Below are 144,179 nucleotides of genomic sequence, written 5' to 3'. Positions count from 1 at the left end.
TAAATATTGAATTCTGGATTCCAAGCAAAGTCTTTTTTTTTTTTCCAAGCAAAGTCTTATTCCAAAATCTATATTATTTCCATTACACCTTACTGAACGGCAAGACGTGTGTGTCAGCTGTCACCACAATAAACTTGCATAATGAACCACCTCCAAACTAAGCATATACCCTCGCTTGTTCCTGGGCAGGTCAGCTGGAGGTCTGCTGATCTCTGCGGAATTCAACGGGGCTTGATTCCGAGGTGCCGGTTACATGTGGGTATGCTCCACGGACCTACCAACGTCCTGGGACCAGCGGGCAACCTACATCATGTCATTTTCTTGGAAGAGTCAGAAGGGCAGGCATGCAAAGCCCAGCTGCTTATGGGCAATTCAAGCTGCTGCTTCTCCTCCATCTGCATCCCATTGCCTGATGCGTGTTACCCAGGCACGAGGGGTAAGAAAGTCCACTTGTCCTCTAGTGGGAGGAACTGGGAAGTCACATGGCAACAGCAGTTGATACAAAAAGGAGAAAGGGAATGGGAGCAATAATGCAATTTGCTCATCCTGGGCCAGTGAAACAAGAAAGAGAAACAATGCTTCAGGGCAGGTGCAAAATTGGGGAAGGGAACATTACTTCTGTGAGACAGGATCAGGTAACCACAGGTACTGGGAGGCTGGAGCAGGAACAGGGAGCAGGGTCAGCAGCCACACCACCAGACCTCAGAGGATGTGGTGACTATTTCTTCCTCTCTGCCAGCATCTAGCCCGCCCACACCTCAGTTAAAGAAGCCTAATTTCTGTTGAATGAATTTTCCTACAACTCGCTCATCACAAGCAGGGCCACAGTAAGGTGTTGGGGCTATCTCAGGAAGGGCTTAAGTCTCATGTGGAGTAGAGTCGGAGCTTTGCAGGACTCACTGCAGAGGGGAACCCAGGAGGGCCTTGCTTCCTAGATCCCAAAGAAGTCTACCCTCTGCTCTCGGCTAGGCCTGCTTCTTCTGTTCTACAAGCCTCCCCACAGTTTTCCAACACACTTCCCTTTCCTAAGTCATCAGAGTTTGTTGTTGCTGCTTACAGCTTGAGAACAAAATAACAGTGCCCACATGACTGCTGGGAATGCCTGGAAAACCACGATGTCTGAATCGAGTTTTGGTGGCCGCATAGCCACATTAGCAACTGTCCCCGAGATGCTTTTAATCACAGCTCCTCCATACTCAGGACTCCTTCCCTCTCCCTGCCTCCACTCTGCTTCTCTCGAACGGGCCTTCCCTCTGTATCTCAGTGCTGGCCTTGCAGTGGCTTCTGCTCACTACTTTCCCTCAGCTGATTCTACTTTGTGGTCCATATCCTTTAAGGGTGATTCCAGTCCAACATCCTCCAAAGAGAGGAGTTGTCCATATGCCGAGATCACTATATGGCATTGAGCTCCCTTGCCGGCCGCAGGTCTTAAGCTACACTACGTCTTGAGCCGCCTGCCCATAGCCTCTCTTGGGGCAGACGCTGGTCTTGGGTCTGCATAGTGGTGGCCAAATTCATGTAGATAGAGAGAATCAAGATTTGTATGTAAGGTGACTTCGCTCGGAAAGGACTGTGGGTATGGCAGGCTCCCTCAATGCTGCACATGTGCCAGCCTTTGAGTGAGGAAGAAGTGAGGGTAGGATTTGGAGAAGGGAAGGGAATGGAAACCAGAAGGCTAACTTTACAAATGAGGAATCCCCAGGGGTATCAGCAGAGGGAGCCAGGCAAATGTTTTCAAGGCTGATGAGAACACCCTGGCAAATACCTTGACAGACATGCTGTCTTGCCCTGAGTTGCTCAAGCTGAAACAGGTCTAGGGAAGCCAGCCACGTGACCGCTTGGAACAACCACAGATGGATGCAGACTGTCAGGTCCTGGAGTGTACACACAAGGATGAGCTAATGAGGGACTTTTCAGAAACCTTGAGACCTTATAGAGCCCAAAAGGGGCCGGCGGCCCTCCCCCGATTTGTGGTGTGGAGCTCTGGGGAGTTCTGTGGCAGGAGCTTTTGTCCTCCTGGTGGCAATTCTCCAGCCAAGAGAGTGGCTCTGACCTTGGGGCTATGAGGAGGTTTGATTACAGCTGATGGTCAAACCCGGGGATGTTCAGTTAGACAAAACCCAGGGAAATCATCAATCACCCCGCCCTCATGATTCCTTCAAACCCAAAATAAAATACAATTGTAATAACTGGCATTAATTAAAACTTTGCACTTTAGAAAATGTTTTTTTTTTTAATTTTGTTCATTTGAAAGAAAGAGAACACCGAGGGGGGGAGGAGCAGAGAGAGAGGGAGAAGCAGCTTCCCCCCCGGAGTGGGGAGCTTGACACAGGGCTCGATCCTAGGACCCTGAGATCATGACCTAAGCTGAAGGCAGGTGTTTCACCAACTGAGCCACCTGGGGGCCCCTAGAAAATGCTTTTAAATATCTAACTGTACATCATCTTTGAGGCCTTGCTTACTATTGCAGATACTAAGCTAAGCGTGTTGAATATTTGACCTCATTTAATCTTTGCAATAAACCTTTGAAGTAAGGGATATTATCTCCTTTTTACAGATAAAAAAATTAAGGGCTGAGGAAGCTCATACAAAATGCCCAGAGTCACATATAGCCAAGACTCCAAATTAACCCAAAACCCAGCCCTTACCACCATGTTCTACTTCAGTTTTCCAGATAGTTATAAAACCAATGAAGATGACATTTATCAGTTTCATTTTAAAGAGGAGGAATTGCAGCAAGATTAAAAGATTGAGACACTTACTCCAGGTCACAGCACTTGGTAGATAACTGGCTAGGACTAGATCCTGGACCTGACATGGAGGGCGGTCCACCAGCTATAGTAGAAAGATAATGTGCTTGAAATTAGACAAACTTGACTCAAACACCTGTTGCAAAATGTATTTATTATACGACTTAGGCAGATTTCTCAACATCTCTAAGTTATACAATGGGATCTTTATACCTACACCAAAGAGGAATTGTGAGGATTCAATAAGATAATTTACGTGATGTCAAAGTTTTAGCTTTCTTCTTCCTCTCTAAAAGCTCTGCTGTTTCCACCAAGTTGGGAAAAAAATGACATATTCCCAGCTCAAGCCCACAAATATAGATATAAAGATGAGAAGTCTAATTTACTGACGGGTGGTATTCCAGAAAGATTCCTTTAGCAGGTATTATCTGGAAACCTGGATGAATTCCCCAACATAAGTAGTTCAGTAGTAGGTTGAATTGTGTCCCCCCAAAACACTACATTGAAATCCCTACTCCTGAAACCTATGAATGCGACCTTGTCTGGAAATAGACTTTCTGAAGATGTAATTACGATGAATCCATACTTTAAAAAAAAAAAAAAAAAAGAAGGCATATTGGATTAAGATGGATCCTAATCCAATGACGGGTATTCTTGTAAGGGAATGAGGGAAATTTGGACATAGAAGCACAGAAAAGAGGGCACCATGTGATATGAGGGCAGAAGCAGACACTAGGATAATGCATGGATAAGCCAAGGAATGTTGAGGGTTGCCAGCAACCACCAGAGGCTACAAGACAGGCATGGGACAGATTTTCTCTCAGCATCTCCAGAAGAAACGAACCCTGTGGACACCTCGATTTCAGACTCCTAGTCTCCAGAACTGCTAGGGAGTACATCTCTGTTGTCTTAAACCATCCTGTAGACGGTACATGGTTATAGGAGCCCTGGGCAACTAATACAGTGTGTGTGTGTGTGTGTGTGTGTGTGTGTGTGTGTGTGTGTTTTAATGGAGTGTCAGCTTTTGTTGCCTAAAATATAAAACCAGAACAAAGGTTTGTAGCTTCACGCAACAGCTATCTTACTCAGCTAATTATTATGTGAGTCAGCAATTGGGGTTGGGTTCCGTGGAGCCGTTCTTCTGGGCCTAGCCGGGCCCACTCATGCACCCACCGTCAGCTGCGGAGTCATTCAGGAAGTGACTGATCAATGAAAGCCACAGCTGGAATAGCCGGTCTCTGTACAACTTCAGTGGGCCCACTTAGCCACTTGTGATGGCAGCAGGACAGTGTCCCAGAGCCACACACAGAGCCTTCTGAGACCTAGATTTGGAACTGGAGCACCATGTTTGCATGTTTGGCCAAACAAGTCACAAGGTTAGTCAGGATTCAAATTGGGGGAAAAAAAAAAAACCTGGGGAAATAAACTCTACCTGTTGATGGGAAGATCTGTCAAGTCATGTGTCAAGGGGGCTTGGATACAAGGAAGGGAATAATGGCAGCCATTTTTACTAATAGTCCACCTCAAAAGGTACAAAAAGCCACGGTTCCCATTTAGGAGGGATCTCTAGTGGGTTTTGTCCAGGACCTCTACTCCCAACAACGTATGGAACATGGATTTTCCTTTGCACTTACGATAGCTCTGTTGGGTATCTGGCCCCCTACTCCTTCTCTTAGGTTTTTGAGCATCCTGGAATATTTAGGGAGAAAGCTGTCCTCATAGATGTGCCAGGTGGGGATGAAGCAAAATCTTGGGACTCACCCCTCTCCCCACTCCTTCATTCCTATTCAGTGCGAGGTATTGGGGCTATAGAAAGAAAGTTCTCATCGGATGCTGGCCATAAAATCAGCTTTCATAGTCTTGGGACACCAAAGGTGATGGATAATGCTCACTCAGACGAGGGCCTGGCAGCCTGCAGGTGGTTCAGTTTCTGAGTACTCCATAAAGGCCCTGCATCTCTAATTCCTGAATGTATGATATTAGGGTCCCACCTACCTTGTCAGTCTTTCTCCCAAACATTCCATTTCACCCCAAATTTCTACCAATACTGACTATGCAGCTAATGGAAATGAGTCAGTTGGACCAGGTAGGGACTGTGGCCCACTGAGGACCCTATTCTTTTGGAAAGAGACTGGCACTACCATCTCTGACTACTTGCTACCATGAGGGAGGGTAGGCCCTGGTTCTCAGACTATCCAATTTTTTTGAAGAAGCGAACAATCTGAATTTTTCTATGAAATTCAAGGATATTTAAGTATGGCCATTAAAATCCTAAGCTTGTGTTAACATAAAACTCTAAGATGTGTTCATTGGAACTTCTCTTCAGGATAGATTTGGCCTAAGGGGCACCAGATGGTAAAATTTGGGAAAGAAAGGAATATGTCTTTATTTCTATTTCCAGTCCCACTCCTGAGACAATGGGTACAGAACTGACTGTTTTCCTGATATGAGAACTGATGGGGGTGGGGGGGAATGGAAGACAGAGACAATGTTGGCAAAGTGTGGACCCATGAGGACTAAAGCATGTGATATTATTAGTGGGGCAGCCTAGCATGAGGTCAGCCTGCGGGGGGCGGGGTGGGGGGGCTTACGGCATTGCTTGCTCCATTTAAAACCTGGGATTTGGCAAGTAGATTGACCTCTTTTTAATCAAAATGCAGTCCAGGAACCAGCAGGATCAGCAGCATCTGGAAGCTGGTAAGAAATCTCAAGCCCTACCTAGGCCTAGTGAATCAGAACCTGCATTAAAAAAAAAACCCTTAATTCTTATGCACATTAAAGTTTGAGAGGTACTGAATTAACATATCTAAGTCTCAAGCTCTCCTTAACACAATGAGTGTGACAATGCGCCTCATAGAATACAGAAACGTGGAATGAGTTCAAGAGTGCAAAGCACTGTGCCAAGTGCTGGGTACCCCAGGCACCCAGTCATCTTAATCAAACAAGGCTTAAATTTCTACATCTACATAAAAAGAACTATAAGAGTGAGAGGCGCCCAGGTGGCACAGCCATTTAGGTATGCAACTCTTGGTTTTGACTCAAGGGGTGATCTCATGGGCTGTGAAATGGAGCCCCCAGTTGAGCTCAGTGCTCCATACTCAGCAGGATTTCTGCATGAAGATCCTCTCCCTCTACCCCTGTCCCCACTCCCTGCTCTCCCTCTTCCATCTCTCTCTCTCTTTTTCTCTCTCATAAATAAAATTTTTTTTCAAAAAAGGAATTATGGAAACAATAAAAAGAATCATATGGGAGACCCTAAACTTCCCCTATTGCCAGTTTTTTTTTGTGCAGAAACAGTTTCTGAATTCTGGTGAGAACACAAGGATTCGTCTTTTTCTTCTCTTCTGTGTAGCAGCTGCAGGTATCCCCCGCACCCCGCCTGCCCCCAGAAGGGACTTATCAGAAGGAGACCTGGTAGGACTGTAGTGAGGCATCAGCAATTAATGAGGAACGACATTTACCAAGTGCCTAGCACCCTGCCTGGCACGTAAGAGGTGCTCAATAAATTGCATCTTTTATATCCCATCATTAGCTTCCTATAAATGAGTTAATAATGAATCAAATCCATCCTTACTCTTGGGCTTTCTGAATCAAATAACTCAGATTCTGAACAAGTACTTTCCCTAAATCATCTATGATGCATACTGGGGAGCAGGGAAGGAGGGAGGGGGAGGTTGCTTGCTTGTCTACTTATTGTGAGATTTCATAATATTTGCATTTTTCTGCTTATATAAATAAAATGTACTCTCACACAGGAAGTATTTCAAAAGATAATTAAAACCATTTGAAGTCCTGCTACATAAGAATGTCAGCATGCTGTTTCCTTTCTTGCATACTCTCTCTGGGTGGTTACGCACACTATACTTACACTATTGGATTGGGTACACACAGAACACGAACACGCAACGTATGGATCCTGCTTTTTAGGTTTCACTTAACATTTTATTGGGATCATCTCCTTATCAATAAAAAGACTTCAAATACTTTTTAAAAAAATTTTTTTATTTATTTATTTGAGAGAGCGAGCGAGCAAGAGCTCAGTGGAGGGACAGAGGGGCTTGATCCCAGGACCCTGAGGTCATGACCTGATCGGAAGGCAGCCGTTTAACCAACTGAGCCACCCAAGCGCCCCAAACACTTTTCAATGAAGACCCTAATAGTTCCCAAGTAATGGCTCCACCATCATTTATTCCTTTACTATTGGTCATTGAGGTTATTACCAGGTTTTTGCTATTATAAGTAGTATTTCAATTACAGTCTTTAAAGATAAATCTTTGGCTATATTTCTGATTGTTTCTTTCTGTTTGTTTGGATATCAATCCCAGTGAATGGGACTTCTGGTTTACAGGGTATGAGGTTGTCAAAATCCTTGCTATGTACTGTAAAATTACTTCTGAAAGGGCTACACCAACTTGGATTCCTACTCACCATTGTGCAATATTTATTTCCATGGCCTGAATTGAGTATCACCAATTTTTCTCATCTTTATATTTTAAATGGGCAGAAAAGTATCTCACTTACATTTTCATGTCTTTAATCACTGCAGAAGTTAAATATTTTTCTAATCTTTATTGACCATTGTCATAATTTATAAATGATTTGTTTGTGTCTTTTATCTATTTTCTACTGTATTTTGATATGACCTATTGGTTTATAAAAACCCATTTCTTACTGATACAAATTGCAAGTATTTTCTAGAATGTCGTCCACTTTTTAATGTGGTTATGACAATGTAATATGCTGAATTTTAAATTGTCCTTATAGTCTAATTGTTGTCTTCTATGTTTTCTATTGTTTTGTGCTTAAAAATGTCTTCACATCCCACAAATCAGCTAAATAAGGGCCTATTTTGTCTTTTAATTGAGTCAAGTTTCCATTCCCAATTGGTTTTTAATGTTCCATAATCTCATCCTACTTTTTTTAAATTTCAAGTTTTTTATTTAAATTCTAGCTAGTTAACATACATGGTAAAATTGGTGTCAGGCGTAGAATTTAGTGATTCAGGACTTACATATAATAACACCCAGTGCTTCTCAGCGCAATGCCCTCCTTAATGCCCATCACTCATTACTCATCCCTGGTCCACCCCTCCAACAACCCTCAGTTCATTCTCTATTGGTTAAGAATCTCTTACGATTTGACTCCGTCTCCTTTTTTCTCCCTTACCCTACATTCATTTGTTTCATTTCTTAAATCCTACATATGAGTGAAATCATATGGTTATTTGTCTTTCTCTGACTTATTTCACTTAGCATACTACAGTCTAGCTCCATCCATGTCCTTGCATATGGCAAATTTCATTCTTGCTGATAGCTGAGTAACAGTCCATTGTGTGTGTGTATATATATATATATCCCACATCTTCTTTATCCATTCATCAGTCAATAGACATTTGGGCTCTTTCCAGAATTCGGCTATTGTTGATAATGCTGCTATAAGCATCAGGATGATTGTACCCTTTTGAATCTGTATTTTTATATTCTTTGGGTAAATACCTAGTGATACAATGGCTAGATCATAGGATAGGTCTATTTTTAAGTCTTTGAGGAACCTCCACACTGTTTTCCAGAGTGGCTGCACCAGTTCATATTCACACAAAGACTGTAAGAGTGTTCCCCTTTCTCTGCATCCTCGCCAACATGTTATTTCCTGACTTGTTAGTCTTAGCCATTCTGACTGGTGTGAGGTGGTATCTCATTGTAGTTTTGGTTTGTTTTTCCCTGATGCCAAGTGATGTAGAGCATCTTTTCATGTGTTCATTGGCCGTCTGCATGTCTCTTTTGGAAAAATATCTATTCAAGTCTTCTGCCCATTTCTTAACTGGGTTGTTTATTTTGGGGCCGTTGAGTTTGTTAAGTTCTTTATAGGTTTGGGATATTAATCCTTTATCAGACATGTCATTTGCAAATATCCTCTCCCATTCTGGAGGTTGTCTTTTAGCTTTGTTGATTGTTTGCTTCACTGTGCAGAAGCTTTTTATCATGATGAAATCCCAATAATTCATTTTTGTTTTTGTTTCTATTGCTTTTAGAGACGTGTCTTACATGATGTTGCTACAGCTGAGGTCAAAGAGGTTGCTGCCTGCGGTCTCATCCAGGATTTTGATGGATTCCTCTCTTATATTTAGGTCTTTTCATGCATTTTGAATTTATTTTTTGTGTGTGGTGTAAGAAAATGGTCCAGTTTCATTCTTCTGCAGTTTTCTCAACACCATTTGTTGAAGAGACTGTTTCTTTTTCCATTGGATATTCTTTCTTGCTTTGTAGAAGATTAGTTCACCATATTGTAGAAGATTAGTTGACCATAAAGTTGTGAGTACATTTCTGGGTTTTCTACTCTGTTCCATTGATCTATGTGTCTTTTTTTTGGGCCAGCATCATACTTCTCATACTACTTTTTTGGTAAATATTGTCTCAAGATGTATTCCATTCCATTGATTCATTTACTAATGAGTGAATTATTACCATACTGCCTTCATTATTGTAACTTTCTCAGAATCTTTAACTTCTGAAGGTCGTACCCAGACTTCTGATATAATCACTCAGTTAGAACTTCTAAAAATTCTGGTTATACATTTTTTTAAAAATGTCTCTAACCATTAACTCTGTGATATGAGAGCCTTTGTATCTTATCTTATTAAACAGACAAGTTTATTCATATCAAAAAAGCTGAAATGACTTGCCCATTTCTGATCTCACTAAAAGCAGGGCTAGAATTTGAACCCAGACTGCTACAACCATCTTAGAGCACTTTCCACCACCTCATACTATTTTTTGCTTTCATGAGGTATCAACAAAATGCAGTAGTGGATGGTTTCAGTTCAACCAGGTGAGCATTAAACAAGATGCAAGTGCCTGGGGGCACTAAATACTACAAATTTCTTCAGTAAAGTTTCTAATGTAGAGAGTGTTGAATAAAGGGTGGAGAAAGAGGGAGAGATTCATTCCAACTAGAGGTTGGAGGTTTCCAGCAAGGGATGACCTCTTTACCGAGGCTCGAAGGATGGGTCGAATTGAGATAGAAGAGAAGATGAACAGTACAGGATGGACAAAATCAGAGCATAAAACAACAGTATCTTCTGGGGCTCTTTTATTTGCTCCTTTACCCCGATATCACCAAGCCAATCTGTTAGCCCTCCTGCTGACTTTCAAAATAAATCCTGACTACACAAGTTCTTTATCACATTAGTGATCATCCCTGATGCCTGAGTATGTCCCTTGAAATGCCATTCATCCTCGTGATCCCGTCTGTCTGCTGAGCTCCCAGAACAGCCTCCTTGCATCCCCAACTTTACTCTTTACCTCATGATTTCCAACTAGCTTTCACTTTTGCATCCTAACCACTCCCCTTCCCCCACCCAAAAATCCACTTCTCTCAGAAATATCTTCTTCAGAATCAAGTGTCTGGGATAAAAGGAGTGTGTTTCATAATGATCCAAATGAAGCTTTTCAATCAAGTACAGCAGGTGACAATGTTTGCTCATAGAGCAATTTTCTGAAACGTCCAATCTGTCAGTCCTGAGTTCTTCCATCTCCAGTTTTCTAATTCACTGGATTGTGTGAGAGCAAAATGAGACAACATATATGAAACATAAATGACTCTCCATATGTCACTTGCCATTGTTCCATGATCATGTCCCTTCTGCCATGTACCACAATATTGCTATGGTCTGACATGATCTGTTCTCACCTTCTCCTTTGTGGTAATGGAACCACCGACATTTTTAACTGAGTGCATGACTACATTAAAATTAAAATTTTACTACATAAAATTTATGTAAAAAAGTCATAAAATACATGACTACATAAAATTAAAATACAACCAAACAAACAAAACTCAATATTTCCCAGACACTTTTGCAGATAGATGTGGCCAATTGACTACATTTTGTGTATAAGCAGAGTGAGTGTGGGTTCGGGGTGCATCTTCCTCCTTTCCCTGACTGGAATGTGGATGTGATGCTGTACCATCTTGGACCAGATGGAACCAGAGAACACTTTGGGAAAAGTGGAGTAAGACACAAGGGTCTGGGTTCCTCCCACCAGGGCTCTCCAGTGCCATCCCTGAGCTTGTTAGATATTGATGGTTGTGTGAAAACTCATTTTCCAAACTTACTTTAGCCACTGTTATTTTGGAACTCTGTTCTCTGTCCTAGTGAATGCAACATGGATGTGCCAGAGGTTTCAGAGTCTCTGTGATGTTTCAGCCCCTTACTCTAAAATGCTGGACTTCTGCTTAGTTCAGACAGTCAAGGCACAGTGCTCAGATGGGAAGTACCATTCCTGCCTGGGCCAGATAATTCCACAGTTTCCAACTGGTTCTAACAGATTTCTCTGTACTGTGGACAACAGTGTGGACAGACCTGGGCAAATATATTGCTTCCATGGTGGGTGAGAAGACTTCAATGAATCCACCACCTATGGGTAGTGGTTCTACATGAAAGACACAACTAAGATGTGGAACACAATCCTATAGACTGGTGTAAGTTGGTTGGGTTACTTTGGTGGCCCATTTAGCAGCATATATTAAAATTAAAATGGTAATGACCTCTAACCCAGCAATTTCACTGCTCCTTATCTGGCCTAGAGACAGACTCACTGCTGTATGACAAAGTGGTATGTGAAGCATTTTCATGAACAGCAAGCAATGCTGACAGATAATGTCTTCAGCACGTAGATGCATACTTTGAAACTTTGTGCAGCTATTTCTTTGATGAGATGATTCACTCATACTGATTTCACAGGTATTATTTATTAGGACTATGGTAAAGTAAGACTTTAAATAAAAGCCATGAGTCAATTTTACATGGATTTGGCAAATATCATGAAGTCATAATTTGAGTGAGTTATGTTGGTGATGATCTGACTCTCAGGACTCCACAGTGAGCTTTAGTGCTCTGTGCCAGCTCAGTGAGGAACTGTTGTTACATGTCTGTTGTCTCCCCACTAGCACAGACCTTGCTCTCCTTTGCCTGACTAGTGCTACACATAAAGCTTGTGCAGAGAAAGCTCTTATTGAGTTCTGCCTATGAACTGAGTGACAGTTGCTTTGATATTGTGAATTGTGAGAGGGCTTTGGCTTTCCTCAGTGACGAACAACCCCAGGGAAGGTTATGGTGGAGTTGACCTGCTTGCTGTAGGTCAGTGGATTTTGACCTTGGCTGCATGTAAGAAACACCTGTGGAGGTGTGTAAAGTCCCCATGCCAGGGCTGCATTCCAGATCAATTAAATGAGAATCTCTGGGTGTGGGACCGAAGACTCTATATTACTCTAGTCCCCAGGGTACTTTCAACATATAGTCAAAGTTGAGATATTGATGGTTGTGTGAACCATGAATGTGGGTGATAAAACTGCCACCAGCTAGCATAAGGGACTGAAAGTCAGTGGATCTCAAGGAAAATGACAGCACCCATAGATTCTCAGACTGCAGGTGCCTGGGTGGCTCAGTGGTTGAACGTCTGCCTTTGGCTCAGGGCGTGATCCTGAGTTCCGGGATCGAGTCCCGCATCGGGGTCCCTGCATGGAGCCTGCTTCTCCCTCTGCCTGTCTTTGCCTCTCTCTCTGTGTCTCTCATAAATATATAAATAAAACCTTTAAAAAAAAAAGATTCTCAAAGTGTTAAGGACTTTGCTACAGGATGTTCCCTCTGCCAGAATGTTTTCCCTTTGGAAAAACAGGTGGCTGACTCTCCCATCCCCTAAAGGTCGCTGCCAAGTCCCACTTTCTCACTGAGGCTGAGTCTTACCACAGAATCTGCAGTTTTCATACTGCAATCTGTCTCCAACCCACCCCCCATGGCCTTCCTATTCCCCCTTGTTCTGACCTACTCTTTCCTTTTCCAAAGTACTATTTACCCCCCAAACATATGCAATTTACTTATGAATTATATTTATTGTTTATGATTGTCTCATGGCTTTAGGATGTAAGCTTCTGAGGCACAGGGATCTTTGCTTTCTTCTCTAAATGAAAGAACGCCATGTACATGGTGGGCACTCGGTAAATATTTGCTAAATGAACACAATTTAGAGCCAGCAAAGTCCTGCTAGATTGCTTGCTCAACCCAAACTTCTCATTGAACCAAAGACAAAACTGCAGACCAGAGAAGAGAAGCGCCCCAGGGCCACAGAGGAAGCCAGTGGATGAACTGGGACTGGACGCCAGCCCTCTGACCCCTGACCCCATCCCCCTTCAGTTCAGGAAGCAGGTTGCCTCTTCAGAAATGTACACACAGTCCCAAATGGCGAACCTTGAAGGCCAGCCTTTGTTTCTGCCAGCATTTTCAAAAATCTCTTTGCTTTCAGAAGGCATCATTGCCATTAGGCCTTGATGAATATGATTCAAAATTTGGGAATGTCACTACTATATGCTGTCTATCCTATAATCACTCAGAACCTAGACACCATACAGAGATTGGCTTTTACCTGTTTTGTTCTTTTTCTCTCTTTCTTAGCAATTTTTGTTTGTTTCTTTTTGTTTTGTTTTGTTTTCCTTAATCTGGGCTAAAATAAAGAAGCCATGAGATCTGCACTCTGGATTTTGTAAATGAGCCTGCTGCTCATCACACTTCCTGGCAAGATAAGGCTTAAATGGCATTTGCAGAAATGCTGCGCTATCTCTTAAGCAATCCGGCTCCTGTGTGGGCCCCTTGGTAACAGCTTGGCAAATCCACAAAAGGAATGCGACTATATAGTTTGTGTGCAGACCGCAGAGTTATTATGGCTTCCAAATTGCCTAGCAGGTCATTAATCATAGGCCAAGATAGGCCATCGCTGCGGCAGTGGAGTGAAAGCGTCCAGCATAATGCCAGCGAAATCATGTTTAACATGCAGCTCTTGCCGGGGTAGATATGGAAGGGGGAGAGGCAAGGAAAAAAATCACTCCCCTTTTAGGAAAGAAAACTTCTACTTATCTTTGATTTGCATTCAGTCCTCCCTCAATAGTCCTTAAGCCTGTTATTTAATTCATTTTGGTGCCAGGGTTCATCACAAAGCAAAAACCCTAAGCGAGACCTATGCAGTCTGTGACCTCCAAACCCCCTGTCTTTTCTTGTCAGTTCTATGTCATTTGTGCAGTTGAACTCCACCAATTTGAAATGCTGACCTCTTCCATAGACAACCTTATTCTCCTCCAGTGAAAGAAAGGCCCAGGGCCGACAAACCACTCAAGCGGAGATGGCAAGAAAAGAGAAAAGTGGTTGACTCGTAAATCAATTTCCACAGCCCACCCAAAACCCACACACACATTGAATTTGTATAAATTAAAAAAAAATTGCTGAATGGATTTATAAAGAAGAGGGCTCCAAGAACAAAATAAAAAAAATTGGGGCCAGGAAGAATGAAAGTCGAATCCCTGCTCCCTGTGGGCCCAAACAGCACTGAGGGCCTCCCCACTTCTTCTACACCTGGACTCCCTGAAGTTGTTTCAAAAGAAAAGTCGAGAATAAAACACAGGAGAAAAGTTCCATGTCCCTGGCAAAGGGGACAAAAGGAAAAGGGGTAGGAAAACCACCAGAAGAACAGAATTTAAGTTGGAGAGCCCAGGACTGACAGGCACAAGACCTGGGATGTGTACATGGCCCACATGCAGTGAGCCACGCTTGGGCACACATGCCACAGGACCCCAGGGCTGGGCGCAGGTCCTGCCCACCGGTGAGCACAGACCTGGATCATCTCCTGTGGCCTGTAATTCCACACAGCCAGTGTCTTTTTCTTGCCATGTCCATCACTTCTCTTAGATCTTAGATATTTCCTGTCAGAACCAATCAGCAACTAGATGATGTTATTTAATTAAAATCTGCATGTATTGAGCACCTACTATGGTTTCTGCACTAGGCATGGAGGATATGAACTATAGCTCCTTACCCCAGTATCTAACAACCTACTGTGAACACAAAATATAAAAGAAAAAAATTAAGAGAGTATAAATACGAGTTTCTTTTTTAGCAGATAAATTCATTTTTCTTAGATTCTCTCCACACATTACCCCCCAGCCCCCACTCACCCATTTTCCTTGCTACCTGGGTTTTTTTTTAGGCTGAGAGGAAAATCTTCAAGTCAGTTTGTGTTTTGCTACAGAGTGTTTTATCTGTTGTCTAGGCCTTCTAACATCTGGGAACAAAGAAGGAAGGAAGGAAGGAAGGAAGGAAGGAAGGAAGGAAGGAAGGAAGGAAAAAAAGAAAGAAAGAAAGAAAGAAAGAAGAAAGAAAGAAAGAAAGAAAGAAAGAAAGAAAGAAAGAAAGAAAGAAAGTTCTCTTCTTGTGTCCTGAAAATTGAGGATTTCTCCCTAATTTGAAGCACACACTAATGACCCTTTTTGTTCAGTTACATTTAGGACTTGCAAGACTTGTTAGGCAGTTAATGAGGATTCACGAATTGTCAGAGCTGAGTGAGAAGCATCATGGAGTTTCCTGGCTCCTTTTCCTAAGAGCTATTGTTCTCAGAGCTGCAAATGCTCCTTGTGACTCCTGGAGGTCAATGTGAAAATTGTCATCATTTCTCTTCCTGATACAGCAGAGTCTACTTAATAAAAGTGATTTGGGCAAGTGTTTCTGAATTTCAAACACAATTCAAAGTCCTTTTGTCTTGGTCATTTCTTTCCAAAAAAAAAAAAAAGGACGAGCAAATACATTAGGGAACATTGTGATAAGGGGTACTAAATAACAACAGACTATGTAAAAGTTCCAGAGAAGAAATGATCTGTGTGAGGTGAGGTCAAGGTAGGCTTCCTGGAGGATGTTTGAGCCAGAGCGTAAAGGGTAAAGGAATACACCAGACCAATATAGAGGGCACGGGACAAAGGTTGTGGGAGGAGAAAAAGCAGGGGTGTGCAGGGATTATAAGGTGTTTGGTGTTGCCGGGTTATAGGGGTCAGCAGGGATGACTGGTGACCTGGATGGGACTGCAGGCAGAAGCTCAGTCATCAACCATTTCAGTGAGGCACTATCGCGGACAGCGGGAAGACCAGTGCAGATGTAAGTGGCCACACTGCAGAGCCATCACTCTGATGGCAGTGGTGGCGTCTGCATAGTATTTTTAAAGTAGTTGTCCATGTTGGATTGGATTGGATGTGACATAAACAAGGGGTCCACCTCAGAGGCAGAGACCCAGAGATGAGGAGGTCCTAAACAGAAGTAGAAGCAATGGGGCTGGGAAAACAGGGGCTGTGTTTGAGAAATAAGTATAGGGTGTCTAAAAATCCTGGAAACAGAGAAAAAAAATTTGTGTGAACAATGTATTTGTTACGTTTTCAGATAACATGCTCCGTGTGTTTCCTTCAACATCTGGATGCCTTTACAGGCAAAATATCTCTAAATTAAAGCCCTAATCTGAGGAAAGAGATCAATAAATAATTAGAATATTTTCCCTGTTTTTATAGGTTTTTCAGATACTACATAGAATCTTCTGGATTTAGTGAGGCTCACTGGCTGCCAGTTGGAAAGGAGGCACGAGAGAATCTTGGAACTGGCTTGGGTGTCGGGTCAAAGATACTTGGTAGGTTAGCAACATCAGAAATCCAGATTCGGAGAACAAATCTGGTGGTCTTTCTATCAACATATTTGAAACCTCCTAAACAGCTAGTGATTACTGAATGAAGACCCTTAGAGACCTTAGGAATGGGGGAAAATAGGAAGGACTGAACATGGCGTTTCAAGACCAATGTCAGTGTTGTGGGCTTAAATGCAGAATCCAGTAACAAAAGGAACTAGTCAGGAAAGTTTGAAATTCTTGCCATCTAGGAATCTGACTGAGAACATAACCCTTTGACAGAACGTGCCTGGCATACTCTCCATGGGCTCTAGTCTTGGAAATAACCCTTCCTGGCTGGGTGATGTTGGCACAGCTAATGTCTCTAGGCCTCCACTTGGTAGCTCAGAGGGTTGGAAGAGGAGGCCCTGAAATACTCAGAGCTTCCACAAACAAACTTGAGGTTGCTGTGTTGAAAGATCTGGTCTGATTTCCAACTTAGAAGTACAGACAAATATGGAAGACTGAAAGGACTGGGAGATTGGTGGTGGAACCCATGAAACGGTGTAAAATGACGATTTCTTTTTAAGATTTTGTTTGTTTGGTTTTTTTTTTTAAAGATTTTATTTGTTTATTTAAGAGAGAGAGAATGAACACAAGCAGGGGAAGGGGCAGAGGGAGAGGGAGACATAGAGTCCCCACTGAGCAGGGAGCTACATGTGGTCCTGGGATCATAACCTGAGCTGCAGGCAGATGCTTAGCCTACTAAGCCCTCCAGGTGCCCTGGTATGAAGTGAACACTTGAAGTGGGATCTACTGTAGAGGGACCCCGAGTCTCTGGAACCCGGTATTCTTCCTCCTTGCTAACAGAACCCCATTTGTGTTTGAAGCAGCCACACTCACAGCTTAAAAAGCTGTATGTGGCTACTTTTGCTCCATCCCATTAACCACTTGACATAGTTCTGGCCAAGGAGATACAACTGGGGCTTCCAGAGGAGTTTTCAGGAAAGTACGTTTTGGATGGCACAGCCCCCTCTCTCTTCATCCTCCCCTCTTAGAAACCAGAAATGATCTGAGGTGGAGCAGTCATCCTGGGACCACAAGGCGCCAGGTCACACGCTATGTACTGATAGAAACCCACTCAGCACCTGCAGCCTGAGGGCATCCAGAGCTATCATACAACCCTAATTCCTCTAGGCAGACTTCTTGCTCAGAGAGAAAAGAAGGGCACAAGAGAGACAGGGAGGGAGGTGGGGGCCAAGTCTCTCACATTTGGTTTTACCCTTACAGGCTGGGCATCCCACACATGCCAGCAAACATAGTTCTGATCAAAGTGATGCCTGGCCTTCCCCATCCAGTGATGAGTGAGCCCACTTCCCTGCAATATTCAGTATGCTCGAGACAACCAAACATAGCAAATGACTGCTTCTGGAAAAGAGCTTGCTAATAACGATAAAACTAACTGCAGTCCTCCAGGACAGAGACCATATTTTATTCCTCTTTATAGTCCTGGTGCCCCAAGTGGCCATGATGGACTTTAGGATCACAATCCCGATGAGTTAGATGATTGATGAAGAGAAAGAAACCATTTCTTTTCTGTCAAGGAGTTATTCCATCCATATGACAGCCAACATTCACTGGTGATGATTTGTCATTTGTTCTGTAGGATTGACGCTCATCCCACCCACTCCCACCCCAGGTCACATAAACCAGTTTATGGGAGTGTCACATGGAACATAGAAGAAGCTACTGATGGTCTCGCCAGTGTGTCTGACAGGCTCCAGAAAGAAATGGATCCCCAGGCTCTGGAGTAAATGAAGGGCTCTCATGCTTCTGTCCAAGGCCATCAACGACCATGACACTTGCCCTAAGAAATGGAACAAAGTGAGGAGAGAAGCCCCTGGGAGACTCAGTGAGCACTTAGGGTTGGGGTGACTATGCCAGGAAGGCAGACATAGAAGAAACTCCTTCTTTTGCTCCCTCTCATCTGCCACACTCCTCACCAGAAAGGGGTCTTGCTGGAAGCACACTGTAAGTATTGCTTCTATCTCCACCTGCATCCACTTCCAGCCAGGATTCAAAGGAGAGTTTCTAAAGCTGCCCCAGTTGTCACCACCATCATCGTCACCTTACAACAAGTATCTGCAAACTGTGACCTGACAGCTGGATCCGGTCTTTGTAAATAAAGTCTTATTACAATACAGTCACACTTTTATGTGTGTATTTTCTCTGCTTCTCTTACACTACTATCGCAGAAAATACCTGCTTGTTACCCTTTTTTCTTAAGATTTATTTACTTGAGAGAGAGCAGGGTGGGCAGAGGCAGAGGAAGAGGACCTCAATGAGACTCCCCACCGAGCCTGTAGCCAATCATAGGGTAGGATGTCAGGACCCTGAGGTTGTGACCTGGGCCGAAACCAAGTGTCGGGTGCTCAACAGACTGAGCCCCCAGGTGGCCTTCTACTTATCCCCCTTTAGAGACATGGTTTGATGATCCCAGCTCTACAAGCTGTTTCATTTTTCGTTGTGTTTTTGGTTTTTGGTTTGGATCACCCAGCATCTGAGTGCCCTTCCCTTGCATGCTCTTAAGCATTCTGGTAGAAAGGGGAGCCCGTCTCCTACGATAAAAGTGGGCCAGGACACATACTGCTTTCCTGGTCTCCCATGCATCTGGGTCTCAACCAATCAGAAGCCCCGACCCAGATGTGGACCAGACAGCAAACAGCACAAGGACACAGAGATGGCAGAGAATTCGTCTTTGTCACAATGGCAGCTGGGAGTATAGTGGCAGTCAGTCAGTTTCCCAGCTACAGCGCCGTGGGTGCTGGTGGGAACCCAGCATCTTGTCTTGGAGATGGTGGTGGCATAGGTGGTGGTGTCCCCAGGCTGGAGGCAAAAGTGGCTGCAGTTTCACCCAACTATCCTGGAGAATTACTTTCACCAGGGTCTTGGCTGCTGTCTGACCTCATTTTCTGACTCTCAGAATCAGCCTTTTCAGTTACTCTCCCAACAGCTAAAAGCCTTTCAGTAAGTTTTTTTTCAGGGTAAACCAGTCAGTTTACCTCTCTGTTGCTTACAATAAAACCACCAATAAAACCACTTTTTTTTTTTACTCTAGTAGAGCAACTAGCAGATTACAGATCACCCTCATGCTAACCTGCCTTGCTCTGAGGATAACCCTGTTAAATGTGTTCTTATGCCCACTTAACAGATGAAGATACTGAGGCTAAGTGAGGTCAAACCATCTCTTTTAGTCGACACTTCGAGTCTGTTTTGACACAGGCGTGGAATCTCTTTCTTCTATGCCAAGCAAGCAGAGCTCTTTTATAACACCAGGCATGTGCTCATTGGTTAGACTTCTAAATTAAACAAAGCTCATCGCTTCTTCAAAGCCCACAGAGGCCCGAGCACACTGTCACTGCTTACCAGCATCTTGTCATTTTTTGCCTCCTTTATTCCAGTCCAGGTGGCTTTATTTTTTCATTTGGAAATGTCGCCACCACGTCATTAGCAATGCACTGTTACCTGGCAGTAGGAAGAAGCATCCTAGGCCATATGGCTGAGTTCAATCTACATGGTCACGGTGTAATCCTGTTGAAATGGCTTCCTTTTGCAATCAAAACCGAATTTCACACTTTACCAAGATGGGGACAGCTCTTGTCTTCCCCAGAGCAATATAGATCTCCCCAGGCAGCCAAGGCCAATGGAAATGGCTTTCTTCTCTAGGCCAGCAGCAGGTGGGGAGCAGGGCTGGGAGGTCAGCGTGAATGGGGAGAGGCTGGAAATAAGAGGCAGGAATAGTTGGGGAGTCAGAAGCTGAAGTAACCCTCTGCCTTCCCCACCTACAGGATTACCACTGGGGAGATTCAGCCTCTGGAACTTTGGAAAAGTAGATCTGGGATATAAATCACCTTTATGCCATTGGCCATTTTATCTCATTCACAGTTGTCATTTCTAAAGTTGGCTGACTTCTTTCCCCAGATGGGCTGACATCACAATCACTGTCCACAAGCTGGCCTCATATCAGGACCACTCAGTTAATCAGACTTCCCAGCAGTATGTGTTTTAGGCAGATAGGTCCCTATGTATTCTAATGCAGCATCATTACAATGTAGTCCGGTGTATGAGAATCACTGCTGTAAGGAAATACGAAAAGTTGATTGAATGTCACCAGTGACGTAAGATAAGCAGAATGAATGAAGAAGGCATCACTTAAAAAAATACTGATTAGTAAAGTTGTTTGTTTGCTTGCTTGTTTAAAATATAATAGTACCTCGTGAGGCCATGAGGAAGTCGGTGCTCCTCATTCTTGCTGGTGAAATTGTAACTGATTCAGCCTTTCTGAAGACAATCAGGGAACGTGAAGCCAGAAGTCTTCAGAAAGCACATTTCCTGTAACACAACAGTCCTCCTTCTTAAGATAGATCTTTGGGACATGATCATGTGTAGCTGTTTGGTCATAAAATTTCTTACCACAGGATTTATTCGTATGTAGCAAAAAATAAAAATAATTAGTAAAAAATTAGCAAAAAATCTCTATGTAAAAATACACAGATTGTTTAAGATATCATGATACATTTAATCAACACTTGAAATCATTGGTTGTTGTAGAAGACTATGATGAATCAGAAACATGTAACCACATGATTTTTTATTGTCTTTCTTACCCCACAAACTGTAAGGGCTGGGCTCATGTTAGACTCTTGTTACGGCATCCTGAGGGTCTAGAATAGGGCTTGGGAAAATGTTTGTTGAATTAATAACTAAACTGATTCACCTTCATATTTTAAGTAGAAAAGTGAATTATATGATGCCATTTTGTAAAAAAAAAAAAAAAGGTAATTGTACATTGACTGTTTTTCTCTCGTCAGTAGAATTATAGGTGATGGCTATTGTTTTCACTTATCAGTGAAACAGTGGAAAGATTGTTATTATATCACAGATCTATAAAGCTACATAAATTTCCATAAATAGACATCACCATTTCCAATTCTATACAACACGCCCCCATATAATCCTGCCGATATTATTTGAACCAAGAACTCCAGCATTAGAGTTACAGGTTGTTTTATATTTTCGACACTATAAAAAACACTACTACAACTACCACATGCTCTGCTATAGGTCTTTTGAGCATATCTGATTTTTTTCCTTCCTTAGGAAAAGCACCAACAATCAGAATTAGCATGTCTATTTTCATCTGTAAAGGATCTCCAGTGACAAACGAGCTATCAGTTAAAAAGTTTACCCTCTTTAGATGCTGCAAAGTAAATGCCCTCTTCTGTGTGTCCCGGTGAAGCTGGGTAATATTCCTAGAGGTGGGGAGGTGTACGCGAAGCAGGCTTCTTGGCCTCTGCAATAGGGAAGGACTGTTTGGGGAAAGAACATGCCCAAGGCGGGCGCTTTGTTCTCTCCAAGGCTTGCTTCCATCCTCTTGGAAAGCGGAGAGACGCTATGGACTGCTTGAAGGCTGAAGCTGGATTGGTCCAGCCTGGGCCCCTTCCTGGGGCTGCAATGTTTGCTCATTCTGTTTTTTCACAGCAAGGTCATCATTGGTTTCTATAAACCACCACTGGCTGCACCGCTGTAGTCAGGTAAACTACAGGCCTCACTTTATCACATGCTTGTGGGAGGTGCTCCTAAGCTGGGTCTGTGCTTCAAATATGACTGCATTCTGAACACCTGCAGGCAATGTCCCATTTTCATTAAATATGCTCCAAGAAGACCTCATGCTTACACTCCTCCATTATTTCAGCGGGCGCTCCATGAGATAATGATTATTTATCAAGGACAGGCTCTGTCTCCTGGAAGACTCAAAGAAGGTTGTTCAGAGAACGAGAAAAAAAAAAAAATGTGGGAAGACAAAAGATATGAAGAGCATGCTGTTCTCTGCAAACCAAACCGTCCCACAAGGAATCAGTGGAAAAACAACAATGGAGAAGTTGACCAACTGTTGCAGAATTATTAAGCATTCTTACAATTATAAACTGAAGCTTTGTTTCTTTTTGTTTCTTTCCTTTTTCTTTCCTCCTTTCTTTCCTTCTTTTTCTTCCCCTCTTCCTCCTTCTTCCCTTTCTCTCTCTATTTCTTTTTTTAAATTGATGTTTAGGAACTTGGAAGAGCTGATTGGGGGGTGGAATTACAGCAATGGGGTGACAGCAACCCCAGAGGTTTGGGAGCCAAAGCAAATTTAAGTCATCGCCCAGTGATGACAGATGCCATGGGAGTGATGGCCACCCCTTGAATCTCTATGAGTGATTTTCTGAAAATCTTCCTTCTATGGCTTGGAGAAGAGGCCAAAGTTCTGAATCAACCTCAACTGCTGAGAGGACAAGGCTCCTAGGAGGAAAGCAAAAGGGCATATTCTAACTCTAGTGCTCACTTTCTCCCTAGCAAAGCCATCACTTTGTGGAGATTCCTTTCTTGCCTGCCTCACCAGGGAGCAGTAAACCATAGCAAAACCCTCTGCCCTGACTGGAGGGTGACGGCTTCCTTCTTCTAGGCCCTGAAACTCATCTGCCTCCCTGGGACCCACCAGCACAGATTCTGCTTTAGCTCATCCATTCTTGGGCTGCGGACACCATAGAACAACAGAATACAAAACTGGCTGAAGATTTAGCTACAGTCATCACTGCATCCATAGATCATTTTTGTTTCATGGATGTAAATGCACCTGTGACATATATATTTTTCTGGGACAAAAAAAAATAAAAGAATCAATACTATTTAATTTTCAAGTGTATGTTCTTTTCTTTTTCTTTCTTTCTTTCTTTCTTTCTCTTTCTTTCTTTTTCTTTCTTTCTTTCTTTCTTTCTTTCTTTCTTTCTTTCTTTCTTTTCTTTCTTTCTTCTTTCTTCTTTCCCTTCCTTCCTCCCTTCCTTCCTTCCTTCCTTCCTTTCTTCTTTCTTTCTTTCTTTCTTTCTTTCTTTCTTTCTTTCTTTCTTTCTTTCTTCTTTCTTTCTTTTCTCTTTCTTTCTTTCTTTCTTTCTTTCTTTCTTTCTTTCTTTCTTTCTTTCTTTCTTGAGGTGGGGAGGAACAGAGGGAGAAAGAGAGAACCCTAAGCAGGTTCCATGCCCGGGGCAGTGCCTGACATGGGGCTCAACATGAAGCTCCCTCCCAGGACCCTGAGATCATGACCTGAGCCAAAACTAAGAGTCAGTCACGTAACGGACCGCACCACCCCATTGCCCCTCCAGTGAATTTTCTTGAGCAACCTACTATGCGCTAGATATCATGCTAGACACTTTTCCTTTTACACATATTCTATCTTTCTAATTCCCCTCATGGAGAAACATTAGTAGCTCCCTGTATGCAGTAAGGAAACAAAGATTTAATGCCCTAGTTAATCGATGGCCTACAGAAATTCCCAACCAGATTTCTTGACGTCCCAAATCAAATATCTTTCGAAACAAAATTATGATCAAAGAAAATCAAAAGGTCCATTCCAAGGAACCCCTCCTTTCTTCCTTCTTTCCTTCCTTCCACAAGGTTTTAGTGTCAAGCATGTGCCAGATGCTGTTCTAGATGCAGGAAATATTCTTGGTGATGGGAGAAAGACGGCAAAGAACATCTCGGATATGGGTCATGTTTTCAAAAGCAGACAAACCAAGTTGGTCTCTGGATCATGGAAAAACTAGGAGGTAGATTACTGTTGCAAGAAGACAAATATTGAAGTCAGGCAAAACAAATTCTAATCCTGACTCTGCCACCACCTAGCTCTTAGGAGCATGGAGAAGTCATATAACTTTTTTTGAGCCCTTCATTTTCTTTCTCCATCTACATGGTGAAAATAATAACACACCACCTTATAGGCTTGCTCTGACTATGAACAAATAAGATGCCTGGCACTTGGGAAATGCTGGATCAGCGGAGAGGAGAGGAGGCTGCAGCTATGTGTGTACATTTTAAACTGTGGCCATTGCAGGAAAGGGCCCTCCTACACTTGCCCTGGTCTGGGCGGGCTGTCCATATGCCCAACCGCCTGATCCCTCATGCTCTCTCCCAGGCATCTTGGGGTGACTCTTAGAAAGAAGCAGCTGGGGGATCTTTGCACACCCTGACACCGCAGAAACCATGGTTAGGCGGGCTCCTTCAGCCCGGGCTTTCAAATCTCTGCTCCTTCGCCTGGCGGGTGCTTCACGGGGTGGAGGGCCAATTCGCCATGGCGGTTTGTATCTGCAGTAGGCCTGACAGGCTTGGAGAGGAAGGCGTTAATGTTTTCTGACAGGCGACCCCTAATTGTGGGAGCTTTTCTTCTCTGGCTTTCTGTGAAATTCTGACTTAGGCGAGCAGCATAACAAAGTGGTAGGGCATTGAGCGGGTCTTGCACTACACTGAGCTGGGGTGGGGGTGGGGGTGGGGGGGCTGAGGGGGGGTGGCCGGCATTATTCATGAAGACTTTCAGCTGTTTTTGTCTTTTAACTAACCTTTGAGTTTGATCAGAGGGCTGGCCGGCCTCCCTTTTGCCAAAGGCCCTGCTGGCACCTGGACAATGGAGACCGACTGTTTTTCCTAGTAAAGAGGGATAGCTGGGGGAGGCCGGGCCCAGTTTACTAGAGGTGGGAGGCGAGGGCTGAGGGTGAGGGGGTAGCCAGCTTCACTTCTGTCTTGGTCTTGGGAGAGGGGTGATTACTGATGGACAGATTTCCAGCTTCCCAGCACCAGCAGCCACTCTGATGGCCCACTCTAGGCTCAACAACTTCATCCGGGGAAAATGCACCCACTGGGCTGGTTTTCTCATTGGGTTTTCAAATGCCACACTCCCTTTCCCCCCAAATATTTTTCTTTCGCTCTTCTCCACACCCCATTCTCTCCTCCCACGGGGCTTCTGGACTTGAGTCGGGCTCCAGTCTGGAAGTGTCTGGGTGCTGCCGCTAACTGTAAATAACGAGAAGGGCAAAGAGCGAGTGCGGAAGGCGGGGGGAAGAGGAAGACATAAAGGGAGAAAGGGAAGTGAGAGAGAAGGAGAAAGTGACTCCATGACCCGGGGGAGACCCAGAGAAAGGCCGGCAGAGCGCTCCGGGCACCGCGGCCCTGGCGGGGCGGGCGGGCGGGGCGGCGGTGGGGCCCGTCGGCGGCCGGGCAGGGGTAGCGCGCGGCCCGCCGCAGGGCAGCGGGCGCGGGGAGGGGGGAGGGGGGCGGGGGGCGGGGGGCGGGGGGAGGTGCTCTCCAAGGGCTCTCGCTTTTGGCAGGTGCCGAGCTTTTGTCCCCGGCATCCACTTCCTGCCCTGACTACCCGGACCAGGGCCCAAGTCCTTTCCAGCGCACTTTGCAGAAAGTGACTCCCTTCAAGGAGTGTGGGTTGGCGCCTTTTCCCCCCATCTCTTTCCCAAAATAGCCCGGGTCGCTAGCGCATCAAAGGCGGCTTTGTGAGCGGCCGCCCGCAGGCTGCCTGGAGGGGGGCGCACGTCGGGCGTTCCGGGAGCGCGTCCCACTCCCCTCTCCGACCTCCCTCCATTCTCCCATTCATTCTTCCCTCTTCTCCTTCTTTGTCTCTTTCTCCCTCTGCTTTCCCCCCTCGGCTGTTTTCTCCCTTTCCCCCCCTCTCTCCTGCCCTCTCTACCCCGGACTTTATTTTGGAGTGTTTCTTCCTCCTCTCTTCCGCATCCCCTCTCCCCCTCTCTCCCTCCCATCCCCATCCCTCCCTCTCTCTCTCCCATCCCCATCCCTCTTGCCCCGGTTCTTCTCTGCCCCCCTCCATCACTCTCCTCCCCTCCCTCCCACCTCCGGCCGGGCCGGGTACACCCGGTTCACACCTCCGGGCTCCGGCTGCGCCCGAGCCCCTCTCCCCTCCGGCGCCCCGCCCCCGCCCCCCGCCCCCCACCCCCCACCCCTGCAGTCAGGTAGCGGGGCGAGGCCGGCGCGCGCAGCTGACAGCGGACGCATGCCTGCAGCCAATCAACGCCCGGATGCGCTGCAGCTTGAATAAATCATTAAACCTGACACGCGCTCGGGGCCCGCGCTCTGCGCTGCAACTCGCTTCCTGCCATTAACCTACACACCCTCTTTTGTAACAACCTAATCTTGCATACAAAGGACGAAGGAATATAACTTCGACCTGCCTTGGAGCCCAGCCCTTCGCCTGCGCCGCCTGGAGACAACGTTAGTGTCCGCGAATCCGCTTCCCTATCCTTGACTCTGATACCCTGGAGTTTCTGGGGGAATCCGAAAATGAACCATTTCCTGGCCCAGGAGTGGAAGGAGGGAGAAAAAAGTTCAGAGACTTCTCAACAATAGGAAAAGGGGGAAATAGGGTTGAGGATATTCAATGTATCAGCGACACATCCGTAGTGTTTTAAAAGATATTGCAGTAAAACAAGCTGCTCGGAGAGCTCACGCTGGAAGATATAAAATAAAACGAGTCCTAGAAATGTTGACTCAATTTAGTAACTTGTTCCTAAGTTTCTACGTGAGTACGTAAATGGTTGAGTGAATGAATGAGGGCTTCCCCGCTGAGGCATAGTCTTTGTTGGTCTTGGTACCAAGCCGCCAGCACCACTTTCTACCTGGTTCAGAAAGATCATGAGAAGCTGTTATCTCTTGCACTGAAATTTTTTGCATTGCCAGCTCTAAAGCCTTTTCGTTTTCTGATTCTTAAGGAAAGGTATCATCCTCATTTTCCGGAAGAGGACACTATAATGGACTTTTTTTTTTTTTTTTTCGAACGCTGGGGTAAGCCATTCCTAGCTCAAAAAGATGACGTGATTTTACAAAGTTAGGTTTAGAACAGAGCTACCTTTGCCTCTGCCCTAATTAATTTCTTACAAATAAAATAGTCCTATGAGCCCCTGGAAATCTTATGCCAAACTACTACATCCTTGAGATCCTGTGGGAGAACAGTCCATGTACCAGCCAAGGTCAACAGGACCGGATGGCACACTTGAAAGGGTCAATGAAGAGTTTACTGGGGAGAGGAGAGAGGGATGGGAATAGGGGAAGCAAAATGGTGCAGCACCCTAAGACTACTAACAAGGGGGAGCCATTACCACCTCTGTGCCTGAGGAGCAAGAGGAGGAAGCCGTTACTACATCTTAGCAACATCTGTTGTTGTGGGAGTGAGGCCTCCTGACAAGAGTTGTGAGCAGAGTCACTGCCAAAGCAACTGAGCCCAAGCAGTGAGGAGCAGGGCTATCAAGGACCCAACCTATGGCCCTACTACCTCTCCTTCTCCTTTTGGTGCCAGCCACTGCTCCAACCCAATAGAAAGCCACAGGGCAAAGGAGCCCTAGTGGTGAGGTCCATAACAACCAGCCTCCTAAAACACAAAGCAGAGCAGAGAAGGTAGACCTGGAGGAGGAAAGAAGCACAGTTATCAATCCAACAGGGCAGATCGTCCATTTGGTCAGTAAATACCTGTCTCCCCAGGGGCAGTGAGATGCCTGTGCACAAGACAGGAGCGGTCCCTGTCCTCCTGGAGTTTATTTATAATCTAGCAGCAGGCAAGTGACAGCAATCATATAAACAAAAATACAGTGTTTTCACACAGTAGTTACTGCCAGGAAGGAGAAACAGCCTAATGGATAGAGGAGTGAGTGCCTGTGGCCAGTGGAGAGCTGCTTTACATAGAGCATTCAGGGAAACTCCTTGGAGGAGGTGGCATTTGAAGTGAGGTCACCTGACCTTCCCAGTGAAGACTGCCTTAACTCCACATGTACCACCAGACTTCTTCCTATGTGGTTTACAGGTAAGCCTCAAATCCAGGCTGCGATTTAGATGCATGAGCAGACTGATCCTGTGAAAATGAGAGACGAGGCTGGAAGTCAAGAAGAACAACAACAGGCACTCACATTTACATAGAGCTGTACCATCTCCCCTACCCAGCGAGTGTTAACTGCTTTACATTTTTTCCTCATGGGGCTGGGGCAACCATCAACCCCCTGGGACAAGCAGGAACACTGAAGCTGGGATGGAACGGAATGGCTGTGACCTCTGTGTTCTAGCACCCCAGCCCCGCAAGGAGAGCCAGGTGGGGATGCACATCCCACCCCCTTCTTCTGACTACATCTCAGTCCTACTCTTTGATGCTCTACGCAGAGAGCAGACCTGTTTCTTCTCTCTTCCTTGGTGGGCCTGCCTGACGGGAACTTGAGATTGAGTTTTCTCCAGACACACACTCCTACTTCCAATTTAGAAATTTTAAAAGGCTTTGTCAAAGGGGTGCAACGTGCGTCCCAGCAGCTCCAGCTCAGACTGGTAAGGCTCGCATCCAACAGCGCGGCAGGCAGCGGCAGGTCGGCTTTCTCTCTCTCTCCCGCACTGCCCGCTCCTGGTCCTGGACTCCAGGCATGTCTCCAGCCTTCACTCGGTGGTCTCCGGGCCATTGTTTGAATAGGTAAGATTTCTCAGTCAATAAAGTCAAGGCACTTTTCCTCAACAGTCCCCCCTCCAAAAAAAAAAAAAAAAAAAGTGAGGCGGGGGCCAGGACGGGGGAGAGGCCACGATTGCTGGCCGCTGGGGTCTACATTTTGTATTTCGCTGACAGCCCAGGGCCACTGCAAAGCCCGCCGCGCAGCCAATGGGCAGCGGTGATTTATGGAGCTGACTAATGCCGGCTGAATGCGGCCTGTCAGAGCGCAGTGAATGGCTTCCCTTCCCCGCACAAGCCCAGGCTTTGTGTTGCTAAGCGATTAGAGCAGATGTAATGAGATTTTGCCCAATCCCTGCTTTGCCCTTTCCTAGCTTCGGCAAAATTGTGTGTTTTTGTGAATTTTTAGAGTTTGCCTTCGCATTGTGGCAAACAACGGCTAACTTTGCCTCGAGTTTAACGAGACTGGGTATTTCCCATTCAGAAGTGACTAAAAGAACACCTGTCTTCACGAGGAGAAGGGAGGGAAAATCCCCTTTGTGGGGGCTGAAACATTATCCTAATGTTATATTCATAGCCATAAATGACTTGCTACACTTTCTTTGCATACCTTATCTGGAAACTTGCAAAGGAGCTAAATTAAAAGAAATGGGGGGTACCCCAGCTCTGGTTCTCCAAATGAGAAGATAAAAATAAAAGCAGGCATCACAAAAGCATTACTTCCCTCAAGTAAGCTCTAAATTGGCCCACTGCTGGCAGAAAGTCTGATTATTTATGGCGATGAGGAATTTACTGATTTTTTTTCCCCTTAATTACGCTCATCTCTTTGAAAGGGACTGAAGCTTCAATGTGCATTCTATAGAGGGTCATTTAGCAAAATGACATCAGACACTGTGGCGTGCTCCGTGCATCGCGGCTTTAAAAAATGATTATTCTGTGCCACTAAATGGTATAGATGTACCAACACAGACTAGATTTTTAACTCTGGAAGACGTGCTGGCTCTCCGTTCTTTGTTGGGTTTTGTAAGATGCATTTTGCGCTAGGCTTTCCGCTTGGCTGGAGACACGCAAACTGAATCTGCAAGTAATGCAGGCGGCGAGTGAGGAGCCTGCGAGAGAAGGGGTAGGATTCTGATCACGTCCTTGCTAACTGACAAGAAGCAAGCCAGCCAAAAACCCACCAATTTCTTTTTGAATCTTGGTAATTGGGTACTTTTACACGCAGCTCACGCTATTCGGATAGAGTCACAAGCTTAGATAGGCCAGTGTCTCAAAGCGACCACACATTTCTAAGCTTTTATTCATTTAAATCTAACTCCTCCTGCAGGGAATTCATATCATATGCGTCCATTACTTAAAATCAATATGGAAAGTGTGTGGAGTGGGGCAAAGGAATAGAAAATATGTGCCTAGAAGTGAAGGAAGAGCACGCCCGCCCCTGGGAGTAAGTACTGTGAAGGCTACCTCCCCCAGCCCGGGGTCTGGTACCACCAGCCTTCCACCCACCCCTCATGCCCATTATCTCATGAGGCCTTTCCACTTTCACGATGAGAAACTCCGAATGGGGGAATGGGGATAAGGGTTAGAAAGTAAGGTGAGGACCCTCTCTTCCCAGTTTATTTTTTTTGGGGGGGGGGCGTGGATTTTAAATACATATAATCATCTCATCAAAACATGTAGCAGCCATTCTTCATCACCTGTTCTTTAGGTGTATGTGTATGTTTGCAGCATAAAAGAGGAAGAAAGTGACCGTTGCTTACAGACATCTTTTTCCTCTACATTTATCATAGTGTCACCTCTGGTTGTAGCACTTATGTTTGTCATTTCTGCCAACTTAGCATGTCTCACACCACCCTCTTTTCCCCTACCCACTCCTTCCCTTTGACATTTGGAAAATAACTTGGACAGGGACTGTGGAGTCAAGGAAAACTTGGAGGCAGCTGATAATTTTCATTTATAAAAAAGAAAAAAGTTTTATTACGAAACTAGTTTGTATAAAACAGGGTTATACACGTTTCTTGTAAGTTTGTAATAAAACAGTAAGAAAAAAAAGGCAGTGATAGAAATTTCCCAAAAGGCAACCTATCAAAACCAACTGGCTGCCACACTTGACGTTTGGACAGTAGCTGCATAAACTTTGTTCTTCTTGAACAGTATTTAATAACATCATTAATACATTAACAAAGTTTCTATAAAGTAAGACACATTGGTGCTGAAGTACATCTGGTGGCCTTTTGATCTCACCTATGAGGAGAGTTCTTTACAAAACCACATAGGAGAAATGGCAGTTGTAACGTGAACTACACATCTAAAATATGCAGAGGTAATAGCATTACATGTTAAAGTATCAAGATATACACATTTTAAACCATTTGTACAAAACTCTATAAATTTTTTTCTCTTTCTCTCTTATGTACAAAAATATCTTAATATATCCCCAAACTGGTTAGGATAGATACAAATAGATTTTTCTTATAATAAAAAAATTCACAAAAGATTGGAAGCATTCTATGATGAAAATGGTAGAAAAGATGATGTGAGGAAATGGGGATGTAGGGAGCCCCCCCCACCCCCGCCCCCGCCCCCGCCGAGGATCGGAGTTTCAAAGGACTGAGTAGAGCATAATTTCACTGCAGACAGATGTCCACAGCTTATAGGGATAGGATGGGGGATGCTTCGAAGAGAGACACCAACCCATTTCTATAGGGCTAAGAACTGCGCTTTCACAGAGGGCAGGGAGGTGAAGGCATCCTAGCGAGTGCTTTCGGTGGTTCAGCCTGTTACTGGTGGGTGGGAGTTTCTATAGGGCTCTGCTGCTCCCTTCTGCCGGGAGCCCAGTGCCTTTGCACACAAGCTGCATTCTGCGCGTTGACTCAGGTCCTAGTCACCCTTCAGAGCTCCGGCGACAATTGGAGTGCAAAGATACAGTTCTGAGCGCATCCCTGTTTTGCCAGAGCCTTGCTTCTCAGGCAGGCAATGCTTAGATGGTCTTGGGGTCGGTTGCCTGATGTTATTTTATTTTTTTTTCCTTCTTTTCTTCTTTTTCTTTTTTTCTCCCTTCTGACATCACTGACAAGAAAGCATGAAAGATGCAGGTTGTGCGGTCCCCCTGTAACTTAAGAAGAAGGGGAGAGGTTAGTGTGAACTTGGTGGTGGTGGTGGGGGGGGAGTGGAGGTCTGGGAGAGGATCTGTCAGGTAGAGCACCTCTTCTGACAGGTCGGAGCATCTCCCCACCTCACCCCACCCTGAGGTCTTGGAGAACTGGGCAAAGCCCGCTCAGAGGCCAACACTGAAACTAACCCACCAGAATCTGAAGTCGACAAAGTCCAACAAATTCTTTAACGGGGCCCCGCGAATCTCCGTGGAGACACCCCCTCCTACAGACGCTACGACGGAGGGGAAAAGGTGTAGGAAAGGAGCTGGTCCCGTTCGCTCCCAAATGCCACCTACCTGCTTCCAGAGTCCGTTGGCACCGGGGCCTGGCCAGGCCGAGCCCCTCAGAACCAGTTGGTGAAGTCGAGCAGCTCCTGCTCCTCGGGGCTCAGGGGGTCGTAGGAGCCCTCGTCGGACGAGTAGGAGGAGACCGGCGAGCCGGCCATGGAGTTCAAGTCGTTGGAGTAGCTGGGGGAGATGGTGGGCGACAGGACGCCCGCCTGGAAGGCGGCGCTCACCGCGTCGTGCTCGTCCAGCAGCTGCTGCAGCGCGCGGATGTACTCGACGGCCGAGCGCAGCGTCTCCACCTTGCTCATCTTCTTGTTGGCCGCGCCGTTGGGGACGTGCTCCCGCAGCGTGGCGAAGCCCAGGTTGACCAGCTTGACGCGGTTGCGCTCGCGCTCGTTGCGGCGCGCCACGGCGGCCGGCTGCTGCTGCGGCAGGCTGTAGCCGAAGCCGCTGAAGTTGAGGCGGCGTTTGCAGCGCATCAGTTCGGGCGAGGACGAGCGCTGCCGCTTCACTTGCTTGGACGCTGACTTGTGACCGCCCCCTGAGGGCTGGCCGTCCGCCGCCGGGCTCAGCTGCGGCGCCTGCTGCGGCTGCGGCTGCGGCTGCGGCTGCGGCTGCGGCTGGGGCTGCGCGCTCTGCACCGCCGCCGCCGCCGCCGTGGCGAAGAAGCAGGCTGCGGGCGGCAGGAAGGGCTGCGGCTGCGGCTGCGGCTGCGGCTGCGGGCCGGCGCCGCCGCTCTCCATCTTGGCGGAGCTCTCCATGCGCAGCGGCCGCGGAGGAGTCGCGGAAGGGGCGAAGCGAGGGCGCGCGGTGCGGGCGCGCGGGGGGCGCAGGCAGGACTCGGGCGCGCGGACACAGAGGGGAAGCAGGGGAGAGCCCAACGGTGAGGCCGGAGGGAAGTTAAAAAAAAAAAAAAGCACAAAATCCCCGGAGACTTCTCAGGGTGGGAGCAGAAGAAGGTGCGAACGCTTTTCCTCCTCCTCCACTCCTCCTCCTCCCTCCCCTCCTCCCCTCGCGGGTTGGCTTCAGGAGCCTCGCGTGGCGCTCGCGTGTGAGGCTGCCGCTAGCGCCTTCTTGTTTAAAAAAAAAAAAAAAAAAAGAAGCAGCAGAAGAAGCAGCAGCAGCAGCAGCAGCAAAAGTCAGCGGCGAGCACGCTCTGCTGAGTCTCCCGCTCCTCGCCCCCTAGGGCTGCGCTCTCTTGCGCCGGCTTTCGGCCTCTCCAGCCGTGGCTCGGGCTGTTTCTATTATTTTGTGAACTCCCTTCCTGTCTCTTTTCCTTCTTTAACTCGCCCTCCCTGGCCGCTTCCCCGTCCGTGCGCCGTCCACGTTCCCTGGCCAGAAGTGAGAGAGTGCTGGGCGGCTGGAGCGCGGCCGCCTTTTCAATGGGACACCCAGCCCCAAGCGCAGCCCTGGCCCCGCCTCGCCCCCCGCTCCCCGCTCCCCGCTGCTGCAGCGGGCGGCTGCGGCCCCCGCTCCCTCCTCCTCGCACCTCCTCCTCCCACCCACTCCCTAAACTCTCCCTCCTCCTCTCCCCTCCCCCCGCCCAGTCCTTGCGCCCGCTCCTTGCAAACTCTCCATTCAGCCGGGTTTGTTGTTGCAGTGCGTGCGCCTGGCGCGTGCCGGACTCCAGGCTGAATAAACAGGCGGCGCGCTCAGGGCGGGCTGCGGCCGGGGGTGGCTCTAGAAAGGGGGGGCCAGCGTCGCTGGAGTGGCCAGTGGCCCTGGGAGTTGGGGGTGTCTGGGGTAAAGGGTTTGGGGTGAAGGGCCTCGGGATTCTCCTGCGAACGTGGAGCAAAGCCCAGCGAAGTGTTTGAGCCAAAAAAGTGCCCACCGGGCGGTGTGCGGGGTGGGGACAGTGGGGCTCTATTTTTCCTGCTTTCTTCTCCTATTTACTGTCATCCTCTCGGGGGTCTTCACTGTTTGAGGGTGCTGAAGCAGATTTGCGATGGGAGTAGTAAGATGGGGAGAGGAGAACTCCATGGGAGTTACTAGACTAATAATTAAATTATTACTGGACTTGTAAATAAAAGTACTGTGGAGGCTGGGTCTCGCTAACTCTGTGGCCCTTGATAAGCGGCATCCTCTTCCGAGCCTCAGTTTCCTCATCTGCAGCAATAGGAGTTTGAATGAGATGGTCTCTAACGTCCCATCCAGGTGTGGAAACTAGGATTTGCTCCCCGCGCAGAGCAAATGTAGGGAGGTGATGTCACTGAGGGGTGATTGTGATCAGCGCTTTAGGTAGCTGGAGGGCAGTGATACCCCCCAGGATGACCTCAGTTGCCTCTAGCATCGCCCCCCCCCCCAAGGATTATTTCCGGACCAGCTGGGGGATGCTTAAGAGGGGAGCCCTCTGGGCTATTCCTAGGGTGAATCCTTGAAAAGAGACGGGGGTGGTGGAGGTTGAGGGGCCGGAGGAGCTTTTCTGGTTGGTCGGCGCCGCCGCAGGCACCTCGGCGGCCTTGGCGCAGCTTCCATCCCGCCCCAGGCGTGTGCCCGGCGGGCCGGTGGCAGGCGACTGGGAGCGGAGCCCGGCGGGGCCGCGTGCTGGCGCCGCGAGGGAGGGGGAGGCGCTTGCAGCGGTCGCTTGGCCGCTTGGACAGCGCCCACCCAGGCGCCCTTCCCGGGCCTCGGCCCTGGCGCTTTCAGGCCGCAGCCAGGTCCAGCTTTGAGACGCCTTGGGACGCGGCTCTGCGGAGAGTGAGGACCAAGCCACCGGGCCCATCTCTGCGCATCTCTGGGGGAGGCGGGGGAGGGAGGCTGGGGCGCGTCTACGTGGAAGGATAAAGAGGCTAATCATTCGGTTGACTTGTTCAGTAGAGATAGTTTTGATCAGAGGCCTGCAAGCAGGGATGATTGTGGGGAATTATCCGAATAATTGCTTCCCGTTGGACTTCCCTTTGTGGAGAAGGGTCTTTCTAAAGGATCTCTGGGGGTGATCCAAGGAGCCACCTTTAGTTTGTGTGACTGGCTGCGGGTGTTGCCAGAACAATAGCGCTGGTGCTGGGCTGCAAGGACCGATGGCTCCTCTCTTCTCCGGCTCACTTTTCTCTTTGAAAAAGGGCAGGTTTGGGAAGCAGCAGAGGAACCCTGCGTGCAGAGAGCAGTTCTGTAAACTTCCTACCGCACAGTCCCCTCCCCGTCCTCCCTCCCTCCCCCGGAACCTCAGGACTGCAGGGCTCCAGGCTCTGGGGGCTCGGTGGGATTTACACCTCTGCCCTCTCCCCCCACCCCAACCCACGCCAGAAAAGGTGTTGGGAGGACTCCAAGAGCACTTGTCTTCCCTTCTGGTGAGGACAGGAGGTTGTGGGGACTCGAACAGAGCCACACCACCCCCTTCCTCCCCAGGAAGCCTCAGACCCTCTGGCCAAGCCTTGGTTAGGAAGGCCCTTCTCCCCACCTATGTGCCCCAGCTGAGGGGGGTGGTGCAGGCCTCTAGGAGGCATCTAGGAAAAACCTCCTGGACCCGACCCACTCCTCATGAGCAAAATGTGGGGAGTAGCTAACACTGAGGCATCTGAATGCTTTTTCTCTCGCAGGCTGATTCGAGCTCTTTTCCTTCCAGTTCAGTCTCTGTCATCCCACATTTGATGAAGGTCCACAGCCTTGGCTCTGGCTTGATTTTGCGTTGCAACTTGGAACAAGCCCCTCTTCCTCTACCGCCCTCAGTTTCTCCATCTGTGCATGCGGCATACACACCCCGGCTCATTTTGAGATGTATCTAGGACTGGGGAGAATCTGCCAATAGCCAGTAGGCTCAGTTTCCATTTCAGTGCGGACTTCTCAAAGGCATAGAGATCCTAATTATCAGGGACTTCAAGGCCAGAGCCTACTCCCAACCCCCCCCCCCCCACACCATCAAATGGGTACCCAACTGGAAGCTCCAACTCGTGAAGCCGTGCATTGTAGTGGCCCTATGCCCAGGAGAAAAGACAACGGGCCTGGGATCCTTCTGCCCGCCCCCGGAACATTTGTCCCTATTCTCCCCACTCCAGCCCAGAGCCAAATCTCATCATCACCCTCCCCACTCCTGTATCCTCAGCCTGCTTCCATACCGGTTTTGCAAAACCTCCTGGAACTCAGGTGTTCCCTTCTGCCTTCTGGATTAACGCGAAGAATGTTCCTCCTCGCCCTACCTCTCCCTAACCCAGCAGTGTCCTCTCCATCTTCTCCAACCCGAAGGCAGAGTGGCTCAGCATAGTTTTGTTAGGGGCCTGGCCTCTGCTCTGGGGACTGTGCACTGCCAAAGGAAGCTTTCCACTGAAATTGCCTTTCTGGTGGTGTCACCAGTTTCGAACAAAAGACTGGGGCTTAAGAGCCCCTGAGAATCCTGCTCTGACCCAGAGACCTAGATTATGACCCACTCCTGCATGCACACACATACTCTTGAGAGAACCACCATGTACTCTTGTGATGGGGTGGTGGCAGGACACTGACCTCCTTTGGTGGGTATTTTCCAGAATGTAGACATCCCAGAAAAATGGGAAGGTTTCTCTTTTTCCTCCCAAACAATAGAAGCCCTTACCTTCTGTAGCATCTCAGGCCACTCTTCTACGTTAGGGAATCCTGGAAGTGGACCAAACCTTAGATGAAACCTTGCCTGCCTTCAGCACTGGTATCTACATGGGGAGACACTTTCCTAGTATTACAGGGGGACCTGCTGCCTGACGCCCCAAGTCTGCCACTTTAATTTCCACTCACAGTTGAAGGCCAGGATAGTGCTACCTTTGCTCACACACCATCCTCAAGCTCCAGAATTGTGCACCTTCTCTCTGTGGAAAGGAGAGATGCTGCATCTTTTTAAAAAGGCTCCATCTGTGTTTTTTCTTTATCTGCCACTTTAATTTCCACTCACAGTTGAAGGCCAGGATAGTGCTACCTTTGCTCACACACCATCCTCAAGCTCCAGAATCGTGCACCTTCTCTCTGTGGAAAGGAGAGATGCTGCATCTTTTTAAAAAGCCTCCATCTGTGCTTTTTCTTTATGGGAGAGGGGAGTGAACATTAAAAGTGAAACTAGATTTTTTTCCATTGAAAAGATCACTTAATAAAATTGTATTTTGTAACTGCATCCCAAACAAAGAGCAAATAAAGTATAAAGAACAGAGGCCTTTGATTCTTTATGTGGAGATAAGATTTTAAGTGCAGCCCTCAATTTGGGTGAGCACTAAGCCCCAGAAGCCACAGACGCTTCAAGAAAAGTGAGTATATGGGGTGCCATAGCAGATACTCGCTTTCCAGTAGCTTATAACACAGGGCCTCCGTCCTGGGGTGGAAGTTGCTCTAAGCTTGTACTTGACACCCAGGAAAGAGGAAAAGTTTCTTACTGCTTAATCTATTTTCTCCAAGCTCACCCTTCCCAAGGTAACCTCAGAAACCTGCTGCCCAGGCTGAGTTGGGCCTCATGGGCCTGGAATGGCCTGGAAAAGGGGGGGGGGGTTAGTGGGAGGCAGGCCAAATACCATAAACCACGGATTTGGCTTGGCTTCTTGGTCACAGCATCCAGGCCTGCACCTGCATTAAGGAATCCAGGCTTCAAACAAATCTATTTGCTTATTCAATATGCCTTTAAAAGGAAAAAAAAAGCTGGAAAAACAACAACAAAAAGCACAAACTATTATTTTATTGTGGCTTTTTTGGTTAGGGAGGGGAGATTCGGGTCGGGTGAGGGAGTAATTTGCAGCCACTCTCACAAGTCCTTTTGAAGTTCTCCAAATAAGGAGAAGTAACGCTGCTAAATCTTTATTTTTTCTAAAGCCCCATTTATATTATGATTAAATACCTTCCTGGGATAAGCATAAAGAAAGTCGTTAATCTATATAGCTCTCCAAAGAATCAATACATTCTAAACTTTTGTAGGATTTGTTACACTCTATTTTGTTACAGTAGGCCAGCTCCTCTCTCGGTCTAGGCACATGGCTCTCTTTCCCTCCCCACTCCCCACCTCCTCCAAGAATGAAAATAAAGTAAAGGTCTTTCAGGGTAAACAAAACCAGCTGATTCTTCACAGAGACCCCATGAATAGCTGGGAAAGAAAAAAAAACTTACAATAAATGGTGCATTTTTTTCTCTGCTGGGTATAGTATTCAAGGATCAGGACAGTATTCAAACAGAGGTCCATTTTTTGCTCAGCAAGAGAGTTTAGAAAAGAAGCGTGGGGTCCATTGAGAGCTTTCCCCCCTTCACAATCACAGGGTTCTATGAAACCTATATTCCATGCCTTGTCGGAGTGTTTCTGGGGACCAATTATTGCTTTGTTGCACGGCTTCTTTGCTGAATCTTTGAGCAGCAAGAAAAAGCGCTCTCGAGTCTACCCTTATTTTGACCATTTCAGTCATTACTCAGTGTAATAATTAATATGACAACTGGACGCTTGAGTTTGTATAGAAACACCTCAGCTATAGGAGCGAGCGTGCAGTGGGTGGTAACGAGCCGCACATCAGCCAGAGAAGCCACACACACAAAAAAAGGAATGAATGGCCAGAGAGAAAGAGAAGGAATAAAGATAAAATAGTTGGCACAACGCAGAGGAACATAAAACAGACTCGAACTAACGGAGAGCGGGAGGGGCGTGAGGGACAATTAGAAGGGGAGGAGGGGAAAACACCCTACAGAGGTTAACTTATTTTGAAACTGTTTTCTGAATAGAAGCCTGGACGGGAGTGGCTGGCTTTCAGCGGCGCGTGTCTCAACGCTCTTGGGGGGAGGGGGGCAACGGAGGGATCCCCCAAGCTTTAGGTTCCCTCCAGGGCAGGCACCCAGCAGACCACCAGCCCACCTTCTAGCTCCTCATTTGGCCAACATAATTGCCCTTTTGCAAAAATCCTGTTCCCTGCGTTCAACTTCGGTCTTTGGAATTGGCAATAGAGAGAAGATCAGGCGCCAAGTGTAGACGAAGGAGATGAGTGGGATGGATTCTGGGGAGAGGGCCTTTCTGCTACACCCCTACTCAAGGCCGCCTCAGGAACAGCATCCTGCGGGGCTCCCAGCAGGGAGAGTTGGGCCCTGGGAGCTCCGGGCCAAGATGCGACCGCGTCCCAGCCCCGCGCACTGCCCGCCTCTGCGGGTCCCCGCAAGTGCGCCCCGGGGTTGCGACCTGCTACGTGAAGGCATAATAAATAATTAGAGGGTTTAAGCGCGTTAGCCACAGCTCATGCTAATGAGCCAGATAAGGGCTCAAGGCTAACTCGAAGTGACAGTTTGCATATAGGAGGGAAGAAAAAAAGCCCTGCTATTTTCCCCCAACTTGATTGCTCCTTCTCAAATTCAGACTCCCTCAACCACCTTCCCCCTTTCTCTCCTCCTACTTTCCCACCTCCCATTGCACACACAACACACACTCCACCCTTTTATGACCCTTCTGTGGGGTTTCACCCAGCCTGGTGTCACAAAATCCCTGGGTGCCCCCATTTGACGGGCGGAGCAAGTTCCCTCCCAGCGCGGCCTGGCCGCTCTCAGCCCCGAGAGGAAAAGGTTCATGAGCCTTTCCTGACACAGTGGGGAATGCACCCAGGCTCCCATGCTCCTGGAAAGACTTTAAAGCTCAGGGTTAGGGGCCTCGGAGAGCTCTGGGGGGCCCCCAAGCGCCCTTGGGTGCTCTCTGCACTCAACAAGGTGTGGGGAACTCCTGCCCAGAGCGAAGGATGCAGGCGCCTGGGGTTCTGGAGTTCCTGAAGCGCTCCTACCACCTCCCTAAAGCAGAGGCAGTTTGCCGAAGTGGCTGAGGTCAGTCGTGTGTCCCCATTGTGTGGCCACGTGTCCTGTGTCCATCATCATCTCCCTAAGTCCGAGCTCAGCCCGACTCCTTGCGGTGCTGCCCGGGAGTGCTGTGGCCTATAAATCAGGCAGGCGGCTGTGAGCCGCCTCCACCTCAGTGAAGACCTGGACCACTGCCCCAACCACTGCCTGGAGGGCCCAGGGGAGAGTCTGCTTATGAGAGGTTAGGAAGGAGGCCACCACTGGGCCCGCTGTCTACCTGGGAAACTGCCAGCGCCCAGGTGGGTTGATTAACTCTTTCTTCCCCACCACTCTTCCCTAGGCCTGGTATGTAGAGGGTCTTTTGGGGGAAGAGGAGGTGGAGGGTGAGGAAGAGGGTGATTTCTGATACATTGATATTTCTTGACGTGGGACCTTAAAGAAACAGCAACAAAACCAAAATTAAATGAGTTGATATTTGTAATGTGGTGAAAACAGTGTCTGGCACACAGACACCGTCTGTGCATTTGTTAGATAAGTGCAAGCATACTGAATAGAAACAGGAGGTATGTGCTAGTCATGCAAGACGTTAGAAAATGCCACTTTGATCCAAAAATGATCAAGGATGGTACGCTCATTGATCCATCAAACAACGACAGAACATAGAGATAAATAAGACAATCATTGCCTTCAATAAGCTTGTAGTTTAACGGGCAGAAAAGGAGGTGTTTAAGAAAAGGTCTGTTAAAACCACAGTAGGACAACAATGGAGAGCCCTCTGTCGAAAACCCCTTTAGCCTGGACTCTCAACCTCGCTCATCCAACAGGTTACCCTCAAGTAAACACACAATCTAGTTAAGAAGGGTGGATTTGTTGTATAAACACATTTTAAAGTCATCCAGCATCTCCTCCCCAACCAAATAGTCATCCGAGGCTTCTTCCAAGTCATAAGCAGACCCCAGTGAACTAAACACACGAACACCTATAGTGTTAGGTGCAGCGAAAAAGCAAGTGACTTGAAGTCAAGACACAGATTCCAGGTTCTGGAACCTTCTAGCTCTGTGTCCTCTGGCAAATTACTCATCCTCTTCCTACACTGTTCTTCATCTACAAAATGAGGGACTGTAAGATACCTCCCCTCCAGCTCTGACTGTATAGACAATACAGGCATCACCATGGGACCCTCTAGTGGCAATGGTGCCCCTCTTTGAGCAGACAAACATCCTTTCCAGTTTTTTTTATGGGAAGAACCTTTAGGGAGCAAGTGACCTCATCCACAAACTCATGATGTAGACCAGCACCTGCTGGTACCAAGATTATGGCTCCAGGGGAAAGAGAAAGAAGTGGGCCATTGGCTCACCAGGATTCAGGTGTAAAGGGAAGAAACACCTCACTCTCACCAACAGCTTTGCTGGGGAAACAGGATTGTCCTTTACAGGCCTGAGCAGGTTTTGGTCAGGGATTCGGAGACCAGGAAAGCTAACAGTCTTCCTTCGTGGGTTGTGGGAGTCGCTCGCCACCTGCCGGGTATTTCTAAAACTGCAGGGAGGACTGCGTGAAAATCTTGCAATTAGATTCCTTCCTTAGGGGTGTAAAGTTCTAAAAATTTGACCCTGTATGGTGATTCAGTTCAACCATACAGGTCCCCACAATATCCACATTAGGGATAAATGAGGTGCCTGTTAATTCTCATATTACTTCGTTCCAGTCAAGTGACAATCTGGGGTCAATCCGCCTTTTTGATAAGCTATGAACTTTTTGTATTCTGAAGATGGAGTACTAGTACTCTAGAGGTTTTCAAGGTGATAAGATACAGCATCCATTGTTCAGAGCTGTAAATAACGTACCCCTTCTGATAAAGAAGTTACACTAGCCCCACAGATACACTTTCTTGGCAAAAAGGCATGCACTAGCGACTTCTGCAGGGGGTGGAGAGGATTGGTAAATTATTACAGAGATAGTCTTTGATATTGGCCATATCTGTGTTGCTTCCTTGACTTCTGAGATTCCAGCAACCTTAACCTCCACTCCCCTTTGGCCACTCCTTTTCGGGCCATGTCTTGGGCTTTGTCTACAACCAGAACAGCTCCACCTGGGAAATCTTCGCTTTCCATTCTCCACTCTGATTCCTTCTCATTCTCATTTCTGGACATCTCTCCAATCTCCTTTCCCAAGTTCTTTTTCTTCCTAATCTGATCTCTCCTCAAGTCAGCCTGGAAAGCTGTGACTGGTTAATTCCTAGCCCTATAACATAAAAGGCTTATCTTCCATCCTAAAAAATAGTCAACCCATTCCTTGATCTTATGACCACCTTCACCTCTCAGTCAAATTTCTTAGAACAATACTCTACACCACAGTTCCATTTATTTAACTCCAACTGACCTTCTAAGGTTTGTCCCCGCCCCCACCCCCCAGAGTTCCTCACTTGGAAGGTTAGTTTTACAGTCAACTTGACTGGACCATGGGTTACTCAGTTATTTGGTTAAACATTATACTGGGTGTGTATCTGAGGGCAAAATTAACATCTGAGTTGGTAGACTGAGTAGATTGCCCTCCCCACTGTGGGTGGGCATCTTCCAATCCACTGGAAGCCAGAAAACACCAAAAAGCATGAGTAAGGGAGACTTCTGTCTCTTTTTCTTTCTCTTTCTCTCCCTAAGCCTTTGGACTCAGACTAGAACTATACCATTTTTTTTTCTCCTGGGTGTCCAGCTTCCTGACTGCAGCTTTTGGGGGACTTTTCAGCCTTCATAACCATGTGACCAATTCCTTATACTCTCTCTCTCTTTCATTATCTATTATCTATCTGTACAAATATAAATAGATACATGGGATGCCTGGGTGGCTCAGTGGTTGAGCATCTACCTTTGGCTCAGGGCATGATCCCGGGATCTTGGGATCGAGTCCTGCATTGGGCTGCATGCAGGGAGCCTGCTTCTCCCTCTGCCTGTGTCTCTGCCTCTCTCTATATATATCTCTAGTGAATAAATAAATAAAATCTTTAAAAAAATAGATACAGATATCTCCTATTGGTTCTGTTTCTCTGAAGAATACACACTAACACATTCAACAATACTCCATTTTGCTAAATGTAATAGCTACTGAAAGTCCTGCACGTGACCCTGTTGATTGCTGACCTCTTTTTGATGTTCTCTCTTCCTTTGGCCACCATGATTCTTATCCCTTGGTAATTTTTTTCTCAGTACTAGTTTTTAGTTTTCCATTCCCAGAATAAAGTCTCCCAATGGCACATGTTGTGTGTAAGTTTTAGCTTTCATGTCTTTTGCTGATGACTCTCAAATTCTTATTTTTACCCTGGACCTCTCTCTGGGTCTCAAACTGAGTGACTAGCATCGCCACTGGGGTGCTCCACTGGTATATCCAGTGTCACATGTGTAAAACCGGACTCATTGTTCTGACTCCCTCCAATCTTTACCTCCTTTTTGTTCTGTAATTCAGGGCTTGGCACCATTCACCCATGAACTGAAAAAAAATTGTGGGAGTTGTCCTACACTGTCACTGTTCTCTCACACTGTCTCCACAGTTGCTGAGTCTTAACTGTACATAACTTATTTCATTGTCTGTTCATATAATTTATATAGTTATATCTACCAATTTATATAAAATCACATATTTATATAATTAAATATATATTAATATAAATAAATATCATTTCCCTCCTGTCTATTTTCTCCTCCCTTTTTGTGCTAGTGTGCCTCTTGATGGATTTACACAATGAGAAATCCAAGACTTTGTATTTTATCAGTCACTCATTGAATTGTGTGCATTTTGAGATATAATTCTTTTATGATTTTAAAAATGATTTTTTATGGTTGCATCTATTATATGAATGAACTGTAATTTAATTATTCCCCTACTGCTGAAGTTTTAATTTCTCCCCAAACCTTTTTGCCCTGAACAGTTTTGTGTATGTTTTTCTACATTTATGATTAAACTGATATGAATTGAGTACTTAGTATGGATCAGGCATGATGCTTAGTCTTAGAATTTAGAAAGACTAAGATTTGGTCTCTGATCTAAGAGCTCTTAATCTAAACAAAAGGGACAGAAGAGTGACAATAAGACAAGAGAGTTTATGAGTTTAATTATAAAGGAAGTTTCAAGATGCTCTCTGAGTTGATTTGGGGCAGTGAGTCAGAGGCAGCTTTTTGGAAGTGGTACTTGGATTAACCAATTGAGTATTAATACTTAGTCCTGAGTCTCACCACTGAGGCAGCCTCCCTTGGCTTTGACTTTGGATTTTTCTTTCTTTTCCTTCTTTTTCTAAGATCTTATTTATTTATTCATGAGAGACACAGAGAGAGGCAGATACACAGGCAGAGGGAGAAGCAGGCTCCCTTCAGGGACCCCGATGTGGGACTCGATCCCAGGACCCTGGGATGATGACCCAAGCCAAAGGTAGATGCTCAACCCCTGAGTCACCCAGGTGCCTGACTTTGGATTTTTCTTCAGACTGAATCTCACCCTGATCTGCTTAGATTTGGTGTTGTTGCCCCATTGACCAATAGCTGAGCCCATTCTGCCTTAAAACATTTTCAGTCAATCTGTGACATTGTTGTCCTGCCCTCTGAGGAATCTGGTTTCAACCCAGTCCTGCTTGTATTTTGCAGCCATAGTTATAGTTCAATGGGATGTGGTAAATGTGTAGCAAAGGACTGACTCTACTCCTGATTTGTGGTGTATGCTGATTTCCATGGTGCAAATATTCCCACTATGGCAGATTTCAGGCTACCAATGTGAACGTGTTGCTGAGGAGAGAGGTGCAGTAGCATATTATTATGCAGTATTTATACCACACACATGTAACAGGCATAAAGAACCTGGAGAGCATGAACAATGACTCAGTAAAATGATTATGAAATGATGAATATTCATTATCTTGTTTTTAATATACTTATTTAATTTTAAGTTTCCATGATTTAGTTTTTAATCATGGATGTGTTTAGTAACAGGCTCACGAAACCTCTGGAAAATCAGCTGTCACAAGTTCTGTGTGAGCTGGCTTAATACACTATTGGTCGTAAACAGAAGAACTGGGCCTGCCCACCTCTTTTTTTTTTTTTTGTATAATTTTTGTTGGAGTTCGATTTGCCAACATATAGCATAACACCCAGTGCTCACCTCGTCAAGTGCCCCCCTCAGTGCCCGTCACCCAGTCACCCCATCCCCCTGCCCACCTCCCCTTCCACTACCCCTTGTTTGTTTCCCAGAGTTAGGAGTCTCTCATGTTCTGTCACCCTCTCTTATTTTTCCCACTCATTTTCTCTCCTTTCCCATATAATCCCTTTCACTATTTTTTATATTCCCTGTATGAGTGAAACCATATAATGTTTGTTCGTCCTTCTCTGGTTGACTTACTTCACTCAGCATAATACCCTCCAGTTCCTCTCAATAGATGCAGAGAAAGCATTTGACAAAGTACAGCATCCATTCCTGATCAAAACTCTTCAGAGTGTAGGGATAGAAGGAACATTCCTCAGCATCTTAGGAGCCATCTGTGAAAAGCCCACAGCAAATATCATTCTCAATGGGGAAGCACTGGGAGCCTTTCCCCTAAGATCAGGAACACAACAGGGATGTCCACTCTCACCACTGCTATTCAACATAGTATTAGAAGTCCTAGCCTCAGCAATCAAACAACAAAAAAGAAATAAAAGGCATTCAAATTGGCAAAGAAGAAGTCAAACTCTCCCTCTTCACAGATGACATGATACTCTATGTAGAAAACCCAAAAGCCTCCACCCCAAGATTGCTAGAACTCATACAGCAATTTGACAATGTGGCAGGATACAAAATCAATGCCCAGAAATCAGTGGCATTTCTGTATACTAACAGTGAGACTGAAGAAAAAGAAATTAAGGAGTCAATCCCATTTACAATTGCACCCAAAAGCATAAGATACCTAGGAATCCACCTAACCAAAGAGGTAAAGGATCCATACCCTGAAAGCTACAGAACACTTCTGAAAGAAATTGAGGAAGACACAAAGAGATGGAAAAATACTCCAAGCTCATGGATTGGAAGAATTAATATTGTGAAAATGTCAATGGTACCCAGGGAAATTTGTACATTTAACGCAATCCCTATCAAAATACTATGGACTTTCTTCAGAGAATTGGGACAAATCATCTTAAGATTTGTGTGGAATCAGAAAAGACCCCAAATAGCCAGGGGAATATTGAAAAAAGAAAACCAAAGCCGGGGGCATCACAATGCCAGATTTCAGGTTGCACAGATTTCAGGCTGTGATCATCAAGACAGTGTGGTACTGGCACAAAAACAGACACATAGATAATTGAACAGAATAGAGAACCAAAAATGGACCCTCAACTCTATGGTCACCTAATATTCAACAAAGGAGGGAATACTATCCACTCGATAAAAGGACAGTCTCTTCAATAGATGGTGCTGGGAAAATTGGGCATCCACATGCAGAAGAATGAAACTAGACCACTCTCACCATACACAAAGATAAACTCAAAATGGATGAAAGATCTAAATGTGAGACACGAATCCATCAAAATCCTAGAGGAGAACACAGGCAACACCCTTCTTGAACTTGGCCACAGCAACTTCTTGCAAGATACATCTACGAAGGCAAGGGAAACAAAACCAAAAATGAACTATTGGGACTTAATCAAGATAAAAAGCTTCTGCACAGCCAAAGAAACAGTCAACAAATCTGCCCACCTCTTCAAACTCAGCACACACCTCTCTCTTTCTACTTCAATCACAATGGGCGTTTTCCCCTAAAAGAAGTCCTATGTGTTCATTATTTCAGAGATTTTGTACAGAGGTTCCTTCCACTGGGAGCCTCTTCCCTCAGGTCTTTGTATTTAGAATGAAGCCTTCCAATAATTCAAACAATGCCATGTTGAATAGGTCTTCTTGTGCATCCAATTTAAATCAGCCTCTCCAAAACCAATCACTTCTATAATACCTCTTTTTAAAACTTTATTTCTTCTTAGTCATTATCAGTACTGAGTATATCTTGCCTTTGTTTTTTTTTTGTCCGCTTGTGTACTGGGAACTGTTGTTCCCTAATAGAATGTGAAATCAATGAGAGCATTGACTGTCCTGCGCATTATTATGTGGAACAGTGCCTGACACATAGTACATTCTCAACAAATATTTGTTGAATGAATGAACGTATGAATGAGGTCACTCAGTGACCTCACTCTGATTTTGCCAAGAAGGAATGTTAATGTAACGGCTTCAAAAGTCTCCAGAATACACACACACACACACACACACACACACACACTTCATTTCATTTAATAACCCTTTTATCAAATGCACTTGATTTGCCAACTGATTTTATTATAATCCAAAGAAATGTCTAAGTCTCCCCAGACTTCCAGGAATAGCCTGCTTTGAATTTTATTTTGGTTAAAACCACAACTTCACACATTAATTGCATTTAGTTTATGTGGGCATGTGGATGGTGATCTTCAGGTTTCTGGGTTGTCTGTGTGGAAGAGGTTATACTAAGAAGTACACCATAGAAATGAGGACCTGAAGAAGCTTGCTGAGAATTGATTTTGCTGGGTGAGAACTTCCTAGTTGTTACAATGAGACATTGCATTATTCTCTAAATCCGGATGAGAAAACAGGAGCTCTTGGACAGAGAAGTTCATCATAAATATCATTTCTGTGTCTCTGTTATTGTCAGAATTGGATTTGGCTGTGAGTGACAAAAATTTCAAAATAACAAGAGTTTAAACAAAATAGAAGTAAATTTGTCCGTATATCAAAGTCTAGTCAGAAGTCCAAGGCTGCTGGGGTAAAGCTCCATGGTGTCACGAACCAGGCTCCTTTTATCTCTATCCTTCCCTCTTTTTATTCTGAAAACCGCAGCCCCCATTCCTACATTTACCTCATAATCCAACATGGCTGCTCCAATTCCAGTCAACATTTCTACATTCCAAACTGCAAGAAGGAAAAAAATAAAAGAAAAAGGGCATGCCTCCTGTAGGGACACTTCTGAGATGTTGCAGACTTCTACTTTTTCTGTTTCTTTGGCCAAATATTAGACCTGCAGTTACATCTAACTTGAAAGAAGGAAGGAGACTGTAGTGTTTTATTCTGTGAAGTCTTGGGTTTATCTGGCTAACGTTTGGAGCTTCTATTTCCATGACAGAAAAGGAAAGAAAATGCTGGCCATTATTGCCACATCTCTTTTTTTTTTTTTTCCATCAAGTAGATCAAGTATTTCCTAAACATCAGTGTAATTCTTAGGATGAATTGCCATACTTCCATGAAATTGGCCAGCAAGGAAATAATAAGCCCAGTCGATATAGACTGTTTTCTGCTCAAAGTGGGCAACATGCTTGTCATGTTTATATTGGTTCCCCTTGTCCTCCAAGTCTATAGGTATCAGAGTGATCCAGGTGAATGCTGAGTATACACTGGATCTATGTCACAGCTGAGGAATGTTGAGGTTAGGAAACCCGTATCTTCTATGGGGGCAATGGCAACTGTCCCATCCTCCTTGCCAAAGAGAGGCATCATCTTTACTATGGGATGCAAGCATATTTTCTCCAGGGAGAGGGGAAGACTTTACTACCATGGAATATCTTTAGGGAAGAGATCTCAATCTCTCATACTGGTCAAGAACCAAGTCTGCCCTTGGACCCAGAGGGAGACACCATTTTCCCTCTTCCAAAGCTGTTGCTGTGCAAATGTCCTTGAAAAGGCAGTCCAAGACATAGTCCAAGAAATGTCAGGGAAATACCTCTCAACTTTCCCCTTCTCCAAATTCTGCATACATGCATAGACCTAATTAAGTATTTAGGGAATATTTCAAATTTAAAAACATCCATTGGTCTAGTTACTACTCTGATTATGTTAAATGTGGTTGTTTTGTGGTCATTATTTTGGATTCTGAGACTTTCTATGCAGGACTTGCTAAGAGATGGTAAAGCCCATTTTGCAATCCTTGACTCAACACTCACTTTAAAGATTTTTAAGGGCCTACTAGGACACTGACCCAAGTGACCAGAGAGAAAGAGTTTTATTAAAGAGAAGTTTATTAGTGTGCTGTGACATTTCTCTTTTCTTTCCAGACATCCCTTTTCTTCACCTTATGCCAAATCTAGGAGGGTAAAAAGAACCTCTCAGAGAACTCAGCCTATGTCCTCTGAAATTTGAGGGATGTAGGGACTATGCCCAACTCATGTATAAAGCTAGGAAGCTATCTAGCTTCTTTGAATATTAAGCATGGACAGATGGTCACAGTGAGGATAAGCTGGACTCCACCATTGGCAGGACAAGGTATGTTTTTCTTGAACTAGCTTGCTCCATGAGATGACCCCCAAAGAAACAGAAATTTATTGTGATATAGCCTTCTTTTAGTCAGGAGCTATTACCTGAACTATGTTTAAAAGCTCCCAATGGGTAATCTTCTGGGCACTTACAAAACTCCCTATGAGAAAGATAATCAGAATTTGGATATTTTTTTTGGTCCCAGATGACAACAGTACTAGATTGTGACTGTAGATGCTTCCATGAAGAACATATATCTTCCATGGTGCAGTGTATCTGAGTTGTGGGTGGGAGGTAAGAATGAAGCTTAGGCCAGTGTCCTGCCTGGAGATTTCAAAAATAAAGGGTAGGGATCTAATCCAAGGTACAGATGGCTCACAGAAAAGTAAATAGAAATAACCTTGCTCAAAACAAAAGATTTGTAGTGAAAACTATAATGAGTTTTTTGTTCTCCAGATTATCAAAGATTTACAAATCTAAACTGCAGGAGGAGCTCATGGCTGGTCTAAAGGCCACATGTCTTGGTATCTAACAATTATTCTGGTCCCATAACAATAAATTTGTAAATGTTCTTAGCCAAGCAGTTTACATTAGTGTGAAGAGTTTGAATGTGATACGTGGGAAGCTGGTTCTGAGTTTGCTAAGTTTATGCTGTAGCCTCTTCATCAGCCTGTGCCATGTACAGCTGAGATCAATGAGTTGGATCAATGAAGTTATGCTTAGTCCAGGCAAGATCCTGTCCAGAACTACTTTAATCTCACGGCCGTTAGTTGGGTATAAGGGGGCTGCTGAGCTTCCAGAGGTAAGATATATCTCTCATTCACTCAGATACTATCACCCACAAGTGTCTACTCTTTGGTGAGGTTTATGGGCTGGAAACTTATACCCCTTTTTGTCCCAAGATAATATTGATGATCTTTTTGCTGTGCATATTGACTCAGCAGACTTGTTTGATTTACTCAAGTGATGTCTGGTCTTTTTGTGTATCTGAACATACTTCCTGACATTTCTTAATACTGAGGTAAGCAACCTCATATGGGTTGGAAAAGTTATAAAGAAATAGACAGTATCACATTTTTCTTGTGTAAATAGGTAGAACACATATGGATTGGGGGACCATACATAGCAGTTAGCCTGTGATAGTCTTGGTTGATACCTGTTGTCTCCTTATCTATACCACAAGTACCTCTTTTAGTCTCAAAAAATTCCAGTTTGGATAGTGAATCATATGGCCACTCTCTGGAGGATGATTTGTCAACAGCTATTAAAATGATAAATGCCCATATTTTTTGACCCAGAAATGCTGCTTACAGCATATTTTCATATAGACATGTTCTGATATGTGTGCAATGGTGCATGTGTAAAATTATGCATCATGGCATTATCTGTAATAGCAAAAGACTAGAGACAACAACAGTGTTAACAGAGTACTGATTAAATTATGATAATCCATACAAAGAAACATGATCTATTAAAAAAAGATTCAGGAAGATTTTTCATGTCATAAACAGGGTGATCTCAATATACATAAGTTAAACACGTATTTTAAAAAAAAATTTTTTTAAAGAATTTTAAAATTTATTTACTCATGAGAGACACACAGAGAGAGGCAGAGACAGAAGCAGGCTCCCTTTGGGGAGCTTGATGCAGGACTTGATCCTAGGACCCCGGGATCATGACCTGAGCTGAATGCAGATACTCAACTGCTGAGCTCCCCAGGTGCCCCATAAGTTAAACATTTAAAATGGCAAAATGCATAACCATGTACACAATATTGCCATCTGAAAGGGCGAGGAATATACACACACAAATACAAGCACATATTTGCTTAAAAATCTCTGGAAGGAACTGATAATATTGTCTTTTGGGAAGAGACTCGGATGCTTATAGGATAGGGAAGTGTGGGAGATTTTTCATTATGTTTTAACTTTTTGGTTTTTGATTCGTATGAGTACTTAAGTCTTCAAAGATAAGTAAATGATAAAAAATATATCTAAATGAAAAAAAATGAATAGCCACTTAGAAATAACCCAGTTTCTTAGGCAGTTTGGATTGCTATACCAAATATACTACATACAGGGAGGTTTAAGCAACAAACACTTATTTCTCACAGTTGTGGAGGCTGCCAAATCCAAGGTGTTGGCAGATCCACCACTGGGTGAAGGCCCCCTCTCTGGTTTGCAGGTGGCCATCTTCTCATCATGGTAGAGAACCCCACTCCTAAGGGCTCCACTCTCATGACTTAATTACCTCCTGAAGGCCCCAAACACCATCACACTGGGGATTAAACATTCAACATAGGAATTTGGTAGGGCAGGGAGACACAAACATTTCAGTCCCTAACAGCCAGAGAGGAATAAAAATAGAAAGGATAACTTTCAAATCAGCAAGAGAAAACCTTTCCTTCAATGGAAGGTTAAAAAGGAGAAAATAAATAGAAAGTATGGGAAGTGGAAAATATGAAATAAAATGGCAGAAATATGAACTGGCATAAAAGTTTTTATAATAAAAGTCATGGGCCAAACTTACTAATAAAAAGAAATTATTAGATTAGATTAAAATACAAGTTATATATGTATATATATATATAATCACACATATTTGTAATCTATGTATAAATACATGCTCTGCAACTTTGATTTATTAATTTCTGAAATAGGAATTTAAAATATCATATATACATACACACATCTATATCTTCAAGAAATAAAGAATACCCATTCTTTGCCAGCATACCTGAAAAATTAGACAAATGGACCATGTACACCTGGTTGCAAAGCTTTTTTTAATTTTTTAAAATTTTTACTTATTTATGATAGTCACACACAGAGAGAGAGAGAGGCAGAGACATAGGCAGAGGGAGAAGCAGGCTCCATGCACCGGGAGCCCGACGTGGGATTTGATCCCGGGTCTTCAGGATCGTGCCCTGGGCCAAAGGCAGTTGCCAAACCGCTGCGCCACCCAGGGATCCCCTGGTTACAAAGCTTTGATAAATTCCAAGGAATCAAAATCATGAAGACTGGGTTCTTTAACCGTAATATAATGTAGTTAGAAATTTATAAAAAAGAAAGAAAACCAAAAATATCCCGAGTAACTTGAATTTAAATAATATACTTCTAATAACTTTTGGGTTATTGAGAAGATTATATTCCAAACTTAGAGCCAAAGTCAAGACTGTATTAAATTAATGACACACAGCTAAAACACTACTTAGAAAAATCTCATTTTAAATGCATTTCTGAGGAAACAAAGAATGTTGAAAACAAGCTAAGTGTTCAAGAAGTTGGGCAAAAGCAACAAAGCAAGCTCAAACAAGGAAATAATAAAGAAGTGGGGAGAAAATGCAATAAAAAACAGCACAAACATTAGAGAAGATCAGTCTTATGAATGCTGATTCTTGGTGGGCAACATGTGGCAAGATGATGGAAGATGCAAATAAATATGGAACTAAAAAGAGAAAATTAATACAGATACGATAGACCTTTTAAAAATAAGAAAATAAAAAAATAAATAAAAATAAGAAAAGAATGCTATGAACCGGAATGTCACTTTTGTTGAGACCTTGACAGACTGACTTAATTCTTGAATGAGAAGAAATAGAAAGCATAAATAGGCCAATAAGAGTTAAATTAAATGAACTAAAATATAATCTTCTACTTTTCCTGACCCCTCAAATTTTAGATCCAATGTATTTATAAGAGATCTTACCAAATTTTCAAGGAATAATTTCCATCTTCTATAGATGTTCCAAAAATCACAAAAATAGGGAAAATTTTTTACAACTCCTTGAGTAAGGCTACTGTAGTCTTGATTTCAAAGTAAGATAATGACAGTACAAGTAATAAAGTGGAAGTCTCATTTCTGTAATAAACATAAATGGTAAAATCTTACATAAAATATAAGTTGACCATATCTAATAATGTAGTAAAAAATAATAAATCAGAAAAAGGAAAATTTATCCTAGTATGTAAGACCTTACACCCAGAAACTCTACCAATGTAATTTACCATGTTAATAGACTAGAAGGGATCCATCATGTAATTTTGCAGAAAAGGCCAACTTGCTAAGTTCAACACTTTGTGATAAAAACAAACAAACCTCAGTATACCAGGGACAGAGAGGATTTCATAAATTTAATGATGGTTCGGACACCAAAACCCTATATAATGCATAATACTAATGGAGAAATTTTGGCTGCATTTATCATAAACTGGAATCCAGCATGTACATCTGGTATTACTACTATTATTTGACACAATGTCCACAGATTAACCAGAAAATTCAGAGCCAAATCAATAAAAATTTCAGCTATAATATGGAAGAACAAGTGTGCATTAATACATAAGTAAACTTTGGGGAAAATAAGAGCAAGAAGGGAGACTTGCCTACTCAATATTAAGGTACACTACCAAACCATTCTGTAATATTAATAAATGCAGTATGATAATGACACAGGAGGAGACATAATGGAATAAGCCAATGGAATAAAATTAAAATCTCAGAGATAGATTCAAGTATAAATGGTGATTTGAAAAATTGTACACATGGTACCAAAAGTCAAACGAGTGACTTTAATATGCATCTCTGATAAGAGGTCATTTCATCTCGGTTCAGAAAATTCTGATGTAAAAACTCAGTGAGGAAAAGTCTTTGTCCATGTTGTCGAAAAACTGATTCATGACATGAAGAGAGGAGAGAGAGAGAAAAGCAAAACAAAACAAAACCCTGGGTCATAACTGTATCCCATTCACAAAGATGCAGATAGATTAAAGATCCAAATGTGAAAGAGAAAACTAACAATGATGAAAGAAGAGAATATCTTTGTGACTTAGAGATGAGGAAGCACTTCTTAAATAGATCCCCCCCAAATTTCAAAAAATATATTTTTATTACATCAGAATTATTTTTTTTCTCAAAGAAGAATGCCAGTTGACAGTTAACTGGTAGTGATATATTAGGACAGACAGACTAGTGACTGAGAGAGGCATGCTAATATCTAGACTCTACAAATTATTCCTGCAAGTCAACATGGATAAATAGGAATCCCTTCAGAAAAAATAGGCAAAGTATATAATGAACTATTCACAGCATTGGAAATCCAAGGGGCATTAGTGTTTGGAGAGAGGCTCAAACCCAGTTGTCATAAAAGAAACACAAAATATGAACAGCAAGGGCACACTTCTTCACTTTGATCAGATTGGCAAAGAATCAGATGTTTGGAAAATGCCAGATATTGGGGATGTCCACCACCAAGAGGCATTTGGCCTTTGGTAGGGTTGTAGACTAGTATGAGCCATTCAAGGGACCATCTGACACTCATGCAGTGAAGAATGCATGTTCTCTCTGACTGAGGATCCCACCCTTCTATTCAAGACAAATTCTCACACAGGTCCCTAAGGGGACACGCATGAAGATGTTTATCACAGAATTGTTTGGGGTGGGGAGAGTTAGGGACAGCCTAGGGAAACGGAAAAGTCAAGTGTGGTGGACACTGACGACAGAGGACTCTACACCAATTAGGAAAGCAAAGACCTAGATGCACATTCACAGCATCCTAAGAACAGGGCAAAAGAAAGAGAAACTACCAGATCTAAAGTACATCTACGTTCTATAGCAAAGCTATGCTACAGCATCACTTATATCTATGTGATATAAGTGATATATAGATATAAGCATCACTTATATCTATGTCTATGGAGAGTACACTTATGCACCGATATTCCCCTGCATTTAAAAAATCCAAGCCTGAGTATTAGAAATTTTAAGGGATGTCACCTCTGGGAGAAGGGAGTGGAGGTAGGGAACGAAGATAAAAGAGAACGAATAAATAAAACAAGAAGGGACCTTGTAGTTTTTGATTATGTGCCATGAAACAGTAGATTATGATTAACTCAACCCTCCACATAGGAGGTTAAAATGAAAAGGGATTGATAACCTGCAGCGGTTGGGAAATCTTCAACTTCCAAACCAGCGAAGGTCAGCTCTAAGTGTACCAGCTACACAGCTTGCGACACAGTGTCCCTCTGCGTGGCCATCCACAGCATCTGAGTGGCCTGCAAGGCTGAACTCTGGGATGCTCCTTCGAATTAAACAAGAAGAGTTTAAACACCCTCTACAAACTGCATATCACAAGCAATGGGGTTTTTTATCTTAGTGCATACAGAAATTTTCCCTTTTTGCTGGCTTATTTATTTATTTATTTATTTATTTATTTATTTTTAAAGAAGGTGATCACTGGTTTTCTGAAGTAGCTGAAAATTAATTGTGCTCTACTCCCACTCCAGGCCTGGGGCATTTTTAGGTAAAATTGGATAAAGACTTCCGATTTGGAGAAAAGAGATGTACTATTATTTTGCTGTTGTAGAAATAACTGTTGTTTGTATCTCAAAAAGGAAGAAAGGAGTCTTCAAGAGCAAGCATCTTGGAATTGGGTGGAAGGTGGTTTGACTTTGGACTGCTTATTTAAACTTCCCGGGGCTCGGTTTCCTTATATGTAAAGTGGGGATGCATCGGGCTTAAGGTTGTTGAGCAGAAGAAATGACACGATGTGTGTGGAGAGCTTGGCTCACTCACGGTGTGAACGTAAATAAGTAGCTGTCATTGTTCGCTTTCATCCGCGGCCTGCCCCTGGAGTACAGGTGTCGTCACACTCCTCGTTCTCGGCAGTACGACAGAGAGGGATGAATGCTGCTTGTAAGGCAGCTCCAGGGCTGAGAAAAACTCATTTCAGGTCTACCACATGAAAAAAAAACACTGGAGTCCATGAAAGAATACAGAGTCTCCTGTGGATGGAGGTCAGGGTTTGCCCTCCCATGTCCAACAACACCAATCTTCCAATTTACCAGATATTAATATTAGGAAATATTAATCAGATGCTCAAGGGCTCCCTTTGGACAGAAATCACACTTCATGATGTCTATATTCTTAGCGGCCAGTTGGAAGCCTGACACCTCATAGAGACTCAAGGAATCCTACACAACAACCCTTAAAATCCCCATTTTAAAGACTAAGAAACTGAGGCACGAATTTGAGCAAAGCTACATGGCTCATCAGGGGTGGAACCAATAGTCTGTTTGTTTTGAATCTCAAATATGACAATTTTTTCCCCTTTGGCAAATGCTTGATGGCTCTCACAGAATGTGGGAGGGGCAAGGGGTGGATTTCTAGCAACCTCTATTATTGGTTTGTTTTCTGGCCATCAAGGCTTTGATGTTCCTGGTTTTTTTCCACATCTTTTGTGAACCTCTGACTTTGTGGTATCCTTTTTCTTTTCCTGCTGGCGATGAATGCCTCATCTCAGCCTCCTCATCTGAATACACCGGGGTGCATGACGTCTTCCCACCTACTTGGAGTCCGCTCTCCAATGTCCACCAGCTCAGTCCCAGCCCCTACTCCTGTTGTATTTTCTTCTGAAGGCTGAGCTCTGACTAGGTTCATTTACTAATTCATTTTCTGTCGCACACACATAACAGTAGCCTGGCTGGGGAGGCAGGGCCCTCGGTTTCACTAGCTGCTTTTTCTTATGTGCCTGGAATGCCACCTGGCCCCACAGGAGAGGTGCTTGGTGACCCACTATCCCACACTTTTAAACAGGCTCTTCTATTTATTGAGCGTGAGGCTATTCGGCAAGAACCGTATTCAATGCTTAATGCATTTCCTCATTCTTATGCTTACTCATATTCTCACAAGATCCTGGCAGGGTGGCAATGCCACTGTCTTTTCGGGGTGCCCAGCAGGTGTGTGAACAGCTCAAGGACAGGCGAGTGCATCTTGAACCAGGTTGTGCTCTTACCTTTGCTCTTTAGCTGCTGTTCTCAGCGTTTACAATGCTCCCTTCCCTCCTGATTAGCTCTCTGAAGTCAAAGCTCGGAAAGATAGTTGGCTTAATGGTTAATAGCGGGGACCCTGCCCCGCACCAGTCATCGAAATCTAAATTAGGATCCTGGCTCTGCTCCTTTGGGGACAGTGGTTGGGGAAGAAAGGATGATTTCTTGCAACGCCTGTCACCTGTCTGAGCAGAGGCAAGGTCATTTGCACTGCAGAGAACCCACTCCCTGAGGCCTGCAGTCCTGGGTTGGCCAGCCCCGCCTAACCCCGGAGGCTGCGGGGAGCCTCAGCTCCTTGCAGAGCTGGCAGCCAGGTTGGGGCTCCCCTCCCGCGCCCGCAGCACCCTCCCCTCCCCCCGGGGCGGCCCGAGCGCAGCCCTGCGCCCCTGCGTCAGGACAACGCCCACCGGGGGGCGTTGCCGTGGACATCCTTGGAATCTGTCCTCTCCTCCAGCACCAGGTTTAAAACCTCAGCAGCACGTGTCGCCTGCAGAACTGCCCGCCACCAAGGCCCCAGCGGTAGGGACCAGGTGCACAGGGGCCGGCATGTCCGCGGAGGTCCTGGAACACCGGGGCTCCGGCAGTAAGCTCTCCGACGGGCAGGTGCGTTGGGCGGCCTGGTTGAGCCAGGAGGGAAGGGAGTTTGGGCCTCGGTGGAAAAGGGCCCGAGCAATGCAATGTGGGTGTTTCCTCCTCCCTTAGAAGCTCACGGAGGAATCTGAATTTATTTGAAGGTGATTAAAATATCCAGGAAGGCAACAGATAGTGCAGGCCCTCAACGCCTGTTGCCGAGGGAAGGACACTTGTCCTGTGCGGCTTTAAGGGAAACAGTGCTGTGATCTCCTAGAGCCTTGGATCAGAGCCGTGCGTCTCTGGGCAGGTCACTGTCCCTCTCTGTTGCCTGCTTTCTCTGTCCTGCCCTGCAGTGGCTGCATCTTAATGATCTGGAGTGGGAGATGGGATTTTTCTAGATCCACTTTCCTGTAATACTCACGAAGTGCTCTCAGCCAGCTTTCAAAATGGCAAAATTGGAAGAAATTGTATCCTTCTTCAACTTCTGGAGAAAATGAGGCCTGAGGAAGTCTCAGACTTACTCAGACCTGGGGAAAGAGAAAATTAAACAGAGTGGAAGATGAAGAAGCCTTAGCCCTGAACTGGGAATGTGAGAGAATCCTAGATGTGACTGGGGATCATGCTCGGGGTGTGTTCTGTTCTCCGAGATTCATTGCCTTTTCTCTTGTGGTGAACAATTGCAGAATACACTCTGTGACTGAGTATTGCACTCCTAGGCTCTAGGGTTCAGACTGAAAGCCCAGCTCTGGGAGATAACACCGGTTTATAGACATGTGTCATCTGTAGGATTAGTGGGAGCGATCTAGAGAACAGATAGGCAGGCAGTGGGGGGAAGGATGGTTGATGTTTTAGTACAACTAGAGAGACCACAGAACTTTGGACTGTTTTTTTTTGTTTTGTTTTGTTTTTTTTTTTTTTGTTTGTTTGTTTGTTTTTTTTTTGAGTCCTGTGAGAAAGACTTCCTTTGAAAAAGATGTGCGGTGCTTGGTAGAGAGACCTTCATGTTGAGGAGGGACAGGGCATCAGACAAACCCCAGAACAAATGCTGGCTCTGTCATTGTTTAGTTCCAGTGCCATTGGCAGGGGGCCCCCACAACCATGGGGGGATGGGGGGAAGTGATCTGGTTAGGGAGCCATGGGAGGTTAGAAGACTGAGAACCATAGATTGTCACTCTTGATGACTGGGGGATAGGAAGGAGTGTTTAGAGCAGGCCTGGCATTGAAAGCAGGATAGTTAACTTTGCAAAGCTTCAGGTTTTTTCATTTTGAAATTGGAATAAAAAACCCATGTCCTAGCATTGCTATAAGAATTAAATGAAATAGTATCTGTAAAGCTCTTAGCACAGTTCCTGGAGCATGGTGTCTAGTCAGAACTGGTTTGTTTGCTCAACAAAATGTGTCTGGAGCATTGGCAAGAGAGATAAGCACTGAGTCAAACACCGTGGTTGGTATAGCTACACCAGGGTGGGATCCTGGGTATGGAGTCAGGAGCCGTGAGCTTGTGTCTTTGGGCTACTAAAGCTGTGGAGTGGGGAAGTCACCCAGCTAGGAGGAAGGGGCTCAGTCTGATATCTGTAAAACTGAGGTGGTGGTGGTTGGGGGGGGCAGTTTGGACTAGGTTGAGGGGGGACAGGTAGGATTCCTCCGGCTCTGAGAGTCTGCAAAAAAGACATAGTTTATGCCTTCTCGAAGCTCCCGACATAGATGAACAGAACATGCTGGACATAATTCGGACACGAGCCTGGAAAGCATGTGATATGTCAAGTGCTCTACACATAACAACCCTACAAGAGCTATTTGGTCCATACGTTCACCCAGCAGGCTCACTGTGCATCTACTATGTGCCAGGCACAGCAGAGTTTCCGCACCAGTGAAACGTGTATTCTAGTGGAGGAGAAAAATTAGACAAAAACTAATCAGATGGACACATCATTTCATGTAGAGAAAAATGCTGTGAAGAAAAATAGAACAGGGCAGTGGGGTACAAGGTGAGGGGAATCATAGCTCTGAACAGCGAAGCCAGTGATCAAATGCAGATCTCACCTCCATACCTGGGGCACTCCTGGAGCACACAGCTTCCTCCCGCAGAGACGCACTGGAATCTAGAGTATGATGTGTCCACGGCAAGATGTCTGCATCTTGTTTCCTGTCATCTTATACCGTGGGTGTGTACGCATTAATCACACACCCGATTGCAAGCTTCCTACCATAGCTCCAGAAAGCACTAAGATTGAAAGTGCCCCTGGAATACCTAGCTAAATTTTTCGTGTGATTTTGAAAAATGCTCTTTTCCAAAGATTACAGAGTGTATTTGTTAGACACAACCATGGAGACTGTATTTTTCCTGTTAAGTGTATTGCCTTGTGATCAAAATTCTTTCCTTGCTGGGTGCTAGTAAAGTTAACTTTCTCTGCCCTATTTCTCCTATTTGGTTTCTGAGATACTTTTCTCTACTTTTACCCATCCTGGGTGTACATATATTTCTAAGTCTGCTCTCATGCCTTTTGAAAACAAGATATAGATGATGAGCCTATGTTCTGGAAGAGATTTGCCCAAGGCCGCATGCTGGATCAACATGGCAACACTAGGATCTGAATCCACCCAAGGCCATACCATATCACAAACATCCCTGAGCTTTCTTTCATTTAAAGTCCCTCAAGTTTTGAAAAGGGGAGCTGTTGTCTCAGTTGGGTGTGTCACTAGGAGGCAGAAGGATGTGGAATTGTTGGATCCATGTTCAAGTCCAAGTTCTGTCCCTCATTAGCTGGGTGTCCTTGGACAATCCACTGAAACTTGCAGAGCTTATTTCCTCATTTGCAAAATAATAGCACCCACCTCCTGGTGCTATTGTAAGGACTAGAGAGCTAATTACCTGTAAACTCTTGTAACAGTGCTAGTTGCTGCCAGCGATGATGTTCATTAGCTATAAAAAGCACCAAGTATGGCTCCTGGCACACAGTGGGTGTTCATTCAATGGCAAGTCCTATTATTAATATTAATAACAAGAAAGAGTAGTATCTTATCATATGGTAAATGTGAATTTGAAGATACATTTGGGAAAAGTCATAATTAAAAATAATCTGTGCATTTACCAGTGGTTTCAAAGTCTTCCATGGTTAAGAATCATCTGGGGTCTTCTGAAAATGCAGATTCTAAGATCCTACCCCAGACACTCAAATTTGATAGCTTAGGGTGGCGGGGCCCAGGCATCTGCACTTGAACAGGGCATCATCCCCAGGTAATTTTGAAGTGGAGAAACAAGGAATATTCATTGAAGAACTCTGATCTAGGAAGCTTATGGGGAGAAAGTGAAGGGGACAGATGTGGGTAAGAGTAGGCTGTCAGGAGTAGTGTTGAATACCTGGTCTGCAAGAAACATGAGCCTTAATATGAATATATTGCCCGTAGCAGAAGGAATTATCTAGAATGATATTTAGGAGTCTGGGTAACTGACCTGCTACCTTCCACCTGTGGGACTTCAGAGGAGTCACCCCTTCCTTTCTCTGGCATTGTTTCCCCATCGGCCAAATACGGGGGTGGAACTAGATGAACTCTAAAGATAGGGCCAGCTCTGCGAGTCAAGTGTCATGTGGGCATCAGAAGCTGAACGGAATGCTTAGAACCAGGAGGGAGTATTCATGTCAGCTTGGGAATACCGAGGTCTCCTGTAAGGAGGGAGACCCAAGAGGACTTTTGAAGGGGGCTAAGATATTTGAAAAGGGAGGCAGAGGGTGGTGCAGGGCATTTGCTTTAAGGAGAAGCTGAAAAGACAAGGAGAAAGCTGGTTTGCTGGTGAGGTGAGTCCTGTGGGCGGAACTCGGGAGATGAGGTACCGAGATACTCCTGAATATCAGAAAGAGGTATTTTATCCTGCCGGCCACGGGGAGCCTTTAAAGAATTCTGAGCAGAAAGAGGACACAAGAGAAATTCTGTTAGGCTGGATGGATACAGATCACTAAGAGCTGGATTAGTGTGGGAGCAGTGGGAACAAAAGAAGGGCCTGACCTGATCCCGAGGGTCATTTCTGGGAAAAGTCAGTTAGGACTTGGACATACACAGGAGCAGGAAGGTGGTGGTGATGGGAGGGTTGGGGAGGGGTGCATTCAAGTCTGAATTGCCCTAGTCATAGGTGGTGGCTGTTAAGGTGTACCTGGAATGTGTTACTTTTCTTGGAGGCCAACAGAAGAGAATGTTGCCAATGGAACCAGAAATGGAAATCTTTTGTCATTTCAAGGAAACCACGAAGGACTAGGGGCTCAGTGTGCTCTGGAGGAAGAAGAGTGGTGTCAGAGACTCCTGTGCGTATCTCTGGCAGGGTTTAAAAAGGCGGAGGCAGGGCAGTGTCCTGCAAGAAGCTGTGAGTCACAGACGGATGTAGGCTGAGGTCCCATGGTGTGGGGTCCTGCCCTGGCTCTGTCGTTGACTGCATACCTAAGGGCAATTACTTACCTTCTCTGATGCTTCTTTTTGTTGTCAATAAGAGCGGACACTTGGTAGATAATAAAACCTACCTCCTGAATTGTACCAACATTCAATGAGATGATCCGAATCAAGTGCTTGTTCTAATGCCTGCAACATTATAGACTCTTCATACATGGTAGATTAACTATACTGGAATTTAAAAAAAAGACAAAAGATCTGTATTCAAGAGAAATAACATCATGGTCCATTTAGGGGTATGTAACAGTTCAGTTTTCCCATTCACTGAAGCACTCTGCTGATGATTTTGGTTTTTGCCCCACACCATTGGTTTTGGTGGAGTTCTTGGAAAATATTAATTTTTTGAATGAAAAGAATTTCATTTTGAGGGTCTCAATATTTCAGCAGGCCTTATGATGATGCTAAGTCACTGGGAGAGCTACTGGGAGAGTCATTGGGCAGGCTCTCAACAAGGCTTCTCACTGAGCTGATGTAACACCCATTCCACTAATTTCATTAACTTTCTTACAAGAGAGTAATTGTTCTGCATGGTTTTGTTTTGTTTTTCTTCCTGCTTTTAGGTACATGCTATTTATTTGTGGGTACACAGGGAACTTTAGATATTATTATAAAACTTGACTGTATAGTTTTTAAAGATTGCTGCAAACCCTGCAATGCCAACCCTAATTGCACCTTAGTTTGCTGTCATATGAAGGTGGAAAGTACTAGATCCTTGTCATATTTTATTTAGTGTAAGACATCCATCTTCTGGCAGGTCATTTGTGTTACTTTTATGTATTTTTTGACTCTTTCAATAACTGGATATCTTAGATCCTAGCTTATAGGACATACAGCTTTCCTGAGCAAGATGCTTCCCTGAGATCCTTGCCAAAGGCCAAACAATCATTCTTGTGTATTTATAATATTTCCATCATTTTTATATGTAAACTGTTCTATTGTTTTTTTTTTCATCATGTGAATACTGCTTACAGGGCTTATTATTAGCATGATTTTTCTAGATGAGGAAACTTAGAAGGCCAAGCTATTTGCCCAAAGTGTTTCAGCTGGTAATTGAAAGACAGAGGACTTCAACCCAGATCTTTGGTCTCAAACACCTATTTTTAGTACTTTGTACACTGTATTTTTCAGTGTTTTCCTGAACAATTTTTGAATTGTATTATACCATCTCTGAGGATCTCCGTGTTGTGTGTCTATTAAGCCAAATATTGAGGCCCTGAAGGATGAGGCATTATTCATTTTTGGATCTTAGAGCTATAATGGTGTCTGGCCCTTGGTAGGTGCTCATTAAAAAGCTATTGAATCTATAGGATGACCGGTAACATCACTGAATAAAGGTTTCTGAAATTGAATTCTGATCTAGGAGCATCATTGAAAATATCACTTCCCTTGACTTACTTATCTTCTCCCAGAAGTTGGGTCCTTCTGTGTAGAATATATGTAGCTTATTGCATTCCAGGCCTTAACTAGAAGAGAAAGTTTATGCCAGACTCTTCCTTGAAGATTTCACAGGAAAACATTGTAATCAAGACCACTTCATCTTGTAGGAAACAAGCTACATTGAAGACAACTCCAACCAAAATGGTGCCATATCACTGATCTTCTCACTCAAAGAAGAAATTGGTGCCCTGGCCAAAGTCTTGCGGTTATTTGAGGTAAACATTCATTTCTGCCTTGGACAATGCATAGCAGACTTCTGGGTTATTTTCTAATTGAATGTCAGGAGAAGAACATGGGATCTGGAACTGAGAGGCTTGATTTTCAGCTCAGGCACTTAACATTAACCAACTGTGTGACCTTAGTGGAGTCTTCCATTCTGTCGGAACTGCTGTGTCTCTATTCACAGAATCAGAATCTGTGAATCATTCAGAATCATGAGTTGTACACATAGGAAGCTGGCCATGGTTTCAGACATCTTTTATCAAGCTTTTCCTGAATTAATTACTATCTTTTTGGTATTCCCAAAGCACTTTACTTTTAAAGTGCTTCAGGCAGAGAACCTTGGCTTAGTCCTCTTTATATCCTCTACAGACCAGTTTTATGCATATTTAATGTTCACTTAAGAATGAAATTAATTAGAAGCAAAGCAAATTAGGCTTTATTTTTTAATTTTTTTGTCCTGGATTTTAAGAAGGAATATTTTTGAACCAATTATTTTTTACCCTAAATTCTTTAATTAATTATATCACATGGGGTACCTAGGTAGCACAGTCAGTTAAGTGTCTGACTCTTGGTTTCAGCTGTGGTGATGATCTCAGGGTCATGACATGGAGCCCCATGTTGGGCTCAATGTAGAGTCTGCTTGGATTTCTCTCTCCCTCTAACCCTTCCCCACCACTTCTCTCTCTCTCTCTCTCTCAAATAAGTAAATCTTTTAAAAAATTATATATGGTGACTGAATACATAAATCAATGGAGAAGAGACACATCTCTCATGCAGAAGAATTCCAAATAATTTAAGTAGATACTCTATACTCAAAGAAGAACAGCATCACTCTCCACTCTTTAAGTGTGGGGGGCACAGTGTGACTTTCTTCTAAACAGGACAGGATGGAAAGGGGATGGAGAACCCAATACACAGTAGCTCAGCCAGGTGATGAAGGTCAGTATCAACAGTGATAAGTCATGTAGGTAGGAAGAACCCTTGATAGGACTTGATAACAGCACTTTACCTCTGTGGTCTTCCTCCTCTGAAACCATAATCCCAATCCAGCTAGAAGAAAAACATCAGACAAGTCTCAGTTAAGGGGCACTGTACAAAATACCTGACCCACACTCAACAAAACTATTTAGATCATCAAAACCAAAGAGTGTCTGAGGAACTGTCACAGTCAAGAGGAGGAGCCTAATGGGATATAACCTCTAAATGCTGTGTGGGTCTGGAGTGGGAGCCTGGTACAGGAAAAGGACATTAGATATAAAGGAAAAAAATTAAAATACAGTATAGTCTTCAGTTCATGAACATGCATCAGTATTAGTGCATTGGTTCTACCACACATTCCACAATAACATACGGTGCTAATAGTAAGAGAAGCTGGGTGCAGAGTATACGAAAATTTTCTATATGTCATCTTAGTTTTTCTATAAATCTAAAATCTATCTAAAAAATAAAGCCTATTTTTAAAAACATTGAACATGTCTATCCATAGGAGGTGGGGGGGGGGAGGGGGATGTCTGCCTGAATGAGAGCAAGCAACACAGAGAAGAAAGAGCACTTTCTGAATGACAAACTGTTCATAAGGCAAAATGAATCTGTAAAATGCTCCTATGCAACATTCTAGCCTTTGTATTATACAGTTAATCAGCATTTTCCCTCAAGAGGTCAGGCTTTAATCAGTTAATAAATTAAATAATAGTAAATTAACAGGATGTTTTCAACCTAATAAATAAACCACAAGCAACTAAATTACCAGTACTAGATAAAATGCACCCGGAGGGTGTGTGTGTTGTGTGTCTGTGAGTGTGTGTACTCTGGATGAACTTTTTAAAGCATTATCTAAAACTCAACTGCCATGGTCAATAAGAGGTATTATTATATACATCTACAGAGGAGGAAGTAGAAGTCACCATACTGGGATTGGTGGAGGGGCTTTTTGTCAATGTGTATTGTGGTTTTTTTTTTTTTTTTCAAATATATTTCAGAACTTGCTCTAGACATTAGATGGATCGGCTTCCCTTCTGCCCTTCTAAACAGACTGGCAAAATGCAGAGTTAAATTATCCTCCTTCCTATCCTCATTGAGGAAGATAGAAAATTGAATTCTAGGGCAGCCCCAGTGGTGCAGCGGTTTAGCGCCGCCTGCAGCCCAGGTTGGGATCCTGGAGACCCTGAATCTAGTTCCACGTCAGGCTCTCTGCATGGTGCCTGCTTCTCCTTCTAAGGCCTGTGTCTCTGCCTCTGCCTCTCTCTCTCTCTCTCTCTCTCTGTCTCTATGAATAAATGAATAAAATCTTAAAAAAAAAGAAAGAAAATAGAATTCTAGTGTCTGTGGAACCACAGTATGAGATGTACCAGTCATAGCGGATGCTTGATTCTGTCCCCATTTAACCTGGTGGAGGAGATATAATTATGTTTTATGCGTGAAGGAAGTGGGGTTCTGAAAGGTTGAGGTATTTGTTTAAGGTCACACAACTAACGTATCGCGACGACGGGATCCTGGATGGGCAAACCAGGAGCTCTCTCTGGTGCCCCATGCTTCTGCCCAAATACAACTGTCCCTGCATATCTGAATACTTCTGGAGTTTTCTTTTTTTTTTTTTTAATGCAAATATCATGGCTCCATCCTCCTAGTCTTTGAGAGAAAGGGACCGGTCACTAGGTATTCCTTCTTTCTTTCAGATTGAAACAGGTATCAAAGTGCAAGAAAAATAACTACCTACGTCCCTCTCATCCCTATCAGCCACTATTAACATTTTGACAGGTTCACTTTCATTTTTTTTTCTTGTATGATTATGGTCTCAAACATTACACATCAACGTACTGTTTCTTTATAAAGAACTACAGCATTAAGGATGTGTGGCAGTCCTTTCTGATCAGTCCTGTCATGCTGCAGACTTCCTGGCCAACACAGCATTATTCTGAGTTTAGTATACTTTTTTTCTATATTTCAGTCCTTAAAAAAAAATGATATCTACATTGACAAGTGCTGTGCTGTTCACACTTGTCCTGCAGCCTCCGGGGGTCAGCTCAGTAGAGCCCAGAACATGGACTCTGCAGAGACAGCTGTGGCTTTGGGAAAATTGCATAATTTCTCTGTGCTTCATTTCCTCATAATAATACTAGCATTTGTTTCAAAGGGTAGTTGATAGGACTGAATGGCTTACTGTAGGCAAAACCCTCTGAGTAGTTGCACAATTAAATATTCAGAAAGAATTGCTCTGTATTCTTTTCTGAATGCAGTGATTTTGAGGTACATACATGTTGATACATCCAGATCCACTTAATAATTTCTGAAGAGTAGTTCATACACGTACCATATATTATTTATCTGTCCCCCTATTTTGGGCATCTGTGATATTTCCGATTTTCTGAAGTCACAGACAATTCTGCAGTACTTTGTTGTTGTTTTTGGTATGCAATGTGCAAATTTTGTGGGGGGGGCATTCAATGAGTTAATCTTTATTAAACTATAAATATGAAGATCAATTATGCCTATTCTAAACAATAATGATAGAGAGCTTCTTAGATAAAAAAAGAAAGAACTACAGAAAGAAACAGACAATAAAAATCCAGCACTTTGCTGTGTACACATTATAGAGCAAAATATATGCACAAATTTTGAAAATAAAATGCTTAGCTAAATCAACTCACATGCAAATACAAATTGAAAAAAGCAAGGGCTTTGCTGAGTGAAATAAGTCAATCGGAGAAGGACAAACATTATATGGTCTCATTCATTTGGGAAATATAAATAATAGTGAAAGGGAATAGAAAGGAAGGCAGAAGAAATGGGTAGGAAATATCAGAAAGGGAGACAGAACATGAAGACTCCTAACTCTGGGAAACGAACTAGGGGTGGTGGAAGGGGAGGAAGGTGGGGGGTGGGAGTGAATGGGTGACAGGCACTGAGGGGGGCACTTGACGGGATGAGCACTGGGTGTTATTCTGTATGTTGACAAATTGAACACCAATAAAAAATAAATTTATTCTTAAAAAATAAATTTATAAATAAATAAATAAATAAATAAATAAATAAAATAAATAAATAAATAAATAAATAAATAAATAAATAAATAAAAAGAAAAAAGCAAGGGCCTTCAAGGATAGCATTTGGAAAAGAAAAATTTAAGCTAGAATTTTAATTGCTGGTCCTAAGGCTTGGACATTTTTAGTCTTATTTATTTATTTTTTTGAGAGAGGGGGTAGAGAGAGAGAGAGAGAGAGAAATGACGATGATGAAGGGGAGGGACAGGCAGAGGGAGCCCAACTTGGTTTCGGGTTCATGACCTGAGCCAAAGGCTGATGCTTAACAGACTGAGCCACCAGGTGCCCCTCAATATATTGTTTTAAAAGAAACTACTAAGTTGTCCTCTAAACTACTAAATTACCCTGTAACATTTATGCTACCTTTAGTTTGCTGCAGGAACACTCATTTCTCTATACTTTTAAGGTTATTTGCTTATCATTGCTTTTTAATCTTAGACAGTAGAAGGAGTAGGATGTACCAATTTATCATTTTAATTTTTGTTTCTCAGATTACAAGTGAGATGATAAGGTGTCTTTTCATATTACAGGACCTTAGATTTTATTCCTTTGTAAATTGTGACTTGTACATTCAGATTTTAAATTTTTTCTGTGGCAATTTTACCTTTTCCTTACAGATTTCTTGAAATTTTATGTAATCTGAATACCATTCTGTAGAATGACAAATATTTCCTCCCAGACTCTTTATTTTACTTGAATTTATGGTATCATTATCATACTGAACTTTTAAATTCTAATGTAATTAATATTTTCGGTCACTTCTTCTATCTCTTCCACATGTGATCTATGAGCCCTGTCAGAAATCTTAGAAAAAGTATAAAGATCAGAAGGATGCTAGAAGACTAGAGAGAATCCAAAGCCTTGATTTTTTATTTTTCTTTTCAAAACAAGGTAAAAAAACCTAGAATGAATTACTTAATATAGTTTGTCAACATTCAAAAGGAAATAGCAAGGACCAAGAGTCAGGCAGGGCAGGGCCATTAGAGGAAACAAGAGTAGCTCAGTAGAGCAGAGAGACTGTGAGGGCCCCAGCGTGTTTGTTGTGTATTTACATCTCTTGTGATATGAGGGTGACTGAGGTGGAAGAGCAAGTGTTAGATGGAAATACAGACAACACCCCTATATCACGTAGTTGACACTAAACCTCTGGACCATATAAAATAAAGCCAAAGATAATAAAAGGTAAAACTAATGAAAGACTCTAACCTACACTTTATGCAGTGTTTCCTAAATAATATTCCTTCGAATTCTATATGTGAATAGGTATTTTATTAGAATGAATAAAATAAGTCTGAAAAGTCTGGAATAGTCTGGATAAGTCTGGAAAATTGAATAAGTCTGAAAAATTCTCCGTCTAGATTTTGGAAAGCCATCGCACACATAAACATATTAAAGGCCCTGGGAAGCCCTACAGAGAGGGTATTTATCCAAGGTTATGGTGCCCGGTATTTCCCAAATGTATTTGGCCAGGCAGTCTTGTTCAGGGAAGGCCTACTGATATTTTGCAGGCATTAGTGTTCCACTAGATTCATGCTGTTTTAGAGTTATGAGCTCCAGACCATCAGTTATAACCTAGGTTTTGGGGGCCCAAGGAGTAGAACAGCATTGGGTTAAGAGTATACTGTCTAGAACCAAACCGAGTTCAATACCTTGTTGCACTGCCTATGAGCTGGATGAGCTTGGAGCAGTTACATGACCTCTTGGTGGCTTAGTTTCCATATTTTTAAAAATAAAGGTAATAAGAATCTTTCACAGGGCTTCTGTGAAAATCAGATGAATTAATGCTTGTGGAGTGTTTGTTAGAGTACCTGACACATGGTAAGAGCGCAATAAATGTTTATTCTCATTTCTGCATATCAGTTTTAGAGAGCCATTGAACTTCAGGGAGTCTTAAGTTCTCAGCAATGTGAAAAGGTGTTAAAGGATTAGGATTATTTTCTTGAAGAGGGATGATGGGGCAAGGACATATTTGAAGGGCTATTCTGGGAGAGAAATACTAGTTATTCTGTTGCTTCAGAGGTAAAAGGGCAAGGTGTAGAAATCACAAGAGGCATATTTGGAATCACTTAAAGGTAACATTTCTACTGTGGAAGGGTGCCAGAAGGCATTACACAGAAGTATCCCCACTGTGAAAACAGCCAGTGAAAGGCAGGGCAGAATCTAAGCAAAAATCATGGTGTAAAGAGACTTACTTGTTCTTAATAGAGACAAAGGCCATAAATCTATCCAGCTCCCCTAAGATTGGCGATGGAGGGAGAACATTCCATATGGAGAATCCCCTGTACCCTAGGAGTCCCTCACTGCAATCATATCCATGTTTTTTTTTTTTTTTTAAAGATTTTATTTATTTATTCATGAGAAACACACAGAGAGAAAGAGAGGCAGAAACACAGGCAGAGGGAGAAGCAGGCTCCATGCAGGGAGCCCAACATGGGACTTGATCCTGGGTCTCATGATCAGGATCAGGCCCTGGGCTGAAGGCTGCACTAAACTGCTGAGTCACCCGGGCTGCCCAATCACATCCATGTTTGATGACAGGACCATTCTTGGATGGCTTGCAGCATAGCAGACATGCAGCAGGGACATTTAACTACACCTTAGTACATGCTCAGAGTAATAAACCAAGGACTAAGAGTTGTGTGAACCTAGATGACCTGGACCCCTGTCCCAACTCCATATGGTGACAGCTTCATTAGCCCCTCGCCGTCAAGAGTGCCTATGGGCATCCTAACTCCTCAAGCAAAACCTGAGATCTGCAGAGTGAGGGCAGATTTCCATGGTCAGGCTTCATTCCCTCCCTGGGAGCCCATCTTTTCCTCGGATGATTAACACCAAAATCGCTGTCCCATGAAGGGAAGCTGTTACCTGCCAGTGGGCCTGTGGACTTGTTGACCTCGGCTAGTAACAATACCAGAATGTAACACAATCACTTGGGTATTTATAACAGAGATACAGAAGTACTGTGTTGGCTTCATGGGGAGAGACTGAAGCAGATGTTTTCATGAACTGGGGTCAAATAGTTAGGAAGACACCAAGATGCCACCTGTGAACTTGAAAACATCTCACTGTCCTCAGTTGTTCTGATTTTCGATTCTTCATGCATTTATTTAAACATTATCTGTAGCTCTCTGTATTTTTAGACTCTACTAGCTCGTGTCCTGCCCCTTTGTGGAAAAATAGTCTCTTGCGAGTCTTTGCTGCAAGTGGCTTCGTAATAGGCTGTAAAATCAGATGTCAGGCCCTTGGGGAGGTTGCAAAGAAGAGGTCTCCCTCCCTCTGCTAGCATTCCACTAATCACCTTACTGTAAGTTCTCTAAGGAAGGGAACGAGCAAAAACATGGATGGAGAGTACTGAGTTCATGGGTATTCTCAATTAGCACCATTTACTTGATGGGGACACAGAGGTCTGACTAAGCAAGCTGCCCAAAGTTAGACACTTAACCAAAACTGCTTCAGAGGTCACCCCCCGTCTTCACGATGGATGGGGCTTTTGGAAACAAATGGAAAAGGCCCAGTCGGTATTGGCCACATTCACATCCTATGCTCCGCCTGTACCCAGAGGACCTGTGCCTTTTCCGTATCAGATATTCAGTGAGCTCATCCTCTCATATTTATGCATTCAATTAATGTTTTTTTTTTTTTATTTTTAGCATCCACTGCTAACAGATCCTGTAAAGGTGCTAGGAAGATTGGGGCGAGTCATGGTTGTTCTCTGCCCCTACAGAAAGGAGAGAAGCTCAGGGGCCCACAAGGCAGAGTCAGCCAGGAAAGGTTTCTTGCAGATGGAATGTTTGAGCTGACACCTGAAGGGGGTGGCCAGGAGAGAGAGGAGGGGGGAACTGAATTCCAGAACAAAGAACTACATACCTTAAAGGGAGAGAATAAGCAAGCGGTCAGGCCGTAGAATCCTCACATCCTTTGTATCTGCCCACCTCAGAGTTCCTGGGGACAGAGGTTGGGTTGCAGGGTTACATGTAGGCAGTTTGGACTTTAAGGTCCCGCCTGTAACCTCTGGGCCTGGAGAGCAGGACAGGATCTAGAATGAATCCCGAGGGTTGCCTTGACCCCACTGGCCATAGATCCAGAGCAGTCGTGAGCTGTAAAATGTCTACAGGAACATTGCTTCTTCAATCAAAATAAGAAGAGCTTTGAGTTCCATTAGGGGTGGGGAAAAAGAAGTTCTTACCACCCAGATGACTTCTTAAAATTTTCTTTAAAGGCCCTAATATGGATCATGATACAAAGAACAGCCATGTAACTCACTCCCTGCTTAAGAAATGACCAAAGTCCCTGGGCTTCCTCCCCAGATATAGGGATTAATCTGAATCTGATATTATTCCCACCCATCCTCTTAGACTGTGCTATATATGGCTGCCCATTAGTGATGTAGGGCACAGTGCTGCAAGCTTTGACTCTTCGTAAAGTTGGAATTGTATGACGACTGTCATTCTGCAGTTTTCTCTCCTGATGATGGCATGACAAACGTTGCCATGATGATCTGCTCAGTGTTCTCATTGGTTCTCCCTGCTGTGTGTTCATGTGTGACTCTACTGCATCCTGTCCCACTGGTGGGCATTTAAGTTGCTCTCATTGTCCCCCCGCACAGGTGGTGCAGCACTAACCCTCCTGCACGGGCAAGGGTTGACTACAAGGACTTCAGATTGAACATTGGTGCAGGTTTTAGCCGCTCAATCACTTAGAGCTGGACGTGTCTGAGAAAGAGCAACACAGGATATACTTTCTGAACTTTTATTATGAAATTCGATCCCACATGGTGACAATTTAAAGAGTGCCATGACCCCAATCACATGAATTGTGATTGCTCTTCGGGAGCCCTGGACTGAAACTGGGCCTTTTCTATCTTGTGACCCTTGGGGTGAGCAAAAGTATGAAGAGGAACACAAGGACACAACTGTTCTTTTCTCTAAAGAGGCCCCAGTTCTCTCCAGAGAGGAGTCTCCCCTGAGTTGGATGCAACCCCAGCTAAATGAGGAGAAGGTGAAGGGATAATCTAACAGAGACGGAGAAGACAGAGGCCAGAAAAGGCCCAGAGATCACAAGGGAGATTTTTCCAGTGGGATCAAGAGTGTGTCTCTGGGGACGGTCTCCAGAGGGCATGAATCTGGCTGATGATGCAGCTTGAACCCACTTGAGGAGTCTTTTCCAGGGGAGGGTGGGCAAAAATATGGTGGTCACGCCACAATTTCATCGTGTGGCCCACACTTTTCTGACGGTGTTTGATTTCCTGTTCATCCCAGTGGATTTACTTCCAGATTATTGCTCTACCAGGGTGGTTCTGGGCCCTCTCACAGGACAAGATGGGCAAAACATATAAGAGGACCTGCCTGTGTCCCCCTCTCTACTCCTGTAACTATAATTTCTTACCCCAAATACTATAGGGGCCTGCAGACTGCTTCTGCCCTTGGCCCATGAGGCTACTCTTAAACAGACCACCTCTTTCAAAGTGCGAGCCAAGAAAGGTATCTTCTCTGCCTCATTACCTTCCATAGCTTCTTATTACCACTCTGAGCGAAACGTGAAGTCGGGGGAAGGGCCCATAGGTCCCTGTCAGTGACGGCTCACCTCATGTCCTGTTGCCCATCCTCTTGCTCATTCTGCTCCAGACACTCTAGGTCTGCTTGGCCTTCCTCAGTCATATTGTGTGCTGTCTTACCGCAGGACCCTTGCACTTGTGGTTCCCTCATACTTTTCTCTCTTGTTGACTTCAGATCTGTACTTACAAATCATCGGTTTATTTTTTGACCTGTTCCTGTTTAAAATAGCACCTTTATGGCAGCCCCCCCCCCCCCAGAATATTCAATCCCTCCTTCCTGTGTTATTTTTCTCCATTCAATCTGAAGATTGTCTATTCTAAAAATAAGTAGAAATATATATATTTCTATTTCTACTTATTTTTCATAGTTACTGTTAATCTTCTGCTTCAAGAATGTAAGCTCAGGAAGAGCAGGGATTTTTCCCACCCTGTTCAGACATATCCCAGCACCATGAACAGTGGCACATGGAAGGTGCTTGGTTGAATGAGTTGTTGAACGCTCCTGTCGTTTTATGTGAGACCAATGATTTGGGACATTCTTAGTGAATGTCTTTGATTTTCCCCCAGAAACCTCTGGAATAGGCCAGAGCTTAACTTCGTTCAAGTTTATTCTAAGGCAACAGCCTGTAGTGGTGCAAGAGGCTCTCCTTTCCCAGCCTAGTCTTGTCTGAAAGTATCTTCTGCTTTTCTTTCTCCTTTTTGAAACATGCTTTAAAGAAAGAATCTGAGAAAAATTTAGGGTAAAGCAAATAAAAAGGGAGAAACATCTCATAAAACATAAGGCATCTTGCCTCCCTGGAGAATGTATATCTACATCAAGTTGAAAGAGGCAAAGCATAATAGTAAGTCTTTACTGTATATCCATCAATGAAGCCAAAATTGTGTTAAGTGCTTTTCTCCTTTTTTTTTCCCCCTGAGCTACGAGGTAATATTACTGTCTTTATTTTAAACATAAACCAAAGTTCAGGAGGACCAAGTGCTGTGTCCAAGGGTGGAAAGCAGCAGAGCCAGAGCTTGAACTCAGGTTAGTTTCCAAAGCCCACTCTCCCCACTGTACCCTTCTCCTTTTCTCCAGCAGTGAAACAGAAGAAGAAGGAATGGACCCTAAGCCAGAAGAGACCCAGAAGGGCAAATCCATTTTTCACCGTTGTGAATTCTGTGCATCTGTAGTTTTATTCACTAGTGACCAAGCCCCCTATTTAGAAAAGTTTTCCTCAAGGATGGGAGCAGGAAGGGGTTTCTAGCTAATCTTTATAGAAATCAGAGGTTCATTTCAGTTTCTTTTTCTCTGAGTCCCCATGCTCTCTGCTCAGGCATCCTGATTAAGGTGTTACCTTGCTATCTTTTATGAGTTGATTCTGTTGGACAAATCATGAAATTGTCTTCACAATATCTACCTCCGAGCTTCCCTTGCCTTCACTCAGATGTCTGTGATGTGGTCAACTTGTAAATCTATACAGACCTCTTTGCCTAAAAATAAAAATTAATTTACTAAAAGGTAGCTGTGATCATAATTGGGTTTGGAGGTTCATCTCTAAAGCCTCTCTTAGCAACCAAAATTATTGGTATCTAAGGATCCTCACTGATAAACTGGACAAACTCCAGTAAGGAAATTGCATGCCAAACTTGAGACTTATTTATTAACAAATTGATTCAAATGGGAAAGAAATAGTTTAAAGAGTTTGGCGGGGTGTCCTTAGCTGAAAACTTCACTCACATTTAAAAGATAAATGTCTCTTTTCATTATAAGTCTGATATTATAAGGCTTTTGGCAACTAAATAGAAGTTATACGTAATCTCATAATAATTCACTTGGATGAATTTTATTCTAGTCTTTTTCTTTTCTTTTTTTTTCTTTTGGCCCAGGCATAATTTTTTAAAATGTGTTTTAATTATCATATACTTATATGCATCCTGAGTATTTTCCCAAGTGGTAGTCATTGCAACCACTTAAGAAATAAATTTTTCATTATAAAAGTAATAAGTGTTGTTTTTAGAAAAGTCAAAGTATGATAAAAATAGAAAGAAGGAAACAAAATTATCTGTAAATCCATCATCTGTAGACTACTACTGTTGACATATTTCGGAGTAGATTACTGACATGGCTTTATGCATGTTGTTGTTACTTGTTTTTTTTAAGATTTTTTTTGTTTGAGAGAGAGAGAGAAAGAGAGAGAGAGAGAGAGAGAGAGTGGGAGAGAGCATGCGCTGGGTGGTGGGGATTGAGGGCCAGAAGGAGAGGGAGAAGCACATACCCCCAGGACCCCGGGATCACGACCTCAGCCAAAGGCAGAGGCTCAACCAACTGAGCCACCAGGTGCCCCCTTTGGTTTGTTTTTTATTTTAATTGACGTAAAATTGACATACACCCTGTCAGTTTAAGGTGCACACCATAGTAATTTGATATTTTTAAATTTTTCAAAATGATCCCCACCAGAAATCAGGTTACCATCCTCACCATCCAAAGTCATTACCATAGTATTGACAAAGTCCCTGTGCTGTACATCACATGCCCATGACTTATTTTCTTTGTAATTGGAAGCTTCCACCTGTTAATTCCCTTCATCTATTTCTCCTGCCTCCCAACTCCTACCTCCTCTGGTAACCAACATTTGTTTCCTGTATCTATGAGTCTGTTTCCGTTTTGTTTGTTAGTATTTTAAATTCCTCATGTAAGTGAAGCCTTACGGTATTTGTCTTTCTCTGTCTGACTTATTTCACTTAGCATAATACCTCCTAGGTCCATCATGTTGGTACAAATAGCAAATTTTTTTCTTTAGAGTATTTTTACGGCTGAGTAATATTCTACACACACACACACACACACACACACACACACACACACACCACATCTTTATGCATTCACCCATTGATGGACACTTAGGTTACTTGCACATTTTTGGCTATCATAGTGAACATAGAGATGCATGCATCTCTTCAAATTGGTGTTTTTGTTTTACTTTTTTCAGATAAATACCTGGAAGTGGAATTGATAGACTGTATGGTAGTTCTGTTTTTATTTTTTTGAGGAACCTCCATACTGTTTTCCATAGTGGTTGCACCAATTTACGTTCCCACCAATGCTATCCAAGTTCCCTTTTTTCAACATCCTTGCCAACACTTGTTATTCCTTGTCTTTGTGATAATAGCCAATCTGACCAGTATGGTTTTGATTTACATTTCCTTGATGATTAATGATGTTCAACATCTTTTTATGTACCTGTTGGTGTGTCTTCTTTGGAAAAAATGTCTATTCAAGTCCTCTGCCCATTTTTTAATTGAGGTGTTTGTTTTTTGATATTAAGTTATGTAAGTTCTTTATATATTTTGGATACTAACCACTTATTGGATGTATGGTTTGCAATTATCTCCTAGTTGCTTTTTGGGTGGTTTTTTTTTTTTTTGGTGGTTTCCTTTGCTGTGCAAAAGCTTTTCAGTTTGATTTAGTCCTATTTGTTTATTTTAGCTTTTGTTGCCCTTGCCTGAAGAGATTGGTTCAAAAATACTGCTAAAACCAGTGTCAAAAAGCTTATTGCCTATTTTTCTTAGGATTTTTATGGTTTCAGGTCTTATATTCAAGTCTTTATTTTGAATTTATTTTCATGTATAAGATAGTGATTTAGTTTCATTCTTTTCTATGTAGATGTCCAGTTTTCCCAGCACCATTAATTAGGGAGACTCTCCTTTTCCCCATTATGTATTCTTTCTCCTTTGGCATAGATTAATTGACCATATATGCAAGGGTTTATTTCTGGGCTCTCTCTTCTATTTCATTGACCTATGTGTTCATTTTTTATATATCTTATTTTATTTAAATTCAGTTAATTGATGTATAGCATATCATTAGTTTCAGATGTAGAGTTCAGTTATTCATCAGTTTCATCTAACACTCAGTGCTCATTACATCATATGCCCTTCTTAGTGCCAATCACCCAGTTACTCATATGTGGAATTTAAGAAACAGAGGATCATAGAGGAAGGGAAAATAAAATAAGATGAAATCAGAGAGGGAGACAAACTATAAGAGACTCTTAACTTAGGATCTATGGGTTGTTTTCGTACCAGTACCATACTATTTTGATGACTATGGCTTTGTAGTATCATTTGAAATCAAGGCATGTAATATTTCCAGTTTTATTCTTCTTTCTCAATTTCTTTGGCTACTTATGGTCTTTTGTAGTTCCATACAAATTTTAGGATTCATTGTTCTAGATCTGTGAAAAATGTCTTTGGAATTTTGATGGGGATTGTATTGAATCTGTTGATTGCTTTGGGCAATGTGGACATTTTAACAATGTTAATTCTTCCAATTCACGAGCACAGTATACCTTTCCATTTATCTGTGACTTCTTCAATTTCTTTCATTGCCGTCTTACAATGTATAGGTTTTTCACATCCTTGTTTAAATTTATTCCTAAGTATTTTATTCTGCTTGAGGTAATTGTAAATGGGATTGGTTTCTTAATTTTTATTCCTGATAGCTCATTATTAGTGTATAGAAACACAACTGATTTTTGCATGTTAATTTCCTCTTCCACAGTTTTACTGAATTTTTTTTTTTACTAGTTCTAGTAGTTTTTTGGTGGAGTCTTTAGGGCTTTCTATACGTTGTATCATGACATGTGCAAATGGTGATAGGTTTACCTTTTCCTTTCCAATTTGGATGCCCCCCCTTTTTTTTTCTTGTCCAATTGCTGTGGCTAGGGCTTCCATTCTTTGTTTTGTTCTTGGTCTTAGAGCAAAAAATTTCAGCTTTTCACTGTTGAGTATGAAGTTAGCTGTGATTTTCTCATATATGGCCTTTATTATGTTGAGGTATGTTCCTTTTATGTCTGTTTAGTTAAGAGTTTTTTGTCATAAACGGATGTTATATTTTGTCAAGTTGATTTTTCTGTGTCTATTGAGATGACTGTGTGATTTTAATTCTTTGTTTTGTTAATGTGTTAATGGTATATAGCGTTGACTGATTTGTGAATGTTATTTGCTTTTCATTGGTGGCATATCTCCATTGAGTGATTCCACTATAATTCTCCTAATCATTCCCCTATTGTGGGAGTTTAATTAGTTTATAAATTTTGGTGAATTTTTTTCCCCATAAGTTAGATCTCCAGAATTATAAAAACCGAGTCATGGGGCATATGTTGTTTTATGGCTATTCCTAAAGTAAGAGGCTTCTCTCTGGAAGTGCTTTTGTGAAGGATGGAGTGTGGATGTTGAACACAACCACCAGTCTGTCTTCCAGGCTTTTTTCCACCTCCCACCTTTCTCATCCCTTACACCACCAGCTGTACTCTTGCCAATGAGCATGCCAGAGGTGTGTCCACTCTTGGTTCATGGCCTTGCTGTATTTTCTGCTCTACATGAGGCAGGAATTGATTATTTCTTCCTTTAAACTTTCACCCTAGGTAAATAGCAGGTGGAACTTATCCCTTCTCTTTCTATCTGAGCCAATAAGGATGACATTGCTCTTTGCTTTGTTTAGGAAATTACCTCTGTTTGTCTGGAAAGCTTCAGAACAACTGCTATCCCTCTGATCTTACCTCCTCCACATATTTTTTCTCTCTTTAGTTGCAACCCTCACATTGGGCTACCTAGTCATCACTGTCAAGGGTGTATTTCTGCAATTGGTGCCCATAAACAATGGCTCCATCATGTGCCCTTGGGGATTATGAAGAAGAGAGTGTGGCAAGAGTACCTGTGTGAGGTTACTTATTATTGTGCTTGCTATACTCAGGGGTTTTCATTTTTAGTGCTTTGCACATAAGTAAGTAATAATGATAAAAGCTGATGTTTGTAGAATCCTCACTGTATCCCTGACAGGAAAGGCATTGAACAAGGTCAGAATACCAGTAACTTTCTGGCCACTTGTGGCAAAGCACCATCATCTCTGATTTCATGTTTTACAACTTAACCTACTCACAGAACATAATTCTAAACTATGAAGTGATAATCAAAATGAAAAGATGTCATAATTTTAATTATCCATGTTTTCTCTTCAACTGTATGCCCTTAACAATCAAGGAGAAAATGCACTTCCTGGAGCACGTGGGTGGCTTAGTTGGTTAAGTGTCCTACTTGAGTGATTTTGGCTCAGGTCATGATCTCGGGGTAATAAGAATAATCCCTGTGTCGGGCTCCACACTGGATGTAGAGCCTGCCTGAGATTCTCTTTCCCTCTCCCTCTGTCCCTCCCTCCTCTAAAAAAAAATGATATACTTCCTGAACTATAATATTGATGAATTTCATTTTTGGAATTTTAGAATTAGTCGAGGTAGATTTCTTTTCAGGGTACATTTTGTTCATTTAAATGTTTGGGACAACCTCTATCATTTATTTGTTTTAAGAAACTATAGAGCATATTCTTGGCTTTCCTCACAAAGAATGGCTCTGTCAATGAAATCAGACTTTCTGAATGAGAAGCAGATGACTCCAATGCATTTAACTTTGAGAATCAAAATACATAAATGATTTTTTTTCATAACAAAATTGATGATAGCTGAAACATCACCAGCCAAAGACACTAAAGTTGAGTAGCTATAGTATTTTTTTGGCACTTAATAAAACCCACATATACATGAACCTTCCCATCTCAATTAGGCCTTGTGTGTCTACCATATTTAGTACTGCAGCTTGTCCTTGCTTTCCCCCAGGACTGGCTATCACCTTCACTTGCTCTGCTTTATGTTTTTCCCCTTGACCTTGTTTTATCATAACCATTACAAAATAATACAGAAATCAGTTATCTTTTGTTTGTTATTTATCTCCCACAACTTAAATGTAAGCTTTGTAAAGGAAACTATCTTGGGTCTGTTTTTTTCACTGATATATATCAACCACCTGGGTTGATCAGTACCTGGAAGGTACAACATATATTTTTTGCATAACCTGTGTGAAAAGTAATTGTATAAAAATATGAATGGTAGCTATACTAGCTAATTTTCATTGAGCATTTACCATGTATCCGAGGGTATGTATACATCATCTCTACCAATGCTCCCAACAAATTTATGAAGCAGGTATCATTAATATCACCAAATTACAGACAGGAAAAGGGAGCTTTATAAACATGAAAGTAAATTGTCTAATCTTATAATCCATATGAGAACTTTGATATAAACCCAATAAGCCTGACTCCTGGGGACTCTATCTAAGCTGGGCAATGTTGCTTCTGTGTTATTAACTTACTGAGATATTATTATTGAGATTCTAGAGGATTTCATTTGGGAAAGAAGGTTTCCCTATGTAAACATTTTTGACAACTGCTTCCCTAGATATATGAACCAAACCAAAGTCTTAGGCTTGCAACTCTAGGCCTTTAGCTGATTTACATGTGATTAAATTCTGTAGCATTTGCACGATTTCCCCCACTTTTGTTGCTTGGTTTTGTAAGGAAAAGTAAACAACTTTCGCTACTTTAAGGACTTTCTTCTTCATATATATATATATATATATATATATATATATATATATATATCCTGTTCCTCCTTTCTCTGTGTTTTATTGTGTTGTTTTACTTTGGTTGTGTGTGTGTGTGTGTGTGTGTGTGTGTGCTTGTGTTTCAAGTAGGCTCTATCCTGGGCATGGAGCCCAATGTTGGGCTTAAACTCATGACTTGAGATCAAGACCTGAGCTCATAGTTGGATGCTTAACCAACTGAGCCACCCAGACACCACCCTAGTTTCGTGTATTTGTCTGTGTTAATTCCAGTGATTTTCTCCTTCACACTCCCTCTTCTCTTTTCTAGGAGAATGATATAAACCTGACCCACATTGAATCCAGACCTTCCCGCTTAAAGAAAGATGAGTATGAATTTTTTACCTATCTGGATAAACGTAGTATGCCAGTCCTGGGAAACATCATCAAGATCTTGAGGCATGACATTGGTGCCACTGTTCATGAGCTATCCCGGGATAAGAAGAAAGACACAGGTAAGAAACAGAGGGATTCTACAACTCGAGTTGTCAAGCAACTCGACATTCTCATAAAAAAAAAACTAGAAAAAATAATATCTACCACTGCAGGGGATTAAGCTACAGAAGGTATGTTAGGGACCTAGAGGAGTACGTAGCACATTTTAGACATTTAATAATTTTTTTCACTTCTTCAAGATAGTTATTTCTTATATTAATAATTTTCTTTCTCTTGCTGCAATTTTATATATTAAAATTTTAGCAATCATGAATAAAGCTATTATGAACATTCATGTGCAGGTTTTTGTGAACATTCATGTGCAGGTTTTTACCCAAACATGAGTTTGGGTACTTAGGAGTGTGATTGCTGAGATGAACTGTTTTTTCCCCCAAAAAATAATCAAAACACACTTTTTTCTACTGTAAAATAGAAAGTTTTTTCCCCCCCAAACAGTGAAGACTTTGGATCAAGGGGGTTTCAAGCTCTGTAGCTTAAAATAACATTCTAATTGGCAGAGATGTCTTAAAATGAGGAAAGATGTGGATCTTCCCTTTGCACAGGCCATTGAAACATTTTCTAAAAGATACCCCCAAGGCCTTCCCAGCAGATCTCTTCTCTTCCTGCCCTTGTCCTCCTGTGGCTATCACCAAGACAAGGAAAGTTTATTCCTGGATTTTGCCCCTGCAGAGTGTGGAAAGCCAAGCACACGGGCTCAGGTCACTGAGGGGCAAGCACTTGGAATTCCTCCTCAGATCAACACTTATTTGCCTTCCTTTCCTTCCACCTCCCAAGCTGCTTTGCTGATGACCGCCTTCTCTTGCTGTTCCGGCCACCTGCTTGCAACAGGAGCTGCAGGCCCTCAGGACAAAGGGCCTGCCGGATCTTGGGGCAAACTCTGCCTCTGCTTGGAGCAGGTGGAGGCTGGGCCAGCTGGGGTCCTGGGGTAGGAAATCAAAGCAATTGAGCAGACAGGCAGCTCCTTGGGGAGCCAGGAAAGATGTATGTAGATCAGCTGAAGGGCGGGTAGCCTGAACTGGAGGCTCAGAAAAGAGGTTCTTAATGGAGATGTGCAAGAATAGTTAGGACTCCAGAGGTCTGGAACCAGAGAGTACTACACTTGGTGTGAATTTGGGCAAATGACTGACCTCCACAATCTCCCACTGCATCAAATGGGAGTAACAAGAGTCTCTACCTTGTAGGATTGATGAAATAACATTGAGAACCCTGTAGAGTCTGTTTAAGAATTTATTTATTTTTATTTTTTTTTAATTTTTATTTATTTATGATAGTCACAGAGAGAGAGAGAGAGAGAGGCAGAGACACAGGCGGAGGGAGAAGCAGGCTCCATGCACCGGGAGCCTGATGTGGGATTCGATCCCGGGTCTCCAGGATCGCGCCCTGGGCCAAAGGCAGGCGCCAAACCGCTGCGCCACCCAGAGATCCCCTGTTTAAGAATTTAATAGATTTCTCTATTCTTACCATTATCATCGTTATGATAAATCATGACCCAAGCACAAGAGTCATGAAAAGCCAGCCTGTACACAACAACTTTTTCTAGGAGTCTGAGAACTGGCAGATGACCTACAGCCCAACAGACTCCTTAATATTTCATTGTAAAAAATCAGAGGCCATGACTTGCCTTAAGGCACAGAGTAAACTCTGTGTGGTTGTGGGTAAGCCTGTGTCAAGCCACCCCTGTGCAGCAGGCATCGCGGTAGGAGCTGGGGGGAGAAAGTCTCAATACTACCCTTTTGGAGGCTGCAAGGGCAACAAGACACCCTGGTGAATATAGTCTAGGGACAGGTGTTATGATGAGAGCAAAGTGATGGAATCTGGCAGAGTGTTGACATTTGAAACAGTTGACATTTGAGCTGGTGAAGACAACACTGGTAGGTCTAACCCTTGAAAACAACACATGTCTCATTTTATTTATTCAGGTTGTTGGTCATCCCAGTGCCTACTGGCTGCCCCTATCTGACACAGCTTCTGGACCTCCGTGTCCTCAGAACAAAATAGTGGCTCAGGGTGCCCACATTTCTGAAACAGCACTGTCATGCCCCTGCAGAGAAGGGTGGCTCTTTGTATTTCTCAGTTTTGTGAACTGGAGTGTGGGCCCAGAAACAGATCTTTATAGGGAAAACAGCCATCCCTTTGCAGAGTTGTTCTTTCCATGGAACTCAGTGGGAGAATGATTAGAGGAAGAAAAGCATCATGGTAGACCTGAACTTTTGATTCTTTCACTCGACAAAGTGCCCTTTCTTTTGAGGGGCTCAGATCTCAGGAGTGAGTCTGACAGCAGGTTGAAGTGGGAGATCTGAACCCCTTGAATCAATTAGGCTAAACCACTTTCCACTCTCATTTTTAAACCATTCAAAAGGCCATGTGGGTGATAGAAAATGAAAGTTTTCAGTTTCTTAATTGCTAAAGTTCCCCACCCAAAACAGCTTAAGGGAAGGTTAATTATGGTGATATGTTAAAGAAACCTCAACCTTCTAAAATGCCTCCTGGAGAAGCTGATGTGACTTTAATAGGATTTTAATCCAGAGAGTCTTTTGAATACTTGAGGTCTATTCTCTTGCTACCCTCTCTCCTGAGGACCTCAAATCCTTCTTCTACCCAACATGAAAGAGCATTAATATCTTCCATCGATCAATCTACTAATCCTTTTACCTTTCCCTTTGAGTCTTCTGCATGACATTAAGTTTAGAGGGGGGATGGAAAATCCCTACGTGGAGGCAGATTGCAGGCAATAGAAACAGACGGACAGAATGTCTTGGCTAGACAGAGGTCTAGGATTATCACCTTTTGAGAAATTTATCCAATTGGAGCTATTTTCCAAGAGCAAATGGACATCTGGTGGATTTTGTTCAAGTTGTGGTAATTATAAGAGTCCTGCGGTAGAGGCAAAGGGAGTCCAAAGTGCCAGTATGACTATATTTTCTGTGGGGAGTGGAAGGGCTGTTTATATATTTATTCATCTCTCTGTCTGTCTGTTTATCTGTGTTTCTATCTGTCTGGCCTGGGAGCACTTAGGATTTTGTCTTTTTTATTTGTATCAATTCCTGAAGCAATGATTTAAAGGAAAAAGTTATTGTAAAGAGACAAGAGCAGCATCATTACACTCATTCCTTTCTCCTTCCCTACCCCACCCCCCGCCCCCGTCCTCCGGCCCCCTTGCTGCTTCAGCAGTACTGCCAGGATGGGCAGGGCCCTGAGAAGGCTGAGGCTTCAGAGAAGTTATGGGGGGAGGAAGGATAGAATTCCTTGGAGGAGCCTGAAAAGCCCCTGGGGTTGTGGGCAAGATGGTACACATGCGTGAGTTTCAAAGAGGTCATGGTTCCCAAGGAGGTGAGGACCCTTAGAGAGAAGCTGCTTAGGGCTGTAGGGGCTCCAGATGGCTGGGCCACCCGTGCCTATCTTTCCTCTCTCCCTTCCTCTGTGCTTCCGTTCTTGCTGCCCTCTTCCCTTTGTCCTCTTCTTGGTTCCACATCTTCTCTTTTGTGTTTCACTTTGCCCCAGGGGCATCTCTCAGTGCTGAAGGTGCTCCTGGCTCTGGGTCTGCAGGAGACCAAGGATCTGCATGTGTGTAAAAGCATTGACAGCCTTTTTCAGTCTACCTGGATGCTTGCTGGGTGTGTGGATGTTGTCCTAAGTCATGACAGCTGGGGATGAAACTTCTGTTTCAGCATAAAGCCTTATGGACACAAGCAGACCCTCGGCTAAGAGGATAAGCCAAAGCAGGGGATGTGTATCAAGCCCAGAGTTGGAAACGGAGCCTCTTGGTGTGGTTGGTATGGGGCTTGCTCCCTCACAGTCTATGAGAGGCAGCTCTATTTGCTGGTGAGCAAAGATCCAGGACTAACCCAGTCCATTTGCCAGATCACATGGCTCCGAGCTAAGGAAAATCATAAATTTATAAGCAGTCTCTCTGTAAGAGGGATCCCTCGTTTGGATGCCAAATCCAGTGTTTTCAGAATTCTTTCCTGTTAGATATTTAAGCTTCGCCACAGTCATCTCAGATAACTAGAGCAAGCAGATGCCACTATTCTCATTTTCAATATTAGGAAACGAGACACAGTGCTCATTTGGGACAGTGGAGACTCTACAATCCATGTGGCCATTCCAGTTTACCCCGTCAAATACCTTTTCTCTGTGTGACAAGTGTGTTCCCTCGGTTGAAGGAGGTGATAAGAGAATATGAGATGATTGTAACAACGCTGGTTTGCCATTCATGTTGGATTGAGGGAGCACATGATAGCCACTCAGAAAGGGCCATGAACGTAAGAGTCAGGACTTAGGGTTTGGACTCCTTTTTTTTTTTTTTAATTTTTATTTATTTATGATAGTCACACACACAGAGAGAGAGAGAGAGAGAGAGAGAGAGGCAGAGACACAGGCAGAGGGAGAAGCAGGCTCCATGCACCGGGAGCCCAACGTGGGATTCGATCCCGGGACTCCAGGATCGCGCCCTGGGCCAAAGGCAGGCGCCAAACCGCTGCGCCACCCAGGGATCCCGGGTTTGGACTCCTATTCTGTGTACTGCCAGCTATATTTGAATCCCATCTGACCCTCTGACAGCTGAGTGACTTCATTACCTCTTCTTCCTCATATGTAAGATAGATCTAAGACTGACTTGGCTACGTTTTAGGGCTTATGGGGAAGATCATGGAAGATAGTCTGAAGGTTATGGCATTTGATGGATTGAACTTGCTTGAGTTGAGTAGCCCTTGAACTTAAACATCTTCAGGCCTCAGTAGGGAGGGGCTCTATGACCTACAACACCAGCCCACCATCAGGCTACTTGACACCATGAGCTGCACCGGTAGGGGCACTGACCAAGGCTAATGATTTAGAGTTGATGGCAGACACACCCTGGCTGGGTCCAGCCTCCCCTGGCATCCAGAGAGACTACTTCATGTGTGGGATGATGTGGGGGGGAGGGGCTCTGGGAATGACCTATCATTTCCAAACATTACTTCCTGTGAACACGATTTTGATGCTTCCCCTTAACCACTTGGCTGTGCGTCATGTTGGAAATAGCAGTAGTCTAAGAGACAGAAGGCCAGCTTCTCCTGCAGGTTCCCTTCCTTCTTCACTACCTCCCTCTGTTCTTGCTTCCTTCTTTCTTTTCTTCTCCTCTTCCTTACCATTCTGACAATACTCATTACCCAAACCAGTATCCTCTTTTTTGGTTTGTTTGTTTTAATTCCCTTCAAAATATTTGTAGCATTTGGCCATGATACCCAAATCTTTAGTATTTTATAAATTATGTGGCTCCTACCTATTAAAATCCTAACTCTTGAGGGTTTCTTTCTCTTTCTTTCACTAACCATGGTTGGCTTTGCCATCTTCCACTCTTTCATTCATATCTATACCCTAATTCAGTTAATCATTCATCACTGAGCACCAACCCAGTGTCAACCGCAAGATAGGGATGCAGTAGGAACAAAGATACTCACAGTGCCTAGACCCATGCGCCTTATTATCTAGTAGGTAGCTCCTAGGTGGCATGATATCTGTAGGAATAGGGAAGCGTGGTTTGCATCAGGGGCACTTAGGCACACAGAAGCCAGCCTCAGGCGTGGTAGGGAGAAGGGGGAGCAGGATCAGGGAGGGACACCTGGAGAGACACAGACATGATAAGCAAGAGGCTTTAGATCGGCCATAACTCCGATCTAAAGATCTAAGACTGTAAGTGGCAGGTGCTCAGACTGAGTGCAGTGTAAGCTTTCAGGAACCAGAATTCAGTATCTGGGGATACAGTGGGCAAATTGCTAGTATATTTGTTTATAAGATACGTGACATCTTCCAAAGGATATTGGGAGGATAGTGTCAGTTTAGGATGATAATTGGAAAAAGGATGCTGTGGGTCATTTTTTTTTACTTATTCATGATATCACACATTCCCATTCATCCATTCCATCATTGATTTATTTCAACACATTTTACCTCTTTACTTCATGCTAAGGTGCTTTCATTCGTTTGATTTTCATTCTTATTTTTTTTCACTCTTATTTTAACATATGAATGGAGAGACCACATGATCGGCCTGTCATGTCACTGATGAAAGTGAGCCCTGAACTTGCCACTCCTCTGCTCTGTCTAGGAGGAGGCAGGAACACTTGGTTCACCCGATCTTGCCAAGACCCTCCTGAGAGGCATTCCTTCTATGGAAAAAAAGCAGAAGCTCCTTAGAAGAGAAAAATAAAACCCTCAAAAGTCTTCATCCTGCAGGATGTTGGCACACTACCCTTTTCCTTTTTGGGGAGTTTCTCTGTGAGGCTGGAGGCCATTGCCTCAGAGGAGACATCCAGGAGCCTGGGAAGACGGGGTGGGAACACTCTTCTATTTTGGGTCTAGGAAAGGAGGATTTATTGCTCTCCCTGAGACAGGCTGGAGGCAGAAGTCAGGGGGAAGGCTGGGTGCCTCATTGACTAGACCCTGGGGCTGATGGACGTCTGTCTGGTGAAGGGAGGGGGTTCACCAGAACACTCAGCCTGCTCCTTGAACTGTTATAAACTTAATAGGCCTTCTCTGACCCATTGGTCAGGAAGCAGACTCCCACCAGGCCTGTGGGGCCTCTTGCTCAGGAGCGCTCCTGAGCCAGCCACCCCTTGGCGTCCGGGCTGAGCAGTTGACCCCGACTTAATGAGACCACGACGTGGGTGTCCAGGGCCAGCTCTCTTGCAGGCTGCTTCCCTCGGAGCCAAATCAATATTTATTAATGATCTGTCCCCCTCCAGTGCCTCTGGTTTCACAGAGGGCCTCTGTTGTACCAGCCTGCCCGAGTCATTCATTAACGCCGAGCCTAGTGGCCGGTGAGGCGGTCAAGGGGCCCACAGAGGCCAGCCCACCATGGAGATATTTGCAAAGGTCATTAATGAGCTAATCTGATTTAAGTTTTCAAGATGAAGGCCCGGGTCATTGGGGTCAGTCTCTATTCCCAGCACTCTGCCAGGAGTGGGCGGGGGAGAGGCCCGCCACCGCCACTGAAGAAGAGAAAGGAAATGTGAAGGTGTCTCCCAGGAGCTGAGAACTTTGCTGTTAAAAAGCTTCTACCCTTAGCTCCAGGGGGTCTTGGAATGGGAGATGAGGACACAGGGCTGTCTTAGGGATTTTCTTCCAGAGCTTAGATTCCTGCTCTAGTTCATGGCCCCCTTTCCATCTCCAGCTGGGAGATCAGGAATCTAAAATCACCCCCCTGCGACCTCTCACCTTATTCTAAGACTGCCCAGAAGAGTGCTCATTCTGTAGTGAGCTCAGTGGTCTTGAACAAGTCCCTTCCCTTCTTTGAGCCTCAGTTTGCTCATCAATAAAGCAAAGAATCATATCTACCCCCTAGCATTGCTTCAAGAATTAAAACAGACCATGGAAGTAATGCACTTAGCACAGTATCTGTTGCATCCTAAGTCCTCAAAAAATTAACTTCAAAGGAAAAAAACGGTAATTGTAATTTTTGGTGTAGAGGTTAGGGACACAAGTATGAACTCCAACCCTGCCACCAGCGGTCTCTGGGACCGTACTTAAGCAGAGAAGTGTCTCTGGGTTTTCTTCGTGAGATTCAAGTGTAAGGATGGCAGATGGACCTACTGTGGGTAGGTTAATTCTCACCCCAATCAAGGAAGCAGGGCAGGGATTGATGCCTCACCCATTTCATAGAGGGGAAGCCAGAGTCTCAGGAATTTAGTAATTTGCTCAGAGTTACAGAATTTGTAGATGAGAGACAGGAAAGTTGGACACAGATCTGCCTGCTTCAAGCCTGGGGTGTGCACAGCATTTGCACAGGATGAGGTGTAGGCTCTGCAGCTGGGCCTGCAGCCACTTCACCTGCCCTGGGTCCCCTCAGCCTCTCCAGCTCTGAGGCCAGGTGAGTGTCTTCAGCTACAGATGAAAGGGCCCTGCTTCTGCGGGACACCTGCTTCATCAAGGTGGAGGTGGCAAGAAGGACTCGTGTCTACCAACCATAGGCTTCCACTGTTCCGCTGTTCTCTGAAAACTAGCCATCTGCCCATCCTTGAGGGGGCCCACCTTTGGTCCCCTATGTTGTACATTGGCCTTCCCTTCTGTCTCCAGCCCTGGGGACTTCAAGCTCTGGCATCACACAAAAGATTAATGGTCTTGCAGCTTCATAGAAATAAATATGGATCTGTAGCCACAGAAACATGCAGTGCCTCTGCCTCTCCTAACTCTTGAGACACATACCTGCCTGCATATACGAGACACATACCTGCCTGCATATACGAGATGTATGATATATGCATATAAATACATGCGTAATGTTGAAATAATTAAATGCAACAGACTGTAAAAACAAAAGTGTAGGCTTCATATAAATATGTCAAGGCTTGGTCCTGTGCTGTATGGGGTCCTCTGCAGTGTCCACACTGCTTGCTTCACAGCCTTGCTGAGAAGGACCTCACGTCCCCCATTCCCAACAGCCAGAACCTGCCTCTCGGGTCTCATTTCCTTAAGCTGCGTCCTGTTATCCAAAGGCTTGGCTGGGAGACCCTTTCTCTTAGTTGTGAGGCCTGCCTGGAGGCTTCCTTCTCCCACAGATGACACATAGGCTTTACCCAGCGACCTCTGGGAGACGATGCTTTAACCTTAGGTGAGGTCTGGAGAGGGGACAGGGAATGAGTCCAAAGGTAGGGCTGAGCTGCTGCCTGGAGAGTGAACCAGAACCGTCATTCCTTGTCAGTGGGCCTCCTACAATGACAATAAGGATGATGATAAATCCAAATACCTACAAAGCACTTGCGTGTGCCATGCACAGCACTAAGCATGATTCATGCGTTCGTTCCTCTAACCGAGTGCACCCTGTTATCATAGTCATTTTACCAACAGGACCCTGGAGGGCAAAGAGGTTAAGTAGTTTGCTCAAAATCCCAAAGCCACCAAGTAGCAGAGGCAGGATGTGGCCCCAGGAGGTTCAGCTCTGAAGTCTGCACGGTAAGCCACTTGTGCAGCCTGGCTGTGTTCTGGGCCTTTTCTGGGTGGCGACAAGGCCTCAAGGGTGCAGGTGGGCGCCCCACAGCCTTGCAGGACTGCCTGCGAGTCCCTCACAGCCTCTGTGTCAAGGCCTTGGGCTCTGTGGGCTGCTTCTACCTGTCTCCTCTTTGCTGAGACGTAAGTCCTGTGAGTTCTGCGACCTTATCATGTTCTTTGATTTTTTTTTTTTAATCTTTTCCATCTAGAGATCTAAACGAAGTCATGGGGTCCAACTCCTGTCTCCCTTTGGAGGAGAAAACAAAACAAAACCTTCCCAGAGCTGAAAATATGCTGGTTCTGCTGCCCTCTAGTGTTGAGTAGGGGGAGGCCCGCACCTACCTCTGAATGGGTGCATTACCTCTCTCCCTGGGTGAGAGAAGAAAGGGAAATGGGATGGGAAGGAACACGGAGGCTGTCGTTCTGGAAGCAAGCAGGGTGGACACACTGGTGGAACTGCAAGAGTATTTTCATGTATTTCCCCTCTGGACAGCCTCAGCCTTTCACAGACATTCCTGCGGGGCTCAAAAGACAAAATCCAGAGGGGTTTATGGCAGTACCCCAGGTGTAGAGAAGGTGGAAACGGAGGCCCAGGCTGGGGAGTCTGCTCATAGCAGAGCTGGACTGCAACCCAGCTTCTGACTCCAGTCCGCCCCCCCCCCTCTTCTTCCTCTTCCTTTTTCTTCCTTTTTATCATCATCATGAAAGTCTTTGCACCTTAATGGTTGATGCAGATAAGCACTTACTGTGGACCCAGTCACTGCGCTGGGATGTGTCACATTTGTTGTGACATGCAAAAGTGCAGTAATATCGAGAGATATTCTAATCCATATTGGGGATAAAAAGGCTCTGGGGCACCCGTGTGACTCAGCGGTGGAGCGTGTGCCTCTAGCTCAGGGCGTGATCCCCGAGTCCTGGGATCGAGTCCCACATCGGGCTCCCAGCAGGAAGCCTACTTCTCCCTCTGCCTGTGTATCTGCCTCTCTCTGTGTCTCTCATGAATAAATACATAAAAAAATCTTTAAAAAAATCCACTCAGGCTCTGAGAGATAAAATACTTGCTCAGTTACACAACAAAATAAGCCACAGACTTTCTAGTCTTGCTGGAAGACTTCCTACTCTGCTCTCTGAGCTAAGGGCAGAGTCCAAAAAAAAAAAAAAAAAAAAAATTCCAGGAGCTCACAGGTGAACAATAGCGGTACTCACTACGGGCCTGTGCAGTTGCTGGTGAACCCCACGTATCCCCTCCTTTTACCTTAGATTGTTCCAATGAAGCAGGGCTGCAGGGAGCTACCATCATCCCCATTTCACAGCTAGGGAGACCGAGGCACGAAGAGAGTCAGTAATCCACTCTGGGTGCTGGGTGCTGAGTATGGGGACAGCACGGCAGCCTCAGGAGGCTCCTCTGTGCCACAGTCTTGGCGGCGCTCGGCTGACTGACCTTCCCTGAGGTAAAGGGAGGTAGGTAGCTGTGGACTCAGGATGGACCCAGGCTGCCCCAGACGCCCTGAGCTACGGTGGGCAGGCCAGTGTCAGGCCCAGACCCTCGCCCCGGGGCCCGGGGTCACAGGTGATGCATGAACCAGGGTCCCCCTCGCTGCTTGTCTTCTCCCGCCACTGTGTCCGTGAGGAGCCTCCTGCCCTGTTACCTGTTTCCAGGTACTTACTGCTTCTCTCCTGTCACCCGCCCACTAGAATGAAAGCCCCACAGGGTTGGGACCCCCTCACATTCTGTGCCTCCGGAGTAGGCCGTGGAGATGTGTTTGGGGCACCTCTCTGACAGGGTGAGGGGTGTCCTGAATCAGAAGGGGGGCAGCAAGACGAGGCCGATGAGGCCTGTCCCTGGGGGCGGTGGCACCTGCTGGAATCATGGACCGATTCCCAGGGAAGAGACATGCCAGGCGGGGAAAGGGTGCCCTGGTGGGGAGCTGATGGGGTGCTGACATTGGGAGAAGCTGGAGTGGTCTCGGGGGGACCCTGAACCCTACTTGAAGACAATAGGGTGTCCTGTCTCAGGTCCTTCCAAACCCCAGTAAGGAAGAGACCTCGTTTTCAGGGCTGACAACTGAGCTCCGCTGTACAAGGCAAAGAAGTGAAGGACTCAGGAAGAAAGTAAAGCCTGGGGAAAAGTCCAAGAGACCAAGTGGGGAGCCAGGTGCCATGTCAGGTGAGCTGGACACGGTCATCGCAGAATCCAGAGTGCAGCAGCCGGGCCTCCAGAGGCTCACGGATGGAAAGAATCATCCTGGTGGCTCCGTGTGCTCATCTGTAAAATGGGAACAGTGAGGACACCCGGGCCTGGGTGGCTGTGCAGGTCAGGCAAGGTGGCTCCCGTAATGGGTCTAGGACGGTGCCTGGTACCACATCAGGCCCGATAAGACTGCCGGAATCCTGCTGCAGGGTCCAGCCTTGAGAAAGGGCTGGGCCTTGAGAAGAGGCCTCCAGGCCGAGGGCCGTGGGCATGAGGCCCGGGAGGCCAGCCGCAGCCAGCTCCAGCGCCCCGCACTGGCGGGATGCATACGTGGTCAGGAGGGAAGCACTGGGTCGTCCAGGCCTGAGTGCGAATCCGAACACCCCTTTTCCTACGGAGGAACCCTGTGTGGGGTCTGCCTCTTGACCTCTCTACGCCCCCGTTTGCGGCCTGCGGACACCGCCAATGCCCGCCTCGCGGGTTAACCGCTCGGAACAGCGCTCGGTGTCGGTTGTCATCGCTCAGGGCGGCGGCCGATGGTTTTGTGCCTCATATGGATGGAACAGGGCTCTGGAGGGACCGTGGTTAGTGCTGCGCAAATGGCACCCTGGTGCGGCGGCTGCCCGCCTGCAGCGCGGCCGGCCAGCACAGGCGGCACTTCCGCAGTCTGGTCACTAGATGGCGCGCACGCGCTTCCCCGTCCGCCGGGCCCGCGGATCCCGGACACCTGCCTGACCTGCCGGGACCTATGGACCGGACCGCGGACAGACAGAAGCTGCGCCCTTCGCCTGCAATGTCCTGCGTCCTCGCGGTAACGCTCGGATTGAGAGATACCTGAAGGGATGAGCACTGGGTCTTAAACTGTACGTTGGCAAATTGAATTTAAATTTAAAAAATGTAAAATAAAATAAAAGAGCTGTCCCACCAAAATGGCAAGTGCGGTGGCAGCGCACGGCAAGGCCTCCAAAAATCACCTGCTACTCTGCCTGTTGATGATGCCATTATGGCCATTTTCACAGTTAGGACTGAGGCTCGAGAGCCGAGGATGCAACCTGGATTCCGAGCCAGACCTTGCTGACTACAAGGCAAAGAAGTGAAGCTTGCTCTTGCTCTAAACCTCATTTCATATAATGTTTGTTCTTCTCCGGAACATTGTATGGTCTCATTCATTTGGGGAATATAAAAAATAGTGAAAGGGAATAAAGGGGAAAGGAGAGAAAATGAGTGGGAAATATCAGTGAGGGTGACACAGCATGAGAGACTCCTAACTCTGGGAAATGAACAAGGGGTAGTGGAAGGGGAGGTGGGCGGGGTGGGGGGGGCAGGGTGACTGGGTGACAGGCAGTGAGGGGGGCACTTGACAGGATGAGCACTGGGTGTTATGCTATATGTTGGCAAATCGAACTCCAATCAAAAACGTATAATAAATAAATAAATAAATAAATAAATAAATAAATAAATAAAGTCTCATTTCTGGGGGAGCACCGGGGGCTTTGGCGCCACCCAGGCCACTCCCCTCCTCCCCGCCCCGAGGTCTCCCTAAGCTCTGTGACTTAGTTTCCCCGGAGTCACCGCTCACTTAACATCTTGTGTGGCTTCAACAGGTCGGGTCTTGTAGGCTTTCAGGGCTGCAGGATTTCATGTGTACAGGAGAATCCTGATGCTTTCCTTGTTTTAGAGATTCTTCAGAAACTGCCAACTGGACCAGACCTGACGCCCCAGGGATGGTTGCTGTCGTGAGCGCCATGGAGTCAGCATGACCAGAGCTCCCTCTTCCTTCCTCCATCCCTTCTCCCCACCCCCTTCATACCCTCTCCTCCCCGAGCACCTGAACCACAGTGTGCTCACGGGTCCTGGCCTCATGCACCTTATAGGGTGTCCTAGTCTCCCCCCATTCCTGGGACCATTGCACCCCACCTGTGTCTTCTTCCCCATAGGCCACCCTGGCTTGTGCATCATCCCCTCTCCCCACTAGGGCAGCTCCAAAAAACAAGTCTACAGATTCTTTACCTACTACAGGGCACCGTCAAATCCTAAATGGCTTGACTCCATTTTGCTTCATCAGTGACTTTCACACTGGCTTTGGCCTCAAAAGATTCTTCCAGGATGATGCCTGGGATCCCATGGGAGGGAGACATGTGATGGGAAGGTGGGATCACAAGGGGGGTCTTGTGGGCTTATCCTGGCTTGGAAAAGAACAGCTCTGGTTTCATCTAATTTATATTCTGAGGTTACATGCAATACTCTTCTCCTAAAGAAAACCATAGGGGACACCTGGGTGGCTCAGTGGTTGAGCGTCTGCCTTTGACTCAGGGTGTGACCCCTGGCTCCCAGGATCAAGTCCCACATTGGGCTCCCCGCAGGGAGCCTGCTTCTCCCTCTGCCTGTGTTTGCCTCTCTCTTTGTGTCTTTCATGAATAAATAAAGAAAAGAAAACCACCAGAAACCATGCTACTATACCATCATGGAGGGGAGGGAGGTAAATTTTGAGATAATTCAGAGAAAATCTTCAGGAAAGAGATTATACTGGGGAATATGTTCTAAAATTATTTTCCAAGGTGCTAAGTGAAATAAACCAGACAGGGAAAAACAAATAAAGCAAGGTATCCCCTATACATGTAGCTTGAAAAAAGCCTACCAAACTCATAGACATAGACAGTAGATGAGTGATCACCAAGGGCTGGGGGCTGGGAGAGGTAGGGAAGGGTTAGTAAAAAGGTATGTTTCAGCTCTAAGGTGTGTGAGATCTGAGGACCTAATGTAAAACACGGTGACTGCAGTTGATAATGCTGTATTATATAACTGAAGTTTGCTAAGATAGTAGAACTGAAATGTTTTTACTAAGATAAATATGTGTGAGTTGATGGATGTGTTAAGTAGATGGGGGAAGTGTGTTCGTGATGTATATTCATGTAAGGTCATGATGACGTGCACTTTAAATATCTCATGATTTTATTTGTCAGGTATACCTCAACAATGCTGACATTTAGGAAAGTTAGTTTTCAAGGAAAACGGGAGTTAACTTCTGTATTAATCGGGTGGTTATATGGGATACCACTGGCCCGCCATTGGTCTAATTGCGGCTGATTCATGCTTCTGACCTTGGTGAGGCCTTTGGCCGTGTCCTGCCAACCTTCCGTTCAAGGCTTTGCCCTTTCTGTGTTTCAGTGCCCTGGTTCCCGAGAACCATTCAAGAGCTCGACAGATTTGCCAACCAGATCCTCAGCTATGGAGCTGAACTGGATGCAGACCATCCCGTGAGTCCCTGCGCCGGTGGCCCTCCCAATGAGATCCTCTCAGTCCTCCCCGCCCTGACTATGCTCCACTCCCTGATCCCTGGCAGTGTGTCTTCATCTGTTTGCTTGTATGACATGCATAGAGTGTATAGAGTGTCTTTTTACAGTTTGTCACCACCATTGTTTCATGGTCAATATCCTTGATGAAGCAAGTATGGATTGGCCTCCAGAAACCAGCGTGTGTGTATATACACGCACACACACACACACACACATATCTAAGTGATCTTTCTTTCTGACTTCACACAAGTACAGAGGTTTATTCAGGAGTTTGGGAAACAGTAAACCACTGACAACTCTATGAGGAACAGCATGGCAGGGGTGACCTGGGAGCTGGGTCCTAACATCTGAACAAAAAAATGCAAAGAGAACAGTATATGCAAAGGCTCAATGTCCTGAAAGTATCCAGACTATTTTGTGAGGGCTGGCTGATACCTTAGGTGGGAGGGCCAGATTTTTAAAAGGTCTGATGTGGGGCCCCCGGGTAGCACAGTTCATTATGCACTGGATGCTTGGTTTTGGCTCAGGTCATGGTCTCAGGTCATGGTCTCAGGGTCATGAGATCAAGCTCCATATCGAGCCCTGCAGTGGGAGCTCTGAGCTCAACAAGGACTCTGCTAAAGCTTCTCTCTGCCCCTCCCTGTGCTTGCTCCCTCCCCCTCTCTCATTCTCTCAAATAAATAAATGAATAAATAAGTAAATATTTTAAAAAGAAATAAAAAAACAAGAGTCCTGATGTATCAGACAAAGAAGTCAGACTTTGTCCTGTATCCAGAGAGCAGGAGAGCAGGTCTTCTGGTTTCTGATGAGAGGATCAGGGTAGGGGAACTTCATCACCATTTTTCGTGAGGTGGAGAATTCAGTCTGGACTCAAGGCCAGGGCCCATTCTGACATTCTCCAGGTGAAAAATGCCACCATGATATTGGCTGTCACTCACTGTCTGCCCAGGCAAATGGCTTCTTAATCTCTACATGACTTGGAGGCTGTTGTCAGCTACAGCAGTTTAGTGCAACTCTGAGAATGTCTGCATGTGGCCTGGAGTCTGTTTTCTTACATCTCTAGGGGCCTTTACAGGTGAGTAGTTGTGAACTTGCTCTTCACGAAGGCTCTTTGCAGTAAGCAGAGCAGGTGTGTCCACTTCACAGACGCACTGAGGCCCAGTGGGAGTAAAATGACTTTTCTAAGGTCCTGTGCTAATCTTTGTGTCTTAAGACCTTTAACCCAGTGTTCGCTTTGCTAGATGACAAAGGCCTAGCCAGGGGGCAGAAATTGCAGTGCTTTCCCAGAGGCAAAGAGAGCGCTATTTCTAGAGTAGGCAAGCATTTTAAAATACAAACAAGTGTTGCTAATTCTAGTTCACGTAGTAAACCCCTTATTGTGAACTTAAAAATACAGAAAAGCATGAGGAAGAAAATGAAGATCACCCATAATTCCAATGATTTCTCTTTTCCTCTTGGTGGCATTTTGCACTTTTCTTTTTTTACAGTGAGAAACTGTTTTATTAACAGGAACAAAGGTGAATTCCCTCATGATACCCAGACTTCAAAATAGAAAAAAAAAATTCACCTGTTGTCACACTGTCCCGAAATAATTGGTGTTGATTTTGGTGTGCTTCCTCCCTCATCCCCTCATCTCTTTCCCCCATCTCTTTCTGTTATTTAGATATTAATATATGTAATCAGATGAGGCATATCATGAAATTATTATATATGTGATTTTTTATGCAATGTCATAACTTACTAAGCAGCCCCTATTAGCAAGCATGTTTCTAGTCTTCCCATTACAGTCGTTTTCTGGTCCTTGCATCCTGACAAGGAGGCCACACAGCTTCCTTGATTCTCACTTGTGAAGCGACTTAGTCTCAGGATAGGAATCATATTTTAGTCTCCTAACATATATATATATTTCAGTACCTTCTCCCCCAAAACACTAAAGGTAAGGTAAGGTTGGATCATTTTGATCCCTCTTCACCTTTCTGGGGACAGTGCGGCCTTCTCCTTGTGGGGCCCAGGGGTACGAGACGTGCCCTCTGGGAGAGGCTCTAGATCCCCCTTGAGAGGTCTTTGGCAGTGGGCTGTGGGAGCAAAGCATCTGCAAAGAGATCACTCCTCTGAAAAAGCCGTCTGGCCACACTGACCCAGTCGGTGGAGCCCACCCATCAGAACGTTTTCTCCTCTTACCAGCCTCCGGGCCTCCTGCCCTGACCCTAGATCCTTCTGTTGGCCACACTTGCTGCTCACTTGGGGTGGAAGGGAAAGAGGGAAGAGGCCCCAGACATGGACACGTCCCTCCTCTCATTCTTATGTCTCCTCAGGCAGATGAGCCAGTCTTAAAATTCTCTGGAATCTATTTCTCCTTGCAGACCCAGCCCACATTTTTGGTTCCCTGGCCTCTTGCTCTGATGAATTTTATCATAAAGGAACAATTTTGTCAGGTACATGGTCTTCCCTATAAGGAGGCCAGACTCTCTCTGTTCCGTCATTAGATCCTGGGAACCGATGGGCCAAGGACAGAGTAACCCTTCAGAGTGCTTCCCCACACCCTCTCAGGCCCCACAGAACTTGGCTGCCATGTGTGAGGAGTGACGGGATGTTCTTCCAGAAAGGACCCTCTGTTCTGCTCCATCATGGTGATGGGCAGTATGCTCTCCTGCCCTTGGCAGTGTACACTGATGTTTAACTCAACATTTCACTTCAAGGCCTCCAAAACAGCCGCCCTGAGGAATGCAGCCAAGGAAGGATTGTTCCTGAAATGGAGAGTAAAGAGCATTTGCCTCTCAGTGTCAGCCAAGTGGGAAAATGAGCTAGGAGAGCTACATCCCTCTCTGCCTTCTTTTTGGTTGCCAGTGTCTTGCCCTCCCTCCTCCCCTCTGCTGTCCTCCCTTCTCCGAGCACTTACTAAGCAAACGATGCTCATAGCCTCCATTTCTAGAGCATACAGTGGTGTGCCAGTCACTGCGCTAAGGGCTTTGGCAGCATTTCAAAAATTTAGCTCTCGTAGCCATCCCAGGAGGGTTGTGTTTTCTCATTCGGATGGGAAATCTCAGACGGGGAGGGCCATGTGGCCCGTACATGTGCGAGCTGCATCCCAGGCTGAGGAACGGGGCCTAAAATGATTCACAGTACATGACCCCTGTCCTCCAGGGGCCTCCAGGGCTGGAATACAGGGAGTGGCCATGTCTGCTCTTCCCAGAGGTGACTGGGTTACAGCTTCACAGTTGGACAGTTGCTTGGTAGGCAGAATCCAAGGGGTCTATTTGATTTCCGTGCTGAAATGGACTCTCCTTTCTCCGGCCGTTCTCCAGCCTCAGGGGTCCTGTCCACGCAGTCTCCTTCACCTGGGATACCTTTCCTTATGCTCTCACCTGCTCTTTCCCTGCTGCAAAACCTCTACTCATTTTCTAAGGCCCAACTCATACGTGCGCCCCCCTGAAGCCTTCTGGCTGCCTCTTTCCCAGGCCAGGTTCTTGACACTGATACCGTAGAACTGTGTGCATGGTGTTTCAGGGTATTGAAGACAAATAAATCCACTTCCTCATGATCTATGGCTTCACAGAAGGCATAAGACATAGACGTATAGACATATAGATACACAGACACATACACACACGAGTGAAAGGGTTACATGCATTCTTTCCAAACAAATACATGAAAAAAAAATCTCATGATCAAACAGAGAAGCACCATATGCTAGAACTCCATTTTAAGCATATGTGAGTCCTGTTATCTCATTAGAGACTTTGGAAAGTCCTGCAAACATAAGACTCATTCAACCTAATGTTCCTCAAACTTTTTTTGTTTTACTTATGGAACCTCCTTTTAATGGAATACCTAGCAACATTATCTTAAAGGGTAGTGTTCCATGAAATGCAGCTTGGGTAATATTTAGTTTAAATCATGAGGCATAAAAGTACATGATTAAACACTAAATTTAATGAATCAGATGGCATGTGCTATCAGTTCTAAGGTCACTGTGGACTGGAGTGGTTAGGGAGGACTTCTGAAAAGAGGGAGATGTGGATTGAGCCCTCTTAACAACCACAGTAGGCTAGCCACTTATCAAATAATCCCCAAATCCTCATGGCTTAACCCAAGGGAGAGTTATTTCCAGTGTAGGTCAGTAAAGAAATTGCTGTACACAGTCTTGCAGAGACTAAGTCCCTTCCACTTAATGGCTACACTTTGCTCCAAGTCCTCAGAGCCCTTTTCATTCAGCCAGCACTTGGGGAAAAGGGAGCGAGAATTGCTCCCGGGTTTTTATGAGCCAGGTCTGGAGGCAACTCACATCTTTCACTCAAATTTTATTGACAGTAGCCCAGTCACATTGCCACTATGAGCTTCAAAGGAGAATGAGAAAAAGTGGCGAATGATGTTCTATGAAAGGAGGATGAGACACCCAGAGCAGCCATGGAGCACCAGCGGCCTCTGCCACACAGACCCTAACCTCAGAGCTCCCTATTCTAGTTCCATTGGCACCTATGCCAGTGTTTAGGCTGAAGATCAGCACAGGGAAGCTTTTTTGGGAGAGAAAATATTAGTCTACACAATTGTCCTTCTGCATTTATTTCTTCTACTATCTAAAGCTCTCAAACTATTTTTCAGTTTTTCAGATGTAGATGTTGAGTTTCTCTTCTCTCCAGAAAGAGCCTTGCACTTCCCAAGCTCAGGGCTATACTTCTGGTACTTCTCTCCTCTTTCTTTCTCCCACCTAAACTTCTTCACCTAAGGGCCTCAATGGAGTCTGTTCTAAGGATGTCAGCCAACTGAGTCATCAAAGACTTGTTGTGCTCCTCCTCAGTTGCTCTGCCAAAGCACAATTTTCAAAAAGTTAAAAACAACTGTCATACAGGTATATAGTCAACGTTTGTCAAAAAATCCATTAACTCAGGAGAGAGGAAACCAGCAAGATGAAACATTGGTGTGAAGGGAGCTACAAAAGACCAAAGTATGGATGGTTGTTGAAAAATCAAGTGCTGGAGTGAGATCATAGAGATAACTATACAAGTGATTAATGTTCTAGAAATTAATAAAGCCATAACTGTGAGTGTTCCTTTTTCTACTGGACAGAAATCATAACTTGATCATAAAATAGATATTTTACTACTTGTCCATCTTCTATAAGTCAGCATCTCACTTTAAGAGTCTCACTTACTAAGTAATAAATTGCATATCAAATTAAGTATACATGCCCCTCAAGTGTATAGTGGCCTTGTTAAGCAGTGATTTAAATTTTTTGCATAATTTTTGACAGTTCCTATTCAGAAGTATGCTGAGTATGTCATGCACTGGAAATCCAGTGATAATTAAGACAAATAGAGCCCTGAGTTTAATGATATTAACAAGCATAATGGTCGTCTAAAAGGAGAAATCCTCAGATTGCCGGGAAAGTATATTATAGAAGAAAACCAATAAACTTGGAAAAAAAAAAAACAACAAGGAAGGTCTTTAAAAATGCAGTTTAACCAGGATGGAAAGGCCAAGTAGTAGCTCATTGGTCTGGAAGAGTGGGGAAGAATATTCCCATAAGTGGTAATAACATTGTGAAGGCCTTAATCAGAGGGAAAAGCCTGGCATGTTTAAAGAATTAAAATAAGACCAAATGGGACAAATTTGGACTGTAGTATGCAGAACTTCAATTGTAGTTCAACACAGAGCTGAAAACACAGGTAGAATCAGATTGTGTAAGACCTAGTGGACGGTGTTAAAAATTTTGGACTTTTTCTACGACTGATGAGAGGCCATTGGAAGCTTTTGAGGAAGGGAGCGACCCCACCAGATTTGCACTTTACAAATCTACTTTGGCTGCAAGCCTGGGGAGTCATGGAGAAGACACAAAGAAAGGCCACTTGGGGAGCAGTTGTGGTAGTCCAGGTGAGAAGTGATGGGGTCCTGAACTAAGGGGTGGCAGTGAGAATAAGGTAAAAAGGATAGACTTAAGATATTTGGAAGAAATAATGATTATTACAAAAACTGACTATCAGATATGAGAGAAGAGAGGAGGAGGAGAGAGGTAAAACAATGACCCCCAGGTTACTGGCTCAGACAACCAATTATCTGAATTCTTCCCAAAACAGACTTCTTGGCCTTATTGATGGCGGCCACAGCCAGCATCAGAGAGTGGGCAAGGGGCAGGGCTGCCCTGGTCTATTGGTTTGCAGATTCCTAGCCAGTGCCTGCAGGATGGCAACGGCAGATACTGTACCTTTTTGAAACTCTTACCTGCTGCGTGCCATCCTTCATCCAGTTGGTGTGGGACTGATGGAATACAAACAGCCTCTCGTTATTAGCATAGATGGAATAGAAATAGCAAGGTAAGAGTTCTACAAAGGCTGTTTAGAAGGCCTAAGATTGGGTGATGGGGCACAGTGACCCATTCCAAACTCTATCCTTTTTGTGTTCTGAGTCAGATTTCTCAGCTTTGGATTTCCCACCATTTTGCACAAATGGGTCATTTTTTTTCTTTTTAGACTCAGAATTTTACTTGGTTCCCTGCCTATGTTACCTGATCTAACCCTCCCAACACTGTGAGGTAGCCCATGGTCTCATTTTACTGATGAAGAAACATGGGCTCTGAGAGTTAAACTGATCAACCTCAAGCCAAGCTCCTAGTGACTGGGGTTAGTAATCCACCCAGCATGTCTAACTTGAAGCCACTCATTCTCCTGGCTAGTTTAAAGATGGCATTTCTAAGGTTTAACCTCAGCCACGAACATCAAGAAATGATTAAAGATCTTAGTCTAAAATACCCAGAAGACTTTTCCATGTAGTTACACACTCCCTGAAATTCCCACAAAAACAAAACCACACACTTCAACCCTCAAGTTGCAAAAATTCTGACATTAAGGAAAGTGATTGAATGCAGACTGCAGGTGATGTTCTAACTTTGCATCCTGTAGAATTCTCTCCATTTTGTCCCTTCTACTCCTCCCTACTTCCCCCTCCTCTCCACTCCTCCTTCACCAACAATATATTTTCCTGTCAAAACATACTTGGTTACATGCAGTGCAACCAAAATTGCTGCTATTAGCTTAATTGAGACGGGGTGATTATAAATAAATTACATGCAGTGCTACTGAAATTGCTGCTATTAGCCTAAATTGAGACAGGATGATTAGTCATCATCAAGTAAAGCTTAATTCAGAGTGTACTTAATTCAGAGTGTACTCCACACGGCTGCAGAGGCCCTGTGGTCATCTGGCAGCTCAAATGATGCAAGGCCAAACCACCAAGAGATGGACTTCAAAGCCACCGTTCTTTTTCACTGGTAACTGAGGGACAAAGGTCCTTGTAGCCTGGTTGGTGGGAGCTTCTTAAAGGTTGTTAATGAACTTGTTAGGCACTTAGAACTAGAGAGGACTGTGGTTAGGAACTTTCCCTGTGGAGGATCTGTATAGTATGCTCTACATGTGTGTGTTGATATATCTCAATGTGTGAATCTTCTGTTACTTCTTCATAATTTTTTGAGATGGATTTGCAGTACTATTTTACTTTACTAAAGAAATCCACACTCACGGTACAAAACTTCAAAAGCATAAATAGTATAGAAAAATACCAGTTATTGTTTCCCATCGTCATAACATTTGTTAGACTCTGGTGTACTTTTTCCATCATTTCATTTGTGTGTTCCCTCTAACAGAGTTGATGCTTACAGGATATACAATTCCACACGAAGCTTTTTTTTACTGATGCAAATATCTTTGAACTACTGGACCAACTACCTAGATGAAGTACATTAAAGATCAAAGATGAAGAGCCAAGTAGAGAAGAGAAATTGTCATGGGCATCTCATTCCTAAAGGCAGCCTGATAGAGTAGAAACCCATGGGTTCAGGAAAGTCTTGCCTCCTCATCCTGCCTCAATTCTCAAACCTCAGCCTACCAGCATGGGTACAAACAGAAAACCCTAGGGGAGGTGCTGGTTCTGCAAATGGCTCTATCAGCTTCATTTTCCTCATATCTAGATCAAAATATAGAAACAGATATTCTCCAAGATGTCTTACAGGTGCAAAAGTCTATATTATGATTTAAGGGTTGTAGAGAGCCATTTATTATTGTTAAGTAAGACTGGTAGGTGAAGATAACCGTGATGATCACTCCTTAATGATTGGCAAGCATTAGGTTTATATTTTGAGTCCTTAGTATGCCGATCTATTCTTCATTTAGCCTGGTAGGTAGGTTCCTAAAGGGATACATTTAATGCTGCTTGGAAATTAAATCAGGGCACCTGGCTTCCTGACTGTATTATCTCAAGGCAACTTACCTTTGCCCAGTAGGAGTGCACCAAGGGTAGTTTTAAATTTTCAGATTCCTAAGCCTTCCTACCTGTAATTAATGATTCCAAACCATTCGGTACTCTAAGGAAAACAGAAGAGCGATGCTTTGTAGTAACTGTGTCATGGAATCTTTTCTAAACTAAATAATCACTTAATTTGGGAGTGTACTATTGTAGTTAGGTTTGTAATAAAAATATATGGTATTTTAATTTTCCAATGTGAAACATTTAGATTTCTCCATTTCTCAAAATATATCTTAAGAAACAAATTCTTTCTTCCTTCCCTCTAATCGTCCCTCCCTCCTTCCCTCCTTCCTTCTTTGTCATTTCCTTGTAGTTCTTTCTGCATGACAGGCTCTATGCTACAGATTCTCAGACTATGTATATATATGGACCCCTGGTTCGTTGGAATTGCTGGCAAGCCCTGATTTAAAACAATGACAGCATAGGGGAAGAGAGGAAAAAATAAAACAAGATGAAATCAGAGGGAGACGAACCATAAGAGACTGTTAATTATAGGAAACAAACAGGGTTGCTGGAGGGGAGGGGGGGGAGGGGGGTCACTGGGTGATGGACATTAAGGAGGGCACATGATGTGATGAGCACTGGAGGTTATATAAGACTGATGAATCACTGACATCTATCTCTGAAGCCAATAATACATTGTATGTTAATTAATTGAATTTCAATAAAATTTTAAAAAGAAGAAAAAAAGAAGAAACAATGACAACAACAACCAACCAACCAGCCAATCAGATAAAACAAAGCAAAAAACAATATCTAAGAATCGGAGTATTTGTCCTTGAGAAGACTCCCTTAAATATTATACTTCACATTGCAAGCTCTTGTTTACGATTCATTAACACCTTGGTTTGGAGGGATGGTGGGGCAGAGAAATTGCAAGGTAAAGTGCGTGGAAGGAATGAAGGAAGTTCTACAGTGATGATACTAAGTCTCTAGTCTTTTTTTTTTTTTAAAGATTTTATTTATTCATGAGAGACACACAGGAGAGAGAGGAAGAGACATAGGCAGAAGGAGAAGCAGGCGCCATGCAGGGAGCCCGATGTGGGACTCGATCCCAGGTTTCCAGGATCACACCCTGGGACAAAGGCGACGCTAAAATGCTGAGCCACTGGGGCTGCCCTCTAGTCTTTCTAAAATTCAGATTACAGTCGTTTCCTTTTTGTAGAATACCCCCTTTCCAGATGTATTAATATATATTTGACATATCACATTGCATGAGTTAAAAGTGTATATAATACAATTATTTGATAGACATATATATTGCAAAGTGATTATGACAATAAGATTACTTAATACTTTTATCACTTCACATGATTACCATCTGTGTATATGTGTGTGTGTGATGAGAATACATAAGATCTACTCTCTTAGCAACTTCTGAGTATATAATACAGTATTATTGATTATAGTCACTATACTTACGTTAGGTTCCCAGAATTTATTCATGTTATAACTGTACATCTATACCCTTTGATCAAAATCTGCCCATTTCTCCCAGCCCCAGCCCCTGACAACCACCATTCTACTTTGTTTCTATAAATTCAGCTTTTTAAGATTTTACATAGAAATGAGAGGATACACTATGTTTTTTTTTTTTTTTGGATACACTATGTTTTTGTCTGACTTATTTTACTTAACATAATAGCTTAGTCCATCGATGTTGGAAATGGTAGCATTTCCTTCTTTTATGGTTGAATAATATGATATATATTATGTCTGTGTTCTACTATTATACTAAATATCATATATTATAATATATATATAATATGCGTACATATTTTCTTTATCCACTCATCTATTGGCAGACTCTTAGATTGTTTCCATATCTTGACTTTTGTGACTAATTCTGCAGTGAACATGAGAGTGCAGATGTCTCTTCAAGATCTTGCTTTCATTTCCTTTAGATACACCTCCAGGAATGAGATTGCTGGCTCATTTGGTAGTTCTGTTTTTAATTTTTTGAGGAACCTTCATACTGTTTTCCACAGTGGCTGCACCAATTTCTATTCCCATCAACAGTATGTAAGGGTTCCCTTTCTTCCATATCCTTGCCAAAATTGTTATCTCTTGACTTTAAAAAGAAAAGATTTTATTTATTTATTTGAGAGAGAAAGAGAGAGGAGATAGAGAGCACAAGCAGTGGGGAGAGGGAGAAGCAGGCTGCCTGCTCAGGGAGTCCGACCCCAGGATTGGGATCATGACCTGAGCTGAAGGCAGACATTTCACCACCCAAGTGCCCCTCTCCTGCCATTTTTATCACAACCATTCTAACAGGTGTGAGGTGATATCTCATTGTGGTTTTGATTTGCATTTCCCTGATAATGAGTGTTGGGCATCTTTTCAGGTACTTACTGGCTATGTGTATTTCATTTTTGGAAAATGCCTATTTAGTTCCACTGCTCATTGTTTTAATTGGAATTTGTTTTGGCTGAGTTGTATAAGTTACTTGTACTTTTCAGGTATTAACCCCTTATTAGATATGTGATTTGCAAGATTTTCTCCCATTCTTTTGATCTCCTTTTGATTTTGTTGGTTGTTTATTTTGCTATGCCAAAACATTTAGTTTAATATAGTCCTGCTTGTTTACTTTTGCTTTTTGTTGCTTGTGCTTTTGGTGTCATATCCATAAAAATCATTGCCAAAAACAATGTCAAGAAGTAATCTTCGAAAGAAGAACAAAGGCAGAAGTATCACATTTCCTAATTTCAAATTGTATTACAAAACCATGGAAATCAAAACAGTGTGGTACTGGCATAAAACAAAACAGACCAAGCAATAGAACAGAATCAAGAGCCCAGATATAAACCCATGTGTATGCAGTCAATATTTGGCAAGGTAGCCAAGAATACTCAATGGGGAAACGATGATATCTCTTCAATAAATGGAGTTGGGAAAACTGGACATTCACATGCAAAAGAATGAAATTAGATGCCTATTTTATACCATTCACAAAAATCAACTTGAAATGCATTAAAGACTTAAATGCAAGACCTTAAACCATAGAACTCCTAGAAGAAAGTGCAGGGGAAATGCCCTTTTACTCAGTTAGGCTCCTTTCCTACTAAGGGATATGTTTCAGTCACACTGAAAGGCACTGTTGGCTTCTTCTCACTGTTTAGAAATATGCTGCTAATGAACTGTTGGGGAAAGGCGACCTGCAGGTTAGCCTCAGAGAAGTGATCATCATCATCTCTATAGATTGAGCCTGATTCCTCCGTTGAGCCCCTGCCATGGTGTACAGTTTGACAATTACTGAATTGTAGTGAAAAGAGCATGAAACTGGGTGATTCAAACCCTCTCTTCATCTTCGCTTGACTCCTCTTTCCCTGGGTCACTGTTGATTTGAGAAGGATGGGGATAATCATACCGATCAACCGTACAGGTTTTTTGTGAGACTTATAAATAAAAGAAGTCCCTAGCCCACACAGACAGGCACATAGTAAGCACTCAATGAATAGTATTTTAAAAAATTGCAATAGCAGCAAGTGTGTATTTGTTTGTTTATTAAGAAGCCGGGAAGCAGTGCTAGACACATACCACTCGTTAGGAATTTAGTAGATATTGTATATTTTCATCATGAACGTCTATCCTACTAAGGGCCTAATTTAGTAAGTTTGTGAGTTAGAAATGCTATAGATGAGGGTTTTTTTTTTAAATCTGTACACTGTTTGCACTTTGAAGTTCCACAGCAGAGAGGCCTACACTGAGTTGAAGGTGTTGCTAATGCTGTGCCATCCATAATACCCAGTGGGAGAGCTTACCCTTTGTTTCACTGAAGCTTTATTTTCAGAATGTAAATCTGAGGAAGGAGAGCTAGACTGTCAGGGCTCACAAGCCCCCATTCGAATCGTGCATAAATATGCTGGATGTCCCTGCTCAAGCCTTGAGAAATTAAACATCTTCTTTCTCCTAGGGTTTTAAAGATCCTGTGTATCGAGCAAGACGAAAGCAGTTTGCTGACATCGCCTACAACTACCGACAGTAAGTCAGCTCTGCTTTGTCTGGGGGAAAAGAGAAGAAGCACACACCTAGCTTACCTTTTCCTCATCCGAGTTTGGAGAATACTAGCATAGAGTCCTGCCTTCTGTGTGTGTGTGTGTGTGTGTGTGTGTGTGTGTGTGTGTTTAAACCCTCCCTTTAATAACACATGTTTTTGTTTTTTTTTTTTTTAAATACTGGTAGACAAAACAAAATTACCCACTGCGCGGGGGCCCAGCCCTCTTCTCAGCTTTGTCCCGTCCTTAGGCACTAATGTCTGACGTAATTATAAAAGGCCTCAGCCCTGAATAAAACAGCCTCTGGTATTCTCCACATTAAACAGGGGGAAAGGAAAAAGAGAATCATTTACATTCAAGGAGGAATTGGCTGCTTTACTGAAATAATGAATGAATCATTTGATGTTTCAGATAAGCCTTGCCTCAGTGTTCTACTTTTATATGATCTGACCCAGCTGTGTAGGATAATTTTTGGATGAGTTCCTTTTTTTTTTTTTTTTTTTTCTCGTCTGGGATTCTACCCTATTTTAGCCAAAGGAAAATGCAAATATCAAGGATATCATTTGGGAAGAGAACTGTTTTTGCTATTTTGAGTCCTCAGGGACTACAGAAATGCCACCAAGGGAAACGTGGTGATTGAGGCCTGAGCTCCATTCCTGAGTTAAGGACATGAGAAAAGACAGGCTCAAGAAGAGACTTAAAAATTGACCAGAGCCCTGAGGGAATGGTACTTGAATAGCTTTGATAGACTATGGGGAAGATAAGGAAGAGGGTAGGGTTCTTTTTACTGGGTACAAAGTTATCTTCCACATGGAAAGACCTCCAGAGAAAGTAAGACAATTTCCTTTTCTGAATGACTACCAACAGTGGAAAAATTCAGAACTGTGCTGACCTTGGTTAAATCTAGGTGCCTTTGGGCCTTGGCTTATAACAAGCAAGAATCATGGAATATGGCAACCCGCCCTGTCCCTGTCTTTGCTTTAGCATGGTCGGGTGGACACCATCAAATCAGGTGTAGACAGGAATCCTTTTTCAGGTGATCAATAAGTAAATTGTATTTATGATCTCCTTGCTATGTCTGAGGCTTGGCTAAATATTTTGCTTACATGATTTCATTATTTCATTTAGAATTCATAATAACTCCTTATGTTTCAGATCGGAAAACTAGTGTTTAATGCAGCTGAGTAACTTGCAGAGATCATATAATTCGTAGGTGGCATTGTCCAGTTTTGAATTCAGGTTTCTTCAACTCTAAAGCAAACTCATCCACTTCACTGAGTGCTGGGATTCTCAGTCAGGAGAACACATTTTTCATATAGGCCGGGGCTTCTTAGGAAGTACATTCATTTACTGCTTAGCTGTCAGGATTTGAAGGAAGAAACTGATCCCCTAGCTTCTTTTCCATAAAAAATGTTAAACCTAATGAAGAATCATGGACTTGATTGAATGCCTCACCATCCTGGATGTTTATCAAGTAAGTTAAATTGATTATTGAGAACCATCTGTGGATGGAACCATCTGTGGCTGGCTCTCTGAGGAAATTTAGAGATCTAGTCAGTTTCTTGATTTTTACAGTTGAATCTCAGATGGTTAAGTGATGTGGCCAAGGCCATGTGACTAGTAGGGGTGAATTTGTTCTCAAATTCAGAGCCTATTTCAGAACTCATTTTAGGTCCTCTTTTTAAAACTTGTGATGCTGTTTACCATCCCTTTCTTCTTTGAAATAGTTTCTTAGCTCAGTATCTGGCACAGTGAATTCCCATTATTCAAGAATTATTTGCTTAGGGCAGCCCAGGTGGCTCAGTGGTTTAGCACTGCCTTCAGCCCAGGGCGTGATCCTGGAGACCCGGGATTGAGTCCCCTGTCAGGCTCCTTGCATGGGGCCTGCTTCTCCCTCTGCCTGTGTCTCTGCCTCTCTCTCTCTCTCTCTCTCTCTCTCTTTCTCGCTCTCTCTGTGTGTGTCTCTATGAATAAATAAATAAAATCTTTTTTTAAAGAAAAGAATTATTTGCTTACATTTATTTGAGACCTCCAAGTCGATACTTGTGGCACTTCTGCAATTATTCCCAGACATGCACAGAATGGGGAAAAATTTGAGTTGCTTACCTGATACACAAGTTTCCAGGTCGAACAAGGTGATACCACCTTCTTATTTCAGTTCTTATACTATAAATAACTACCTTTTGAGATCTATTTAGAGTCACGTTTGCCAAATTTTTGTACCTTTTGTTGATAATTTTAACATTTAAAATGGCCCCCCAACACCGTGGTAAATAAAGTGCTGTGTGGGGTTTCTAAGTGCAAGATGGCTGGGATGTGCCTTTTGAAGAAAATGTGTGTATTAGGTAAGCTTCATGCAAACATGAGTTACCATGCTGTTGAGTTCAATGTTGATGAATCAACCATATATATTAAACAAGATTTCTTTATATAAAGGTCACACAAAACAAGGTTCAGTATTATCAGTTGATAAAAATGGGACCAGAAGCTCATGGGACCCTAGTCCTGTGTTTCCTTTTGGACCAGTGGTTTAGTGTTCAGAATTCATAATGACTATATGTAGGATAACTATCACATACAATGAGTATCGAATGTTTTCCCCACTCTCCACTGGTTTTCCTCCTTCCCTTCTGGGGCTTCTTCTCAGTTCTCCCTGGCTTGTTCATCCCACCCCAGAAAATGTAATGTCTTTCAGGACTGAACTGTGGCCTTCTTCCTTGGCTTCTGCCAATAGCCCCCACATTCAGATCTCTGGGGCTTTCCCAATCATTATTCCACAAAGGGAATAAAGCATAAACTCATGCATCATGAGTCATAGAATCACAGGATATTGATCAAGTGATAAAACATATCTACTAAGTTCCAGAGCTTATCCCAAAAGTAAGACAAACAGGGTCCATGTCCTCCGGGGGAATACTGAGGAAGACAATGACAAAAGTGCCAACACTTTTAATGACAATAAATGTGATAGGTATTATCAAAGTCAAAACTTGGGTGTCATGAGGCCATATCATTAGGAGTTCAAATGTAGACTGGATGAATGGGTCAGCAAGAAGTAACCTTTAGGCTGAGATTAAAGATTGAGTTGGAGTTTATAGCCAAAGAGAATGGAGGTAGTGAATGAGAGGATGGGGCTGGTTAGCTCCATGGCTTTTGCTTTGAGATGTGAATATTTGGGGTCAGAGTGAATTACTATAGAAAATAAAAAAGCAGCTAAGTCCCCTCACTGCTAGCTACCCTCTTCTCTGCCCATCTGCCATGTAACACTCTGACTGCCCTGACCAAGAACATTTAATAAATCTTAAAACATTAGTTTGAAGGCCACTGATAAATTACAGTTGTGTCTTGGGACACCAAATTTTTTATCTTGTAATAATTACATGAGTGGGAGGACCTGAAGTAAAATAAGACACCAAAGATAGGGAAGGCTATGCCATGTGCCAGAGTATCTTGAGTGCCATATTTGATAGGTGGAATAATTCAGAAACAATATTTTCTACTGAAAACTTTTTTTTGAAGATAGATTCTAATTGGTTTGACTAGAAATTTCCTTTTCATTTTAAACCAAATTGACACTCTTCCTAAAATATCTTAGTTTATTTTACTTAATGAGATCATGACTTGGTAAAAATAATTGACAATTTCTTCAAAGACCAAGGATCTCATAGAAACTCAGGTCTCTTGATTGAAATCGTGGATGGAATAAGATGTTCTATGTTTAATTGCTAAGTAGACCATGGAAGTTGGTTTGTATGTGTGAGAGACAGAAAATAAATTCTGAAATACTTAGTATATGCAGGCAGCACTTTAGATATGACTTAATTTGTTTGCCATTACAACATTACAAGATATGTATGTATATATATATATATATATATATATATATATATATATATATCAGAAAGTGACAATAACTTGCTCAAGATCCCACACTCGTTCCTTCCTCCCTTCCTCCCTCTGACTCTGGAGTCCTCTACATTGGCCTCAGTCTCTTGCATCGGTCTCATCTCTTTTGGAGGTGAGCCCTGTGCCACTGGGCTGAAACTCCAACTCACTCAGAGGTTCTATCTCTTTCCAACAGAATCCACACGAGTTTTCTCACTGAGTCTCATTGGTTCGGAGCAGGACATGGGCCCATCTCTCACCAAGTCTGTATGACTAAGGAAATGAGACAGTCTAATTAGCCAGACCTGGTCACTGCCCAGGTGGGAGTGGTAGAGTCTCCTTCTACCCGAACCTCAGACTGAGAGGGGAGGAGAGTGCTTTACTGAAAGAATGGAGAAGGTATATTGAACCCCTGGAACAGCAAATATCAACCAGGGGGACATCTTGGTACCCAGGATATTACTATCTCTTAAAATTTTGTTACAAAGTAGCAAATATCTTTCTTTTTAAATAAGAATCTGGTCTATGGCCATACCACCCTGAACGCGCCCAATCTCGTCTAAATAAGAATCCGTTATAATGATAATTATGCATTCATTACCCAATGGTATCATTGATCAGCACCAAGATTAGGTAATTTATATATAGTGTTTCACCTAATTTTCTTCTATGCCCTCCAAATATTTATCATTAACCCATGTAGCAGCTGCACACACTAGGCTTAGAAAGGTTTATTAAATTTCTAGGAACACTTGAGTGACTCAATGGTTGAGCATCTGCCTTCAGCTCAGGGCATGATCCTGGAGTCCCAGGATGGAGTCCCACATTGGGATCCCTGCAGAGAGCCTGCTTCTCCCTCTGCCTGTATCTCTGTCTCTTTCTCCCTCTGTGTGTGTCTCTTATAAATAAATAAATAAATAAATAAATAAATAAATAAATCTTTAAAAAAGTTTCTAGAGGCTATTCAGCTAGGCACTGCCAGAACCAACTAGTGAACCCATCCCTGTTCATCATCAAAGCCTGCTTTTTACTTCCATTAGCACTTAGCCTTAAAATAATGGTGCATCCTCAGGCAGGGGCTTACCTGATGTGCTCTTCACAATCCCTAGTGGCCATTACAGGGTCTTCTGAGATTATCCTGCTTCCAATTCTTAAGCAAAAATCTGTCTTTCACCCCTAATCCCTGCCTACCTTTCTGTGGAACATACAGTGACTGTGTTAATGCCCTTGGATGAGCTACAACTTTGAAAGGGCAGGAGAAACCTACTTTGGGACCTGAAGATGATCCATAATTTTGAAGTAAACAGCTCTGCCTTGTCCCAGACATTGTGTACCCTGTTAGGAAATAGGCCTACAGTGCAAAGAACAGTGACAGGTTTTTAAAGTCAGGCTTTGTTTGATTTTCATTTGTTTTTACTGTTGAGAACACAGTAAAATGTTTTTCAAAAATACCCTTTGAACTAATGAGTCTCAAACTATACTCTGTCCCCTGGGAGCTTATTGGAATCCAGATGCCTTGGCTTTCCCTCCCCCACAGATTCAGGATCTCCGGGGCAGGATCCAACATAGACTTTAACCAGGTCCCTGTAGTTCTATGTGTCATAGCAGAAGATGCTACATAGGCAGATCTTATACCTAGCATGTGTTTAAATACCTTTATAACTTCCTAAGGTCAGAAATAGCAAATCTAGCCATGCTTACTAAGCAAGGGTCTCAAACTCACAGTCTACATATTAAATTCACTTTACCCCCCAAGATATAATTATGCTAGTTGACACAATAGAAACCAGGACATTGCTTTACTTGAACTTGGATGCCTTTATTTAGAAACAGGATGCATTCTTCAGTTGTCTTGGCCTCACCATCTTATTGTCCATACCTACTACTTTACCAATTTGTGTTACCTGCCGGGTTCCTGCAGTTAAGCAAACTTCTACCCTGGTAAAAATTGGAAAGATGGGATAGCTGAAAGTCCAAGTGATTTCCAAAAGTGAGGCAGAGATCTCCTTGGTGTGGTTGGTGAGTTGAGAGCTTGTATCATTGCTTTAACCAAATTGTATGAATGTTTCCTATATTATGAAGTAGACTTTTCCTCTTACAGATAACTTATGAAATCCCCTGTAGTCCGGGTGGCAGTAGCTCACAGACCCTGAACCTATCTCTCTCTGCTAATGCTCCTTCCTCTTTACACTTGCCCTACTGAGGTCAGATATTTCATACGTGTATTGCAGTGGGCAGCCCATCCCTCAAGTGGAATACACTGAGGAAGAAAAGAAAACATGGGGGACAGTATTCAGAACCCTGAAGTCCTTGTATAAAACCCACGCTTGCTACGAGCACAATCATATCTTCCCACTTCTGGAAAAATACTGTGGCTTCCGTGAAGATAACATCCCCCAGTTGGAAGAGGTTTCTCAATTTCTGCAGAGTAAGTCTACTTCAGGGACAAAAGTGAGGAGGAAAAGGGAGGGGAAAGGGAATAAAGTAAATTGAGGCCAGTGTGAGTGTATTTGTGGTAAATAATACATGCAAGTTGCTTCTCAGAAAAACAAAGTTCACTCTTGTGTCCTGCCTCACCATTATCTTCCACTTTTTGTGGGAGGCATCATCCAAGACAAAGCATCATGTGTAGATTTTCCCATATCCATGTCTCTGAAAAGCACTTTTTCCTGGACTCACAGCACCAGGTGCCCAGGCGGGGCTCTACTAGTAGTTTCCGCTGTGTTGTGAGATGGTTGCTATGTGCATCTGTGTAAGAAATGTACTCTCTGTGGCAATGCTGAAAGCCCTGAGCTCTAAGTCTGTGCATTCAACTGGTATGACTCTTGCTTTAACTGTCTCCAGTGGAAGAGGACTTGCCTCAGTTTAGTCATCTGTCAAATAGAGACTATCTCTTGGGGAAACCGTGGGAATGAAATAAGACATTGCAGTTGAAAACACCCAGCATAGTGCTACATATACAGTAGGTGCTCAGTGAATCTGGACTGATTGGAATCTGAGTAGCTCTGTGGGGAAATACATTATTGGGATGGCTGACCTCTGCATATTATTTCCAAGTGAGGTAAGTATTTTCCTCTCTACCAGAAAACATTAATGAAGCAAAACCAAAATAAAACTATCAGCTAACACATATTAAATACCCAATATGTGCCAGGTAGAATGAGAGAAAGTGGGAAGATAGACCACAGGTTTACAGAAATGAAGAAGTTTCTATGGCTCCGAGCTATGTGGAGATGGTATGTAGCCAGCTCTGGAGCAAAGAGCCAGGGAAATTCCGTGGCAGGGAGGAAAGTGGAGGCTGGGATAGTTTGGGGATGGGCTAGGTGACCTTTTGGGTCCCTTCTATTTAGACAGTCTCTAGTTATCAGATAAAGAAGGGAACAAGAGGTCAAGCAGGGTGAATTTCAGTCTGAAGGTCCAGGGAACATAGGAAGAGGGGCAAGGAGGTCCTAAAGACATTCTCTGGCTGATTATCCATGTTTCCATGGCCAACAGCGAGACAATAAAATGGTGATACTAGCAGCTGGGGAGTTATAGAGAAGTAATTAAGAGGATAGATTTTGAAGCCAGATTGATCGTAGTTGTAACCTTGGACAAGAAATTTAACTTCTCTGTGTCTTAGCTTCCCCATCTGTAAAGAGGAAAGACTACGAACCTCTAACTTATAGGGTTATTAGGAGAATTGGTTAGTATTTATAAAGTGCCAAGAACAATGTCTGACATATGGTGGGCAGTATACAGTGTTAGCTATCTTCATCATCATCATCATCATCATCATCATTATCATCATCACTGTGATTATTATTCTCCTTCCAAGTTTGAAACAAATTGACAGACAGATAAAGGAGCCAGAGAGAGGATCAACATGTCAACTTTATTACTGCTAAAAGCTACTTGAAGAATGTAGTATGGATATACAAACAAAATGGAATTTCTAATACTTCACCTCTGAATTACATAAACTTTCCTGCCAATTCACTGTTGAAGTGTAGATTCTGTTGCTTGGCCCAAAGGAGACCAGAATGCTCTCTGTGCTCTTCTGTGGGAAGACAGTCAGGAGAGAAAGGGCCAAAGAGGTCAAACTGAGAATATTCCTTTTCTTTTCCCACATGTTCCAATCACAGAAGTTCCTGCTCTTTCTTGAGTGTAGTGTGTGAGGGGCAGTAGAGAAGCTGGAAGTGTTCCTTTCGTACTCTTCCCTTCTGGAAGAGGAATGAAAATTCCCTCCCCAGTCTAGATACTTGAGAAATAAGGAATACGTATTTCATCTTAATAAACATTAATGAAAGCTAAATTTATTAAATGTCTCCAATGTGCTAAGGCTCTGTGCTAAGCACTTTATTAGCTCACTTGATTCCTGAAATAACCCTAGTAAATATCTATTCACATTTTTCAGAGGAGGAAATGAGGCTCAGAGAAATGAAGTTACTTGACTCAAATTGCCCAGCCACAATGTGTAGGGGCAGAGATGTGAAGCCAAATCTACCTGGCATCAACACTGATGCTGCTAGACAGCTGGGAGCATTGCTTCCCTACCCATAGGTATCCAGGAGCCTCTGGGCTCTGCCATGATGGGCTTTGAATTTTCTTTCTCTCCATCCCAGCTTGCACTGGATTCCGCCTCCGACCTGTGGCTGGCCTGCTTTCCTCTCGGGATTTCTTGGGTGGCTTGGCTTTCCGAGTCTTCCACTGCACTCAGTACATCAGACATGGGTCCAAACCTATGTATACACCTGAACCGTGAGTATTCTTCTCCTGTTACCAGTATCCAATCACAGTAAGCACCATTGCTTGTCACTCCAGGAATGATGTTTGCATTCATGGAGGGCTGATCCACAGGACTAGTTTTCTGAATGGTTTGGTGTTAGCACAAAGAGAGAGATCATCTCTCCTGGGTATTTTCTCTGTCCAAATAGATCATATCGATTGGTGATTTGGGCATCTTGTGAACTACCAATTCAGATCCTCCCTGGTCATGGGAGTATGAGATAACATTCAAGCGCCAAAGGGATTGTAGGAGTCAGACTATGATGTTCCAAATGTGAACAAGAACAAGTGGTGGCCAAACTATCTCAATACATCCAGAATATACATCTAGTTTATTCTCATCTTTTTATGTCTAGATGTGTCTTATCTCGAGGTAGAGAATGGCTGACCACTGTGCCCCTGACTTTGGGATTTAGCCATCTTCTTAATAAAATAGAACTTATGCATCTATACAAAACATTTAGGATGCCCCAAATGTTTATTTTCCTGTCCACAAGGTTTATATCTACAAATCAGAAAAGATCTCTTCCTAATGAACCTGGCACATAAAGTGTCAAATAAATGTAAATTTTCTTTGCTGACTGACTGTTGCCCCCTTCTAGAATAAGAAAAGAATAGCACTATTGTTTTAATTTAATTTTTATTTCTCATGAGGAATAATTAAGCAAGTTGCATCTTCCCAGGATGTCAATAACAAGATGAAGACTTGGGGTAGGAAGCGTTCATGGTCCACAGTTTGCTCAGGTGTATGGGAGGAGGTCCATAGGAATATTGGCTCTTCTTTTCTGCACCCCACTGAGCATGCGCCTAAGACCCCTTGGTTGCTGTTCCCTGACTTGCCTCTTACTTTTATTTCCCCTTCTTCCTTTTCTTTTGTATGTTACCTCATCTGATCCCAAACTTTGTACACCACTATGAGTGGGAGTGAGATCATAAACTTAAACAGCGTACTTGCTTTCTACCTGCCCATTTCTCATGTAGAAAGACTGAGTCTGGCTTGGTTGATAACCCTAATTACTTCCAAGCTCTGTGCTTTATGTCTTTCAGTGACATCTGCCATGAGCTGTTGGGACACGTGCCCTTGTTTTCAGATCGCAGCTTTGCCCAGTTTTCCCAGGTAAGGAATGGATCATTTTGGCCTTTTAATTAATCATAGGATTGAGACCTGGATTGCTCAAATGAATTGAACCCATGGAGGGGCTCTTGTGTCCTGTGCAAGAGTGGAAACCAGATATAGTTTTGTGATCCCACTGGGATGGGCATATGGTCCCATGGAGGTTCTCAGTCCAGGGACCACAGCATGGGGTCGGTGAATCACTCATCCTCTGTATTACATATGTGCTGTTGAATTTGCTAATCTCACTTGTCCTACCAGGCTTAGTTTAAGAGCCTTTTCATGCATGAATGCCTGTTTTATCCCCACATGGAAGTAACTTTACCTTCTTCCAAGTTCTCCTGGCACCTTTCTTCTCCAATTTTGGGCCTTGCCACTTCCTACCTTGTCAGGCAGTCATTCTTACATGCTTCAATTAAAGAAGATAATTATTTGCTGAGAGTCCAATGCCAATAGCCTAACTCACAGCTGGCAAAAACTGATGAAATAGTTGTTTTTCTTCCTGTCCACAAAGTTTATAACTACAAATCAGAAAAGATCTCTTCCTAATGAACCTGGCACATAAAGTGCCAAATAAAGGTAAATTTTCTTCTCTGACTGACTGTTGCCCCCTTCTAGAATAAGAAAAGAACAGCACTACACTATTGTTTTAATTTAATTTTTATTTCTCATGGGGAATAATAAGCATGTTGCATCTGCCCAGGATGTCAATAACAAGATGAGGACTTGGGGTGGGACTCAACAAGATGACATTACCATCAAAGCAACAAGCTAGCCCTTGATTCATCTACCATAATAGTGAGCTTTTTACATGAGAGAAAGAATCCTAATAATTCCTTCAGGGCACTGAAAGGCTAAATCATGGTTGGGTAGCTGGGATTATGGGAAAATTGAATGATGCACCCACACATCACACCGTGCCACCAACCAGCTGTATGACCTGTGTGCCTCAGTCTCCACAAATGAGAATTAATACAAAGCTTTAACTATCAATATTCTTCCTCATAGGGAAGGTTAAAAATCTGATGGAATGAGTCATAAGCAAATATTGGACCAAATATGAATTTCAGAGTAATAGGATTGTGTGTGAATTTTATAAGCTATTTCCCTCAGCTAGAAGAAATAAATATTTTCATTGTTGATTAAAGAGACTACCACTTAATATCCGAAACAAACAAAAAAAGATGAATTAACTAAATGCCTACTACGTAAGGGAGAATTGCACACAATCTCTCTCCAAACAAAGAAAACTTGCTTTTATGTGAGGTTTGGGGAACTGTGGTGTTCAGATATTGTTGGAGTTTTACAAGTGGAGTGCTTGGGGATTGGCCAAATTTTAACTCAGAAGTGTCACCATTGGGCTGAGGCTGTTGTTGACTGTCTGACTTGACTTTCAGAAGCATGGTTCCTGCTGTCAAGATGTCACTGATTGCTTGGAACAGCTTTAAAACTGGGATTTGTTCCTATGGTCAAAGAATAATTAGTCTTTTTCTTAGAGAATAGGAACTTTTTATTCTCACTACCAGGAGTTATTCTGCTCAGTCAGAGGCTGACAGTCCTCCTTAAGCCATTTCCATTTGGATGGGCCCCCAGAGGAATGGACAATTATCTGAGTCAACAGATAGATGCTACTGGCCCAGTAGTGTCACATCCTTCCAACTTACACCTGGACAGTCCCAAGGCAGGGTGTCATTTTGAAAGTTCCCTGAGCACAGTTTTTCTGGACCTAAAAGGAGGACTTGCTTCCTACTAGAGTGCAAGATGGAATGGGGATGAAGCACAGGGAAGTCTTTAGACCCCTTATTTTAGGCAAGCTTTGGGCTCACAAAGCGTGGTGACTGTGAGGGGCACCTGGGCAACTCAATTGATTGTCTGCTTTCAGCTCAGGTCATGATCCAAGGTCCTAGGATCAAACACTGCATTGGGTTCCCAGTGCTCAGCGGGGAGCCTGCTTCTCCCCCTCCTTCTGCTGCTCCCACTGCTTGTGCTCTCTCTCTCTCTCAGATAAATAAATAAAATCTTAAAAGAATTACTTTCTTAAACAAACAAACAAAAAGAATGGTGACCATGAGAACAGAGCACTGTTTCAATGGCTTTTGTTAGACTCTGGTATGCCTGGACAGGATGGATGGAGCAGAGATGACAGGAGGGACAAGAGAGGAGAGCCAGGTCATCTGAATTTAATTCACTTTAACTCAGCATTTTCTCAGCATGTAATATGGGCCAGGGTTTGGCTCAGAGAGGGATACAGAGATGAAGACCATGTGGCCTCTTGCTTCAAAGTAAGCCCAATTCTTTGTCCTTCTCTGTCTATACCAATTCCTTTGATTATCTCACCTAAACTCAGGGTGTTAAATGTCCTCTCTATCCTGATGACAAACACATTTGTATCTTCAGCCCAGACTTCAGTCCCCAAACTCAAACTCATGTATCCAACCACCGACTCAATCTCTCCACTTGAATGTCTATTAGCCATCTGTGGTCATACTGTCCAAAACTGAATTCCTGATCTTCCTGTTAAAACCTTCTCCAACCATAGTCTTCTCTATGTTAGTTCATGGTAACTCCATCCTTTCAGTTGTTCAAAACAAAAGCACTTAGAGGACATGTTTTACTTCTTTCTCTCTCCAATACCTCTAACCAATCTTTCTGAAAGTTGTATGTGTTTTTCCTTCAAAATATGTGTAGAATCGGACCATTCTCCATCAACATCCACTGTTACCAAACTGGTCTCAGCCACTATTGTTTCTCACTGTGGAACTGAGGGTGCCTCCTAACTGGTCTATATGCCTCTACTCTTGATCCCCTACACTGTCTTCTCACATAGCAGCCAAAGTAAATCTTGGATGACATAAATCAGATCTTGCCGCTTCTTTGCTCAAAACCTTGCAGTGGCTCCCATTTCACTGAAAGGAAAATCCTAAACCTTAAAATAGCCAAAAAAGGTTCTATAGGACTAAACTCCAGATCCCTCTTTTTTTTTCCCCTTTGAAAAAACTGTTTACTTTTTTCCAAATAGTATTCCAAATATGTGTTTTACAAAGGTCACTATGGTTCAAAAACATCCTATGGAAGAAAGTATCTTTATAGACATTGGGAAATAATTTTAATAAAGGAAAAAGTTCATATTTATCTAGATGTGGCTATGTTCCATAGGAAGATTTAAGCAACCAAAGTGCCAAGACAAAAACACAGTGGCTTTTCTTGCCACACAAAATATTGATAATCTTCCCTTATAGGATATTCTTAATTGTGAATTGAGACAAGTAATAGATGGCATATGACCTTTAGAAGTAGAGCTCCAACGGATAAGGGGACAGGAGAGTCAAGCATCAGAACGAATTCAACTGAAATATCAACTGGCTTTGACCCCAACCAAACTCAAAGTCCAGCTAGAGGCCCATTAGAGATAAACAGAAATTGTAGTATCACTTTTACATGGTTGTGCCACTTAACACTATTAAACCCAATCTATCTGGATCAAAGCTAAGCACACCCCCATCACTAGTTCGGTCCTCGTCCGATGTTTATGAAGGCTCCACATTATAGCTTAGTTCATCTTGGGGGAAGAGGACCTTCCAAGTTCTCAGAAGAAGCCATCTTAAATCTCTGTCTGAACCTTCTTTTACCCTGCCCTCCGATCTCCCACCCTGAGGCAGGTCAGTCTCACCAAAGAGGTATGGCTTCTGTCATCATCTCATGGAAATTAGTTCTGAATAACATTAGAGAAAGATCAATGGGAGCAGCATTTGGCTTTAAGACAAAGGAATGTGCCTACTCCAGCCCCTCCCAAATCAGAATGAATTCCATATTCTCCCTTCTACTGCTATAAAGATCTCCCATCTAAAAGCTCCCCCTCTTTCTCCTCAGGTCCCTCTTTGATAGAACCTGCCACTCTCCCCACTCTTATTCTGTTCTACCCTTATTGGTCCCTTCCTGTTATTTGAACTTACTGACATTTCTCCTACTTAGAGAGCTGTTTTACTGGCTGTACATGTGATCTGTATGATGCTCTTCCCTCAGATGTCAGTAGAGCCAACAACCTTGCTTCCATCAACTCTTTGGTCAAATATCATCTTCTCGATACTTACTCTGAAATCTTTTTCAAATTTCAGTCCCTCCTCCCCCATTCTTCTGGCACTCCCACTCCCCCTGTCCCTTTCTTCTTTTGTTTCTTCTTTCCAAACAACTTATTTCTCCTAATATACCTAATATGCTTATTATTTATTGTCTGCCTCCCCCCACTTAAATGTAAACACCATGAGTGAGGTCCAGGATCTTTATTGACTTTGTACACTGCCAACTACATAACAGGCATTCAATAAGCATTTTGGAATGAATCAATGTACATAGGAGGGAAAGAAAATATATTCATTTGTATATATACACTCTGTCTGATACAAGGCAGGCTGGGGAAAATTTGTAAAAAGGACAAAGACAAAGAGACCACTAGGGGAATTCTATAATTGGAGCTGTAACGAGAAGTGGTCCATAGCATTTCATACTCTCCAGCTAGTATTTATCTGGAAGCATGTATGGCAAGCATTTGTCAGCAATTCTCCTGTGGTGTCTTCAAGATACATGATTAAGGCACTCATCTTGTATTCCAAGAATGTTCCTCTTGAGCTTCGGGAAAATAATCACTGAGCTGGAATCAAGGAATGGAGTTTTATTTATTTTTTTTATTGGAGTTCAATTTGCCAACATATAGCATAATACCCAGTGCTCATCCCATCAAGTGCCCCCCACTCAGTGCCCGTCACCCAGTCACCCCCACCCCCCGCCCACCTCCCCTTCCACTACCCCTAATTTGTTCCCCAGAGTTAGGAGTCTCTCATGTTCTGTCTCCCTTTCTGATATTTCCCACTCATTTTTTCTCCTTTCCCCTTTATTCCCTTCTACTATTTTTTTATATTCCCCAAATGAATGAGACCATATAACGTTTGTCCTTCTCCAATTGGCTTATTTCACTCAGCATAATACCCTCCAGTTCCATCCACGTCGAAGCAAATGGTGGGTATTTGTCGTTTTTAATGGCTGAGCAATATTTCAGTGTATACATATACCACATCTTCTTTATCCATTCATCTTTCGATGGAGACCGAGGCAAGGAATGGAGTTTTAGACACAACCTACTGTGTGACCTTCAGTGGGTCACCTCCCTTCTCTGTGCCTCAGTTTTCTTATTTGTAAATACAAAAAAAAAAAAAAACAAGTGATGAAGTAAGGTTTTCTGCTCTGGAGATCTATAATTCTATGATGTGTGGCTAGGGAAGACTTAACAGAACAATCAGGGTCTCTCTGGGCCCTTCTGAAGACCTCTAGTTACCCATCCCCTTCCTATGGTCAAGCAGAAGGTTGGAGCTGAGGGTGAAGTTTGAAGTTAGGAAGACCCAGCCATGCCAATGACTCTGTTTCTCTACAATTACAGGAAATTGGCCTTGCTTCTCTTGGTGCACCTGATGAGTATATTGAGAAACTCGCCACGGTAAGTCCTTTCTGCCCCTGGTGGATAGTGAGAATGCAATAGGCTATAGCACTCAGGTTTTCACAGCCTTGATCCTCCCTCTGAAAGCCAGGTCACTGGGGGGAAAATATCAGAATGTGCTGACTTACATTTACACAAGTGAAATGTATATATTTTCCTTAATGGTCTGAGTTTGAAATCAGCTGCATGCAAAGTTTACATGTAATTAAAAAAGTAACTTCAACACCAATAGGCTGTAATGATAGCCTTAGAGAAACTTCGGGCATAAAGTGTGTGTGGTGTGTGGTGTGGGGTGTGGGGGGTGGGAATAGCCTGGATTCATGGCTGTGAAGAGGAAATATTTACTCTCTATCTTTGTGCTGGAGCCAGCGTTGGGAATCTCTCCTTTATTAGACGGGTGGAAATAGAGGTGGGCTTTCCTCATCTTATCAAACACTTCCTTCTCCCCAGTGAATATGATGACTCTCATCCAGTGAAGCATGGAATCAGCTACTCTGCTCAGGAGGGAGTTTTCTTCCTACAGACTCTTTTCCAACTTAAGTTCGTCCCTCCCCAGCATCTGAGCCATGTTTCCCATAATTTGCTCAGCCTAGAAGATGAAAATTAAAGCTTTGTAAGGGAACTAGGGAACACAATGAATACAAATTTAAATTTATCATTAATATGTGTCAGTTTAGAAGTTTATGAATTCGGTTTATCAGAAGGGCAAAAACTCCCAGAAGTTTCTCTCTCACTGACCAGCGCTCTGATACCCTGAGCAAGTGACTTCTGCTTCCTCATCTTTAAAAATGATTATATTAGTTTATGTTCTGGAAAAAGTATATCATATGAGTCTGAAGAGTTAAGTGTGTGTGTGAACATGAATTTTTAAATATCAGATTCTATGTGAGAAGCAGCTTTTAAAGAAGTTGAAAAGCTTAATATAAACGCTCACTTGTAGGAAGAAAATAAACTCAAAACTCATAGCATCATGTCACCTGCTGTGACAATGATAAGAGTAGTCATTGCCAACCTAACTTCTCAAAAAATTATCCAAAAAAATTTTTTTCCTATTGATACACTGGGTTGGGAACAGTTCTAGGTTCTTGCTCTTTGATCTGCTGTGTAACTGGGTGCATGTTGCTTGACCTCTCTGGGCTGAAAACACATCATCTGTATGTGAGGTCAGGCTGACTAAGCTGAGAAGTTTCTCAGATTTAACATTATCTAGTGCAATAAACAGACTTAGCTAGTAACGCATCTCTAATTCTCTGAGACTATAACTGTCTCCAGCAGCTAATTGACCCCAAAGTTTCTCTTGGCCCCGGTCAGTAGGGTTATGCCTGGATTACAGAATCATCTTCCCCAGGCCAGGCATCTAGGATATGTTGGCCTGGGAGTTGTTTAAAGAAAAGGACTTGGTTATTCGAGGAGGATAAGTGCAGTTGATGGCAGTACATCAGAAACCCCCCAAGTGTTAGCAAGTGTTAGCAGGATGCCCTCAATGATTTTATCACTAGGTAGTGATCTCCTACCTCCCATGACTGAATTTTATGGGATTGCATGGAAAGTCTGACCAACTAAAGGGGACATCTCATTTTAGTTAATGCCACAGAGAAGAAAGCAAAAGGAGTTGAGGAGTTCCTGTCATATAGGGTTACCTGTTGGGATATCTTCTTGAGGAGTTCTCGATACTTCTTTGCTTCCTATCACATCATACATTCAGCCAACTCTGGATTCAACCAGTGACTGGACAGAGTAAGACATAGGACATGGAGAAGTGACCCCAGGTCACGGTGATTCAGAGAACAGAGCTGGGCAGTGCCTGTCCTTAGCCTTGAGGCATCTGCTACACTTCCCTTCCTTGGAGTGTGCTCTCAACTTCACTTTCCATTCCAGATTTACTGGTTTACTGTGGAATTTGGCCTCTGCAAACAAGGAGACTCCATAAAAGCATATGGTGCTGGACTCCTATCATCTTTTGGTGAATTACAGGTATGACCCCATTTATACCCATTTTGAGATTCAACCCAGGGGTTAATCCTCAAGTGATTGGTATCTTAGCAGCTATGATTTGTTCATGACTTTGGGTGTTAGATGTAGAAATTGAGCTGCAAGTCTATGAGTCTACAAAGCAGAAGGGCTTCCTGACCCCAAAAGGCCGAGCTCTGCATACAGATGTATGCAAATACATATGGTTGGCCCTAACATCTCTACTGATCACCTCACATGAAAATGGCTAGAGGGATTTACTCCCTTCTATCTGGACTGTAGACTTTAGATGGGCCATGAAGGGTAGGATCTGGTATAGGGAAATTTAGTTTACTGAATTTGGGTTGGGGTGTGGAAAGAATCGGGACAAGATGGAAGAAGGTATACAAATAGCCTATGGAGAGGTAGCAGAAACACTTGACCCTGATTTAACTGTGAAAACTTTGCACTTGCTGCCCTGCAGTACTGCTTGTCTGACAAGCCAAAGCTTCTCCCCCTGGAGCTGGAGAAGACAGCCATCCAAGAGTACACTGTCACAGAGTTCCAGCCCCTGTATTACGTGGCTGAGAGTTTTAATGATGCAAAGGAGAAAGTAAGGTGAGGTGGTGACCAAGATGGGGTCAGAAGCTCTTGGGGCCTCTGGATCTGGTCTCGTGCTTCTGTGGGTGGTTGTCCAGGAGAGTGGACTCCAATGCTTATAGCAATGGTGTGTAGCAGGCAGAGCTTCCCAACCCTTGTCCCTTTCCATTCTCTGTTTGGGAGGGGTTCTTTAATAGGACCCCATATCACAGATTATTGTCTGGACATATTGACCCCTGCAGACAACCCTGCCACTGGATCTATGCTTTAGTCCAGCTGCCAAGTCCAGGCACTGAACTCTCCTGTGTACACAGTAGCCACAGAAGGCCCCCAACAACTCATTCCTAGGAATCTTCTAACCTGGGGGAATCCCTAGTTCTCTTTATTCTCCTGCATCATTCACCATGCCAACTCCTTCAAATCTTCACCCCCATGTAACCTTTTCCATGTGTCTTTCTCTAACCAATTTGTTTAAAACCCCTACCCAGTCCCACCCCATACTCCTTACCCACTTCTGCAATTTATTTTTCTCCTTAGTACCTGCTAATGCTGAATATAGTATATGACTTAAGCTCCATTTGTGTAGGAATTTTTGTCCTTTCTCTTTTCCTGTTTTTTTTCCCAGTCTGTTTTTTCCCAATATATAGTGAGCATGCAATAAGCAATAGGCAAATCATCAGTCTCAGAGGCAATTCAACAAAAGGCTTATGGAGATGGAAAGGTAGCAGGACTCCCATTCTCAGCCCTCTGAGCTGAGAGGGCTCAGCATATATATATATATATATATATATATATATATATATATATATATACACACACACACACACACACATATATATTTCATATATATATATTTCATATATATATTTCATATATATTTAATATATATTTCATATATATACACATATATATTTATATATATACATATACATATATATGTGTGTGTGTGTATATATATATATATATATATATATATATATATATATATATATGTTTCTGCAACCCCATGAAGTTGGGTGTGCCAGCTTCCACTGCACTGTGCTTTGGTGATGGAGTGTAAAAGCTGGCCCACAGGTCCACATGGTTGGGCCTACGATGACTCTCTCATATCTCTCCAGGGCCTTCAAGTTCTCTTAGTTACTTATTTCTAGTTAATTCCTGAATATCCACCCCTTACTGGGAGCCTAACCTTCCTCTAATCCTAATGATTCCTCCCTGCCATTCCTGGGACCCTTTTATGGTTATAGGTTTCAATGGATTTTTCCATTACCCCATCTGGATAATAATAAGAAGGAGGAAGAGGAGAAGCAAGTTAAATATCCAACACCTAGTTATGCACCAAACATTGTTCTAAATGCTTTTCATGTACTGATTCATTTAATCTTCAGATAAGACTATGAAGTTTGCAGGTGGGGTGCAGAAGTGTAGAAGGGATAGGAGACTCACCCAGGGTCATACAGCTAGTAAGTGGTTGACCCAGGGTTTAGACCAAGGCAGTGGGGCTTAGAGCCAGAACCCATAACCACTCAAATGGGCCCTCCTGATGATGACTTTCTAACCTGGGAAGTGATCAGTCCCAGACCATCAGGGAAGAGCTTGCAGAACCTGGACTTTTAGGCCTTTGAAATCCCACCTGCTATGTCAGTGCCCACAGCCCAGAGGAGACACCCAGAAAAACTCCATCCTACTGAGAGTGACTCACAGAGTCAAAGGGAATGCTGGAAAACAGGGTTCAGAAAAGGAAGTGATTCTCTCAGAATCTCCCACCTAAGAGAAACCAGCCTCAGCCATTTTCAGTTTCAAGATTCAAGTTCTAAGCATAAAGAAACAATGCTGGGTGTGGTCACATGCCCACTGCCTGGCTAGAGGAAGGGTGGGCCCTGAGACAGACTGCCTAGCCAAAGCACTTCTAGTGGCATAGATGCAGATTGCCTGAAACAAAGATGAGGTGAACTATGGGAATAAGAGGGAAGAAATGCAGAGTGGGACAAATCACAGACATGCATTATATGCTTCATGTCACCAGCAGGGTTGAGGAAGCTCTTATCAGAGGAGGAGAGTTGGAGAGACATAGTTAATCATTTGTTCTTCATGAATCCCTAGTAACTAGTGAAAGAGAGCAGCTAACACTCATGTAGCACGTACTCTATACTATAATAGCACTTGCTACGACCATCTCAGGTAGTACTTGCTCCAGTTTTATAGAGGAAGGACACTGAGGTGCAGCCTGCAAGGGCTGTCATTGGCAGAGGTGAGTTTGAGCCCAGAGCCTGGCTCTGGAACTTGGGTTTCCAGCCACTATGATCCACCACTCTTGCCAGACTTGGGGAGCCCACGAGTTTCCCTTAGAATTATCATCTCAGTATGGCAGCTTCAACACTCAGCAGAAGCCAACTTAGAAATATCATTTGTGATGTTCTTGCAGTTTATAGGCTATGTGGGGACATCTTATTAATTACATTGCTTGATGTCCCTCATAAGGCTCTCCTGGTACATTCCTCCCAGACCCAGAAATGCATCAAGAAGGCAAAGAAGTGAAGAGCACAGACCAGAGTCAGACTACCTGAGTCTCTTCTCAGCTGCATGATTTATTGCCAGTATGACCTTGGTAGTCACTGAACCTCCCCAAACCTCAGTTTTCTCATCAGTAAAATAAAGATAGTAGTAGTACCTTCCTTCTAAGGGTTTTATGAATATTAAATCAGGGATGATAGTTGTAAAGAACATAGAACAATTAGGGCTTCACATAGCATTTAGTACAGAAGAGGCATGCAGATCATGTTAAATTTCATTAATAACATAGTGTTTTCTTCCATTCTTGAGAGCTGTGTTTCCCTCCTTGGATTGATTTCCAAGCCTCTCATAGCTTACTTATTTCTATAGCATTCTTTGGATAGATTTATTTGTTCTTTTGATTTTCTTTAATGGTAAGAATTTTGGCCTTAATGTATTCTGTGCTTTTATTATAAGCTTCTCTGCCCTTTTGGAGATTGGTAACTAAATAGGCATGTGCCTATGTGTGTTTGTATATACACTGAGACATATGCAGCACACAGAGGCTGCCCAAGGGGATCTCACTAGAACTCCATTTCACCTCTCACCCTGGTTTCTAAAGCCCCTGTTCTAGTGAGATTTAAGTAAAATACCACTGAGAAATCTTTTAGGATTTTTTTTCCCTGAATTGTGCCCTTTACTGAGCTCTGTGGATTTGGTTTCAGGAATTTTGCTGCTACCATCCCACGGCCTTTCTCAGTTCGTTATGACCCATACACTCAAAGAATTGAGGTCTTGGACAATACGCAGCAACTTAAAATTTTGGCCGACTCCATCAACAGTAAGTAACTTACACCCCAGGAGACCACTCTCTTTACCAGAAATAAAGTTGTATTTCCTAACCCTCACCATAGGAACAATAAGAAATTAATCATAAATTTCACCATAAGAAATTTATTAAATATTGAATGAGGGAGAAAAGCATCTCCAGGTAAGCCATTTGTTTGTCGAGGGAGGAAAACCTTGGGATAAAGGCCAGAATTGCTTTGAGTATCTTCTCTTCTTTAACTTTCCTAGATTCCACCCTATGTCCTACCACCGTATCAGCCTTCCACTCTGGCAGGTCACTACCATGTTCCTCTTTCTCCTTTGCCTCCACTATGTTTCTTCTAAGCATACAATGGGTATTGCTGTGCCTGGAATTTCAGCCCTTACAAGGCAGGTTCTAGCTATTTTCTAGCTATTTTATTGGCCATCTATTAGCTCATCCATGGGCCTTCCACTCTTCCAGGACAATGAGGATAGTATAATAGTTGCTCATAAAAAACAACAGTGTTAAATTGTTCTTCATTGGATTCTCCTTCTAGTACTTCAAACCTTCAAACTCCCCTCCAGCAACACTGACCAGCTTTTACTTCCCATACTGCCTCCTGGCTTCTGGCCTTTGTTCATGTAGTTCTTTATGTTTATTTATTTATTCATTCATTTTTATTTAAATTCAATTAGCCAACAAATTCTTTATGTTTAAAATACTCTCATCCCTATTCTCGTTTAGATGTCCCCAATTCCAGTTCATCTTTTAAGTCTTTTGTAGGTATCTCTTCTGTAAGAAGACTAGTTTGGGTGTCCCTCCTCTGTCTTGGCAATCTCACAGATCCCTCACTCAGAGCACATATCACTATATTGTTTTATAATTACGTATTTGTCTGACTCTCCAACAAGACCTGAGTAGAAGACTAGATTGGGTTCACTGTCAAATCTCTGGTAACTAGCCCTAGTCCTAAAAAAAAAAGTATATTAGGTCCTCAAGCGTTATTAAATGGATGAATGAAACCACTGAGGGAACGAGCAGCCTAAACGGAGGAATTCTAGGCCAAGTGGAGTTTCCTACCTTATGTAACACTAACAAAGGCCAAAAAAAGGCAGATGGGCTTGAAGTATCCCTCTAGGACCCCAATGATGTTTCCTGCTGCCACTTCCAGTAGTAGTAGAACCATCCCTGGCCATTGTAGTCATTCCCTATTAGGTATAGCCCCCTGTGATCAGACAGTTTGAAGAAGTCCAAGGCTTATTCATCACCACCTCATAGACCCCATTTTGGACTCTCAGCTGGAATAGATATGTTCACCTGAGGAGGCCAGCCAACTGCTCTAGGGGCTGGAATGTAAGATAGAGGGGTCAGTCCATAGCTGCTTTGTCTCTCTTTCTTATTTACCCTGAAAAGTTAAAAGTAACTCCAAAGGTTATTGTTTCTTAGAGAACTTTCAAATCATAGAATAGCACATTTAGGAATTAAAGGGTCCTTAGTGACCTTATGTAAGACCCTATTACCTTTCTATACTTCTGTTCCCTCAGGATCTAGGAGAAAGCAAGGCCTGTCCATCTCAGGGCCCCTTACACTTCTTTGAAGTGTCTTTATTCCTGTGGCCTGTAGGCATATGAATATGGCATGAATAGGAGCAGCTCCATCTTAGTCCAGTAGTCTAGCAATCTAGGTTGAGTTATCTATGGAGATCATGCATTTTCAAACCTAGTATACATCAGAATCAGTTGGAGAGCTAGTTAAAAATAAACAGTGCTGATTCATAGTCTCAGATTAAATTTACTAAATTGTGGTAATTTGTGTGAGTTTGTATTTGTAATAAGGCCCTAGGTGCTTCTGACCCAGGAGGTTCATATGAACCACACTTTCATGTTTCATGGCTTAGGTCCTTATAAGTACCTATAGATGGTACTGTAAAAGAAAAAGAGAGAAAACAGTTAACTCCTTCCAGGAAAGAAGGAGCTAATTACGTTAAAGTTTGTAAATCCATATGCTGTAACTGCCCAAATCCTGTCTCCATAACTAATTTGTAAGCTCCTTGAAGGTTGGGGTGGTACTCTGCGTATTCTTATATCCCACTGATTCCCTAATGTGTTACACACTGTAGAAATTTAAAGCATGTTTTATCATGATGTGAGTGGCCCATTGTTTTTTTCTTTGTAGGTGAAGTTGGAATCCTTTGTAGTGCCCTCCAGAAAATAAAGTGAAACCCATGGACAAAACCTGTCAACTGAGAATCTGTTCATGGAAATCCAACTACTTTCATTTCATCTGAAAAAGTTTGAAAAGCAAACCTTAATTTGAATTGACAGCCTTTAATCCTTTTTGGAACAAGATGGAGGATGAACAAATCAAAATAACTTGAAATGACAGCATATTAATACATACCCAAAAGCATAATCTTTTGGGGTCATTTTTGATTTAAAGATGATAATCCTATACTCTCAATTCAGTTAAAATCAATAATCTGTCACATTTCATCAAAGTTAATTAAAATTGGGACCTGATTTGCTCAAGCTTCATATATGCTTTTGTTACTTGCCATAGAAAATTCCTGAAGGAATATATATCACTCAGTGTAAAACACAAGCCTGTCATTAGAATTGAATTTGTTGATTTAATGTAAATCTTAACCTACAAAAGTCATTTTCTATTTCAGTAAACTATGATTCTAGTTATTGCTGTGCCTTACCCATGTAGATTTCCTTTAATTCATGAGCCCATTAAAATAGTTATAAAAATCGAAGTTCATAGCATAATATGAAAGCATTTCTGTGTAGTTTATTGGACTCATAGATACTGTTGTAGAAGGTAATAGAACTCCTCACCTGACTCTCACAACTTTCAATATCATTTTCCAATTAATTGTTATCTGGTTTGGAGATATTTTGCAGACATGTGTGATGCAACAGATGCTAACCAAAGGCTTAGCTGAGAGATATTCCATAATACTCATTGATATAATAAAGGCATACATTATTAAAAAGCAAATCCTCAAACAAAAGTGAGAATTTTAGTTATGTTTTAAAAAAGACTAGTGGTTAGAAAATTTTGCAGTTTCAAATGTTTCTTAGAAGGAAATATTCATCTCCATTGCCTGAGAAATACTTTAACTGGATAATCTTGTGACATGAAAAAATGATCAGCCTCAGATTTCCAATCCATTACAGGTCACTGTGATAACCTAAGTTATGTCTGGATGGCCAACAGACTGATTTCTTTCTTTTTTTTTTTTTTTTTAACAGACTGATTTCTGTTGGCATATGTTTTACTGAGAAACAGCAGGGAGAATAGTAGCATCTTTAAAGCTATGCTGAAATTTTCATGCCACTTTAACACTCTATTTTGGAAATAGTTAAATCTTAAAGGATTTGCATAGTATTTCTTCACATGTGATTCTCAGACCAGCTATATCATCATCAACAATAAATCCTGGGCACATCCCAGTTCTATCCAACTAGAATATCTGGGGATGGAGCACTAAGATCTGTATTTTTAAGTATCCCAGGTGGTTTTTTTTTTTAAATTATGGCCAGCCAAGTCCATTTGGTACATTACATTTGATAAAACTTGACTTCTGGTGGCTAATTCTGCCAATTGCTGATTATGTCCCCTTGCAAAATTTACTTTGGATCTCGGTTTTACTTGAGCAATGAAGGAGTTTAACTGGATAAATCAAGTTTTCTTACAGTCTTGGAATACAATTCAAATGCTGACATATGTCTTTAAACAGATGTCCCTGATCCACTAACAGTGGGTAATAATACCAGCCCAAATATCCTACCTGGGTGGAAAGAGCAATTTGGTCTGATGTATCTGAGATCGCATTGTTTGAAGTTGGGTTTTCACCCCTGTGTTTATTTCCTCATGCCTCTGTAGAACCCATTGACAAATGTTTATTCTAGAAGTGGTAATGTTCTTTTTTCTGGTTTCTTTAGACCCCAAACACTCTGCAAAGGGACTATTTTGATAAATATCTCTGTACAATAAACATATATCAGAGAACCTCTTGATTTTGGAACTAAAATATTTTATAGTATTTTAGACTAGATATCTTATTTTGTAGTGATTTTTAGTCTTACTGAAAAATTTAATGTGTTTTAAGATAAAGCTTAGGTTTAGTTTGCAATTTTGCAGAAAGAATTACATACTGAATAGAAGATAGTCTTTGATTTTTTTAGTAATGTGTTACCTAGTACTTAGCTCTTTTTATCTGGATATATAAACCCAACCAACAGTAAAGGATTCAATATATTTTCATGTGTCAGTATTATCATCTGTTTAATATTTAGTAAATGAGCTCTTTTTAAAGAAACAATAGTAATGCTTTACTGATAGTTATCCTATTGTGTCCAAAAAGGAGAAATACATGTGAGAACATTCAAATTTTTAGTACTAGTGTTCAATAAGTTTCTAAAAGGATGAATTTAAATTTCAGTTCTAGGTTCCTAAGTCATATGACTTAACTGTGTATCAAAAAATCTACACTAAAATGTCAACTTCATAATATCATGAATCTTGCCTGTCTTCATCTCTAAAAGCCTTAGCATGAATTACATAGTAGGTGCTTAATAATCTTTAAAAAAATTTCTGAGTGAGGCAAATCATAGATGGTGTAGTGAAGATTATCTCACAAATAGGCTATTTTGCAAGAAAAAGTTGAGAAATAACTAAATTTGCAATTTTTCCCTTTTAAATGCTGTAGAACATTTTGCATCTTAATCTAATTTATGGTCTAAAAAAAGATACTGTGCTTTTAGACTAGATTATGGCTAGGTGGTTTGTATATATACTGCTTCAACAATAACTGGCATATTAAAGTTCTTAATAAATGTTTATTAATTAATATAGGAAGCAAAATTGCATAGATGAAATGTTTTGGTTACTCAGTGGGGCTGACATGGTCAAAAGCGATGACTGACTTGCCTAATGATTGCAAAAAATTACAAAGGAAAAAATAAGAAAGGGTATAAAAATGGACTCAGCAAAAGAAAGAGAAAAGAAAATGATCAAAGCTTCTTTCCAGTGGAATGTGTACCCACCCCACTCCCACCACACACACAAAATCCCTGCCTTTTAATAGCTTTCCTGTGTAGTTTCTTTATATGTGCTGCTCAAACAAGCGCATTTTTGTGTAGTTTCAAAAACTATAAACAAGTAGATTTGATATATACTAGTAATGGTTATCATAGTTTCTGTGCTGTGAATTTTCTCATTTGTAATCTTACATTCAACTCTTGTAGCTCCAAGATACAATTTACCATCTCACGTGTAGTAAGCTTGAAGAATAAGCTCAGAGTGATAAGTAATTGCAGAGAATGTTAAATCTAGCCGTCCAGTGTGCACGTGCACACGCGTGCACACACACACACACACACACACACACAAAACTCTTCTCTACAGTACAATTCCTCCTTGTTCAGGGTTACTTTTCAACAATTCTTCAACTGTATGTTTCTTACACATGGTTTCCTTTATGACAAAAGTCTCTAAGTAATAGAACATTCATGGGAAAAAGTACAGAAAGATGGACCTCCCTCAGTCCTGGGATGGAGCCTGACTGGGGTTCTGTGCTCAGCACAGAATCTGCTTGGGATTCTCTCTCCTTCTCCTTCTGCCCTTCTCCCTGCACACAATGCTCTCTCTCTGAAATAAATAAATAAATCATTAAAAAAAGTTGTACCTTCCAGAAAGATGGATGGATTTCTTAAGTCTCTGAGTTGAAGATGTTGCTGCAGGAAGTGTAACACCTGCTTATTTTCCACTTTGCCTAAATGGATAAGAGGTAAATGATTATAGCTTGAACTTCAGCCTTTATTTTTTTTCTCAGATAATTTTTTTGGAGATAAGTGACACCCAAAGAAAGTAAATACGTCAGTATCCTTTATTGAGTTTATTAAAATTGGTGCATACTTTGGATGTCTATGATTTACTCTTCCTAGAAGTAAATTTGGAATATCTACTTTAAAAGAAATAGTCCTCCCTGAGCTTTCTTCATTCCTAAAGCTTCTCAAAGAAATATCAGCTGTTCCTGTCCTTTTCTGCCATCACATTTTATTCTGCAAATGGAAAGGTTTGTGGCAAAAGGCCACTTTCCACTATTCTTTGTGAGTGGGGGTGGGGAGTGGAGTTTGGGCTTAGAAAAGAGGGATTAGGAATGCATCTTCTTTAGTCTCTGAGTTTTTCCCTTATGTCTCTAAAGTGTGGGCTTTAAGTTTCTTTGAGAAGTTACTCATCCCATCCCATCACACACCACACACACACACACACACACTCTCTCTCTCTCTCTCTCTCTCTCTCCCTTTGACCTCTAAGAAGACACAAGATGATTTGTAACTAAGTTGAGGACTCTGCCAATACAGGCATAGAGTGGCTGGTCCTTTCCATAAGCCTTTACCTACCCTGTTTGTGGGAGAATGTATTTCAAAGCCATTCTTTGGAAAGTCTTTGGAGATTGGCACCACCCAGAAGTGGAGAATCAGCCTGGAGCCACAGCATTACTTGGAAAAGGTAACTGTTGGACTATGAAGGCTTTCTAGCTTCCCCAGGGTCCTAATTAATACTATTCTCTGCCACCATCCCTAAGGCTGTGGAGCCTGGTGAGTTCCATTTCCTTGGCCTAACAAAACGTCAAATTTTGGAGTAGGAAAGGAGACAAAAGAACCTTTCCAAAACTTTCCATTCCCTGAATGTCCTTGGGAAAGTCGGACAGACAAGAGGCTCTACATTAAGTCCCTTTTGGGGAAAAAATGTTTCCCAGAGCAGAGGGTAGTCTGGGATTAGAAAATAGTCATTTTATGACACGATGTGCTTCCTAAGAGAGCATGCTGGGGGCTGGAGGGGAGAGGACAAGAGTATCCGGGCCTTCCAGAGCAGAGCTCCTCAGCACCGCGGACAGCACCCATGCCAGCGAGGTGCCCTAGGTGTGGAAGGGAGAGGGGCAAGGGAGCCCCAAAGCCTGTCTTCTTATGGAACAAAGGTCAGGATAGGCTAAGGGCCGTGACGAAGTTAGTACAGAGGCCAGGAAACATGACTCTGATTGTTGTCTCTGCTCACCGTAGATTTGACATTTTGGCTGAGTAACGGAAAGACAACAGACAAGTGTGACATTTATTCCCTCGGTGGTAATGACCATTTTTTGTGCTTTATACAGAGTAAATCCAGGTCTTTCTTTCTTTCTCTTTCTTTCTTTCTTTCTTTCTTTCTTTCTTTCTTTTTTATTTCTTTTGTGGTGCACTCCCACATTATACTGTTTGAAATGGGAGGATGGAACATTTCTCTGTAGCACTGCTCTGGCAATCCTGATTCAAATGCCAGTTTTTCCATCAAGCTGAACCTAGTTGGGCAGACTCTTACTCTCCCTGAGTCTCATTTCTTCATCTGTAATATAGGGAGGATGCATGTCTACCTCACAAGATTGTCACAAAGAGCAAATAACATATCATGTATATAGAAGCCTCTCAGTCGCTTTCAGCAGCATCTAGCAATTTCAAATGTATATTATTCTGTTATAAAGCACAAAAGACCTCCCTTTAGAATTGATTATTAATTTTTTGGTAGTCTTGCTCCAGCAATAAGATCTCAGTTAGTTCCTCTTTCAAGAAAGAAAGAAAGAAAGAAAGAAAGAAAGAAAGAAAGAAAGAAAGAAAGAAAAGGACAGTTATTGGAGTGCCCTACATAAAGACTCTCTGGCTTCCACTTGAGAAATGAATTTAAAGCAGAATTTAAACCTTTCAACACAGTCCAAATCTATATGTACATATAAATTAATATTGTGAGCAGGAAAATAAGAAATCTGTATCAACTTGAAGCTAAAATTGTATCATGAACAGGACAACTTTGGAGATTGAAATGGAAATGTTTGAAGCTAAAGGCAATAGAACTTTACTTTCTACCTTCATTTCTGACATTTTCATGCCATTAGGCATTTCTCTTCATCCGGAGCTGTATCATTACCAATGCAGTTTTACATCATAACGTCCAAAAAACTAGCATTTGCTCTGTTGCTAAGGACAGCATTTCTCAACTGAGAATATCATGTTGTGCTCATTTTATGAAATAGTTACCAGAAACAAGATTTATCTAAAAACTGGTCATCCTCTAGAAGTGCTGTTTTACTGAGGAACCAATACAAGAAAAATGGATTCACTTTGCTTCCTAATTTTAAGATCACCTTAGGAGGGGGGAGGGGCAAGATGGCGGAAGAGTAGGGTCCCCAAATCACCTGTCCTCACCAAATTACCTAGATAACCTTCAAATTATCCTGAAAATCTATGAATTCGGCCTGAGATTTAAAGAAAGAACAGCTGGAATTCTACAATGAGAAGAGTTGGTGCTTCTATCAAGGTAGGAAGACGAGGGAAAAGAAATAAGGAAACAAAAGGCCTCCAAGGGGGAGGGGCCCCGAGGAGCCGGGCTGAGGCCTGGGCGAGTGTCCCCAGGATAGGAGAGCCCCGTCCCGGAGAAGCAGGAGCTGCACCAACCTTCCCGGGCGGAAAGGGGCCCACAGGGAGTTAGAGCAGGACCCAGGAGGGCGGGGATGCCCTCGGGCTCCCTGGGACACTAACAGAGGAACTGCGCCCTGGGGAGAGTGTGCCGAGCTCCCTAAGGGCTGCACCGCGCACGGCGGGACCCGGAGCAGCTCAGAGGGGCTCGGGCTGCAGCTCCGCGGAGGGGGCTGCGGGGTGGGAGGGCGAATCCAACAGCGCAGGCCCCGGAGCACAGGGCGCCGGGACACGGCCCAGGATCCAGCCTCCCCCCGGGACATGCAGAGGCCGGGAGGGCCCAGGACAGCAAGGACGCTCCCGCCTGGAGCTGAGCAGATCAGCGGCCCGGCCCCGGAGCCTCCAGGCCCTGCAGACGGAGAGCTCCGTGGTTACTGCGGGAGCTGACTCCAAGGCTGCAGAGCTGGCCGCCGCCACTGCGGTTGTTCCTCCTGGGGCCTCACGGGGTGAACAACCCCCACTGAGCCCTGCACTAGGCAGGGTGCAGAGCAGCTCCCCCAAGTGCTAACACCTGAAAATCAGTACAGCAGGCCCCTCCCCCAGAAGACCAGCTAGACGGACAGTTCCAGGGGAAGTCATGGGACTTAAAGTATACAAAACAGAAGATACTCCCCCGTGTTTTTTGCTTTTTGTTTTTTGTTTTTTTGCTTTTTGATTTGTTTCTTTCCCCCACCCTTTTTTCCTTTCTTTCTTTTTCTTTCTTTTTTTCTTCTCTGTTTTTCTTTTTTTCTTTTTCTCTTTTCTTTCCTTCTTTCTCTCCTCTCTTTTTCTCCGTTTCCCAATACTACTTGCTTTTGGCCACTCTGCACTAAGCAAAATGACTAGAAGGAAAACCTCACCTCAAAAGAAAGAATCAGAAACAGTCCTCTCTCCCACAGAGTTACAAAATCTGGATTACAATTCAATGTCAGAAAGCCAATTCAGAAGCACTATTATACAGCTACTGGTGGCTCTAGAAAAAAGCATAAAGGACTCAAGAGACTTCATGACTGCAGAATTTAGAGCTAATCAGGCAGAAATTAAAAATCAATTGAATGAGATGCAATCCAAACTAGAAGTCCTAACGAGGAGGGTTAACGAGGTGGAAGAAAGAGTGAGTGACATAAAAGACAAGTTGATGGCAAAGAGGGAAACTGAGGAAAAAAGAGACAAACAATTAAAAGACCATGAAGATAGATTAAGGGAAATAAACGACAGCCTGAGGAAGAAAAACCTACATTTAATTGGGGTTCCCGAGGGCGCCGAAAGGGCCAGAGGGCCAGAATATGTATTTGAACAAATCCTAGCTGAAAACTTTCCTAATCTGGGAAGGGAAACAGGCATTCAGATCCAGGAAATAGAGAGATCCCCCCCTAAAATCAATAAAAACTGTTCAACACCTTGACATTTAATAGTTAAGCTTGCAAATTCCAAAGATAAAGAGAAGATCCTTAAAGCAGCAAGAGACAAGAAATCCCTGACTTTTATGGGGAGGAGTATTAGGGTAACAGCAGACCTCTCCACAGAGACTTGGCAGGCCAGAAAGTGCTGGCAGGATATATTCAGGGTCCTAAATGAGAAGAACATGAAACCAAGACTACTTTATCGAGCAAGGCTCTCATTAAAAATGGAAGGAGAGATAAAGAGCTTCCAAGATAGGCAGGAACTGAAAGAATATGTGACCTCCAAACCAGCTCTGCAAGAAATTTTAAGGGGGACTCTTAAAATTCCCCTTTAAGAAGAAGTTCAGTGGAACAATCCACAAAAACAAGGACTGAATAGATATCATGGTGACACTAAACTCATATCTCTCAATAGTAACTCTGAACGTGAACGGGCTTAATGACCCCATCAAAAGGCTCAGGGTTTCAGACTGGATTAAAAAAGCAGGACCCATCTATTTGCTGTCTACAAGAGACTCATTTTAAACAGAAGGACACCTACAGCCTGAAAATAAAAGGTTGGAGAACCATTTACCATTCAAATGGTCCTCAAAAGAAAACAGGGGTAGCCATCCTTATATCAGATAAACTAAAATTTACCCCGAAGACTGTAGTGAGAGATGAAGAGGGACACTATATCATACTTAAAGGATCTATCCAACAAGAGGACTTAACAATCCTCAATATATATGCCCCGAATGTGGGAGCTGCCAAATATATCAATTAATAACCAAAGTTAAGACATACTTAGATAATAATACACTTATACTTGGTGACTTCAATCTAGCTCTCTAACCTCGATAGGTCTTCTAAGCACAACATCTCCAAAGAAACGAGAGCCTTAAATGATACACTGGACCAGATGGATTTCACAGATATCTACAGAACTTTACATCCAAACTCAACTGAATACACATTCTTCTCAAGTGCACATGGAACTTTCTCCAGAATAGACCACATACTGGGTCACAAATCAGGTCTTAACCGATATCAAAATATTGGGATCGTCCCCTGCATATTCTCAGGCCATAATGATTTGAAACTAGAATTAAATCACAAGAAGAAGTTTGGAAGGACCTCAAACATGTGGAGGTTAAGGACCATCCTGTTAAAAGTTGAAAGGATCAACCAGGAAATTAAGGAAGAATTAAAAAGATTCATGGAAACTAATGAGAATGAAGATACAACCGTTCAAAATCTTTGGGATGCAGCAAAAGCAGTCCTGAGGGGGAAATACATCACAATACAAGCATCCATTCAAACTGGAAAGAACTCAAATACAAAAGCTAACCTTACACATAAAGGATCTAGAGAAAAAACAGCAAATAGATCCTACACCCAGCAGAAGAAGAGAGTTAATAAAGATTCGAACAGAACTCAATGAAATCGAGACCAGAAGAACTGTGGAACAGATCAACAAAACCAGGAGTTGGTTCTTTGAAAGAATTAATAAGATAGATAACCATTAGCCAGCCTTATTAAAAAGAAGAGAGGGAAGACTCAAATTAATAAAATCATGAATGAGAAGGAGAGATCACTACCAACACCAAGGAAATACAAACGATTTTAAAAACATATTATGAACAGCTATACGCTAATAAATTAGGCAATCTAGAAGAAATAGATGCATTCCTGGAAAGCCACAAACTACCAAAACTGGAACAGGAAGAAATAGAAAACCTGAACAGGCCAATAACCAGGAAGGAAATTGAAGCAGTCATCAAAAACCTCCCAAGACACAAAAGTCCAGGGCCAGATGGCTTCCCAGGGGAATTCTATCAAACGTTTAAAGAAGAAACTATACCTATTCTACTAAAGCTGTTTGGAAAGATAGAAAGAGATGGAGTACTTCCAAATTCATTCTATGAGGCCAGCATCACCTTAAGTCCAAAACCAGACAAAGACCCCACCAAAAAGGAGAATTATAGACCGATATCCCTGATGAATACAGATGCAAAAATTCTCAACAAGATACTAGCCAATAGGATCCAACAGTACATTAAGAAAATTATTCACCATGACCAAGTAGGATTTATCCCCGGGACACAAGACTGGTTCAAGACTCGTAAAACAATCAATGTGATTCATCATATCAGCAAGAGAAAAACCAAGAACCATATGATCCTCTCATTAGATGCAGAGATAGCATTTGACAAAATACAGCATCCATTCCTGATCAAAACTCTTCAGAGTGTAGGGATAGAGGGATTATTCCTCAACATCTAAAAGCCATCTATGAGGGATCCCTGGGTGGCACAGCAGTTTGGCACCTGCCTTTGGCCCAGGGCTCGATCCTGGAGACCCGGGATCGAATCCCACGTCGGGCTCCCGGTGCATGGAGCCTGCTTCTCCCTCTGCCTGTGTCTCTGCCTCTCTCTCTCTCTCTCTCTGTGACTATCATAAATAAATAAATTAATTAATTTTTAAAAAGCCATCTACAAAAAGCCCACAGCAAATATAATTCTCAATGGGGAAGCACTGGGAGCCTTTCCCCTAAGATCAGGAACAAGACAGGGATGTCCACTCTCACCACTGCTATTCAACATAGTACTGGAAGTCCTAGCCTCAGCAATCAGACAACAAAAAGACATTAAAGGCATTCAAATTTGCAAAGAAGAAATCAAACTCTCCCTCTTCGCCGATGACATGATACTCTACATAGAAAACCCAAAAGCCTCCACCCCAAGATTGCTAGAACTCATACAGCAATTTGGTAGCGTGGCAGGATACAAAATCAATGCCCAGAAATCAGTGGCATTTCTATACACTAACAATGAGACTGAAGAAAGAGAAATTAAGGAGTCAATCCCATTTACAATTGCACCCAAAAGCATAAGATACCTAGGAATAAACCTAACCAAAGAGGTAAATGATCTATACCCTAAAAACTATAGAACACTTCTGAAAGAAATTCAGGAAGACACAGAGAGATGGAAAAATATTCCATGCTCATGGATTGGAAGAATTTATATTGTGAAAATGTCAATGTTACCCAGGGCAATTTACACGTTTAATGCAATCCCTATCAAAATACCATGGACTTTCTTCAGAGAGTTAGAACAAATTATTTTAAGATTTGTGTGGAATCAGAAAAGACCCTGAATATCCAGGGGAATTTTAAAAAAGAAAACCATAGCTGGGGGCATCACAATGCCAGATTTCAGGTTGTACTACAAAGCTGTGGTCATCAAGACAGTGTGGTAGTGGCACAAAAACAGACACATAGATCAATGGAACAGAATAGAGTACCCAGAAGTGGACCCTGAACTGTATGGTCAACTAATATTCGACAAAGGAGGAAAGACTATCCATTGGAATAAAGACAGTCTCTTCAATAAATGGTGCTGGGAAAATTGGACATCCACATGCAGAAGAATGAAACTAGACCACTCTCTTTCACCATACAAAACGATAAACTCAAAATGGATGAAAGATCTAAATGTGAGACAAGATTCCATCAAAATCCTAGAGGAGAACACAGGCAACACCCTTTTTGAACTCAGCCACATTAACTTCTTGCAAGACACATCCACGAAGGCAAAAGAAACAAAAGCGAAAATGAACTATTGGGACTTCATCAAGATAAGAAGCTTTTGCACAGCAAAGGATACAGTCAACAAAACTAAAAGACAACCTACAGAATGGGAGAAGATATTTGCAAATGACGTGTCAGATAAAGGGCTAGTTTCTACGATCTATAAAGAACTTATTAAACTCAACAGCAAAGAAACAAAAAATCCAATCATGAAATGGGCAAAAGACATGAAGAGAAATCTACAGAGGAAGACATAGACATGGCCAACATGCACATGAGAAAATGCTCTGCATCACTTGCCATCAGGGAAATACAAATCAAAACCACAATGAGATACCACCTCACACGAGTGAGAATGGGGAATATTAACAAGGCAGGAAACCACAAATGTTGGAGAGGATGTGGAGAAAAGGGAACCCTCCTACACTGTTGGTGGGAATGTGAACTGGTGCAGCCACTCTGGAATACTGTGTGGAGGTTCCTCAAAGAGTTAAAAATAGACCTGCCCTACGACCCAGCAATTGCACTGTTGGGGATTTACCCCAAAGATACAGATGCAATGAAATGCCGGGACACCTGCACCCCGATGTTTATAACAGCAATGGCCACAATAGCCAAACTGTGGAAGGAGCCTCGGTGTCCATCGTAAGATGAATGGATAAAGAAGATGTGGTTTATGTATACAATGGAATATTACTCAGCCATTAGAAATGACAAATCCCCACCATTTGCTTCAACATGGATGGAACTGGAGGGTATTATGCTGAGTGAAATAAGTCAATCGGAGAAGGATAAACATTATATGTTCTCATTCATTTGGGGAATATAAATAATAGTGAAAGGGAATAGAAGGGAAGGGAGAAGAAATGTGTGGGAAATACCAGAAAGGGAGACAGAACATAAAGACTCCTAACTCTGGGAAACGAACTAGGGGTGGTGGAAGGGGAGGAGGGCGGGGGGTGGGGGTGAATGTGTGGCGGGCACTGGGGTGGCACTTGACGGGATGAGCACTGGGTGTTATTCTGTATGTTGGTAAATTGAACACCAATAAAAAATAAATTTATTTTAAAAAAAAGATCACCTTAGGAAATGAGATTTGGGGGCACCTGGGTACCTCAGTGGTTATAGGTCTGCCCTACGCTCAGGTCATGATCCTGGGATCTTAGGATCTAATGGGCTTTCTCCCTGCTCAGTCTGGAGTCTGCTTCTTTCTCTCCCTCTACTCCTCCTCCTGCTTGTGCTCTCTGTCTCATAAATAAGTAAATAAATAAATAAATAAATAAATAAATAAATAAATAAATAGATAAATAAATACTTCTTTTTAAAAAGGAAATAAGATTTGGGAAGCTATTTGACTTCTAGGGGTAGGAAGTGGAGATCAATTTTAAAAATAAAAGTTGTTTGGGGATCCCTGGATGGCGCAGCGGTTTGGCGCCTGCCTTTGGCCCAGGGCGCGATCCTGTAGACCCAGGATCGAATCCCACATCGGGCTCCCGGTGCATGGAGCCTGCTTCTCCTTCTGCCTATGTCTCTGCCTCTCTTTCTCTCTGTGACTATCATAAATAAATAAAAATTAAAAAAAAATAAAAGTTGTTTGAACTGTGTTAGAGCCTTTTTCCTTTCTGAGTATTTTGCTCCAAAGCCAACCCCATAAAAAGCCAATGTATAGGGTGAAGTGGAAATAAAGATTCTTTCAAAATAGGCGAGGACAAATTAGTCATTCAAATAAGTGGATGCGATAAGAAGGAATACTTTTCTTCTAAGAAGATTGCTCCATCTCCATTTATTAAAAAATTGTACAATAAAGGTAGCCAGAAACCTGCCATCAGCCGTATAGTTTGACAGGGGGAAGAAAGAAGCAATTAAATTAAAATGATTTGAATATCAATTTATTGCAC

At 43.2% G+C, this 144,179-nt stretch overlaps 2 protein-coding genes and 1 long non-coding RNA gene across 4 annotated transcripts in view; 2 read left to right on the top strand and 1 right to left on the bottom strand.

The window, feature by feature from the left end:
* Positions 1-9,386, top strand: part of LOC112930720 (uncharacterized) — a 25,143-nt gene extending 15,757 nt beyond the window's left edge. Inside the window, exons 2-3 of the long non-coding RNA XR_003237193.2 lie at positions 190-436; positions 8,782-9,386. This is a non-coding gene — a long non-coding RNA (uncharacterized lncRNA). The remainder of the gene's footprint in view (positions 1-189; positions 437-8,781) is intronic.
* Positions 9,387-30,461: 21,075 nt separating this feature from the next.
* Positions 30,462-33,313, bottom strand: ASCL1 (achaete-scute family bHLH transcription factor 1). 2 transcript variants are annotated; one of them, XM_072724740.1, is made up of 2 exons: positions 31,969-33,313; positions 30,462-31,632 (listed from the first exon to the last, which is right to left on the bottom strand). In XM_072724740.1, the coding sequence occupies exon 1, from the start codon at positions 32,718-32,720 to the stop codon at positions 32,016-32,018; it is 705 nt and encodes a 234-aa protein (XP_072580841.1). In that variant the 5' UTR covers positions 32,721-33,313; the 3' UTR covers positions 30,462-31,632; positions 31,969-32,015. The 2 variants fall into 2 exon arrangements, with proteins under 2 accessions (XP_072580841.1, XP_072580840.1); XM_072724739.1 differs by having other exon boundaries at positions 30,462-31,626; positions 31,969-32,939.
* Positions 33,314-56,804: 23,491 nt separating this feature from the next.
* On the top strand, positions 56,805-132,826 carry PAH (phenylalanine hydroxylase). The gene is made up of 13 exons (XM_026013097.2): positions 56,805-57,365; positions 63,320-63,427; positions 80,773-80,956; positions 95,284-95,372; positions 107,620-107,687; positions 113,818-114,014; positions 116,191-116,326; positions 117,401-117,470; positions 122,899-122,955; positions 124,834-124,929; positions 125,390-125,523; positions 128,724-128,839; positions 130,985-132,826. The coding sequence occupies exons 1-13, from the start codon at positions 57,309-57,311 to the stop codon at positions 131,026-131,028; spliced, it is 1,356 nt and encodes a 451-aa protein (XP_025868882.1). The 5' UTR covers positions 56,805-57,308; the 3' UTR covers positions 131,029-132,826.
* The last annotated feature ends 11,353 nt before the right edge of the window (positions 132,827-144,179 follow it).

This window comes from Vulpes vulpes, chromosome 10 (assembly GCF_048418805.1).
Source record: "Vulpes vulpes isolate BD-2025 chromosome 10, VulVul3, whole genome shotgun sequence".
Taxonomy (NCBI): domain Eukaryota; kingdom Metazoa; phylum Chordata; class Mammalia; order Carnivora; family Canidae; genus Vulpes; species Vulpes vulpes.
Note: the sequence above shows the minus strand (reverse complement) of the source record. Positions and strands in the feature narration are given on the sequence as shown.

Excerpts from the sequence above, each read along its gene's own strand:
- PAH (XM_026013097.2), top strand. The coding sequence starts at position 57,309 with ATGTCCGCGGAGGTCCTGGAACACCGGGGCTCCGGCAGTAAGCTCTCC. Across the intron at positions 57,366-63,319 it reads GTAAGCTCTCCGACGGGCAG|GAAACAAGCTACATTGAAGA; the intron begins GTGCGTTGGGCG and ends TTCATCTTGTAG. Across the intron at positions 117,471-122,898 it reads GCTTTGCCCAGTTTTCCCAG|GAAATTGGCCTTGCTTCTCT; the intron begins GTAAGGAATGGA and ends CTACAATTACAG.
- ASCL1 (XM_072724740.1), bottom strand. The coding sequence starts at position 32,720 with ATGGAGAGCTCCGCCAAGATGGAGAGCGGCGGCGCCGGCCCGCAGCCG.